Consider the following 114194-nt stretch of genomic DNA (forward strand, 5'->3'; position numbering starts at 1 on the left):
TGCAGGAGTTGTGGGCCAAAGGTGCTTTTGCCCCCTTGCAGTGTCCTGCTCCCTCTCTTTAGGAAGGAGGATGAAGCCCTGCATCCAGTCATCTCCTAGACATTTTAAGTGTATACCACACACACACACACACACAACACACACACACACACACACACTTGCATGTTCTCCACTTTCTCTGCCAGCATAACTGGAGACAGAATTACAATGACACATAATTGCAATGAAAAAGCTGGCTAGAAGTCATTCCAGTATTATAAAAGAAGTCCCATTTATTTTGTTTATTAATTAATAAATAATTACTTATTTGCAGATACAGTTGCATTGATGGAACATGTATCTTCTTGGACAGATGACTTAGGCACTGAACTCCCAAGGACGAGCTGACAAAAATCCAGGCATGTGGGCCATTTCAATTAAACTGAACTCTCTAAAACAAATCCAGCATTTTCCACGAGGAAATTCAAGCCCCTGGGACAGAGCCATGGCTGTGGGATGGCAGTCCAAGTCTGCCATGTGACAGCTGGACTGTTGGCATTGCAGTCACGCCACAAGGAGAAGGAGATTCAGAGGGAGGCAGCTCTGGCCCTAGAATGAAGGACTAGTTAAGTCAGGTTCAGCCTCAGTCACTCCTGCCAAGGAAGAATCACCACTGCAAAGGAGCCTCAGGGCACCAAGAAATGCAACATGCACAAAGGCCATGTGCAGGAGTAGGAAACAATGAAAGCAATGTTCCCGTCAGCCTGCTGTGCTTCCCTGCATACCAAGAGCCTGCTGTGTTCTTTAGTCCTAACCACAGCCTGCTGGCAAGGCAGAACTTGGCTTGCTTTGCCTCAACACCTCTTTCACCTACACCTTAATGTCACTGTCACAAAACACTGCTTTCCTACAACTGCTTTCAGGACTATTGCACGTTTCCCATAGCACCCCTCCCCCCCCAAAAAAGGGTTAATTTACAGCTCTCACTCTGCCTGGTACTGACCTCTTCAGCCCTGTCTCCCACAGCAGCAAGGGAAACATCCCCCAACAAACACAAACACGATAGGGCAAGGAACGAAAAGTACTTGTTATTTGAAAAGTGTCATTTGTCTTCCTTCAGCACACAAACATTTTGTGCTCACCATCACAGGCATTACTGCTTTCCTATACTGATATGCAAATGGCAGTTTTATAGGTATGTTACATATATATATATATAGGTATGTTACATATATATATATATATATACATATAGATGCATGGGTGTGTTTGTTCACACATACTCCCACAGCCTAGCAAGAAGTTGGCCAGCAGCATGGGCTAGGCCAGAGGCAGCTTTGCTGATGGGTTCCTACTCAATACCAGGCTGGGACCTGGAGCAATACTTTTCTAATATCATTCATGCCCTGTAGCAAAGTGCAGAAAGCTTTGGATACAAGACAAACCTCACTTTCTTATTCACTCTCAAAACTCCCCAGTTTGTTTAATTTCACAGAATCATAGAATCATTAATGTTGGAAAAGACCTCTAAAATCATTGTGAGTAACAGTTAACTTAGCACCAAGCATTCACCACATCTTTTGAACACTTCCAAGGATGGTGATTCCACTGCTTCCCTGGGCAGCTTATTCCAGTGACTGAGCCCCCTTACAGTGAAGAAATGTTTCCTAGTGTCCCATCTAAACCTCCATGGAAATTACTCCTCAGGTAATTTTCTCAGGTGCTGTCACTTGTTACTTTGGAGAAGACCCTCATCTTGCTACAACAATTTACTTACAAATTTTCCAGGTCAAAATCCCCTCTGGGAGCTGTTCAGAGACACAGTCCACTGTGAATGCAGCTCCCTGAAGGTGGCAGAAAGGGCTGATGGAAATGAAGAAGTCCTACTTGAAATGTATTTGGTATCCAAGTTGGGACTGTCTCCTCTTTAAATGCCCATGTTTCAGTTCACCTTTACAGCAGAGGGAAAAATACAGCACCCTGCTTTCCTCACATACCTGGCAGCAGTATAATGGAGCAACCCATTCTCCACAATAACAGTTTTAGGAGACCTTTGACAAAAGGGTTCAGAAGTGTGCATGTCTATGAAATAAATGACAATTAAAGAAGTAAAAGGGACCTTTTTAAGTACATATATAAATTTTTGTCATCAAATTACCATTCATTTTTTAATCTGTGCACAGATACTTCATATTCATAGTCTTCCCTTGGAAATGAAGCTTTTATCCTGTCCTCTAAGAGCCTACTTCTTGACTTGTGGCCCTTAAGGGCATTAAAATTTGTAATACCATACACACACACACACACACACACACACACACACACACAAAAGCTTGTGCACTCTGACAGGCTTTAAGATTTCATAGGTTTTGTCTAAATGCACCATGGAAAACTCTAATGGATCTATTTGTCTATATTTTAACATGTGGATGAGATGCTGCTCTATACTGGATAGACATTATGCTGTATAGAGTGACAGCAACAGAGAAGTGCAACATGAATAGCACCATCAGTTTACAAAATATTGGTGACTAAGAAAAATATTTATAGTAAGAGCCACTTCCCTCAGTTTAACAACTTGAAAATGAATTCTTCTGGAAACACTCTTGATTTTCATAGTTTTTTAAAAAAACTTTCTTTCAAAATGAGCCTTTTTTCAGGGGAGACTGCATTTGCTGAGTTCCAAGTCAAATTTAATTAAAATTTTAATGTTTTCAGAACAGGATCACAGGATAATTCAGGCTACAAATATCTCAGGAGATCTCTGTGTGAACCTCCTGGTCAAGGAAGGTCATCTCTGAAGCACACCCCAGGTTGTTCAGAGCTTTATTCACTCAGGTGTTGAAAACTTTCTGGGGTGGAAAACTGAACAATGAATGTTTATTCAAATATGGGCATTTGGCTGAATATGCTTAAAACTCAAACATACCAGTACAAGCTTCTTCATTTCCAACCCACACCTCTGCTGCAATCAAACATACCAAATCACAGAATGTGTAACAGGTGAAATCAACCACAGAAAATCATTAAAATCGTTAATCCAAACCCCACTGTAATCAGTGAAGTGATGCCCTTAGTGTTTGTCTAAGAGAAATGTCTCAGTAAGTGGCACTGAGGAAAGGAACGGTCAGGTGGGACAGGACAGGTTCCGAGCACATGGCTCTTGTCAGGGATGGAGGAAGGCTGAGAGCTGAATTCAGGTTAAGGAAGGAGACAAACCACAAAGTGGGTCTGTGTCCCAGGAGAGGCCTCTGTGCTTGGAAATTTTCTGAAGGAAAACTCTGTCATAAATATTAACACTGGGAGAGTGGAGCAGTGCCTGTGTCCTGTCTCCACACTGTATTCATTAACAAAAGGCCTCATTCATCCCTTTCTTCTCAGGAAGGCAAGAGCTGCTTCACTGAAAAAAATCCTGTAAAAATTGCCTAAGATGTGAATCAGGCTGAAAGTCACTGGCATAATTCTTCCTTAGAGCTTCTGCACTTCAGTTATAACTGGGGAAAACAGTATGAAAATGAGACAGAAAAAACTAAGCCAATACTCCAAATACAGATATTTACAAGCAGGCACAATACATTCAATTTTTCCATCTTTTCACCTAAGTTTCCTCATTAACTGTGATGATAAAAAAGAGCTTGTGCAAGGAGGAGTGATATTTTCCTACAAATTTTCAAAGAAAAATGATAATTCAAAGAAGAACTTTTCTAGAAATTAATACTTTGGACGTCCTGAATATGTTGTTTGTCTGTTTGTTTGTATTAAATCACAGAATTCACATGATCAAACTTAGGTACATTTTGCAGGTTTTAAAAGTTAGTTCCATGTTTCAGTGGGAGCCTGAAAACTAAACAAAACACATTTCAATTACAATAGCTAAGAACCTCTTGTCCTAACAAAGAGTTAAATACTGTTGTGGGATTTCATTCAACTTTGCTCCTCACCAAAATATTTCAGGCCAAGTATCAAGATAACCTGAAGTTTTAAGTTGCATTATAAAGAAATCCTGACTCTGGGGAAACCTATTTGGGCATTATCAAGAAATATAAAAAATTCAGCAGCATATTAGTGGGCACTGCAAAAGTACATGGGAAATCTAGAGCAGCTGTAACTGTATTCTGGTTGTTTAAAAGGTTTTTTTTTTTTTTTACATGGCTCTTGTCTTGTGCATCCAGTATACAATCTTCTTGTCAATGACATCAGGGCAATCAAAGTGTGCAAAAAATGGATCTTGCATATATGGCATATCTGTAGCCACAGACTTTCTACATGTCAATATAGTTCAAAGGCAGTGAGTGAGGAAAGTTCAGTAGATGCAGCGTCAGTTCCAGGCCTCATAGGATGCATAGGATGGTCTCACAGATTTTATTTAGTGTCATGTATCATGCAACACATCTGGGCAACAGGACACTTGCTTTGGCTATCCCAGCCTTCTTAATGACAAAGCAGCAGCAGCAGCAAGCAGTGGCTTTACATTGTCAAATGTATTTGTCTAGCTGGCATTGCCCCTTCATCTCACTGATAGTTTGGTGCTTACTCAATTTCTCTTTCCTTCAGAGTGGTCATTACTTTGCATCTTTCAACATGAACAGCTTCCTTTTCCTTTCCCACCCAAACCACAATGAGATTCAGACAAAGTGTTGCACAAATATCAAATCTGCATGTGCTTTTGTGTGCATGTGTCTGTCCAAACAGTTCTTAAAAACACTAGCTGGCATGTTTTGTTACTTCAGTTTTCAAGATACTCCTTCAGCAGCAAAATCATCTAAATTGGTGAGGGTGACAATGCTAGTGCTTTGGGTTGGGCTCACATCCTTGCCTAAGCGAACTTGAGTTTCTCCAGCATCTTGATGGTAGGAGTAGGAGGCTGGTTCAGTATCCACAGACTCGGAGTATCTGTAGTCCTGCAGGCCATCTTCAGGCAGTTCAGCTTGTTCTGGTGCAGCAGGCACTGACCAGGCAGGCTCAGAGAGCTGAGAAGGTGATTTCAGCACAGCTACTGATGAGGCTGGTAAAGGAAGCACTCTAGGGTAGGAGGCATAGGGAGAATTCTTCATTTCTGAAGAGGTGGACTGGTGTAAGTTCTGTTCCAAGGAAGGGACTGAGACTTGAACATATTTGCCTGTTTCTGGGTCATAAAATGTCTTTACATTCACTTCAGCTGGTAAATCAACTACATAGTATTGACCAGAGTCAGGGTCCTGGAGCAGTTTCCGCTGGGTTGAAGAGGGGGAAGAGTTTGCTGCTGGTGCAAGCCTAGATTTCCCAGGAGTGGTTTCTGTGGGAGTAAAAGTTGAGTGAAGGGGAGGATGAAGGGGAGAATATACTAAGGGTGAAGCAGATGCTGCTGTCTCTCCAGAATGAGTAGGCCTTCTCCCTACAGCATATGCATGCTCAGTCTGGTGGTTTTTCTGCTGCTCTTGCACCTTTTTCCTCTTGTTTGCCAGCTTTTTAGCCCGACGCAGAGCCTTTTCTGTTTTTGGTGGCACAGTGGGTGGCTTGCCTGCTGGTCTCCCACCAAGTCCCCTGGGCTCCAGTCTCCCATCTTCCCCTGTGACATCCAAAAGCAGATTCCTCTGTGCTGAATTGATTATCTCTTCTGCAGGCATGTAAGCTTGTCTCTCTAGTGCCATGTTCAACAAGGCAGGATTTGTAACATCCCCTGTCTCTCTAAGGCCAGAAATAGTGGGTTTATCTGACAATGAACTGGCAGCAAGAGAGTGCATTGTGTTTCCTGACCTGGGGCTTCTGACAGCAGGGCGTGAAAGATTGTCTAACAAAGGCGCATCTTCTGGATGCAGGATATCCTCTAAAGTGTCATTGGATACAGAAGAACATGTGTGGTCCTCTAACATGGAGCCAGTCACAGGGGAAATTGTCTGCCTAGTGATTATTTTTTTTGCGCAAGAGCCCCCTTTGCGGTTAGATAAATGATGATTCTTAAAATAATTTTTCTTTCTTTCTGCAGGATAGCTGTTGTTTTGAGCTTGGTCATTTTCCAGGCCTGTAATTGGCTGTTCTAAGCTGTGTCTTGCCTTTGTAGGCTTCTTTTCACTTCTACAGACACTTTCCTCATCCATTTTCCCAAATTTATTTAACAACACATAAATCTTTTCATCTTCTTCCGTCAGTTTTCCAAATGAAAAGCTCTCTGTATTTTCCAGAAGAGTGGGATCCACTGTTACTGAAGTAGATCCAGACTCACTGGCTTCTTTTTCTCTGTCAGTTGCTCCATCTGTCACGTTCTGCTGCCCTCTGTGTCTCGATGCCCACCAGCCCCCCTCCTGGGCTTGCAACATGTTTCGGTGCCACTTGCTGTACACTGCTGGGGACATAAACTTACGTTCCATTTCCCTATAGCTGCTGCTCACTGAGTCATCCAGGGAGAATGACCGGAGCAGGGGCAGCTTGACAGCCCTTATCACCTGAGGGGACCTGAATGTGTTATCTTTAATCATAAACAGACTGGGTTTGGTTGAGCTTGAAGATGATGGTGTTTGTGGTTCCTCAGACCTGGAGATGGACATGTCTCTAATACTGTCAGATGCAGAATTTGTGCTGTCAGCCTCTTCCTTTTTCTCTCTCCCTATCTTCTCTTTCATCAGGCTCCTCTGTTCATTCCCAGTAACACTTCCCTCCCTCTTCTCTGCTGCACCAGTACCAGGGCTGATACAAGCATAATATTGCAGTTCATCTTCCCCAACCTCTTTCCCTTTCTCCTTGTGTCTTTTCTTACTTCCTGAACCCGTTTCACTGTCAGTCCTCTGGCTCTCTTGGAGGCACGTCTGCTCCATTAGGGGCACTGGCAGAAATGGCTCTTCCTGAAGTGGCTGCTCCACTGTGGAGACAAAGGATTGCTCTGAGGAACTAGTGCTTCTTTTGCCTCGTGCTTCACGGCCAGGTACCACAATGGTGGTTTGGGCGCCACTGTAAGGCTCATCTTCTTCTGGTGAGAGTTGCTTTAGGAGTGTTTTGAAGGCAAAATTTTCATTCTGAATAGCATCTTGTCTTTCATTTTCCTCACCCTTCACATTGTGATTTTGCATGGGATGCCCAGCTTTTGTATCTACATTGTCTCTACTGAATGGTCTCTTTGCTGTGTACTGCTGATGTTTTCCTAAGTCAGGTTCATTTGATTCATGTCTGAACGAGAGGAAATTTTCATCATCCTCTGTGTTTTTAACCAGATCTTGGTGTTTTGGATTGTCTTGCTTTATGCTGTCTCCAGTTTGGTAAAATGGAAGGTCTTCTGTTGTCTGGGGTGATCTCAAAGTCAGATAATTGCCTCTGAAGTGTCCAGTTAAATCAGTTTTATTGTCATTTTCATGAACACTGCTAGACAATACATAAGCTATATCACTCAATTCATCTTTCTCTGTAATATTTTTCTCGCTTTTGTCATGTGAAGTTGAGAATGCGGCATCCATTTTGGTACTCTCCTGCATATTTTCCCTGGTTTTATTTTTCTCCTCCAAGGCCCTTAACAGGGGAGAAGGGGTATAAATGCTTTTAACACGTTTGCGCACATCCTTTAAGTTAAATAACAGACTCGATGCCGTCAGCCTGCAATTATCCCAGGATCTGTAATCATCCACGGTGCTCTCCTCAGGGTCTCTTGAGGCCATGCTCTCCGTGGGAGGAGGTGTCAGTGGGATCAGCTCCCTTTCAGCAGTGTCCATGTCCTGTTTTGGGGGTATGACAGGTGTTAGGAGCTCGCTGATGTTGAAAGAGGGGCTGATGGATCCAGGGGAGTTTGCCTGTTTAGCCAGAGGAGACACACGCAGACCAGGGTCAGCACCAGTCGCCTTTTCAGACAATGAGGTCCTGTGGCTGTCTGTGACCTTCTCCTTTGCAGCCTGTCTTCTCCCTGCTGCCCTTTCTGCAGCCCTGTGTCTCCTCCAGGGTGGGCAGGCACTGCCCAGCCGGGGGCTCTGGCGTTCCTCCTCAGCTGAGATGCCCTGGGGTTTCGGTGGAGGAGGACTGGGTGTCTCAAACCCGAGTGAGGGTGAAACCATGCTGTGGGACACAGACTGGGGTGACACAGAGCCTTGGGACAGGGCAGTGGGGGACAGTCGAGCTGGCACTGGGGGTGGTGGCACAGGAGGGGCTTCAGGGCTAGGGGGGGCTGGGGGATGGCACGGGGGTGGGAGAGGAGGAGCTGGTGGGGCAGGGGGTGGCCGAGGGGGACCCTGGGGTACATGGTTCCTCGGGGGAGGGGTGGGAGGGAAAACAACAGGGAATTTGGTTTCTAAAGGGTGGGGACCCTGAGGGACGACTCGGAGAGAGAAAGAAGCTTCTTGTAGAGTTGGCTTCATCTGAAAATCTTTCTCTTTCTTCTTAGCAACAGTGGTCGTGGCAGGTGACAATTTGTGTTCACCTGTGTGTGATCCTTTAACAAATGGTGATTTTTCCAGGTATGCATGACCTTCCTTTTCCATTTTTTTGTCAACAAATTCCTCTTTTTCTGTCATTTTTTTATGATGAACATTCCATGATTCAAAAGCACTATTCTCACTGTGAAGAAAACTACCTTTTTTTGCTGGCTCACTAACTTTCAAGTTTCTGTTTTTTAAAGCCTTCTTAGAAGAATGGGAAAAATTTGACTTGGCTACTTTTGACATCTCAATCAGCACAGGATAGTAACCATCAGAGTCCCCATAACTCAGGTCTATTTTATTAGGTCTTCTCTGTGGCTCATGTTTGCCACTGAGGCAGTGGCTACCTTGACTAGCCTCAGAAAATTCAGAAAGTTCCTTGTGGATGCTTAAAATGTCTGTATCATCCCAGGAGGCAGCATCATTGCCCTGATTTATTTTGTATTTTTGAAAGCTATTCTTAATGGGCTGTTTATTTGTTATCAAAGAACTTCCTGACCCTTGGTCTGCAGTCTTGTCAAACGTCTTAATCAATGAGGACACTTTTGAAACATGCTTATTGTTCCTTGAACCAGGGACTGGCAAGCTCAATTTCCTTTCCATGGCAAAGGTGTTGTTTTTAGCAATCCTCTTCTCCTCCGAAGCACACTTAGGTAACTGCTGGAATGTAGAAGCCCATATTGTATGTTCATTGTTTCTTGCTGTTAACTTGTCACAGACATTGCTTTTCTTGATGTCATGGTTTAACGTCCCTGAGTGAAATTTAGCAGACAACTGGAGGGCAAAGTCAGGTGAAATGGAAAGTTCTGGCTCATTGTAAGGGTCTTCGAGTTCTGCTACACACAAACTCTTGAAAGCCCGAGCTGTGAGGCTGCTCACTTCTCTGTCTGCGTCATCCAGGAGACTCCCAATACTTGAGGAGTCACTGTGTCCTTCTGTATGTTTCTTATTCCCCTGCATTGTTCATGAGAGTCATGGGTGTAAGTGTCCAAAGGATTAATTTCAGATGTTGAATAGGCAGGTGACTTTGTGAGGCAGATCCAGCTGTTTGCAATTCACAAGCACAAAGCCATTCTTCCAGGTGGTGCTGCTGCACATTGACTCATCTTACAGAATAGCCGAAGGAAACTTTCTTCTCTGCAAAGCCAAAAATTACAAATTACCATTTTTCTATATTAACACTATTAGACAGAGAGCATTTTCCAGATATATCAGTCACCGACTAATTTTGTGATGCTAGCAACAAAATGAACAACATTAAAAATCACTGTTATTTTGATCAATTCAAGTTGCTCATGCTAGATAGTTGAATTTCTGGAAAGAGCCATTAATAAAAGTATTTTCTTTTTTTTTTTTTCTTTTTTTTTTTTTTTTTTTAGCTCTTAAACAAGGTCATAAGAAACAAATTTCAAGTACTTCCCTTTCCATTACCAACCATAAATACTTCCAAGTGCTGTGCATCCATTTAGAAAAGAAGGTTAGCCATTTTTGGCCAGGAAGAATTAGCAACAAAAGTTGCTTAAAAAAAGTTGTCACTGAGTATATCATTGCACACAAGGTCCAAAATGGAAGTGAAGTCAATAAAACTTAATTGTCACAGCTTTGTCATTATAATTGCCATGAACACAACCCTTGTCTGAGAAAGAAGAGTGGCACTACAGGTAGAAAGGATTACTGTGCATGTTCCAGACAAAGAGTGCTGGGGCTCAATTTAGGCACCCATAGCAGGATACCGTGGGGTTGCGTTGGTTTGTTGGATTGCAGAGGCTGCTAACATCAGTTTAGCCAGCAGAAGGCAGGAGTGCCCCGGGGACTGGGGCACACCCGCTACAGTAGCACAGGGAACAATTGATTTCAGTTCCAGCACTGCTGAGAGCTAGAGGCAACCCATTCAACCACAGGCTGATTATGACACACAGTCAGGGCCCACAGTACTGAGGGTTTTGTGTATCTCCCGTCTGAACACAGGATGGGGGAATCTTTTAATTGAACAAGTAAAAACAACACAGACCCTTTTGCTGTACTTGAAATCTCTACACTAAAACTTCTCACAGTTTCTCTGTAAATTCTTTAGATGTTTATTCTCACATCCGAGGACTTGAGCAGAGTTTTGACTAACTGCAGAGAGACTCAGTTTAAAAGCATACTCCAGAACTGGCTGAAACTTTAACGAAAGTCTGGTCTGTATCTCCATTTCCTCCTTACGATGGCAGCATGAACTTGTGATGAGCTGAAACACCACAGTTCACATCTACAGTAGAAGACATCTACATCTCAAGCTTGAATCCACTGATTCAGCTTGTAGAATGGAACAATGAAATTCAGATCTAGATTCCAGCCTGTCCAGGTGTCCAAATCCCTGATTCCACCTTGGTCCATCTCAGTGATGCTCTTGGAAGGACCTGTTTTTCTCTATGGTGAACCAGTGCTGGTCAAAGTATGAAAGGTAAGAGGAACTGAGTTTAATCAGCTAAATTACTCTGGCTCAGTTGTTTCTTCAAATGAAAACACTCCTTACCTTCCTTTTCTAAATAAAAGAATCTCAGCCAACCTATTTTTAGACTCCAGGTATCATAGTGAATTTAGATCCTATCCTTCCAGCCATGCAATTCCAATGACTTATGCACAACTACAATAGATTTACACCACAAATAAAATGAGCCTAACAGAGCTTCTCTATCTTACTTTGTACAAAGATTTTTCAAACATGAGTTTCACTCCCCTCACAGACATACATCCTTCTGTATAATGCAGCAGGAAAAAAGAGAAGACAAATGAAAGGTCATTCTGCTCCTGGTTTTGATTCTTAGCTTTTATATAAATGAGAAATACAAGTACATACCTGCCTTAAAATTTTGCTTCTTGTTTTTAGAACTCACTCTCATACTTGTATTTGGCTTCTTTTCTGACCATCTTTAGTGAGGAGGTAGAAATAGTCCAGTGATGTAGATTCCACAGAAGTAGTGTCCCAGGATGTCTCCGGCCTTCAGCATTTTTTTGATCCTAAGTGAACTCTGCAATTTGAAAAAAAAGGTATTTGTTTGCATGATCTGAGGATTGTTTGTTCATTTGTTCACTCCCATTTTACAACCATTTTAGGGCTGATTTACAGGATTTCTTACAAAAAGAGACAGCTGTCCATTCCAGAGTGACAATAACAAATACCTGTTGGGTTTTGTGGAGCACAGTCAGGTTCCTAGCAAACAACTGTCACAATCTCCAGCACACTCTGGTAGCCCCAGCAGGGACAGGCAGCTGAGTGAGCAATGATTTCCTGGCATTCTGCCCTTTGCAAAGGCTGTGATGACTCCAGGCTAAAAAGAGGAATTCTTCCCTGCTGTGCCACCCTTTCAGAGGGACTGAGAGAAAAATACATGCCTCCACTCCACCTGTATATGGATTTCTACTGTCGACAAATACAGATGTCCATCTAGTCAACTTGGAACTGAAGCAGCTGAGGTTTGAAAGTCCTTGATTTTCACTGTCCCTGTGGTAAAGGAGATGAAAGCTGGACAGCTGGCATGGTAAGGAGCAGTAAACAAAATATCTTTTTGCTTCCATGCATGAACCAGAGGCTGGAGATGCTAAAGGAAAGCTCAGCCATGGTGAACATGAATTGCTGCCATTCTTCTATGGAAACCCCCAAGGTTCAGGCCAGTTTGCCTAATCTTTGCAAGAAAATATCAATTTCCTACAAGGAGAACTGTCTGGCCCTGAGGTAATGTGCTTTGAGATAGCAGAGTCTTCTCAAAGGAAACTTTTGAGTCAGCTCATGGTATTCAAAATCTATGGGTAAAAGTGGCAATCACACACTGTGATTGTGTCCTGCACCTCACCTGAGGAATGGTAGCTCTGTGTTTAGGGATAAGCCTGTACCAATCACAGCTTTTTGTTGTCTAAGATGTGTGGGTAAAAAAAGGTTAAAGTAAAGGAAAAGCAAGCAAACAACAAACAGAGCTATGTCTGGTTACAGCCAGATGTAAAAGGGTATCCTCACTCCAGACATGTACAGTGAGTCCTCTCTTTGCTCAGAGGTTAAATTACAGTTTTACTGCTTCTGTGGTACTCTTAACAGTGCAAAGCCAACACAGACATGGGAGATGGTGATAAAGTTCTGTCTCACTCATTAACGGGGCTGCTGACTACTTTCCAGTAGCACAATGTTTATCAGAGCTTAGTGGTGGTGGAGCCTGAACCAGGAGGAATCTTGGCTTTCAGATCTCATGGACGGAGGTCTGGAGAAATATATTGTCTCCTGTAAACTGAGAACTTTTGCTGAAAAGTGAGTAGAGTAACTATAAGCATGGAGATCATGATGTAATCTCAACAATTATTTTCCTAGATGGAGTCACAGTTACAAAAACAACTCGGCGCCACTGATGAAGGAAAGAATAGTGACTGCCACTGTCCCTGAAACCCTTGTGACAATCCTTGTCTTGCCTGGACATAATACAAGTGCTTGTAAAGTATAATGTTTCAAGCTGGAAAAGCTGCATCTGCACCAAGTGTTCAAGGTGCAGACCATTCCTGGGACTGGATGGAAACAGCAGCACTGTACTAATGTAGCTATTCCTCGTATAAATATGATAACAACTTCTTAGGCAAAGAAGTTGTTCCTGACTGGTTTAATAACCTGGTAAAGTCCCATTTCTTTACCCGTTGGACAAATATGGCCACTAACAACCAAGGTGCAGTATTTGAGCTTAGGTCAGGATTCAGCTGGTTCAAGCATTTAAGGATGTCTGAATTTAGTCTTTGTTAAAGAAAAAGGAAGGCAATTCTGGGCATCTGAAACCGCCTGGAAATGCTGAGAAATGTGTGAGGTGTTAGCAGCAGGCATCATCTGATACGAGCTACTGAAAAAGTTAGCACGAACATAGATTTCAAGCAGTTTAATCCAGAAACCAGCCTCCTCTCTCGTTTAAATAGGTGGCTTTTTTCAGTTTCTCTTAAGTGCCCAGCAAGTTGTGATGAGGAGGTTAAATTACAGATACTATTCCTGGCCTGGCACAGACTGAATGTCAGCCTTTTTTTTTTCACTAGACAGGAGCTGGGTAAACCAGCAAACTCGGCTGGAGCGTATGACATCACTGCTATTGCAATATATAAAGGGCCAGTTGGTTCCCCCACCCCCTTGGGCTGGTATTTGGCTGAAGGGTTATGCCATGAGGCATCACAGTGGCATTTTGGCAGCACCCTCTGGGAGTTGCATAGTGGTCTGAAGTCAGCAGCATGGCGTTACCCATGAGAACGAGAAGAGAAGGAAAGATTTTTTTTAAATCTTGGTGAGCTGGTTTCTTCAGGTGGTGGTGCTCTCTCTCTGGCATCCATGCACGGCTCCAGGTCAAAACGCAGAGCCCTGTGGTAACTGCTGGCTGATGTTTATTCAGCAGCATGCTCCACTTCCACACATGCTGCTTCTTTAAGTTTCTAGGGGCTCATAATGACAATAAATAGTTAATGCTCCTTGCCATGGGAAATAGGAGAATCCCTAATGAATTGAGGACTTTGTTGCATAGGTTTGTATTTGTTCATGGCACACACAGGAGTTCATAACCAGATGAGAGCTCTGGATGGAAAAATGTCTCCTCAGCTTTGTGTCATCAAGCTGAGGCAGCACTCCCAGCCATTGGCAGCTCCTCCCTGGCCCAAGTGGGGCTGGCCCAGTGAGGTCCCTTGGATATTGCTGGAAAATCCTGCATGGCAGCAGGGATCAGCACATGAATGAGTACCGAGCTGCTGCTGCTGCTGGTCAGTGATCACAGCACTGATGGATTCATTGCGCATTTAGGAAAACAAACAAAAAGGTGTCAGGCAGTTAACATGTGGACCCAGGGGAGGATCACAGCACCCTCAACAAGCAAGGGCGCTGCCTCCAAGAAAGGCAGCAGTCCTCAAGCCATATTTCCCTGAACTGTCAAGAAAGGCAATTTCTAAATTGAGGTGGACATAAAATTAAATCTATTAGCACAAGCCTCTGTTTCTCTCATCCAATGAGATCACTTTCACCAATTCTTTGTAGTCATAAAAGGAAACCAATGTGAATTCTCTTGCTTGGGGAAAGGGAAACCACTTTACTCAAACACAAATACCCACCCCAGCAGATGGAAGATGATCAAGTGGATCTTTCCAGCTTAGGGTGAAAATCCCAAATGCTGGCAGAAATGGCTAGCATAGAACAAGGTGACCTCAGCTATTCCAGCATCAGGTCTTTGATTATTGCACTGGAAAGCAAGGCAAAGAAACCATGTGTCTGAACCGAACCAGTGTAGGAAATGGGTCCATTCCCTTTGAGGGTTTGGCCTGGCAATTATGGCTCGAACGGCTTGTTCTGGGCCAGAGGAGAGGAGAGACTGTTCTTGACTTTGGGCCAGCTTCTGTTCTCAGTTACGCTGGTATAAATCTAGAGTCATTTTACAGACGTCAGTAGAATAACTGAGAACAGAATTGGTGACTGAATACATCAACTTCCTCAGCCAGCACTGTGCGCTATCCAGAAGCTACATCTGCAACTGTAACCACAGTAAAGTGAAATTCATCTGCGAAGAGCCAAACCTCACCCCCATGAGGTATTCAGACCAACATGCAAAGGAAAGGGGTTAGAACCAATACCACATTGTTATGCCACCAAATCATGCCCTCTGGACAATTCTGATTTTCTCACCTGTGTTGCTCATCACTGAAAACAGCAGCACATTTGGGATAAAGTAATGTTGCTCTTTTCTGCAATATTCACTAGAATACACAGATCTAAGAGTGCAGGGGTAGGCATGGTACAGTTCCAGACTGCACCAGCAGAGCTGGCTGCCAAACTGAATTGCCATCATGTGGACAATATCAACTTTTGGAAACATGCTTGTGCATGTGTTAGGGGAGGTTGTTCTCATTTAGATAGCTTTTGAAATTTCACATGGAATAAAGATTCTGAAGAGAAATTAAATTGGGAATTTAAAAATTTCATTTAGAATTAAAACCTTTGTTTTAAATTTTAGATTATTTCATCATTTTCAGTGAAAAAAGCCTGTGAGAAATAATATGTATATATACTATAATAGTTATAATAGTATGTTATTAGTGTCCTTAGATCAAAGAGGGTATATGCTATTTAACATTAACTGAAATCTTTCATTTTATCTTCTATGTCAAACAATACTCTGATGGTACTGCAACAGAGAGTGTGATCTTGTTTTCAAATTTCCCTAAGTAAATATTTCAAATTATAAAGCCCATAAATTTTGAATTATCTTTCTAGGGGAAATGTCATTAAAATGAATATGATTGTGATTTTATTTGTTTAATCAAACCTCTTCTCATTTTTTTTCTGAAAAAAAAACTGAAGTCTTTTTCTTCTTCTACTGAAGCTACTTCATTTGTTCCAATGGAAGCTGGAACCAGGGACTCATCAGTTCAAGGAAGGTCAGTGTAGGCTGGTGGAAGTATGAACACAAGGAAGACTTGTACCTAGTTAATGATTGTGTTCTGTATCCTGCTGTGTCCTTTCCTCAAAGGAGGTGAACCTCTTGCAGCCCCAGCTGAAACGCTTACCTTTCCAGCTCAGACCACAAAGCTCCAAACACTGGAAGATGAAGACCTCACATGAAGAAAAATGGGAGGAACAGAGACTGCAAGTGTCTCTACCTTTCCCTTTCTGGTTCAGTGGCAAAGACCCAGCAGTTATTTCCAGCCGGTCTCCGGGCTGCCTTTCCCAATGTCCTCCAAATGCCCCATCCTGCCAACAGGCCTGTTACGTCTGGAAGAAGGAGATGTCTCTCAGAAAGGGTTGTATCTGGACTGAGGCTTTCTTGCAACTCCTGTTCATCCTTTCCATCTCCTGGTTCACTGCCTTTGAAGAGCCGGGAGCATGCAGACGTGACAGGGGAAGTTAAAGGCACAGAGCACATGACTGACACAGGCCAAGGGCAGGTACAGCACTTGACAAACAGCACGAGTCTATGAGAAACACAGGGCACAAGGGATGGTGCTCCTCCTATGACCTGCAGCCAGCACAGACAAGTGACATTTAAGCAACCGAACCCAAACAGTGCGTTTCTTGGCATTAAATGTCTGCCTGGAAAAGGCCACTGTCTGTAACTAGGTCAGTCACTGTACACCAAGATATTTATACAGCTCCCCAGCAATATCGTATATGAACACCTCGTGGCTATTTATCTTTGCAAATTCTCCCACTGCAAGCAGGAGCTGTGTCTCATCTACAGGGCAGCAGCTAAGGATGATTTGCCTTAGACTTTGCCTTCAACTGGCTGATCTGCCCAAGATCAAAGAGGGCATTTGTGGCAGGGCAGGGAACCAAATCTGTGTTTTCTGAATTGCACAAGAAGAGCTTAACCTTTCTCAGGTAAGGCAAAAATATGCCTTCCCACTGCCTTTCATAACTCATGGTACTTTAATCTCTGGGAGCCCACCCCACCCCCCTTGCAGCTGAGTATGGTGCTGTAGGTTGGCATTATATTGTATAGTGAAATCCAACCAAGTTTGGAGGTGACTGACTGCTTCATCTCAGGTGCTTGATACCTAAATCTTGCTAAGATTGCTAAAACCCAAGCCTTCCTCACTAGCTGGTGGTGACAGCTGACATTACAATGGTACAGTGCCCTCACTGAGCACTGGAAGGATTTTGGCTGATGAGACAGGTATTCATCTCTCTCTCTCCATTCTCAAGAAAGAGTTAGATGATGAAAGCTTCTGAGTTGTCCCTTCCTGAATAAGAGAAAGGAGATTTTCCCACAGCAGAGGGAAAGCTGTGGAGTATCACAGCATTGCAATGGTTAGAGGTGGAAGATGGTAAAGGGGGAAGGGAAATAAAAAAAAAAATATAAAATATGAAAAAATATAATTTTATAATTATATATTTATAATTTTATGATATATATAAAATAAAATGTGGTCAAGAAAACAAATACAATGTTTTGGATGCCTTGTAATCAAGAGCACACCAGACAGTCCCAGTCCCTGTCATGGGAAAATTGTAACCATATCAGCAAGTATGTTAGACACAAATGGGAGACAGGTGTATTCTCCTCTGTGACCTACACGAGGAAATCTGCAGCTAGCAACAAGCCATGCCTCACTTCTCTTTCCAGGCTGGGGAACCTGAAACCATCCCCCACTTGCACTGCCCTCTGCTCATCAGCCCCAACACACTGATACCATCAGCATTGTCAAGTTTGCACTTAAACCATTTAAGCTTCTTGACAAGGAGAGTCTGACCCACACCCACCAGACAGGATACAGTCTCAGGAAATAACAGGCTTGCAGAGAAAAAGGATTATTCTTTTACTGATGGTCTTGTCTGCTCTTTTTCTTTATAACTTCTGGATATTTTCAAGACTTGGACAGAGACTGCTGAATCTGTTTTCTGTTAAGAGAATTCAAAATGCTTGTGCATGCTAGGTTCAAAATGGTTCCAACTTCTAAGCAGTTTTCTCACCCACTGAATTCCACAGGATTTACGGACAGGCAAAATACCAAAATACCATAGACAAAAAGATGTAGGTATCAGAGGTGGAGGAGAAGGTGGAGGCTTTGGTTTCTAAAATATTCTGGTTCAGGCTGCAGGAACAGAGCTATTTCTCACTTACACCTTGCTGTAGGTTTCAAATGCAGCCAGAAGAGCTCTGCTCCTGAGCACGCAGTGTGGCAGGGAGGGTGATACTCAGTGCATGCCAGAGCACATGACCCAAGCACACAGCCATCCCTTCACATAACATCTCTCCTCCAGTGACAAACTGCTCCTCAACCTTTGTGATTATGACAGAACCATTCCAGTTGAAGGACAAAAGCTGTGGCTTGGCTTCTGCCTGCTATCTGGAGCATGGCATGGGACAGCCCCACACCTATGGGAGGCCTCTGGGAGGGCAGGGCAGAGCCCCCTCTCTGTTGCCCCAGGTATCTCTAGAGGCCATACTACTTTCCTCCTTTCGAGGAGCAAAAGCCAGGAGAAAAATCCCACCCCAAACAAGATGACAGTTCCTCCCAGCTGCCTCTTTCTGCATTTTGCACAGGAGTTGCTTTGGTTTTGCCCTGCAGATTCCCTATTCAGAGACTGATTAATTGTTATGATTTAATGGTGTGTTCCCAAGCCAGTCCCTCATTCTTTCACAGTTAATGCACTTGTTATGGTGTTTCATGTGATTATTCTGTAAAGGATATATGCAAAAGACAGAAAAGGAAGCATCAAGAGATTTCAGGAGAATCCACACTCGTTCCCCAAGAGACAGACTCTGATGACCCTGGCAGAGTCAGTCCCTCAGCAGCTGCAGGGCTGCTGTCAGCATGGGGCTCCCCTAGACCCTCCGAAGAAGCCTGCAGACAAACAATAGCACCAGCCTAGCCAGCCTAGTGCTGCCACCAGCAACTCCCCCACCCCTTCTCAATTCTCCCACACACCACAGAGGTGGCAGCTATAGCCACTTGTCTGTAACTTCATTCCATTCACAAGCCTGCTCAAAGACTGATGTCTCAGTTTTGGAGAGAGAGACTAAGTCCCAGTATCACTACTTCGAAGCAGATCAGTCAAAACAAAGAGTCTCAGTGAACAATACCATGATAAGGAGCGCTGCCCAACTGCCAGCACAAACCCTGACACAGCTTGCAGGGGTCAGTACCCTCTGAGTATGATGTTATTTCTGCACCAGCATCCTGGGCAGTCCTGGGCACTTATCTCAATTTCTACACAATGAAGCCCTGTGCTTTGAAATATGCAAAGGACAGAGACTGGGACACATGAAATACACCTCGACAAAGCAAAAGCCAGCAGAAGAGTGCAAAATTGTACATGGGTCTATAACAAAGCAGACAAGCAAGCCAAGATGGCCTTGAGGTATGACACCTTATGTCTGACCCAGGTAAAGTTGATAGACAGAGGCACATCTGAGACTGCAGGAGCTGCAAATTGCCAGAGACTGCTGTTTGCTGACTTTGCTTGTTAAGGTGTAGCCAATTGTTAACCACATACATTCCGTTGAGAGACTCTTCCAAAAAAGTTGCACATGGAAAGTATGAATTGGGTGGCCTTCATGTACCTGACTGTCATACCCTTCTCACAGTCCCCAAAAAGCCTTTGACACAGTGTGTGGGTAATGGGGAAAGCATCCTTGAAACTAATGAGATGTGGCTATGTGAGAGGCTGAAAATAAAGATGCATCCCTATTTAACCTTTTTGGCTCATAAAAAGATGGGCCTGACTGTTACCAGATGATTTAGATTAATCATTGCTAGCCACTGGCTTCTTGTATATCATTATTTGCAAGCACAGGTGATGGATGTTAAAGAAACCTCAAACTATAATTAACTATCTGCTTTCTATTCCTGTCCAAAGAGGATCATTTGGCAGGGAAACCCAAGGGAAACCTTTCTTCTAGGTAAGGGTAGTCCTCTTACAGCTTCAATACTGCCTTAATTTCTCTGAGACTGCTAAAGGACAGGGGTCTTGGTGGCAGTCTCTTCCACCACACAGACTTGCAAGCCATAAAAACCTGGCAAGAAGCAAGAGAGTCATAACACACCAAGCTCAACACACACATACACACACAAATATACATATATAATATATACATACATACACATATACAACTTCAGATATAATCGCTGATCCATCCAAAAACATATGCAGGCTTGATTGAAGAGGAGCAACCTCATCTCCAAGGTAAAGTTCCCCTCTGAGTGAAGACATGCAGCTCCCACTGTGGTCCTTTCCCCACACACCTGATCACAGCTGATCACACACAGCTGATCCCAAAATGCAGCACAACCTCAGGCAATGCACAGTTACCTCTAAGAGCAATGAACTCACCCTCTGCTGGGAGCAGCCACAGCTCTGTGTGACCTGCACCCCAGCTGCAGCCAGGCCTGCAGCTAAAAACCACTTGCAGAATTTGCCTCTGCCAGCAACTTTCCCTGTGTGTAACTCAGCTGGACTAAAGAAAGACTGATACAGATGAGTGGAATTTTCTCCCAGCATGGCTCATAGGGTTAGTTGACTTTTCTTCTGGTCTTGGAGGGGTTAACAGTTTTGTGGACTTTTTTCCACAGCTCTGGTAATGCAAGTACAGGTAAGACAAGCATTTCAGAGAAGAAGCAGGTAGGAATAAGAGGCTACAGAGCAAAACTTCTGTTGGCTTGCAGAGCAGGGGCGCAACTGCACCTGCAAACCTGCATCCAGCTGTGGCCTCAAAGTTACAGCTGTTTGGGTAACTGAGCTGAGAATGCACATATAAATACCTTCCTAATGGCGAGTGTGGAAGCATGGAGAAATGGAGCTGGGGCTCCAGTGTACTGGCAATCTTTTACATCTTAGTGTTTGTCACAGACCTCATCCTTCAAGCATTTAACTGAGGACATTTGCTTTTTAAGTGGTCAGTTCCTTGAAGAAGTGAAGGAGGAGAGCCACAGACTTTGATCCTGTCCAGAAAGCTTATTTGTCCTTCTTATCCCTTCTCTCTTCTCCTCCCCTGCCTCCCTCCCAGAAATGTCAGAGGACTAGAGAGGAACCCTCTAGCTGGCACTGTACAAATCCAGTGTGAATCAGTCACTCTGGTCTGCTGCTGTAAAACTTTTCTCTATTCAGATTCAATCAAATTGCCAGTTTACAAGTCATTTAAAAAAGCATAAGCAGTTTGGCTTCTCAAGATCGATTTTAATTATTTCTGTTCTTTTTTTGCTACTGGGTTCTGCAGCTACACTAATAAAGTGCAGTTCCTTAGGACAGGAGACTAAGAAGTTCTTTAACAACTGGAGTAAGAAAAACCTATGCCATTTAAGAAATCTTCCAACAATTAAAACCGGATGCAAGTCATAGTCACAGTCATTTATTGTCGCCTCTTAGCACTGCATAGATATTTGAACTATCTTAACTTTTCAGGCTGTGTACCATGGTAATTACTTTTTATAAAATATTTAAATTATTCTATTCCTATTTGTTCCAAAAAAAGAAACATCCAACAGCCTTCCAAACCATATACAAATCACTAAAGTTTTAGAGAGTAGCTTATCTGTAGCAATAATCACCTGGAAAGTAAAACCAATACATATTTCTTTAAAGTTGTTTACAGCACAATGTACAAAAATTAAATGGAACTTCATATCAATTTAGTGCTCTTTTTAAAAGATCATGCCCCTTTGCAAAATAATTGCATGTCATAGCTACTATTCACTGCAAACAAATCTATGTGTATGTCTCTTTCTACACACAGACTTTCAGGGGCAACCCTGCATTTCTCTGAGAAAAAAAAAAAAACAAAACTGGATAAAATGAAAGGACATTCCACCTCTAATCACTGAAGAAAAGATTTCAATGATGTTTGATTTCTCCTATCTGATCAATCACATTACTGATCCTTGAGTGCACACACGTTCACAGGAACAACCATTCTCCACAATTTCCCTGTTTTAAAACCACCCAGACGCTTCCCCCTTACCTTCTGTGCTCCAGCTTCCTGACAGGGACAATGCAGGGCTGTGCTTTCTTCCCTTAAGTCAAAGCCCCAGCACATTTTAGAGCAGCCTGCTTGCTATTAGCAGTTCCCATTACTTATGTGTGTCGGACTCTTCCTCTGAACATGGTTATTTTAATAAAAACGATGACTGAAAAATAAAAAAACAATAAAAGTGGAGGATCTAAGCCTTGAATCCTCGCAGACCTGCCCAGCCAGGTGAAGTGAAATGAGCAAGGAATCCAAAGTTAGTAAAATGGATTTAAATAGTTATAAGGCAAGGGGAAACCAAGCGGAGATCATGGTGGGGAAGAGGCAAACACACGTATTGGAATAACCACGCGGTGTCGAGTAACAGACAGATGAAACAAACAGTCATCAGCTATTTTTACATCCACATTGGCCATTGGTAATTCTTCAGAGATAACTAATACAGACAGCAATGCTGGGCCATGGGCTTGCTGCTGCCAGTGACTCAAAGCTCAGAGCACTGCAGTTTTGTACCTCCAGGTGGGAGGCAAAGTGTTTATTAGGGTCACCACTAAAAGTACTGTGGACATATGCACACGAGTAACACATTGCTGTCCTGTGGGGGCTTCTGCATAAATAGCTCATTTCATCATCAAGGCTGGACACATGTAGCCAGTGTTCTTGGACTTCTTGGAGTAAGGACCTCTTCCACTGTCCCTCCAAAGCAAACAAGATGAGCACATGCCAGCATTGGGTTTCATTTGGCGCACTGCAATAGGATGTTGGATAATGGGAAAAATATGCCATGAAGTCAACAAGCTCCATTTCTGTACTGCAGATCTGAACAATGGATGGCACCCTGTGCCATGCTGAGTGCACACAGCTCCTTACTGGAGTCATGGGACTCTCCTGGGGTTTCAGCATCATGTTGGACTTGAACCACAGCCTACAGTAAAATGAAGAGCAGGATCTCCTGTCATTACAGCCCAAGTCCTGTTTCCACGGCAGAGCAGGATTCTACATGAGCTCAGTGGTCATTTACACATTAAAAAGACCTTCTAATTACATTGCTATAGCACCAGCAAGTTTCTGCAGCCTGGGAATCTCCAAGCACCAGGACACTTGTGATGAGCTAACTGTCCCTGAGATCCAAGAGCAGCCCAGGCTTACCCCTCCTTGGAGGGACAGTGACCTGCCTTCCCAAAGCAGCCTGCAGCTTTGAATTCCCAACCTGAGGAAGGCGCACCTTTCAACTTAAATTTCAGCAGGAAGATTTTGCAAAGATAGGACATTTCTGAAGTCCTGTTCAGGGCTTTTTGTGCTCAAGTATTTCTAACTCATCCCAAACTGAATGCTGGTCTTGCCAAACATCAGGGCACTTCTAAGTGCTGAGTTCTGGCCTGGAACTGCAGAGTTCCAACAGCTCCCAATGCTCTGCACCTGTAGCAGCACTTATGCACAAAGGTCTGGTATCATCAGTCATGGCACCTATAGACTGAGACATAGGAGAGAACTGGTGCACACTGAAAAACATGTTTGGGATTACAAGAGACAGTGGAAAAAGTAGTTTTCAGGCACCCACTGCCACCAAAGTAGGCAAAACTGTCTGTATGTGTGTCTGTCTCTCCCACAGATTTCTAAAGAGGGGAGGAATGTATTTCTGGAATATTTGTGCTAAAAATAAACCCATCTCTGCTGTCTATGAAGAGAGGCAGGTATAGCCCTGCTTTCTGTAAGCTCTGAACTTGTGAACTGCTGAGAGGCTGAATCACAACTAGAAAGATCCCTGTGGAAATGGTAACTGCTAATGCAGGAAGGTTGGCTGATTGCTTGGAAAATCCAAAACAGGCCTCTCACATGAAAGCAACTGGGGTTAACACTATTCACCAGGATAAATGTAGTTCACAGACTCCAGCTTTGAAAGGACTCAAATCTTGGGACAGGCATTAAGCTTATTCAAATACTGTGGTAGTAAATATTTGCTAACTCAGTGCTCAGATGAGAGTCTGGGATCAGATGGGCTGTCTTTAAAATAAAACCTCTTCTGGGGAAAATTACTGAATAACACACAGGAAACACAACCCAGTGGCACTTAGATGTTGTTATCTCACTCCCAGGAAATTTAAAAACCAGAAATTCCTGCTGCTTTCTTTCACTGAGTGTCGAGCAATAACAGATCACACTGAACTTTTTCAGACAGCAATTTGGACTGAAATTTTAAACTTGTATGAAAACAGTACGCAATTTGCACAAATATGTCAATGGAAAATGTATGTATGTATGTTTGTATGCATAATGAACTCCATCTTTCACACACACACTTGAAACTTTCTGTGCTTGGCAACGCTGAGAATTCTGACAAGAGAGCCTTATGCAAGAGCAGTAGCTTTCAGCCTTTTCTGATTTGTATCCCATCCCAACACTTTCTCTAGGGAAATAAATGGAGTTCTGCCCTGCTGATAGAGAGAGTTTTTTCCCTTTGTTACCTTAGCTGCAAATCCCAGGGAAGCAGTATGCAGACCCAAGGGGTCAATGCACCAACCACATGCAAAAAGTCCCTGGTACATGGAAACCAAGGAGTGGAACTGATTATAAACAGAAATGAAAACATCACCCTGGACTAGGAAAACTCAAGCATCAAACTGTTTTTGTTGTAGAAATTAAATGTTTTATAATTCTCAAGGCATTAACAACAAGGGGTCTGTTTAGGAACCCATGAGAGCAATAGGACTATATTGAGTTTTCAGTTGTTTGCTTACAGCACTTTTTGTCCAGCAAAGCAACACAGGTTCAGCTCTTACCTGGCAGCCAGAGATTGAATGATTTATTGACTATTATCACAGTGAGTGGAATAACTTGATGTCTGGGCACTGGACAAGGAGTGCAGGTGAGTACAGAGCATTGGCCGGACAGAGCAGCCTCTGGGTCATATCAGCTGAGCAAAAGCACTGAAGCAGTGAATTGCTGATGCAGGTATTTTCTCTTCCAAGGGGGAACAAGATCAAGGGTGCATTTTCTGCCCAGCTCCCCCTGCTAGCCAAACAGGCTGTGCTGCACGTGGCATCAGGGGAAATGACAGGCCATGTTCCTCTCCGTCTGTGCCCAGCCCCTTACACATCCTGGTCTGAACCAGACTCTGTCCTGACAAACCCAGCTGAGAAGATGTGTGTGAGGACATAAAGATCCCCAGCACCTGAGAACCATTAGCAGTCTCTTTCCCTGGGGACATTTCTCCACCTTTCTGGAAGAGCTGCCTATCCCTTCATGCAGAATCTGTGCAATGAGACAGATGCAGGACTCATCCCCAGCCTCTCCCCAGGACTACTCCCTAGGGTTCAAACCTTGCCAGAAGATAAAGATCATTGGTTCCAACTCCAGGGACTCCTAGAATTCTGACAAGGAGAGAACTTTTTAAATCCATTGCATTTTTTCCCATTTTTCCTTATCGAAGCTTTGAATGAAGCCTAGCAAAGTAAAAAGTCTCTGCAAAAGGAAGCTCTGGAAGAAATCTGAGAAGGGTTCAAGAAAAAGAAATATTTCCTTAATTTCATCTCTCATAATGTTATAATATGGTGTTTAATAAAATAAAATGTCAAAATTATTTTCATCCTCCCCTCAGAAAACAGTAAAAAATATTATTTCCTAAAAAAATCATTATGTTTGTTCTCTGAAATCAGATTTCTTATGAAACATAACAAACTCTGTTACATTTTGACTCTGACTGCATTTGCAATCACTGGCAGACATTGGTTCCAGCATCTTTTTGTCCATCTGTGAATAAGACCTTAAATGCAATTTTAAAAGAATTTCTGCTCTCCTGCTCTCCTCTCCCTGCTGCTGTGCCATCAGTAGCACCCAGACTCAGCTGACTCAGAAAGAACTTGTCTGGATTCCAGCCTGGAACACTCATCCTAAACCTCTGTGAAATGCCCGACCCTGGCACCAGCCTGGGGCTCAGCATCTCTCTCTTGGCTTTTGGGGACAGAAAGCAGACCAGAAGGACTCTAAAAACACAGCCCCAGGGACACTTTCGCAAGGATGTCAGTCACAACTTCATCCTGCACATATTTCCCCAAATCAAACTGGCATTTCAGTCAGGAGCAGTCACATTTTACCAGTGCCACCTCACTACAGTGATCACACCTGAGGAACCCCAGGAAGATGCTTTTGCAGAACTGCTTCACTATTAAACACTCTGCCAAGAGTGGAAGACAGATGTGGCAATAAAGAAATTAACTACAGAGAATGTTAAACAGCAGAATTATTCTACAAATTATTCTAAATTATTCTACAAATAAAGATTAAACCTGCAAAGCACTCTTCTACCTGAGCCCATTTTTCACCCATTTAGGTTGCACTACCTAGAATAGCCAAAATAATATGCTAAGTACCTATCTGCCTTCTGGGCATTGGTTTTTCTTGGAAACCTTTCCCTTCTCATGAGGATATGTCAGCAAACCTGACAGCACCTTGCAATTTTGAGGAGAGGTCCAGCCTGTGCCAGAACATACATACAATAAACCAGTCTTCCTGAAGATAAAGTTTAAGAAATGAGCACACTAGTGACATATCAGATGTAGGAAAAAAATACCAGTAAATACTGGGAGTGATCTAAAATTAGTTCTCATTAAAAACATTATGTAGAAGCCAGCGACATTTAAGGATGCTAAGCCAAATGCATTAGGTAATTTATAAACATAGCTACAATCCATCTAATTTAAGAAAAGGTTGGAAGAATGTGGGGTCACTGGCCTAGTGTAAATATTTCCCATTTACAAATTGCAAAGCAAAAACCAGCGACCACAGGCTAATTAAAATAGCTGGACAAACAATGATGGGAACCATGAGGGGCTATTTTTAGGGGACCGTGTGAGAGCCCAGGCAGCCAGGAGTCCAGTCAGTCCAGAGGTGTCACATGGCTGCTCTCAGTCCTTTGCACTCTCTCCCCCCACCACAGGCAAGGTGAACCAGACAGTATGATATTTGCTTCAGCCCCACACACCTCCATCCAGATTTCATGCAGTATTTTGCACTCTACACAACACATTGGATGAATTCCCATTGAAGTATCCACAGCATCACCATCCTTGTTCCGTCCCAGGTTCCTTCACAGCAGAAAAATGGGGTTTGGGCAGGGAGAGCAGGGCTGACTCTCCCCAGATGCTGGGAAATCAGAAGAGGAAATTGTGGTGTGCTGCACTACAAGAGGAAGTTCTGTTATGCTGCAGTTCAGCTGATACTGCAGAGGTGCTGTGATACAAACGTGTGTTTATCTCTGGGTGAAGAGAGGTGAAGAGAGATGAAGAGAGAAAAGATAAACATTAAAACTTGTTCTAGTCTAATGAGTTGCCTGAATTACATGGGTTTTCTTTTCCTGGTTTGTAGAATACACTTTCTGCGGGCCAAGAAAAAGAAAGAGTGAAGCACAACAGAAGAAAATAATTTTATAATACAGTTTTATTCCTCAGAAGTCAATGAAGCATCAAAACATGCCTGCATTATCTCAAAAACTCAAGAGTCCTGCAAAATGGGTTCAGAAGATATTGGGGTGCAAAATGTCTCCCTGCATGGTTTTGTACTGGAGCACCAGTGGACAGTGAAGGGGAAGCCAGCTAGTTTAGGAGAAAGGTTTCAGCCTAGATTTGAATCAGACAGGGAAGAAATTTAAATTTGCACCTCCTTCTTCTCAAACCAGCTTTCTTCCTAGTTCAGAATGCTTCTCAGGAAAGGGTTCTTGGAAACCACAAAGGTTTTGAAAAATACTCAATTTTTGCATGTCTTGGCAGAAAAACAGGTACCAGGAGTATGCATTGCACAGCAAAGACACTTAACCTGCTTCCAGCCCACCAGCAGAACAGAGCACACCCCTAAGCTGCAAGAAGCAGCACAGCTGTTTGCATTTCTCATTCCAGTAATCCGAATAATTATAACACCGTCTCTCCAAAATGATATGACTTTAAGCCACATTTAAGAAAAGTCAGCAATCTAAAATCAGCATTCAGTAAACCAGAAAGCACTAGAGAGAGAAGGAGAAGCTCATGCCCATCTTTTCAGAAAAAGGCAGTGTATAATTGTTCAAGGTTTTGCTGAATGTCGGGAATGGAAGATTAACAAGGAGTGACATTATCAGTGTTAGCAGGAGGAACTCATGCAAACACAGCAAGGCCAAGAACAGCTAAAAACCTGGCCTGAAAGATAGCAAATGCGCTTCTCTGCAGAACAGAGCTGAATAATGAGAAGAAAGGAGCCAAATGAGGAACAGAAAAGCCCCCCCTGCAAGAGCAAGGCAATGGGAGCAGGGCGCTCAGAGACAGAAGTGCCGGGCGCTGCTGCTCTGCAGGAATCAGCCCAGCTCCCCCCGTGCAGCACACCTGGGCTGGCTGGCACTGCCCTGCACCACCTGAGAGACCCATGGCAAAACCTGCCCAGGGAATTGGATGAGCCAGGATGGATTTTCATTCTTTCCCTGTAGCTGAACTTGGAGAACGGACTCCGTGATATATGTGGAGTAGATGCCATCAGAGAACACCCTAAGTATTCCCCCAGGCCTAAAAACCATGTCACAACCTGTTAATGATGAATAATTAGATGAGTCCTAGGTAATCAGAGACTATTCCTAGTAGTAAAGTGATTCCTGGGACTGAAAGTCACCATACAAAATTTACTAAAGTGGCTGGTATCAATAAACCAACAAATGGAAACAAAATAATTCTTTACTCTCATTCTGTTAAGGAAAAGGCATGTGGTTTGAATTATGATCATATAAACCACTGCCTTCAGGCATTTTTTGAATGTTTCTAGTCTGTTAAATTCATTAGAAAATTTACACTGTCAAATATTTGAATAAAAACATAATGGGGGTAAAGAGAAAAATGCTGTCTTTTCAAAAAAGTCACAACTGGTTTCCTTTAAACTTTATAAAAGTGTTTTAGATAAAATAAGATAAACATAGAACAATAATGAAATTATTACTGGCGAAAATTCTATGCGGCAAACAGGTACATGATTATCTTAATTCAGAGATTAAGGACTCTTCTCTTAGGAACAAAATTAAACACGTTCACAAAATCAAGGCTTCTAGCTGATCCATAACAACACTCATACAGATATTGTCCTTGATTTCAGAAGCGTTTACACTCAAAAGAGAGCAGACTGAAGTGTTTAAGCATTCAAGCTCAAACTGCATTTTCATTGCAGTATTTCAGTTAGAGACAGAAAATATTGCTGTTTCAAAACACTGCAGCAATTCCTACACCCAATGTTCCCAGATCCATTCAGAAAATGACTGCACATGCAGGCAGGCCTGAACAGAGGCAAGGTGTGATGTCTTCTCTGGCAACACTTTTAACAGTGCCCATGTCATTTGGGATCACAGCTCCCTCTGATTTCCACATTCCAGCCCTGTTGAAGGACAGCAGCATCTCACACATTTCAAAGTGGTGCACAAAACCTGGATATTTTGGAAATTGATGTTTACTGCAGAAGCAGCCTGGCATATGCAGCTGAGCCAGCTCTAATCGACAGAAACCATTCCACAGACATGAGTGGGAGCTGGAATATGCTCTGCTTGCTTTTGCTTCAGGGTTTGTGCTGTCCTTACAGGAGGGATGTAATGAGACCTTGGACTAGTCTTTTTCCAGCTTAGTTGAGCATGACAAGCAGAAAACATCTCCATTGAAAAAACCCCATCTCTACCCTTTCTGAAAGACTGCAGATATTTAGGAAAACAACTGAAGAAAAAAATACAAAACTTCCATGCTAGTAATGCAAGATCAGAAGAAAGCAAGGAATGGGTGTTGTGTATAAAATGTGCAAAAATGGAACACCATTTAAAAAGAATATTTTTACATAATTCAGCATTAGATAGCTTGATGAATGGTTAATTTCAGTGTGCTGATTCACATTTTCCTTCACACCTTTCACAGTTTTACCATTTATTTGGGCATCAATATAAAAAAAAAAATCTAGAAATAAAATTTTGCAGTTCCTTCAAAAATCATTTGCAGACTCACTGCTCCTACAAAACACTTCCAATATAATCACACAGTCCTTATATTTACTATTTGAGCTACATTAGTTTGTGAAGTCCAGGAGGTTTTAATAATACTCATCCAGTATATCAGTGGTTTCCACTGTGGCTGGTACCAGAGTGAGCAAACACCTCACCTTGCAATTAGAGATGATCTGTAAATCCAGGCCTATGTACACATGGTCCAGTAGCTCAAGACAAAAAATCCCTGTCAATCCCACTGTCAATTTGAACAAAATCACCCTGCAAAATACAGAGATTGATATCAAATACTTGCATTGGCATTCTTTCCACATCACCTTTTGACACCTACAACATGCTTTGTAGACATGTTAGCTTCAGAGCAACCAAACTATACACTCAAGTTTACACTGGGAACTCATGAAAAAGCCATATTTCTCCTCTTCTGGCATTATGGACTATGCAATAGCTTATGCTGAGTCCTAGATGGAAAAACCTCCAATGGAGCATTTTTCCTAGCACATTCTGCCTTCTGCAAATTACTGTGGTATGACTGCAATAGCTTTGTGCTTTTTTCTAACTGCTGGTCATATTTTAAAAGTGCCTATTGCTCTTGAGTCTAGAGCTGCATGAACAAAAACAATCATAATTAATAACTTTTGCAATTATCTTCTGCCAACAGAAATCTCAGCTTCAGCTTTGACTGGATACATTCAAATGTCTTAAGTTGTTATCTAGGGTTGCTATGCACTAACTGTTGGTATGTTCCATCCCAAAGGCAGCTCCTTGGGAAACTTTGAAGCTCTATAAATAGAAGATTTTATTTATTATTATTGTGACGGCACAGGAATGCACCAATTCACCCTCAAGGGACAGAGACACTTAAGAACCCTTGTTTCAGTGTTGGATGCAGAAATAGTTCACAATGTGAGGTAGAGAACAGCTCTAGTGCCAAATATCCTGTATGAGCAAGAAGGAGAGATCAATGGACAAAATCCATCACACCTACTGCTCACCTTTTACAAGTTTAAACTGAGCTTGGCTCCTTTCCTCATCCCTGGAGGTCAGCAGACCCTCTGGGATATCTGACATGCCCTTTTCCCTGAAAGGAAGGATCACAAGCTCAGGATGCCTGGCAGACAAGAGAGGAAGCCTTCCTGATGTCTTAGCCCAGGCACCAAGTGCTGAGACAGCTGAAGAGAGGTGGCAGGACCTTGGCCCTGGAAAGGGGACAGAAACCCAGCAATGACTGAGATCCCCTGAGCAAGGAAATACAAAGGAAATACTCAACAGAGGAGATTTAAAGGGACAGGGATAATGAGAAAATCCTAAAAATTAAAGAGAAGAATAAAGGGAAAACTAGGAGCAGCAGAACAAGCAAAGTCATTGTTTTTCCTCTAAAATTTGCAGGTTTGATCCTATATCTGTATATTCATTGTGAATGTTCCTTTCTGTTGGCTGCTGCTGGGTTTTGGGTTACCCGGCTAGGACAGATGACATACAAGCCATTAAAGGGCTGAGGTGCCTCCTTACCAAGAGGATTTTGCCGTGTGCTGTGCTGGGAGGTGATGCAGAGACTCAGCCTGGCACCAAGCACCCTCCCTGGGCACTGGAAGGTGTCCCAAGCACACCAGGGCCTGCAGTGCTGCCCAGGGGGAATGGTGCTGTGTCCCAGGGGTCACAGCAGCTCAGGTGTGGGGTACACAGGTGTCTGCTCCACAGAGACACAATCCTGACTGCTGGAATGCCACAGGCTGGCAAGACACCTGAGAAAACCTTCTGCTGTAAGTTTTGCATACCTGTCATGTAAATAATTTTATCCCAAGCATGATCTCTTTGCCTTGAACTCCTTCCATTGTGGAGTTAATTCACAATCTTAACAACACTAGAAGGCAGGTTTTTGTGGTCAAATATATTGCCACATTAATAATTTCAGAATATTACACGAGGCACGAAAAGAAAAGTAGTGAATAAATTAACAGAAGAAGCCTGCATGGCTCACTAGAGAATTAAAGTGCCATTTTATTACACACACCTCAGAGTTAAAGTTTTAATTTTCTTTTAAAAGATCTCAATATATAACTTTCATCCTCTATATTCAAAAACACTTAGAGAGGATGATTTGTTCCTTTGTTGTAATCCACAGGACAAATAAAGCTATAGTCAAGTGATGCTGACCAAATCTCTGCAATTTCCCTGTGATATTGCTCTTATTGTTCTTATTTTTTGCATTCATTATTGCTCTAATAAGAAACTTTTCTCCAAGGATCCTGATGTTCTTTAAATACAAATGAGTAAGTCTTTCCCAATCCCTTGTGCTCTGCTCTGCAGTCTTGTCTTACAAACAGATTAAAAAGGGGCACACTGAGGCAGAGAGGTGTTACTGGCCTTATTTCCACAGGAACTGACTTTGAGGCAGTTCCTAGTTAGTGATTTGGCTCGGGTCAAACCCCTAGCTCTAAGTTGGAGGCAGTTCCAAGAATTATTCCCAGTGCCCTGCTTGGGACAAGCCTCCCTGTCCAGATGCATGGCTGCACACATTCTTACAGTACAAACACAGCAAGAACTGCCCCTTGTGGGTTTCACTTGCCCTGCTGAGCCGGCACTGAGCAGCTTTTAAAAGTGGAAAGGCATTCAGAGGCATCTTTTTCTTTTACAAGCTGCAGACATTTGCCTCTTAGTGAAGAAGGTCATCAACCAGGCACAGAGATCCCTGTGAATATCACTGCAGCAGTTTCCAAATGGCTCCTGGACGCAGCAGCCCTCCTCACTGCCTTATATTGCAGACCAGCAGAGTTATATTTGGAGGCAGATATCGGGATTATGTTCCCAAGAGGCTCTGATAGAGTAAGTTCAGAGTGTGTTGTCATGATGGACATGCACACATGTGCCCTAGCAGAGTAGAGGTCAGCCATCATTCATGAATATGTGGAGACCACTTACAGTCCAGTTACAGCATATGCTAGTAACACGTGTTCCCCACACACCCTGCTTTCTCCCCAGTAAGCTGCTATATTTTTAATGTCTCCATTAGCTTTTGGAACAACTGACAGCTTTAAGCTTTTCCCTGCAAGGAGCTCCAATGTGGAAACATCATGCAGCTTTCAGTCACAAGACAAATGGCTAAAGATTTTAAGAGGAGATTCCAATTCCAGAATAGGAAGCCTACCCAGTCAACCCTACACCTTTAACATAATTATTCTTATAATTATTATAAATGCACCTGGTTCCTGCAGCACTATTTGTCTTCAGAAATGCCCTTGCTGAAATTGCAGGTGAGTGTCTGCAATTCTGTCTTTAGTGTCTGTACCTAAGGCAATGTTGCTGGCCCTCATGCTTCTATGGGGAGGCAGAAGATTCAGCATTTAATTCAGCAGCACCAACTTACACCCAAAGCATATCAATTTTTATGTTTGTTTCAGCACAAGAAATTATTCTTTCATTTAAAGGGAGAAAAGTGCCATTAAATGGTTTCTATCTAAGGCTGCCAGTCCTCAGTGCCCCTCAAAACCATGAGTTATGTTCACAGCTGCTGAAGAAAATTCCAGCTGGTGTTATAAAGATTCAAAATGGCAAGCTAATAGAAATACTATAAAGCATCTGCTGTCCTGAAGTCTTGTCTCTTCAAGAGATGCTGTCAGCTCCACCAGCAATGAAAGATGTGCTTGGGTATGAGATAAAATTATGTTTCTCTAAGGGCCATGTGATTTAGTCTGGGAGCAGTAAATTAACCAAGGCTCTTAATTTAAACATCAGTGAAAAATACATATTTTGCTATTAAAAGTTGGCTCAGTTTTAGTGGGAATGCCCAGACATGGAGAGGCACGAAGCTGTCCCCTCTCAGGTGGTTCAGGTTTGCAGAGATACAAGGAATAGAAAGAGGTAAAATCCCACTGCTGTCACTGAAGGTAGCACACTTTGAACAGCAATTTAATTCAATTTAGAAAACTATTCTGTGAAAGGACATCCATCCCTTGGTGCAATCCCTTTGATTTTAGCTTTACAGCAGTATTTTGGCTAAGGGGCCACTGGCTGAAGGAAGAGCAGAGCAGGTCACTGAAGCTGCAGTTCCACATGCTGTGCTCATTGCTGCCAAGGCAGTGGGGGTGTTGGTGCCCAGCAGTTTTCTGGCTTAACCTTAATGCCCATCTCCCCTCTCTGGATCTTGCTGGCCTCTTTGGGTGCCTCAGGTGTGGCTCTGAAGAAACAGAACAGACTGAAAGTCCTTCTGATAAGAACGTAAACTAAAGTTCATCTTTCTGGCAGAACTGAGTTAGGAAGAAACCACACATAATTATGTTGGCAGCCAAGGGAAGACAATAAGCCCCTGGAAACCAAGTAAGGGAGATATTTGTGTGATAAGCTGTGGTTAGCTGGCAGTGATAAGAGATCTTACCAATTTTAATCTTAAATAACAGTTGCATTTAGAGTAAAAAGTGCATTTAAACTGCTCATGTTCATGCTGTGGTATTGTCAATTGCAACAAAACACAAAGGTGACTCTGGTGATGTGAAACCTCAGGGAAGGTATCTCCCTGTTGCTGTTATATTCCTTTCTTGAAGGTGTCCTTCCCAACTCGGGCACAGCCCAGCCAGGAGCTGTGTTCCCATGATGCCACCCCTTCCTGTGGGTGCAGGGGTGCGGGCTGTATCGCCCTGTCACACTGTCAGGAGATGATTCTGATCAGCTTTCAGATCGCGTGAAGCTTATCTCCACTTTTTGCAGATGAGCAAGGAGATAGCATCCCTCATTTCCCTGGCTGCTCCTCTACCCCATCCACTCTCATGATTTCTGAAGGGATAACACATCCTCTTGTTTTCTTCCACATGGGAGCAAACAAGTTAGTTATTGTAAAGTTATCAACAGCTTTCCAGCAGGAGCACTTTGGACAAACACTTGCCAGCTGTTGACAATGTAGGTTAGGACAATGCTTTTGTAGGTTACCATTCACTCTTACACTCCCATCCAACAAATGAATGACAAATATGAAGTAAACCAGCACAAGAGCAACAGCAAAACCAGCTCCCTGATATGAATCTTCAAGAAACTGCTGCTGCAGAGAAATGTGCCATGAGCCACGAGTCCCATAAGTCAGAATACTCACTCACTAAAATTTGTATTCAGGCAGAAAAATAAATGGTATTTAAACACATAAGTGGAGACTTTTATTTTTACAATACTACACAGCTGGGGAAACCTTGGGACCACTGAGTGAAGTCCTGACCATCAGTATCTAACCTCTCCTGGATGATTCTCCCAACACCAGCAGCAGCCAGAGACCTTGATGACACAATTGCTTTCCTGCATTTACTGAATTGCTTTAGTTTTCAAGCAAATCTACAGAACCATAAATGCTTGACTTAAGGATAGAATTGTGAGTTTAGCTCCCATGTGGCTTGATGACGCCCTAAAGAAAAGTGGTCTGTGAGGACAGCCCTCCTGGAGAAGGGAGAAACCTGCAGGGGCTCCGGGGGAGGCACCTCCCGCTCTCCACGGCCTGGGTCACAGGGATGGGCTCTCAATCAAGTCACTTGTTCCTCTTTTGAACCCAGACCCTGCAGGCAACAACAGAGCAAGCAATCACACAGCATTTCCTTATCTTCATGGGCACACTCCAAAGTCCTATTTTCAAAAACAATGTGAGCACTTATGAGAATAAGTCCCAATGAAATTTACTTTTTGCAAGTGGAACTGAATTTTGCACTTTCACAGTTGTATCTCGACCTCTCTTGTACAGGATAGCTGGCAAATCCTTTTATCCAGCTGCTGACAGCCTCTCAGCAGAGCACAGCTCTTCAGGCTCCTAGAAAACATCCATTTCTAAACAGGAAAAAGCCAAAACTGACCAGATCTTGGGACAGCAACAGACCAGCTCTGAGGAGCAGTTTAAAAAACAAACTCTGGAGCTTTCTTGCTACCAACTTTTTCATTATTTCTAAGGCTTAGAAAGAAGAAGGTGCTGACAAGATTCCACATCAGTCCTTCAGAGAATCTAGCCTTCTCTAGCATCTTTCAACAGGAAGATACCCAGATTATCTACAATCCAATTTATTTAAGCTTTCACAAGTCTGAGTGAGTCCAGGAGGTGAAACACACCAGAGTAACAAAAGGACTGTCCTCTAAACCATCACTGTTGGGGATTTCAGAGGGCAATGTGAGATGCACCTAGTCCATTGTGACAGGAGAAGACTTTGAGGCAGGCAGTCTTCAGACCTACGCTGGGAAGGGCAGGGTGTGCCCTTCTCCTGAAGGGGAAATAAAGAGAGAAAGCATTTTTGCTGAAGATTGACAGATTAGACATTTCTTCTCCAATACTAAGGAGTTCAAGAGAGATTTTATGTATGCTCAAAGGAATGAACAGATCTTTGTAAATGTTGATACACCGTAAATAAATAAATGAAATATTTGTCATAATTTCCATCAAACTCTAGGAGAAATCTATCTTTGCATTACTTGGATAAGGCTCTGTCACTAGTTCAGCCTCACCATTTTTAGAAATTATTAGAGTTTTATAGCAGGTCTGAAATTCTATGCCAGTGAGACTGTGATTTTAATGCATATTAATGGCAGAAATGGGGGAGGGGAAAGGAAGTTGGTGTGATTCCCTTATAGAGTACAATACTAAATAAGAAGATTCCAGCTGTGCAACAGGAAAGTTAAAATGGTTTGTTTGGATCATTAATATTGCAATGAAAACTAATTAAACCTAGAGCTACAAGGAGGAGCTCATTAGAGATTTGAATAGAGGCAGCATAACACTCAGCAGCCTCCAGTTTTAGCAGCTTCTTTTATCACACCAAGTGGGATAGCAAGAGCTCACTGAAGAGACAAGGATAGTCTGAAGAGCCAAGGGGATATGGACACTCAGTCCATGGGATCAACTGCAAGGGCTTCTTTGGAAAATGCTGCATGAGCTTGGTAGCTCTGCAGAATCAGCCAAGCCCTGTCACTGGCTCCCTGCTCAGACTAACACTGCTGCTATGCTATATCTCGGTCCCCTTGTCTGACCTGACATCTGAAACTTCATCTAAAATTTCCTTAGCCTAAGAGCCCTCAAATATGCTTTACAAAATATACCTACTCATTTAGCATCAGTCCCACATGCCCACCCCAGACATGGCACTTCACAGTCTGTAGTTTAAGCCTGACCCTCAGTTTTGCAATTCCTTTCTCCTTTAACATGTCATGCCACTTTTGCTGTAGTCAAGGGTGTCCCTGCCCCTGTTCTGTGGCCATCAGCATCCTCCTACAGCTATTTAAATCTTCTCATTTCTGCTACTGTCATTCCCTCCCTCCCCCATGGCCTCCCTACATCCCTACCCCTCAAACCCTGCTCCCAGCTTCACACAGAAGCCAGGAACTATACTAACCACTTACATGGGCATTTGTCTCAGAAGTGAATACTGATCAGACTGGGTGTCCCTAAGTCTTGCATCCTTGCAACTTCAAGTAAGCACTGAAGCCCCAGCTAAGCTGTTAATTATCCATGGTAAGTGCTGGTAAAAGTGCTTGTATTTCACTCCACTAGAGGCTGCCAGGGTGAAGGAATGACCTCTTAATGCTGATCATAAAGGACTTCATGGGGGAGAGTTCTGAAAGAAAAAAGACACCTGGTAATTTTACTGATGTTGTCTAAACTTTGCTGGATTGGGGTCCTACTGGTGACTTGAGAAATTTGGAAATCCTTCAGTCACAGAGAAAACAGAGTAAGATACTAAAGCAGTGACACACTAAGCTGCACACTCGTAACTCAGACTAGAATTTTTCTTACATGATTTAGACGATTGAATGCCAAAGGAACATGATATGTGAGGCACTGGAACTGATGAGGCACTGGAACTGAGGAGGCAGTGGCAGAAGTTGCCCAGAGAAGCTGGGGGTACCCCACCCCTGCAAGTGTTCAGGGCTGGTCTGGGCTCTGAGGAACATGGTCTAGTGAAAAGTGCCCCTGCCCATGACAGAGAGGTTGAAAGTCGACGATCTCTAAGGTTCTTTTCCACCCAAACCATGCTATGAAAATAAACCCTTGTCTCCCTTAATCACAGCATCAGACCATGTGAACATGTGGACCACTGAAAAATCTTCCATTTTCAAGTCAGAAATTTCCCACCACTACAGCAGGTTCTTATTCAGGTTTTTATTAGTTTTGTCCATCTTTGGGCATCAGAGAAATAAATTTTGAACAAAACCTTCTGCTGCAGCTGCATTCACTGCTAGGTGATAGTACTGCTAGGTGATAGTAGAGCCAAAAGACTGGACTGGAAAAGGCAAAAGCTCAAAAAAGGAGAAAACAGACATTAATACTGAAGATCCCAAAAGATGAGAAAGGATCCAGCCCAGCCTGCATTTCCAGGCAGGAGTTATCAAGGCATGACTTCCTTAGATAGCCAAGGAGAAGAAAATCATGGGAAAATGCTGTAAAAGTAAAAATTTATCAGTGGAAAATGTCCAGAGGTATTGGACATGTCTTGACACTGGAAATGTCTAGGCAAACCCAGAGCTGTGAGTTATGGGTTTGAAACAGAAACAGCCCCACACACAGGCTGCAGGAGTGGCACCACTGCACAGACCACTCTCCTGGCATCCCAGTGGTGGATGGTGGCATTTAAGGACACTCATCACCAAAAGGGGATGGTTTTGATTTTCTGCAGCCAAAACAGGGACATGTAGATGTGATCTCTTCTTCACTCCTCATTCTGCAAACCCTTGCTTAGCTGAACCCACAAAGAGACTTGGGGTACATGGGCCAGGCTCAGGTGCCAGCAAGCCCACAGAGAAAGTAAGAGCTCAAGAGAAGCCAAAGTGCACTTCAGATTTCTCTGGAACACAGGAGTCCCAGCCTAAGCTGATATCCATGACACTGAACAGATTTATACAAACTCTGCAAAATTCACACCAAGAGATCAGGGATAATGTTCTGTGCCCTGTTTCCACCTCTTCCCTGGGGGAGAAATAGAGGAGTTTGTCATGATGTCACTTGTGCCTCTTTATAGCAATCCTCAGAACCTACATTCCACTTTCTATTTTACGCTCCCTGATGCTCCCCCTCAACCAAAGCCCTCAACAGCATGGTTTTGGAATGACAAATATCTTCACAGGCTTGAGTGACTGCAGTAACCTCACATTCCCTTTCCTGGTGCAGCTTGCATATCACAAATTCACATAGTTCGAAGTCAGCCCTTGAATACTTCACATGCTGGTTCTGCTGCTTCCCCCTATGGCATCAACAGCTCTAAGCAACCCCATGCTGCCCCTGACCTGGCTCATCTGATATGCTTTAGACTGATAAACAGGGCCAGTGACAAAGAAAAGGGAAGGAAATCAAGAAACATGTTCTGGCAGAGTAATGAAGACCACATTTACATAAGCTGCCATCAGTGACCACCTCACATTTGTTGTCCACCACCGAAAGCTTTTAAGGATATTTTAAATTAATCTAATTCACTCAGGGCTCTGTGTGAGGGGAACCAGAGGTGCAGGAGTCTGCAAGCTCAATAGAGATAGACAATGCAGGGGAATGGCATCCACCAGAACTTGTGGTGCTGCAAGGATCAGTGAGAAAGGCAGTCTGGTTTCAGATCCCTCCCATAAGATTAATTTGGGCTGTGATGCAGGCAGACGTTAGTGCACAGCAAAAGCTGAATGCCTTGGCTGTCACTTGATCAGGCATAGTGATGATTTTACTAGCAAAGTGCCTCTGCACTGAGATGCTGTTTCTGCTAACTGCCTATCAGTAACTCTACCTCCATAGGAAAGACTTCAGGCCTCATCCAGCAGAAAGATAACATAGGTTACATCCTATAAGATTCTATCTTAAACCATAATGTAGATACTTAAATTTCTGTTGAAGGAGTTAAAACAAGTTTTTACGTCCTTGTATCTATATATAACTTATAGGATTAAAGAAAGAAGGGAGGTAACATATTTAACTCTCTTACTTCAGCTATCTAAATTTGAATTTTACTGCCATTCTTCCTTTGTCTATAAACATCTTTCCACTCACTTTGGCAGGCACAGCCCTACCATGCACAGATGAGATTTCTGAATGCCTCTGTCAGAGGCTGAAAGCTTTCAGCTTTCCACAGAACTGTGCACATGAGCAAAAGGACTGTTTTGTTTAAAGGCAGATAATGTAATCTGTTCTGGGGAATCTGCATGGAAATGAATGCTGAATGGCTGCTTAACTGTAACCTGGTGTTTATGAAGATGTCTAATGACTTTTAGTGCTTTTAGATGTAAAAGAAGAAAAAAACATATTTCTAATCCCAAAGAAGGGATTAACTTGTTTCTGCCCCTTATATTCCATTAAAGATGCAACATTTGCTTTACGTCAAGAGAAGTCCCAGCTTCTTAAATGCCTTGTCTAAGTGCAAATATTACTTGGCACCAAAATGGGATACAGTTAGGTCTAATGTCATGTCACCAGTATTGCTCATATTATAAAGAAAATGGCAATTCCTTTGGATAGGAACTGCATGGTTTGTTCAAGTAACTCCGCTCCATGTACATTCAAAATTGGCTTCTGACAACAGGATTTCAAAAGTAAAGTGCAACATGTTTGTATATGCAAGGAACAATATGAATGACCTGTAGCAGCCCAGTTGTCCACTGCTCACTGGGCATAGCTGCCCTTGACTAGCAGTCTGACAGCAAAACTTCCAAACACAAACACACAAAACTTCCTTATCACTAAATCAAACACAAACACACAAAACTTCCTTATCACTAAAGACAAACACAAACACACCCAAAACCACAAGCTGAACATTTCTACCCAGAAACTAACCAGGTTTTCTTGTAGATGTTACATATTTCACGTTTTGTGTCCCCTCTTTTGATGGTTGAACTGACAAGCAATAGAAAAAAAAAACCCTGGGTACATCAAATTTTTGCTGCGCCAGTGCAATGGATCATTCTGTTCTCTGGTTACAGCACATCATGAAAATGCAATTCAGTGGGTGACCCAGCCAAGAGGGGATAACAGGGGCATGAACTACCTGAATTACCACTCCTAAGGAGTGCTGAATCTACATTTTCACAAAGGAACAGCTGGAGTTTTTCAGGAGTTAATTCCTCATAAAGATGCTCAACCTTTCCACTCTTACAGCATATTTTCTTTTGAAGATTTAGTCTGTTGAAAATCCCATTTTACACCTGAAATAGGAAAGACAAAAAAACTACCTTCTACTCCACCACCTATGTTCTTTAGTAGATCATTTGGAGGAAACTCACCATGGTTTCCTTTTAATAAAGTCCAACATGCTTTCACAGAATACAGATGGACAGGAGATGCAAGAATATTGGATAGAAATTGGACATACTTTACCCTTTCCTCTCGCTCTGACTGCTTTTTTCTCCTCCTCCACACACACCACCTTCAGAGAGTAAGCAACCAGCCATTTTCAGAGGTTGCTTAGGAGCTTTCCAAGTTATCATCATACACGTCAAAGGTATTTTAAGACACAGCTGAGTGTACCAGAATATGCAACAATGACAAAGCCAGGCTGCCTGGCATGTTTTGTTCATGCTATATGAATACCTACATAGGAAAAATTCCAGCAGTGCTGCCTCACTAAAGGAACTTTATCAACAAACACCCCTCCAGTGACTGAGATAACCAGAGGACCAGACAATATCATCCAGTGAATACTGGAGCCCTTCATTTAGGGTCGCTCAGTCCAAACTCACTGCTCAGAGAGCCAAACTCTCCCATAATGATGTCTTTCATGAGCTTTGTGGGATTGTTTCTTCCCTCTGTAACATCCCAGTTCCTCTGGCACTCCTACAAATACTACATTATCTCCACTGGGGCTTACAGTGCTTCAGAGAATATACAACCTATGGAAAAATCTCCTCCTCCAGTTGCTCATTCAGATTTCAGCAACGAGACAAATAATGTAGAGATTGCTCCAGCACTGTCTTTCATGATGCACACTAGAGATTTGAGTACACGCCCCAAGGCTTTTTTCTTTGCCTCCTTGCACCTCTCTGAGTTGGTAACAGGGCCAAGCTATGGTGTTCCTCAAGAAAAATCCAGAAAACACGTTTTAAAAATGTACCAGCATCTCTATAACATAACACATTGCTTTACATGGAAAAGAAAAGAGAGATGGAGGGGAATAAAAAAGGAGCAAGACTGGAATGCCGAATGGTTTCCCACAGTATTCCTTAGCACCAAGGGAGGAAAGCATTGAATAACTGGTGCAGGCGCGTTTCCCTTTGTTAGCACGCCCGACATCTGTGATTCTGCTGCTTGCTGCCCTGTGGAATCCCTTCCAGTTGTCCCAGCAGCTCAGAGTCCTGACAGAGGGGGTGATGGAGAAAATAGCAGAGGAAGAGCAGCTGTGAGTTTTCAAGCATAGTTTCCATTTGTTCTGGATGCCCACAGCAAAAGCACCTTGATTTTTTGGCAGTAGCCAGCCTGAACATGTTTTCTTCAATTTGTTCCATGATGTGACATGACACATTAATGGAAGGCAGCACACCCACACACAGCAGGCTGCCTGAGGTTGTCTAATCACCACGGTATCCATCAAGAAAAATGCACAAAGTCTTTCAATCTTTTTCAATTGGACTCAAGATTTACTTGGCCACACTCTGAAAGCATATATTTGAGCCTGAGGACTGGTTCTGTGTGATGATGAGCTTTCCTTAAGAGCTGTTAATGAAACAAAGGAAATGACCCCGTGGATCAGATCAAGGAACTGTTTCAATCCGTGTCCAGCTGAAGAGGATGCTGGAATCCTGTCAACAGAGGATGTTGACATGAGTCAGCCAGCAATGTTTGCATGGGTCAGTCTGTAACAGAATATTCTGCTTATATAGGGTGCTTCTTTGTGATGTTTCACTTTGGGACTGCATCCCATTGCACTGGACCTACTACTTTCTTTTCAAATAGGTTTACTTGCCATTATTGAGAGAGCTTTTGCATATTTGTCTGTCTGATTTTTCCTGATGAAACTCTTATTTTACAACATTTGGTTTTTTCATTTTTTAAGAGAATCTCCTTTTTGAACCCACAACTATCGTGGCACCCCATGCTATCACCCTGGTCTTTGGTTCATGCTGTTTAGTGCCATCTGAGTCCATTTTTTGCCCATAGAATGAATTCCACAGACAATCAGAGTTGGCCAGGACAGATTTCCTTTGAACCTCAGATGGAACAGGAGGAACAGCATTTTAGTGTGTCTCTAATTACAGCCACCATGACAGTTCATATGTGTAGCAATAAAAATAACCATAAACCTACCTAATCATTAAAGTAAAGCAAACAGCTCCTCTCTGTATCATCATACACAGGTACTGGAGTTGCTAATAAACCAGGAAGAGCACTGAGGCACTGGAGTAGCATCTTTCCTATCTCCACAGTTTCTTAAACAACTTTAGAGGCGTATTTTTATTAAGTATATGAAAGGCAGATGATCTTAAACCTCAAAAAGAGTCTGTATAATAATTGTGTGCTCTTCTAATGCTCTCCAAAGACCTATTCAGAGTCCGTTCTGAAAGACAATAATATATCAAGAACTTCTGCAAACTTCCTCCTAATGAACACATGCCAATTTGAGACCAAGAATTCTGGCCTCGGAGGACAAAATAACCACTGCACTTAGTCTCTGGGTGTTTTGCTACTTTATTTCAGAGTGATTCAAAATCTAATTAAATTTCTAAACTCTAATGAAATTACAGAAGAAAAATCATTTAGGATTATATTATATACAATTACTCACAGCTGAAAATTACAGTTAGCCTCTTTCACCAAGATAGGGTCTCCTGAGAAATCCTTGTTATTCATATAACGTATAAATCTGACATTACTCCCACTATTTACAGGTCGAAGGTAAAAGCAGAATTAATTAAACATATATATCCTACCCAGTGGCTGGATGGTGAAGAACGGGGGAAGGCTGATAATGATGACGGTGCTTGAAACCACATTTCCCAATTTGGTCAGGAATCAGAATAAACCTATTACAAAGCAGGATTCTATTAAGTCTGCCTTATTCTGGTCAGTGCTTTTCCTTGCTAGAGGTATGCTGTGAACAAGAACAGTGAATCTTATACAGTGTGCAGTCACCTAGCTAAGCTCTTTGAAGCAGTCATGGAAAAGCAGCAATGGAATAAAGCAAATAGCTTTAGAGATTTTATCCAAATACTCAGATGCTTAGCTCCTTCTCTGAAATACTGAAACTACTTGAGACTGCTGATTTGGGCCATCAGAAGCAACAAAAACCAACAAACAAAATAAAGCAACTCCCCCCCAAATAAAAAAAACCTCAACCACCAAAGCCCAAAACAAAACAAGCAAGCTGACATTCCTGTTATTACTTCTAGAAGAGGTTTTCGGGAACCTTGAAGCATGGGATCATTTGCAGATGAAACATGAGGTACAAAAAACACTGGAGGTTTCTCACAAGGGTCCTGATCTTTCCCATCCAGCTGGCACAGAGATTTTTGTTTGCTTGGTTCTGGTGTTTCCAGCTCTGGTCCCATAGAGAACCAGGAGCAGAGAAAGAGCAAAAATGAACTACACACACACACACACACCAACAGTGTGTGTGTGCACACCAACAGTACAGGTCAAAGCAGAAACAAATACTTTCTATGACATCTGCCACACTCAATCAGTTGTACCAATGCTTCACACAGCAAAATAGGATAGGGGCATCAAGACATTTTTCCTAGAAGTTACTGTCTGGGAACTGGCTTGCAATAGTTTAATAGTGTGCTGCTTCTCTACTCCTGAAAAAGCTGATTATGAAAGGGAAATATTCAAATGAGCGCTCTGCTGAAAACATGACAGCATTCAAGTTGAGTTCATAAGAAAGCTAGCAATACTGAAAGAGAATGCCTCAGAAAACTCTTCTTCAAAGACAGAAAATCCACTTGGTTATCCACGGATTCAGAAGATTTCAGCAGAAACAAATTCACTGTGGTAGGATGTTTTCAATATGCAAAAATAACTGCTAGTGTTTAAAGGTCCCTTAGAGAGCAAATCTCTAATCTCAGTTGAACTAGGCTGTGCTGTTGGCTGTCCACCTTCTTCACAAAACACTTTCAAGCTTGTTTATGCATTGAGCTTAAACCCAAAAAAGGGAACTTCTGTTTGCAAATTAACTACTCAGGATGTGACTGTATTTTCTCAATAGTCATGTGACCTGTTTTAGCTTTTTTTTTTCAGACACTGCAGAAGAACAAAATTCATGAAAACTTGAGTGAAACCACTCTTGTCACAAGTTCATAATGACCTTGCTAACAAGCTGGATATCAGCACCAACGGCATTTCTTCTCTTATGTAAGTGATCTAACTTATTTGTTCTCCATTATTTCTGAGAGCTTTTACTCCTGAGCTTGATGGGCTTCTTTATTCCCCAGCTTAATTGTCTATATCTTGTGTAAAACTTTGTTTCTTGGAGAAAAAACATTTGTTGAGCCAGAGGGGTACTTTGCTGAGTTTTCTAGCTCACATTTCTTATTCTGAGTGCAAAGGGCTCAGCTGTGCACAGTCCAGAAGACACAGTGAAGTCAAATGCCTGCAGCTGTGCAGATTAGATGTGCACCTGCTGAATACCCTGTGTAGCACTCTGTTTCCTTCTCCCTGTCCAGGAAACAGTACTTCAGTAGAGTTTGAGGGAAAACTGACCTGCGTGCATGCTGGCTGCAAGCTGCTTTTGGACTCTGTGCCTCTCCCCTACTGAACGGCCAGAGTCCCGACTCACGCTGCTTGTAATGCGCCCTGCTGGCCCAAGCAGGGCTTCCTCACAACCTGTTTCCTACTTCATTCTTACTCATCTCCACTTTGTGCGGGGAAGAAGCGGGCTCATGGCTAGGAAGCCTCAGCAGGGCTGAGCACTGGGACAATGTGGTATAACGGGAGCTGGCAGCAGCTCCATGGGCTGTTGCCGTCCCTGGACGCTTGGTAAGGGGACAGGCACCACCCTCTGGTGGCAAGGCTCAGCTTTTACCTAATGAGCGCCTCCCATGCTACCCAGCTTCATGCGGACAGTCACAGAAAATCACCATCTACACCTGGGGAATCCCACAGAAGCAGTTTGCCCCACCTGAGACATGCTGACCGGTTATTCCCGCTTGCACCCACTCGGTATCCATCTGCTCCTGCCTCCCCTTCTGCAAAGCTGTCCACAGATCTGCAGCACTGCTCTACCCTGTCTCTGGGGCTCCCAGATTGGCTTCCTTTCCTGTTTGCTGCCTCAATTACAAAAAACGGTGAGCTCCTGGCTGCTGCAAAGCCACAGGACCAGCCTTTATCTGTTGCAATGAGGAGAAACATGAGTTGTTGGAGGGACGGAAAAAAAGTCACATGGAAGCAGGAGGTAAACAAACAAAGGAACTAAAGGGAATTGCTGAGTACTTATGAAGACGAGGCACCCATTGCTGTCACGGCTGGAAGTGGTCTACAATAGCTAATTGGTGGGGAAATTGAGCTCTTCCTGCTCTCTGATTTTATGCCCTAATTGCATTCTGCCCCATTTTCCTGGCTGAGCTGACCTCTGGGCAAGGCACCGCTGTGTCAGGGAGCCCGGGCACAGCAGTGTGCCCCAGAGGCTGCTCTCTGCTTGGCTCGGCTCTGTGTGCAGCAGGCCTGACTCTGCCCAGAGTCACACCGACATCACAGCCTGAGGCTGCCGGCCCAGGGAGCTTATCTGCGGCTCCATCGCCTGCTCAGCAGCTCCACCTCGCAGAGGGCAACCACAGCGGCAGAGCCATGCTCTGGGTTACAGGGCCGTACTCTGCGTTACAGAGCGATGCTCTGAATTACAGGGAGATGCTCCGCGTTGCAGAGTGATGCTCTGAGTCGCGGAGTGTTTGCAGCCGGCAGGGAGAGCTTCCCCGCTGGAGCCCGGCTCCAGCCCAGCTCCCCCAGCCCAGCTCCCCCGGCACATTCTCCGTTCCTTTCTCCAGTGCCCCACCTGCGAGCAGGGCCCATGCCGCCCGGTCTGTGCCAGCAGCGCACTCACCAAGGCGTTCCCCGGTGTCTCAGCGGGCTCCTGGTGCTGCCAGAGCCGGGGGCACAGCCCCATCCTGTGCCAGCTGCGCACCGTGCCCGAGCCGCACACTGCACAGGGCACTGGCTCCGGGGCTCTTTGAAAAATGATCCACAGGTCACCCAAGCCTGGGTATCAAATTCATCTGCTAGGCTCTTCCACACACGAGCAAGCACTCTGCAAGTCCAGAGGGCTTATTTAAGACGTGAGAGTTAGTCTAAACTCTCTATAGAGTCAGAAATCCAGCACTGCAGAGTTTAAACCATCATTTCTAACCTCCCCAAGTGGGAGATTTTTGTACCTCCCCAAAAGATCTAAATTGCAGATAAGATCAAGATAAAACAGAAAAACGTGTATTTGAATTAGTCAATCCACCTATTTCCACCCAAGAAAAAACTGAAACAAATAGAATCCACCTAACACTGCCTTTGAAAGCAAATGGTATTTAAACAGCATCCAGTAAATGATATTAAACCTTAATTAAAAGCATCTTGCAAGAATGAATTGAAAATATTCTCTTTAGTCTTGTGGGTTTTCAGGAATTTCCCTCCCTTTTTAAAAAGAAACGAATAATTTAATCTCAATATATTAAACTGACCTACATAAAATATTCCATGTAAAATATTATTTCTGCCATAAAACACATAATCTGTCACTGGTTTAATTCCATTAGAAAGCATACATTAAGGTCTATGTATTATGATCATTAGGATAATAAAAGTAATACAATATCACTTTTATTATGCTTGAATTTAAAACATTTTTCATATGAGTACAAAGAATAATTAAGGGGATGGAAGAAAGGTGTTTTTTTTTAAATTTATAATGAAATAAAATCACAGGCGAGAGCAAAGAGACCAGCTTTTAATATGGAAAAAACAGAAGCTATGCTTTTTGTGCCCACTGTGTAGCCTTAGAGCTTTTTGCTGTCTTTAAATTTCCTTATCTTAATATCTTTATAACTTTGATACTGGTCATTTAGTATAGCCAGTGTAAGCATAGATTCTCTACCCCTCACAACTCCTCCTCTGAATGTCATGTACATTTTGGAGAGTAAACATTTCTGCTTGTACAAAATAAGTTTCCAGACATTTTCACTGTATAGAAAAATTTGCCAAAAAAAAAAAAAAAAAAAAAAAGATTCAGCTCTGAATTATAGTTCCCAAAATGTATTTGCTTTAAAACTCAAGATTTTTTTAAACTCTTCTCCAGATTTTTGAAGTTGATTTGTAATTTATTAAATTTTGAGAATAGAAATGTGATTAAGACCAGGAAATAAAAATAAATCTGTTGTAAGCCACCCAATATATCAGAGATTTTTGGCATAACCCTGGAAGCCCCAGGGCCCACACTCAGCTCAAGAGTTTTAGCAGTCTGAAAAGCAGACACAAGATTATTTCTTTGGTAAAGATACCAAAATGCCTTGTTTTGTAATGTAAGGACTATGCTTCAAGCTTAAAAGTAGTCATGTTCCTAGCATTCATATTGCGGGACAACAAATGAAAGTGCAGACCCAAAACCTCAAGAAAATAAAATTCTTTCTCCATTAAACGTGAAGGAGAGGAGCTGGGACTTACAATGTTGGACACCTGAGTAGTAGGAAAACTGAGTGCATTTAAGACACTGAAATTCTACTTCAGCCAGACAATACTCCCTCCCAGTTCCTGCTGTGGTGGGGAATGGCAATGAGAAGATGCTGCTGTGCAAAGCAGGTGTGTCCCCAGCAGTGCCCCTTGTACTGTCACCCTGGCAAGGAGCCGTCCCTCGTGCTGTGCCTGCAGCAGGAGCAGGAGGCCGGGGTGGAGCAGCACACGGGTGTGGAATGCAGGGGCCATATCTGCCTTTGAAGCCTTCCAATGGCCCAGCACCCCATGCAGCTGCACACCAGTTACATCTCCTGGAGCTACTTGAAAAGCCCCTGGTGGCAATATCCTTGCACTGAAAAGACATTCACATGTACGTTTTTAACAGTTTCCTATAATAACCAAGCAACCTTAAAACTGAACACTACCTCTCCGTTTTCTCATTTTTTAAAAAATGTTGATTCTGTTTTCTTGCTGAAGTATATGGGAATGAATTGTTTTCTTCAAAGCCGCTCCATTCTGAGGGCCTGCACACTCTGAGCATCAGAGTGGCTTAGTGGCTTTGTGAAGTAGGAAAGAACCAGGAGATGTCCTTTTCATTAACAGGGAACTTGGTGTAGAACTCTCTGGACAGGTTTCCAGACCACAAAACTTCCTTGCAAGAGGAAAAGACTCTTCTCTGCCAGCAATAAATCACATTCTGAAGACTGGAAGGATTGGGATTCATGGGAAAATAGGTGTTGGGCTATGCCATATCCTCACTTATTAGCATGCTTTATTAGCTTTAGTGCATCTGTAATCTTTTCCTTGATTTATAGCAGCTTCTCTTGTGTAGAGCTCTCTGGCTTGTAGTGACAAAATCATGGAATGGAAAAAGTCCTAAGGCAACATAAAATTTAGGAATTGTATTTTCTCTTCTGGTCAAAAACTGGCACATTTCTATGTGTGTGGCCACATTTCTAGGATGCCTTCATTAACTTGACTGATAATATTTCACTACTGCAGGAAGGCTCAGATTCTACCCTAGGATTTATTAGAATCAACTAATCCCTTGGAAAAAGCCAGAAATGGAATTCTGCTCAATGTCCTTACAGGTTAAAATATTTCCATTCCAGATTTTTGGAGAGCAAAGGTACATGCTTCTGGAAACCCATGGGAGGAAGAAATAGGTGAGTTCATGGTGGGATTTTCACTTCCAGACAGGAAGCTAGAGGCAAACTAACAAAGTAGAATGTTCTTAGAAGATTTCATATACTTTTTAGGTGTAGAAGATAAACATTGTGAGTTTGTAGTTGCCTGTGCTGCAGAGTCCTGCCATGTGACTGACTCTTTAAATTACATGTATGAGGACCGAGTGTGGGACCCAGATCCTGAACACAGGCACCCCCTGCCTGAGGTACAACCCTTGTGTACATACAGTGATGCCAAATCACAACACAGAGTTTGCACTTTCAAATTCTCCTTCCTCCCAGCAAAGGCGTACAGAGGCAGAGCAGCTGGGCAAGGCGGGAGGCTCAGGACTGGGGGATGGATATGTGCATGGGCATATCTGGAAGCAGCAATGACAGTTTGGAAGGATGCAGTTTGGCAAAGGAGTGTGGATGGGGGATTTTGCTTTTGGGATAAAAGTAAAGCCCTGGCTCTAAAACTCAGCTGAGAGGTCCATACACCAAAAGCTGAAGTTGTTCATTATCATAAAACACCCTCGAGCCCCGTAGCCACAAGTTCACATGGCTTCATTGTACACAGGGATTTTAAAGAACAGACTCAGACCCTCCTACTCTGGCTCAGCATTTTTTTTTAGGGATGTGTTACATCTGAAACTCAATGTATTTATTATTTCAAGGTGTATACTCACTGAGCTGTTTTCACTATTTGCAGATTACACATATGTTATTATAGGAGTTACTCTGGGAGCAGTTCTAGCAATCGGTTTTCTGGCAGTAATAATTTGCATGATCAAAGCCAAAATGATTGACAGTGGCTTTGGAGGTAAGAAAAAAAATACTCCTTATCCCTTTTCCATAGATCTTGCTCTCCTCATCTTCTGATACAGCAGATCTGAGCTTCAGTGTTAGCAATTGTGTATTTACAACAGCTCTGGTGTTCCTGTGAAGAACTATTTAAAATGTGTCTGAATTGCTGGACTGCCTAGAAGTGCAGACTTACATTTCACTATAACCAAGTCTATTCTTTAGTCTCAAAGTTGTTTCTCATGGTACCCTGGGGATATGCTACAACCTAACTCAAACCAGACAAAGTATTAGCTAAGACACAGGTCTGAGAAAACTGTCATGAGATATTCCAGCTGGAAGAATCAAGAAGAGCTTTAGGAAAGTTGCATGACACAACTAATATGAAAGAGTTTTGCCTCAGAAAGGATGGCTGGATCTTTACTAGCTGTAACTATGTACTCCTGGTTGCCTCCTCACAAATTCTGTGGAGGCCTATCACCAGTCTGTTGCTTGTTTCTCAACTAACCACATTTTCCTCTTCTCACTTTAGAGTCAGATGGCAAAATGGATAGAAGGTAAGAGTCACTGTGTTTTCTGTTATGCACAACTTCTAATTTCTCTCTCTCATTATGCATGGTGCTTCCCCACATTGGAATGACTGCACATAACACACATGATAAGCCTCTAGAGGGCTAGGATATCTAGTGAGTCTGCATGGAAAAAGGAATTGTCTTCTAACAGCTTCTCAACATTTCAGAAATACACAAGAAAACCCAGTAGACATTCTTTTAAAAATGAAATCCTTCAAACGCTTGTGATGAAACTTCTTTTTTTTCGTTTGTTTGTACCATGAGTAATAACAGCAAACTCTGGGTAAATGGCTTCTTCTAAGGTTACTCTGTCTGCACCTCAGTTCTGGAAACTCCCCCACACTTACAAGTCAGGGTCATGCAGTGATCATTCCTGCTGGGAGAGATGCCTCTTTGCCCTTCACCTTCGTCCCCCTTACCCAGGGACAGTGGGGCCATTTTAGGGTTTGAGCACCTGACCAGCTCCCCAGCAGCAGAGCAGTGCCAGCCTTCTCAGGCAATGGCCACTCTGCATCTCCCCCAAGGACAGGCAGTGGGGAAGGGGTGTACAGGAGCAGAGGCTCTGGACTGCCATCTCTGGTGGCTCATGGTAACCTACAGATGTGGACACTTTTTTGTGTCCCTCTGAGACATTTTATAAGTGACTAAAACCCCCCAAACATCAATTAACAAGCATTCTCATCAAGAGAAGACAACAGCTGCACTCTATGATTTCAGAAATGGCTTTTGGCATCTCTCAGAGAGCTGGATAGAAGAATGTGCCCACCACAGCCATTCCTCATAAAGAGAGCACAGCATATGTGAATACTGAATTAAACACCAAAGCAAGGACACCCTTTGCAGCAGCAGCTTCAATGTTTTGAGTGCCTGACAGAGAAGGGCCCAGTCCAGCAGAACGTGTTATTTTCCCAGGGAGACACTCCTTCAGTGTAACTGGCACAAAATGTCTCCTTTTCTAGTAACATACCATTCTCTGGCAAGACTCTGGCAATTTCTGTGCATTAACCTGAAAGAGATTAGGGCTATGATAAGGTCAGATTAACAAACATAGAATACCTGGTAAACTTTATGTTGCTTTCAGGACTGTGTAGACAGAGCAGTGAATGGGAAAGTCATGAGGAAGAGCTAAGCCAGAACAGAGAAGCCAGAGACCAGAGTCAAGAGAAAAGAGAATAAAGGGATGAGAGGGACAAAGACAAGAAACACAGAAGGCAGTGGTAGATTTATTGCCTGGGTGAAATGCAGACAGGATGATCTATGAACTGTTCCACACTGGACTTCTCTAGCTCTCTTTGCTGTTTATTATGTGCCATATTTTCCTTCAGAGACAGTCTGAACATTTATTACATCATCCTCTGATCTTTCTAGGGGAAGTGGCTGACTTTGTGGTGGCAGCAAAATTTAACATCTTTAATGGTGACCTTACACTGACCTCTTTGATGTTTCCTTATCCCAGTCTACAGGCATTTGCTAAAAGGTAGAGTGAAATTTCCAGTTTCATGACAAAATTCTGGTCTTAAGGCTGGAAGTGTGACACAATACAAAAACATTTTGCCTTAGAGCCACTGAACTGACCAGTGACAGAAAGTAATTCCACAATATTTTGGGGCAAAACTATTTATGTTAAAGATGACACTTTTATGGCTATGTAGAAAAAAACTTAGATATCCACTGGCACTACTTAATCAGTGCACTTCTCAATTCTGCTGTGCTAATCAGTAATTTACTAACAAATCTTTGTTCTCATTCACTTCAGGGCATCTATATATTACTCTCTGGTAGGTCACTAAGAGATTCTGTGATGTTGGTAATAATCTGTGGAAACAGAATAGCCTTCTACTGGTTTTGAGGAAACCTCTGGCAGTAAAAACACTACAGAGCTATATAAACATTTAAAAATGCCCCTAATAAACTAATACTTAGTAGTATTTATTTAGGTCACCAGAGACACATATGATAATTAGGTCTAAGTTGGTTTTACTTACTTGCTTCAGTTCCCTAGGGAATTCTAATTAATGGAATTTTTAGACCAGTGGCTAGTCCTAGAAAATGCTCTGATAAAGTGAAGTCTATTATCTGAAATCACCTGATTTATTCCAACCAACCACATAGCCATCCTGAATCCCTCAGGGAAAGGCAGCCTGGAACCTGCTCAGTGCTAAGAGACACCATCTCTTTAGGCCTGGAGAGCAGAACTGGCAAATCTGCAAACAGCTTCATTTTCTGCTAGACCAGGGATGATTATTAATGCTTGTTCAGGAAAAAAAAAATACTTAATCCAACTGATAGAACACTCAACCAAGTTCACCTTCAGCCAAATTTTGTTTTAAATTTTACATCATTATTCCTACAAATGCCACCAGCCACTCAGTATTTCCCTAGCTGGGGAATTCTCTGAGTGGGCATCACCCAGCCCTGCACTGGAGTCGCTCAGCCTCACACCAGCTGAAGGTCTTGATGCAGATAATCATCGCCCATGTCAGAACCCCAATTAGCTGGTACTGAACCCAACTGACCCCTTCCAAGGACAGATTTTCACTAAAATCAGGAAGTATTCGAATGCATCCCCCTTGATAATTTCCAAAATACTTAAAACACAAGTGTTTCGATCCCCACATGCCACTGACAGCTCACTGTGAAATAATTAACAGAATTTACCACTTTATTTCGTCAGGTACATAGCATTAAGATTTAAACAATCAATTCACAATGGGTTGCCCTTAAACTCAATGGGATATTTACTAACACTTGAGAAGAAAAAGGCTTGAGGCAAGATTCTGTCAGCAAACAAAACAGCAATTTATATGTCAACTGACAATTATTTAACATCCTCTTTTTTAATTAATAGCTCATGTCAGTATCAAATGCCATCTTGGTGTAAGCTTGGTAAATTATAATGCCTAAAAATTTCATGCAAGTTTAATGTATTCATAAAAATGTCTGGGCACATTTAATGCTGGCAATATTTTGAGTTAACTACAGTGCATGTCAGCCAGATTTATTTTGACAGGAGACAAAGAGACATACAGAGACAAGGAGAAGGGTGGAGAGACAGAGAATGTTTACTAAAAAGGAAAAGGTACATATTTTAAACCTGCCACAAATGAATCTGTTGTCAACACATCTTGGCAACAGCACACACAAAATTCCCCATGCCATTCACTGGGTTTTACCGGACTCCATGTAATCATTCAGTAGAAAATCAGGTTCTAAATGCAGTACACAAGTTCTTCTGATGTTTTATGGAAGAGGAGGAGTTTGCCAAGCGCATTGGTGATTTTCTTTTCCTATCCAAAGCCTCATCTAAATATTGTCTTATATTTTCCCTCCTGACTGCTAAAGGACCAACTTCTCTCTCCTTTGCTAGACTGTGCTTGAGAAACACAGGATACTTTTGAGAACTGTAGTATTCTTTAGGTGAATGGAGCAGGCCTTGGAACGTAATTCTACTTTGAAAGCCTCTAATATGTTCTAAAATTCACTAAAAACAGTGCCAGACATTGCATAGGAGGTGACATCGCCCACTTTGCAAATATAAACATCACAGGTGGATGGCATGGAAAAGACAAGGTTTGGGAAATCGTGTGAAGGTTTCAATGTTGAGAGACTTTGGCCTTGTCTGAGAGTGTCACTGGAAGGGTGGTGCACAAGGGAGAAGGGTCAATATGGGAGCACAGGTTTCCCAGGATGCTGGGCACTGAAATGCATTGCAGCCCTCAGATACTGTGCCAGCTATTCACAGGTAACACTAAGTTCAGCCCACAGCCTGGCAGCAAGTTCCCTGCATCTATCCTTACTCTCCTAAAACAAGCCCAGAATATTTTAAACTATGCAATCAGTTTGACCTTCTTGGATCTGCAGCAGACTAATCATAGATTCAGTCCGTAGATTCAGCAGAATCCTTGACACCTCAGTGTGAATGGATTATCTTAACATCCCTCAGTGATGCCCTAAGCTGTTCTTGCACTTGCCACTCTCAGTTTTCCCAAGCAGACCTTCACAAGGTCTTTCATTCTGACAAGGAGGATACTCTATGTACAATTCAATCATCCCATCAACAAAGTTTTCAAAAGTTGTCACTGGTTTACATTGAAGGAAAAACAGAGTGAGCAACAACATTTAACTTCTTCAATGATCCAAATAAGCCTTGCAAAATCAGCCACAAATTATTCCTGTGAGGTCTGTTTTGACTACAGAGCCTCTCTTCACATTGACACTGTGGCCTAAAACCAGCAGTGAAGGTCAGGAGAATGGGAGTGGAAGGCAGCTTGGAGAGCTCCAGTCCTCTCAGGCAGGAGAGCATTTGCACTTCCCTGAGTGGATATCACCTGCGCAAGGCGAGTGCGGCCCTGTTGATGTATCGAAACAGGCTCAATTCCTTGCCCAGCACTGCAAGGATTAGTGGGTGTTGACAGGCTGAAGGCTGTATTCACTGCTTTAGGCTTCCTAGCATGCATCCTGGGATGGAATTGAGTTTAATGGAAAATATTTAAAGCGTCACAGATGCCAGAATGATGCATGCTATAGCAAATAAATTTAAGGACAAGTAGAGATGATCTAAACAACTCCATGTGTTTGCAAATGTCTAAAAATGGGCAAATAATCGCAGCAGGAATGGCTGTCTCAACTCCTTGTACATAAACAAAATGCCAATACCCATTCTGTGTTGAGGCAATAATCACCAGTGACTAGAGTAATAAACTGTTTTTTCTTCCTACTCCTGTCCCTGCCCTGTCTAACTGAACTTGCTCTTCTGAACAACCTTGGACAAGTCCCTGGCTCAGGTTACCCTTTCCATAAAATGAAATTAATCTTTTTATCACACACTTCAAAATCAAGGACATTAAGCTTTGTACTATGCTGGGGACAGCAGGCTTTAAAAAGCAGCAGTAAGACACTCTGTAGGCTCTCAGCTCCCTTAGCACGATTGCTGAATTGAGGGAATACAAACACAAACAGCCCCTGAAAGACAATATATATATATATATATATACACACTACACATATATGTATGGCAGAAACTTCTGGGGTGAGATTAATTCATTAAACCCATTTCAATGATACAGCATACCTCACTGATGCCAGCTATGAGCCTGATGGGCAGAACCACACTTCTGGCTATTTTTTGCTCCTCTGGCCACCCTCCACATTCCCTGGGAGGGCACCTGGCCCAGCGTGTCTGTTCTCCTCTTGGATCCGGGGACTGCCTTTGTGGTTGACCTTTCCACAGCTGCCTAACAGGGAAGAATCCTTACTCCTTCCTACCCCTCTGCACAACTGTTTGAGGCTGGTCTTGAACAGCTCTAAATAATTTGATTGTGGGAGTTGGTGCCAAAACTGTTCAGTCAGGAGAATGCTTTCCTGGTAATATTCAGACACCTGTCAGAGGCAATTCCTTCCACAGCCATCGTGGTTGCTGCTGGCAAACTTGCTGGTGCAAATGATTCCAGCACTGAACGAGTAATTCTACCCTTCCCTAGAGCTGCTGCAAGTCTGGATACAAAAAAAAAAAAAAAAAAAAAGGTGAAATGTTTCTGGAAGAGCACCCTCTTCACCCCTGTCAGCAGGCACCTAGGGTAACTCAAATATTGGATGCCACTGACCAAAGAGCCTTCTGCTCCCTGGCAGCACCAGTCTGCCAAACAAACTGAGCAGCTTTGTGTTGCCTAGGGCTTGTCAGAGAAGTGACAACATGGGATTAGCTGGGAATGAAAGCTGCTATGATAGCCAAAGGACAGCTTAAAACCAACACAAACCAAGGCCTCTTGACGCAAGAGACAAGAGTGCCAGGTGTTAGTCAGACAGGAGCAGCATCGAATTAGAGCTCCTGCATATTCCAGCTCACAGCTTTTTGTGTATCACATTTAACTTCTGCACACAAGTTCACACTAGACTTATGAAAAAAGAATCACCGATTTCAGATCCTTGTGGCGTCGTGAGATTTAGTATAATCAAGTCGAGGGCTGCAAGACAAGATCGTGTTCCCAAGCACTGACACTAGATGGAGCAAAACTGAATAAAAGATTTAGAGCAGTGAGGGAAAAAAATAAAAAAGTTCCCGCATTTCTGCAACCCTAATGTGCTACTCATTTGAATTCTCACCTTTGATTATGGCTCTGAAAGTCACAATTAATAGCTCACTCTTTACACTTTGCAGGTCAAACACGGGATCAAGCCAAAACAGGTATGTGCTGGGGAAGGGGGCGGCACGGGGAGGTGGAGAGGCAGTACTGGGCAGACCCAAACCAGCAGAGGCACATCCACCTAGAAAAAGGTGCACAGCAATAAAGGCTGTGGGGTTACCCTGGGTTACTGACAGCCCAGATGTGCTGGGCCCTCTGCATGGGCTAAGGCAGAAAATTGAGCTGTGCTGTGCCACAGCTCCCCAGTGCTCACCTGGAGCTCCCTGGCACAGGCACACTGCAAGGCTGGCTGCCCTGTGCAGCTGCCCCACAGCAGCAGGCACTCCAGGTAATAAACTCCTGGGAAAATGCAGCAGGAGTTTATTTATGCAGCAGGAAAATGCAAAAGGACCCAGGAGCTGTTGCTCAGCCTCTCCCCACCCTGTGAAAAGGCAATAGTGGGAAGCACTCCAAGTGACAATAGTCCAGTGCCTGCAATGCAGGGAGCCCTGTGATGCTACCCAAAAGTGCATGGCTTGCTGATAGTGGATTCCTGCTTGGCAGTGACAAGGGCACCTGGAAGTCACCACAACAGCCACAAGCATGAATTTGTTCTGTTAATTCACTTAGGAAAAACAGATGCCTCTAAAGGTACAAAGGAACATCTACCAAAAGAAAAGTTAAGTGAAAGGAACTTCATGAATGTAACTCCAGCATCTCCATTAATAATTTTCTAGAATTCCTGTGGTTTTTATCTGAGTATCTCCCAGCTCAGCTTTTACAATGATGTTTTACCTAGCATAATCCAGGTAAAACCAAAGCCAGAGAGTTATTGTTAACCTGCAATTTTTCTTTCTTTTCAGAGATGACAGCAATACAATAAGAAACCAAAGTACAAGAGATCAATAACCCTTTTGCAATCAACAGTTACCTGGTCTGAGGATCAATAGGAGTCTCTTGTGCACAGGCAGGAATCCCACCAATACCAATCCTTTTCTTTGTTCTTTAGTTGAAAGGCTGATTGATTGTTTACAGGAAGAGCTTATAGTGCAGCTAACTTCAATCACCTGCACCCAAAAGGCCTGCAATCCCCCTCAGCATGTCTATGCAGGAGATGTGTGAGGAAAATAAAATACATGACCTCTGTTCACTAATAGATCCTCTCTATTCTGTGATAAGTACATGATTGATTTATAAAGTCAGTGAAATACCAGATAATCAGAAAAGTGGCAATATAATTCAGCAGCAGAATTCATGGTCACACCCATATTTCAAGATAAGTAACTTGATAACTTGCAAAATCATTCATTTGAGGTTAGAACAAAATAAGGCTTCTCATTTATTTCAGGAAATACATTTTTTATGTTAGTAAGAAAACATTTCAATCGTTTAAAGTTTTAATTTTTTAAATCTAGAACTGAGGTCTTTTGTAGGTGTTAGTGATGATTTCAACCATTTAAAATTAATTATGACAATTTAAAATTAAAAATTCCTTTTTGAAATAATGTTTTTCATGTTTTGTTGACACTTCATGTCAACACTGTACAAACAAGCTAATCTGTTATTTCCATAATTTCCCTATCCCTATTTTTTTAGCATAAACCAATGCACTAAGTTCAATCAGAATTTGTGAATAATTTCAGTTTCCCAGCACCTTCTTTCTTGTTCTAGCCTTATATGTTCTGGTGGGCTTGATTACATCAAAATTTCTTTGCCTGGCTCCAATTTCAAGCTTCTTACAGTGGGAGTGATAAGAAGAAAAATTAGAGCTTTGTTTCAGAACAACGAGAGTAGTTTAAATAATTTACAATAATTTAAAATCATTTAAGCTCAAGTTATTCTGTAAACACTTCCCAACTTTTAACAATGCTTTGAGTCAGTGGCTCTGGTCTCAGTTCAGAAAATAATGCTCTAGATTCTATTCTGTTTAATCCTCTTCTTTCAAGAATCCTGTATATAACATATTGTCATCACAAGGTGCAAGAAAACAGGGAGATTTTTGTATTTGTCAGCTGTGGGAGCTTTGGGAACTCTTGGCCAGCATCCCCTGCTATTCCTACCGCTTCTCTCAGGAAACCCAGCAGAATTTCAAGGCTTGGGGGCCTCAGGTACATGGCATGCCCAACTTAATTAAGTAATATCCCAATATTTCACAGGCAGAGCTTTATGTTGTAGCATTACAGGATGACTCCAAACAGGATGTTACATTATTTTATTGCAATTTATCATTATCCAGAACCAAAGACCACAACCTGTAAAGTTTTAACCTTTTAGCTCAAGCCAATGTCTATAGACATATGGGTTTTTAAAATCTCTCACCTTACATACATTCTTAAGGTTCACTTTTGTACCTGTTTCTGCTCTCCGTGTGGCAGATCATAATAAAAATAATAAATAAATTCTTTCCAGCTCTCCACTAATATAAGAGATTTAATCCAACTTAAAAAACCAACCAACCAAAAAAAAAGCAATTGTAGAACTGAAGTCCAGCCGAGAAATTCTGTGTGTTATTAAGAAACATCCGTCAGAAAAATCATGGAGACCAGGGCCTCCTATCCAGTAACCAAATTTCAGATCAGGCAGAGCTGATGTGCTGGGTCAGGGATGTAGAGGAAACATGCTGTTAGAGCATAAGGGCAGCTATAACAGAATTTTGTTTTTATAAAGAATAAGTTACTGTACTACTTGTAACCAACTGAAGGGATTTCAGTATGGGCACTTTTTGGCTTTCACAAAGCAGGTGATTTGTTAAATGTACAAAGAAAACTGGGTAGTAATTTTTCCACGCATTTTGAACAATAAAATGTAAAATTTAGTTTGAGAGAAGAATGATATATTGGAATACTTTCCCTGGTTTCCTAGGTGTCTGTCACCCATTTCAGTAACACTGCAGTTCATTAGCAGCATTTGCTAACAGATAAACTAAAGCAGTAATGTGATACTTGTAAGTAATTTTGTGTACATGTGTAAGTGAATAAAGCATCTTGTAAGGTATCTGTTAATTGATTTGCTTCCTGTAGTATCATTTTAATTAAGACTTGGAACAGAAGAGAGAGCATGTGGTCAGGGAGGAAAGCTATCACCTTCCCTTATTTGTGTGAACAAATGTTTCAGTACTCATGATTTCAGTACACTATGGGAAATAAAGATGAAAATAAAAAAGAAATGCTAAGTTACAAGCAGTAGAGTTGTGAAAGGCCTCCAGAAAGGCCTGGAGAATTAAGGTCGGTAATCTTGATCAGGCAAATGTGCTGGGGTGGTAAATAGATAATGATTTCTCTAAACCTTTTGGTGTGTTCCTTGGCTCCCTAGGAATGGGAGAAGGATGAGCAGTACTGAGACAAGCCAGCTGGGCACAAGGGACCCTCAGAGCTGCTGCTTCTGCTGTCACTGAGAGCTTTGGGCACGCTTACATGGTGCTGCAGTCTTCTGCCACCCCAGGGAGTTGCTGTTTTGGCCATTCCTACAAGCAGCTTTACCAGCACCACTTGGAGCATCAGCAGCTCCTAAATTCAGGCCAAACTGCACAGCAGTGCTTGGAAATAATCACTGAAGGAAAACTAAATGAAAGAGGAACATCTGGGAGGCATTCAGTCACAAGACTGAACAAACTACACTGTGAGCCCCACGAATTCTTGGTCAAGGATTGATCCCTGGCAGTCAACATCCAGCACCCATCTGCACTCACCAGTTTGCCTGTCCAGCACAGGTTGTGCCTGTCCATGCTCAGCACCCCTGCTCTCCCTGAGCTCATGGGCATTCCCTGAATGGTAACAGTGGGAAGCTCTTTGCAGCCAGGGCTTGGACACACGCCCCAGCATGCCATGCTGGACCTCAGCCCCTTCTCAGCAGATGCCCAGCAACAAAATGATGCTGGTGAATGGAGTTATTCAGAGGAGCAGACAGTTGTAGGCACAAGAAGTGAGCTAAGAGGTGCAGGCACAGCATGCATTTCTAAAGAGATAACGACACAGCTTTAGCTTTAATTACAATGCAAGAGCACAGCAACAGTGAGATCATTCAAGTCAATTCCTTCTGTCAGCTGCATCAGTGCAAATCAAAACTAACTGCAGGAGTCACACAGCTTGGTGCAGCCCTTATTCACATGATAATAAATCAGGCAAAAATCCACTGGACTCAGTACAGCTGCATGGGTAATAAAAAGGTGCTTGTGGGTGGAGTCCTGGAAATCAGGCCCCAGTGATATAAATCCACTCTAAAAAGTATGAGGAAGAGGAGAGTCTGATTCAGCTCCTCCCAAAGAAGAAGGATGACAAATATCAATGGTCAAAACATTTGCAATATGAATTTTTTTTGGCTTCTCTCATGCCTATAAATGAAAACTCAGATAATTTTAGTCAGGAACATTTTTTCTATTTCTCACAACTGCACTTAATCAAATAAAAAAGATTATTAAAATTCTTTGACTCACCAAGAAAATATGAGAAAACACAAGCAAAGAAAGTACCTAACTAGCAGACCTGATAAAGAAAGGATGTTTATACTATACAAATAGGACCTATAGAGGCTTCAAACTTCTGAAAATTGCTCTCATTACACACATGGAATATTACAATAGTCAGCCTAGGTCTGACAGAGGTCCATCTTCTCTGATAGCCTCTTTGCCCCAGCAAACATCTAGATGAAGCCTAAGAGCATTGCAAGCATGTGCCAATGATCTCCTAAAAGACCCTAATATCCTACAGCAGACTTCTGCTCAGTGTCACTGATCCACAAGTGTTGAATTTATTGTTTTCTGGTGTATTTTTCTTCCATTGTCAGAAGTGGTTAATTCCATAGACACTATATAGTTACACATAAAAAAAATCACAAAGGTCTTTGTCCTCCCTATCAGTACCTCAGTGATTTTGTGCAAATTTTCATGCTAACACATCATGAAAGCAATTCACATAGTCCTAAGAAGGCATGTTGACTCTTAACCAAGAGGAGAAATGAGATATGGAGCAGCCCAAGTGCTGCAGCAAAGGCCAGTGCAGGATCAGCAGAGCAAAGAACACAGAAAAAGTTTTCCAAGTTCAACATGGTGAGCCACCTAGTATACCATCATTCTTCTCTACTACTGCCTCCAACAAAAATGCTGCTTTTGGAATGGTTAGGTGTTAAGTATTTCACCCTATTGAATATATATGGTTTCAATTATCATATTTCTGGCTTTAATTCCTAGACAAACCTTGTGCTTTCACTGACAACTGCAGCAAAGGGAGCCTCAGCAAAGTCAGTGACATTACACTGGGCTTGAACACTATGTGAGCTAATAACAAGCCCAAATGCATTGTAAGCAAAGTGGCACACTGCCCACATTCTGTCTTCTGCATTCAGACAAAGTATGTCCCATGTTTCCTGCCCCATGCCCCCTCTCTCCATGCCATGATCCACAGGCTGCTTGCAGGATGCAAGGGGGATCATTTGCACCCCTCACACCACTGCTGGTGGGGATCTGTCCTGATGCAGACAACCCACAAGCCTTTCCTTTACAGATCAGATCCCATCCAGCACTATCAGAAATCTTCCTCAGCCAATGGGCAATTAAAATAATTACCTTTAATCCTATTCTTCAATTACTCCACAGTACTGAGGGAGGACTTGGAGGGCTGGGACTAGATGCAAGCATATTCTGTTGTGATTAAAACTGACTGAAATGCTCCAATGAATATAAACCACTGACTATTCACCTGTTTTGGGAACCACCCCTGTATGTTATAAGCTGCTTCATGTTTAAACTCATTCGAGTGACACCAGGGAAGCAAGAGAGCTGTGCTGAGTGCCCAGGGGCTCCCGAAGGGATGCCTGCAAAGGAGCTGCTACCTTGAAATGCAGGCAAAACACAAAGTGGCTACTCAGAAGAAAAGGCCACTGTGTGCTCCTGCCTGCCAAAGGGATGCAGTGCCCAAAGTAGAGCTGGAATGGCTCTCAGGGGGTCCTGGTGTGAGGAGATGACTGGATGTGTGTGGTATGGGACTGGGGACAGTGGTAGGTTCACAGGGACTTGGCTGGGGATGCCTGGGAAATTGTTTTTTCTTATAAGCAAACTGATGATATAAAGGACAACTAAATATGAGAGAGAACCAACTGATGTTGGGAAGGGGTAAAAAAGTGATTGCAGAGGAAAAGGCAGAATATGTGAACTTATACTTGCATCAAATCACTGTTTTAGCAGTCAGAACAACGGGAAAAGCAGAGTGGTGCCAACAGTCATTTAATTTGGGAATTTTGCACTATCTGATACTCTGCTTGAGACACTAAGCCTTCAAGCCATGTGGCTGTGGTAACACCCACTATAATTTTAAATATACCTTACTTTTGAGCACATTAATAGATATTGCAGATCTAATTCATAACATTTTCCAAATAATGTTAATGAGACAATAACTCAAATCTAGTTCCTATTACAGCATGATCTACATGTACAAGATAGTGCAAATGGAAGATTATTCTAAAACCCATGTGATGTAATATTAACATAACCAATAAACTTTTGATTCCGATCCAACACCTGCCAGGCTTTTCAAACAGGATGACAAAGCTGTGACAGGAACTTCTGTGTGAGTCATAAATGCCCTCCTACCATGACTAAAGGAAAATTAAAAATACATCTCATGTTGTTGATTATTCAGTAGAAACCATTCATTGACCCCTAAAAGCAGGTAGTTTTTCAGGTGTCCTTCTTGGGGAGGTGATGTTATTGATCAGAATTGGGCTGAGGGCTTGAGCATGACAGGGAAAGGAGCAAAGGGTGGCAGTGAGAGCAGCAAGGCTCATCTCCAGCAGCGGCAGCAGCAAAGAGACCATACAAGGGTCAGTGTGAATCCAGAGGTGGCACCTAGACCCAAACCAAATAACAGCTGCTAGTTCTCTGCTCCCAAGCCTTCCTACTATTATCTATTATCTTCTCCTGCATAATTTGTCATAATCTCTGACTGGTAAGGCCAATTAATCATGCTTCAGAAAAAATGAGATTTCTCACAAGGAGAGTATCTGTCTCTGACAAACAAGAGATAATTGAATTAGCTTCCTTTTCTAAACATTTAGTAACTGGTTTTGGTAAATTAGTCCTTTTCGTAATTTAGCTATAATTTAGGAAGATTTAATATGTCATTAGGCACACCAAATTCTGTGTAAATATAACATTATGGCTGAGATTTTAATTGCCCCAGAGTCAGGAACTGTATACATAAATGGCTTGATTCCCACATGGAAGCAGCTGATAGGAAATACATAGAGCTCTGCAGAAATTCTCCTTAAAATCCCTTCTTTTAGTTAAACACATGCTTAAGAACTCTGGAGAATAAAAGGCTTTCTCTGACTTGGGTAAGAACTCCAAGAATTCAGTGTAAAAGACAAACATTCACATATTTATTTGCAGAATTTCTACACACTACAGAAATTTATGGATTAAACTTGGATTTAACCCTCTTCACAGTTCTCGAAGTTCTTGTTTCCCATCCTGCAATTTCCTGGGAAAATCCCAGTATCTAACAGTAGTACCTGAATGTGGCCTGTTTGGTGAGAATTTCCTCTGTTTCATTCTGGAAACAGGCCTTTTAGTCCTTTTGGACATTGCCAATTGATACTAATGTAATGGCATTAAAGAAGTCGATGCAGCTACACACTGAGAGTAAAAATCAGCATCTTTTGTGCTGGGGGAAAATCAAGAGAAAATCAAAGCAATTGAGTTGTATGGATGTTAAAAGGCCTAAGTGGAGAAGCAGATTTCAAAGCAGTGTTAATTGCTCTGCCCCAGCAGGGTCAGCCAGACTTTGCCTGGGCTGAAAGTGAAGAGTCAGGTAAAGCAGACGGATCCCCACGCACTGCTGGCTGCAGCCCGGCCATGCTCGGATCCAGAGCTTCCTGACTGGTCCCTGGAACAGCTGAACTCAGGGTATTTCCCAGCATACTGAGTAGTAACCTGCCCATGGCAGACCCTTTCAGAGCTTGTGTTTGACTGTATGGATCGACCAAAAAGTGCTATGATTTGGAGAATCTCTTCTTTCAGAGAATTTTGGAGCTCAGGCCAAGGCAGCCTCCTGCCACCATTTGAACAGATTTGCCAATTTCTCTCAGAACTTGATAAAAGAGCAGAAGCCTTTCAGACTTTTACATTCCAGCATTCTTCACGAAGGCAAGCAGCTGAAAAAGAGGACTCAAAATGCTGTTTTCAAGCTTTTTCCCAGACTGGGGCCTTCTCTAGATCTCTCCTTGCAGGTTACCTGATGCCTACTAAGATCCATGGCCTTACTTAACAAACATCAACCAAGCACATAACCAAAAGTGTTGGGAAGCTGACTTCATCAGTTCTTTCTTTCTCTCCCAAGACAAATCTGCTTACACTGGAAACACACATCTCTCAGCAGAAGAAGTAGGAAAATGGCCACAACTTACACCAAGGCACTTCAGCCCATCAGACTGGCACATGCCATTTCTGTGGTAAACCATTGATGAAAACACTAAGGTGGTTATCACAGACCTTTTCCTCACAGCCTTTCTGATTCTCAGCTGGAATGATTGGTACCCATTTAGAGCCAAGTTGACCAAAAAAAGCCTCAAAGCAGCACAATCTGATTCTCTACCTGCCTTGAAAACACTCATCACTGTCATGACAAGGCAGTTTATACCTCTGTCAAAATGCCATATGTTGTAACCACTCTGTCATCACACTTTCATTTAGAGAAAATAAGAATTTTCCTCAATTTTATTTTAGGGTTAAGACACTGCATGACTCATTAGAAGTCATGCTGTTCTCTAGTTTAAAGCCCTAAATTAATATTTGAATATTAAATTGTGTAAAACTGATTATTTCATGTGGTAATAGGAGGCATGATTCTGCCCTCAGCTGTACACCAGCAAGGACTGGAGTAACTTGATGGAATTTCTGCAGGAAATAGCAGTACAGACAGAAGGAGACTTCAGCCCATGCATTTTTTAATTTAAAATATTCCTATATTTAACTACAGTTCCAAACTCAATGCTTATTACTATTAAGGGATTTATTAGGCAAGGATTGCTCTGGACAAAGCCCAGCTGACCTAAGTGGGAATTTTGCCCAAGTAAACTTCCCATTGGAGTGTGCAACACTATTTGTATGCTCACAATCATAAGCATTAGCAGAGACCAGACCCACATCTGAAAAGTGTTTCATTAGCTCTCAAAGGTGACATTACCAACAGAGGGGAAGCTTTAAAAACTATTGGGACAGATTCCCTCTGTGCCTTTTTGGCCTGCATGGTGTCCATTAACACTCTGCAAGCAGCTGACATGAATTCACAGCCCTGGGCTGCAGGCTGCATTAAGCTCTTTTAATTTTCCTCCTCTACAATGCCATTGTGGGGCATAAAAGGGAGGGGTGGAAAGGTAAATGTCCTGGGGAAAATGTGCTCACAGCATGTGTGCAGCTGTGCCTTTAAAACTGCTGTATGGGACGTGTAGAAGGAAATGCTCAGTTCGATGGTGCTCCATGCAGAACAATGCTGACACATTCAGATATCACATTTACAGGCTGTCAGGCTCTCAGACTTGGCCTTAGCTCAGGACAAAGTACAGGATCAGGGAGAATCAAACTGTTCTGCAGCAATGAATAGTGGAGAGGGTAAACTCCCTACTAGTGAAAAAAAACCCTCAGAGAAGACATGAACAGTTTCTGCAGCTACAATGAATGCTATCAGAAGGATACTGGGCAGAAAGTCAATTTATTTCTGATAAAAGTTGGTTCTCAGTTGCTTGAAGTTTTATTAGTTTTCAATTAAGACAGCCAAGAGTCTCACAATGAAAATGGATTGCAGAACCTTAAGGAGGACTGCATTCTGTGCAAAAATGGAGCACGACTGTTTTAATGCAGGGGGAATGGAAAGTATTAGAGGAGTCTGTAACAGATCTAAGCCTTGAAAGATTAACTTTTTTTTTTTTTTCTGGAGTGGGGAGGAAGGGGGTTGGCGGAGCATGGTAGTTGGCTAGCCCTGATAAGAGCAGAGTTCATCACAGGCGTGAAGACACCCATGCACAGAGAAGCCAAAGAGAGGATCATGAAAGACCCAGAAATAAATTCTGGCAAAACATCTGGAATCTGACAAGCAAGGAAGTCACCCAGACTTAATTGAAGCTTACAGAGAGCAGGCTGCTCTGATACTGTGGATAACATGAAAATACATTATAAGTAAAGAAATAAAGACAGGACCTGCTCATGGCATTCAGAGTACAAAACAGTACGTGACTCGGCACACAAGCCAAAACCATGCCCAGAGCTTAAAACTATTTTAGAGCTGTAATTCATGATGAGATGGCAAGGGAGGCCTGGCAAGTTCAACGATGACAACACCAACACTGCTGCTTCTGGAGATGTCTGGAGACCATGGCTACAAAACATGATTTGGCTGCAGCTGTGGGCTGCTCAATAATATTGTGTCCTCCAAGATTTAGTGAAGAAGGAAAATCTTATAGCTGATCTAAACATTCTGAGTCTGGTGAAGACAATGCACTCATTAGAGAAGGAGTGACCAAAACAACTGAAAAAGGCTTTTCACTTTTGGGAAATTGGGATGCTCTCAAAGAGGGCTGAGCAGTGCTGAAAGGACACAATTGCTCCAACTCACAGGCTCCCAAGAAAGCTACTCTGGCAAAGAGAGGGCAAGCTTAGACACACATGTCTGGGAAGGCAGGGAAGAAATATCTGTCCAGTTGTTGAACATTTGTTCTGGTTGCTGAAAGGGGCAAAACAGACAGTTCATGGAAAGCCAGGATGTCCCTGATGACAAATACTGATTGAGCAAAATCAAAGTACAACTCAGGGTACTATAATTTTTAAATTTAAACTTCAAAACTGCTTCTATACATTTTATTAATCTAGAGATTGTGCAGCCTTTAAAAATGGCAATATCATTGCTAGAAAGAACTACAGATGCTAATAATCAGTGACACATTACCCACATTTCATTGTAAAACAGATGTGTGTATTGATCTAATTGTAATGACTAATATAACATAGGCCTTTGACATACATATGTGAGCATAATGTTTTCTGTGAATCAGTGCTTTAAATATGGTTTTGATTTTGTTTACTTTCCTAAGTTCAGTGTCAGAGAAGGAAAGTATATTTGTTACAGCCCAATAGATCAAAAGAAGCAGAGAAATTCTCTGGGTATTATCGGAAACCCGTGTTTTGACAGTAGGCATTTTCAACGGGTGAGTGGAATGTTATGATCTCCAGCTTTACTCAAATTACTTCTTTTTAATGATAATACTTCCTTACTCTGAGGCTGTACCACAAACAATTATGGAACATTTTGGAGCCTGTATTGTGTACTATTATTTTTAAAAGATAGTATCCTGCTTCCTTTTTTTCCCTATAATCTTTGTTTTCTTCAGAGCAATGTTCAAATACATGCCTTTTTGGAAAGTGACTTGGCTATGCCATGGCTCAGATTATGGCCATTTAGCACTGTGGTCATTCACTGTCTGGCTAGCCTTACTTTTCAGTCAGAGTGTTGACTGCCTGTCGACTGAGGCATCTGAATAACAAAAATAAATAAATCAGAATTCAAGAGAAGAATCAGCAGCAGACTTTTAACAAGACACTACAAGGTACAACATACCTTATTTGCCAGTCAAGCAGAATTTAGATGCTCCCACTCACACATCTGATTTAACTTTAGAGGTTTCCTAGATTCAAATACAAACTTCCCTTAAAGATCAGCATGATGTCTGCTGTGAGTGCCAGAAAAGGAGGTGAGTTCTCCTCCTTCCCATTTGTGCCTCTCCACAGCCACTCAGGCACACACAAACCTTGTAGCCAGGTGAAATCAGCCTCAGGTGTGGGACACCCTTCAGCAGTCACTCCCCAGCTGGAAGCCTTTGCTCAATGTCTGCTGTGGATAACATACATTTTGACAGAATTGCAGCTCCAAGAAACTGCATTGTTTTTCTAGATATAATCCCACAAACATGAAAAGCAACTCAGCCACTGCCTACTGGCACTCCTCATCAACAATCCCCATCAGAAACTTCCACTGCAATTATTAACTTTTGACTGACTTTAACCATCAGAATAGAAATAGTCTACGCATAGGCTCTCCACAAAGAGAAGTTTGTTTTTTCAAACTGTGCAAATATTAGCATTCTCTTTAAAACAAACAATCCAACCAACCCACCACCAGAGCTTTGCCAATATCTGACTTAACATCAACACAATACACTTTAATACCTTCATGGGTGGCAAAAATAATTTTTCGTTTTTCCAGGGTACAATCCCGAGTTCAAAGCTGCCTATCCCAAGCCATAGAGAATAATTCACACAGGTTTTCTGTAATTTAGAAAATGCAGAGGAAAAGCCCTCTGTGCTGTGCAGAGGAATTTGACGGATGCTCACTTGTAATTCTGCCCACGTCCCAGCTGCCCTGCACAGACTATTGTTCCATGTAGCCATGGAGCCAGCAAATCAGACCAGACACAGTCAAAACGGATCTGGCTGCTACTTCACCACATCAAAATCACTAGTTTTTCATGGGTCAGGACCTCTCCTCTTCCATCAAACAATACAAATAATTTGGTGCCTTTCAAAGGCCTGCTGTTGAAGCAGTTATCTTCTTCCTGCTTTAGGAGACAAACTTTGTCTATTGCCTTCTCATGTAAGGAGAGGAATGCTGGAAGAAAAATCAGATTCTTTTCTAATAGGTAGTGCATATTTGAGAGCTTATTCGAAGCAACTTCTCAGACAGAAAAAATACAAACTGGTTTGGTGATATGGCATCTCTACATCTTTTCCACGTGGCCACAACAATGATAAGAAAAATATCTATTTTTGGTTAAGGGATGCATCCAAGCTTATGGTATGTGCAGCATGTGCGATTGGCTTCTTTCTCTGCAAAGAATCTTTTAACAAGTGGCACCTGAACTTCTGTACTTTGATAAAGACCAGACATATTTCTGTTGCTCCTTATTTTTACCTTTAAAGGAAAGAAGATGAAGAAGACAATATTCAGTACCTGGCAGCTACATGAAAGAGATACCTTTAATGTGCTACTGCATCTGCCTGTTTTTCACTTAGATGCAGTATTGAGGAACATATGTCCTCATCTACGACATGAAAGACATTCTATTCTAAAACACCCAGTATTTGAAGGACATGAAACAAATATTTTGTTTATTCAAAGCTGGGTCAAAAATTCTTCAGAGAGATCATCTTAGAAACACAAGTGAGGTAACTTTTTAAGAAGTTCACAGACCTACTGGATATTTGGATAAATACTTTTCCATTATTTCACTGCTCAGCAGGAAACACAACCACTTGTCTCATCCATAAATCCTCCTGAAGCTTAGAAATCAAAGTTCAACCACTACTCAAACCTGTATAGCACACAAAATTTGACTGAAGTTCCCTGATTAAAATGTCTCTGATAAAGATTTTTACTGGAAGAATTTCTAAAGAAACAGTAGGCCTTTGCTTCTGTTTTTAAGTTTAAAGAATCTGTTTTAAAATTAGCAGCTGCCGAAGTGCAGCAACACCATTCCTGACAACAGAGCAAAAGTGCAGCACATCTTCCAGGGACATTCCTGAGGTTAGGGAAGGATTCCCTGCTTTTCTGACAACAAACTGTGCTGTGAGTATGTGCGTGGGTATTTTGTTTTCAGCTTGGAATGTTTTAAAAAACTCAAAACTCAGAGTCACAGAGTCACAATTTATTATCCAAATAAGAAATTTGGTCAAGGATTTATATTCCTTAAGAAAAGCAGAAACAGAAGAAAATCTTGGTGGGCATGGTAGAAAATGGAGATCAGAGGGCAAGATTCTATCTATGTCCAAGAAGGACGAGGTAGGTCAAATACAAAATGTTCTTATTCCTTGGGATATGAAGACCTTAAATGTTTTTTTCTGCAGTATTTTCAAGGATTTAGTACTTCTACTAAAAGAGACAACATACAGAAAGCGTAAAGCAGTCTCAAAAAAAAACCCCAAGGCTAGAAGAGCTCTTTAGATCTCATTTAGTCCAACACTCTTCCCTTTAATTCACCTTCACCCAAACCTTGCATTCCACAACCATTCAATTCTCTGCTTGGACACTTCAATTTTTCTCAATCCAGGTCGCTGGGTAAGGGCAGATCAGAAATACCAGGAAAGGAGAAGGGGTACATTTCTTGTAGTATTTCTGGTTTCTGAAAAGAAGCAGGTAGGTCAAAAGAATTCATGTAGCAGCATTTATTCTTAAGATACATCAAGACTAAATGTGCTTCTTTGTAAAATTTGTTGAAGAGATGTTTGTAAACTTAGTAAATCCAAGCATAAGCCAACAAATCTCAGACAAGTACACTACACCTTCTGACTTTAGTTCACTGCTTTTGTAGTGTGACTTGCTAAGAGCCAAGTAGCAGCTCTTTGACCATGCCTATGTGGGTACAGTGATTGTTTCAGGATCATCTTCACCTTAAAATTTTTTTCCCTCCCATCAAGTTTTATTCTATTAGAAACCACATCTGGCACCATGGGAGCCACACCTCCACCCTGTCCACAGAGGAGGGATGCACTGGAAAACTTCTGTCTCCTCAGCCCAGAGCTAAGTGACAAAAGAGCACATTGAGTGGTTGGATCAGGAGGCTCCGAGACACATCTTGCTGAGACAGCACATGCTGCAAACCAGATGAAGCTGGAAAAGTCTCCTGCGAACACAATACTGTGTATTTGCCCTGCCCTTAAGTGTTTGTTTATTCCAGCCACAGTCAGAAAAAGGGCACTGAACCAGCAGGATAATTTCTTTGTCTCAGTGGAGTCATCCTTACATCAGTCAGTCCCTTAGAAAATGGCAAGAGAGAGAGAAATTGTGGACATGAAGTCCATATAAAATATGGTGCCAACACAGAATGTGTGGAAAGCACAGACTGAATTCCATGAAGCATGAGACTTCACAAAAAACCCATATCTTGTGGTCTTTCAGAGAGACTTGTCCTTCCCCAAACCTGCCTGCAATACTTGTTTGGGGAGAAAAGCAAGGTAGAACAGGTGATAGCACAGTGCATTGTCAGGACAACTCTCACTGACTGGGTGGTTCTCGAGTCTGTGTCCTCTCTGGGCTGAGCAGAGGGGGATCAGCAGGCTCACAGGGGCTAGCGTGAAGTCCTGTCAGTAATGTTTAACTGGGATAGATGTCTAAGGAGAATGCATGGCCAGAACATACCAATGCACTGAAAAGCCTTTGAAATCCATCTTAACATGATATTTGCTCTCCAACTGCCAGAAATAAGGCCACCAAAAATTGACATTTTAATATTTTTGGAGAATAGAACTGGAGCAGCAATGGACTTTTTAATGGCTCCCAAATGACACTGCCACCTACCACTCTATGCAGGTGACCCTTCTGTATTCAACTGTATGAAGCTGGAAGTGTGCCTTTGTGCACAACAATCCCAGTAAGACTCTTCAACTCTTGCATACACCTAACTATGCAGGAAGTACACATGACAGAGTCTCTAAACACTCTTGCAAAATACTCACAGGTCTCATTTTTTCTCAGGATTAGCAGTGCCCTGAAAATTGGAATGATCAAACTTGAAACAAAAGCTAAGAAAAATATACTAAATCCCCTGTGCTTTTGTGCAGTCCTGAACGGAATCATAAAAATAATAACCAAAGCAAGTTTCCTGTACCAAAACAAAATGTGCTCTTATGTGAAGAAAGAGGAAATGAAAACTACATTACAGCATCAATAGTTAGGATTTCACTTCTCCATGAAAGTGGCTGCACAACAGCTATAAAACCTCAGACCCTACCCAGATACATCAGTATCATTCATTCATAACCCTGAAAGAAAAAAAGAAAAAGGAATGGAAGAAGGACACTTTACACAGGGGGAAAGGAAATTTGCAGTTAACATCATCACCCTATCTATTTAGACATTTTCCAATCAGTCAGAAATAAATGGCCACAAGAAAAATATCATCAAAGCCCCAAACACTGTGTAAATATTGCATGATGTTCAGAGACATAAAAGGCATGATGCTTACAATTTGGAAGTTCTTACATAGTGTTTTTTCTGTTGACAAGGAGCTGGGTTCACAAAACTGTATTTTCCACATGCAGGTCCACCAAAAAGCCATAGAAAAATACCATGGGCAGAACCACATTGTTCAGAAGTTCTGGATTGCTACAGTTCAAAGGTAACTTGGCCCAATAAAGGAATAGGAAAATTTGGATACAGATCCAAACACCCTCCATGCTCGGCAACATTGGATCAGTTTGGATTTTATCCATCTTTAATCACTGAACATTCATTTTTAATTAAGATTCCTTGGGCCATGGGAGCTACCAGCTGCTGGACTCAGAAAAAGACCTGGCCATAACTCATGTCTCTGAAGGGAGGTTCTAGGCAGGCAGAGAGAATCTTTGCATGCTGCCTGCATGAGGTGTGGAAGGGTGATAAGCTGTAGTTTCCCTGAAAAGCAATGGGCAGGTGAAAGATTAAAAGTTCAGAGAGAGAGTTTATTGCTGCAGGAGGGGAGCAAACTCCCATACATCACTCAGAACAAGCATAGCTCTCCTTAACAGCATATCAGGTGTGAAAGCAGGCAGCCCACCCCAGCCCAACAAGAGAGAGCTGCAGCCCTGAGAAAACCTTTTTACCATGCTAGAGCCCAGCCAAAGCAGCCCAGTGTGAGTTGCAGAGGGTACCACTGTGTCCCTCTGCCACACTACTGTAAGGGAAAGCCACAATCCTGCTCACAGGAATCCTGCAGCAGGTTCTGGAGACAGATTTGGGAATGCAAGTAAGACCTTTCAAAGAAAGAAGGCAGGTTAAGAACAGCCAGAGAGGGAGGACAGGACAGCAAAAGGCAAGAGGCTGTGGTTACCTCTCCTGACAGATGTGACTTTGCAGAGAGGCAAAGGGGATTTGCACAGCAGGTCTCACCCCGAGCGAGTGACTAAAGCTGGTATTTCAATAACACTGCCCCAGGGAAAGAGGGGCTCCAGGCTCTGCAAACAGCCAGGCTGCGCTGTGTCAGCTGCACTGGAGTGCTGATTAGGCAATTTTCTCCTCAGAGCAGACCCATTCAGCAGGAAACCAGGCCACATGCGTGCTGCCAGAGCTGAGAAAGCCATATCCTGCGGGTCAGAGGCTCCACTGGCGTGCGTCAGCACACTTCCAGAGCAGCAAAGGGAGCTGCACTGTCGTACAGAGAGAGCCGTGCACCCAGCCTGGGAGAAAAAGGGAATTGTACTGCATGTTCATTTGGCCTTTGGGATTTTTGGTGTATGGGTAAACTGTGATGGCATCGGATAAGAGACAAAAAAATCTTGAAAAAACTTTTTACAAAAGCAGAAACATCTCAGCAGCAACAAATGGGTGGAAGGGATGTAAGATTTTAACAGCAAAGAAAGTCAAATCATACAACTGCCACCTTTCCTGATTGCCTCATTTCCAATAGCAAACCCTTCCAACAGAGGGACAAAGGAAGGTTGCATTTCACCCACCTGCAGGCCAAAAGTGAGAATTGATTTGTAAAAAGTCATCCAACAAATCAGCATCAAACCTGGGAAAACGGGAGGTCAGAAGTTTATGTTTGCCCACAGCTCACTAGCCTGACTTGTGCTGTCTGGCCCATGAGTATATCCTAAGGGATTGGCACAATGCAGATTTCCTCAGGTGTGTTAGGTGCTGGGTTACCTGCTGAGTGCTACTGGCAGTACAATTTAGAGAGAGCAAGAGAGACATATATATATATAGATCTAGAGGTCCTGCTCTAGCTGTGCAAAGAAAAGCTCTCCCTTAGCAAAAAACCTAAAAGGGCAGCATCACCTGAGCTCATTTATGCTATGACAAGCGAAAACGACTTTCAGCCTAGACCACTTTTAAAAGTACCTTTGGAACTTTAGAATAAATATTGCTTTAAGAGTAAGAATCACTTTATATGTTTTTATGTTGTTGAAGAAGTTTCAAGCCGGAGCATTAAAACTGATTCTACACAAAAGACAGAATCCACAACACAGAGGGAACTGTCAAAAGTACAGAGATCACATGCTCAAAACAGAGAGAGTATGTTTTCAGCAAACTGTCAGACACAAGAGACTTCATAAACTGTCAGACATGAGAGATTTCATAAACTGTCAGACACAAGAGATTTCATAAACTGTCAGACATGAGAGATTTCAGAAGTCCAGATGTGCCTTTGACTCCTCTTCAGTCTTCTATCATAGGCAAATACATTATATAAAGCCTTCTCCCCAGTTAAATGATCTAGCTCTGTCCCAAAGCTTGTTAGGGCTCTTGATGCAATTAAAGGAACTGTTGGTGCCAACAGGAATGGGGATTATTGACAAACAACAAAAATTGAAACTGACTCTTGCAGTGCATCTTTCAGCTCTGCAGGGCCCAAGAACTCACATGAGACCTTAGGCAGACCTTAGTGATGTCTTTACACCAGTATTTTGTACACACCATTAAAAGATTAGCAGGGTGAAGTAATTTATGAGAGACATGAAGTGAGGCATGAACAAGCCTAGCAGAACTATATGAGAAGATTTAAGATGTCCATCCAGACTAATATCTTCTCTCAAGCAACAGCAAGGAGTAGACGCATTGGAAGGGTACGCAAAATCAGTCATCCCTGGCTTCCTCTCTATTAACAGACCAAGGACGTCCTGAAATGGAGTTTCCATCAGGACCATCAAACTACATAATTGCTGGTAGAATGTTTCTGGTGAATTTGTCTGTTTGTTTTTGAATTAGCTATCTCTTTGACAGGATTTCCCTTTGCTGTGTTAAAAGAGTAGATTTGAATCTACAAATTTTAATTACCTCCCCAGGCAGCATAAATTTTAAAAACTGCTTCTGCTTCCTCAAGTCTGATGATTGCTCTGTGCATAATCCAGACCTGTCCCTTCCTTGTGTGAAGTTTGCTGTATGGACACCAAGGTCTCCTCCTGGAGGAAACAAATTACAAGATTTTAAAGGCAGTTTTCAGTCTCATAAGGATCAAATTTAGCACACACTAAATTATCTGTGATACTTAAAAGCAGACATGTATGATCCTGTCTAAGCGATTACTAGGAGAGGGGTGGAGTAGCTAAATCTGTACTAATTGCCCTATCCAGGGAAGCAGAAATGCCAATGTGTTTGTATCATCCATACTTCATGCAAGCTGAATATATAACCCATCATACCTGCTGGCAGAAGTATTAAATCCATATCTGGGGAGATTTGTAGGCTTTCAAGTGACAATCACTTCAAAAGGAGCGCAGGGGAGAGGCAGGAACAGACTGCAAGGTGCCAACTTCCCTTGTCTGTTCTGGCCTAGCACTGTAGTACCATTTGTGAAAACAAGGACATTAATCTTAGGGTGATGCACCTGAAGCTACTATATCAATTAATTCAGGATGGTCTTAGAGAGGTTGATTGTTAGTGGTCAGTGGGTGCTGTCACAGCAGAGGGTATACATGAAAGCACATAATGGAAGGGCAATGATTATAGTGGCGGATGTGAAGTATGCTCGGGTATCAACGTCTATTCCTACTGTGAATATATGGTGGGCTCAGACAATAAAGCCTAGGAATCCTATACATAGTATAGCTCATACTATTCCCATGTAGCCAAATGGTTCTTTTTTATCTGCATAGTAAGTCACAATGTGGGAGATGATTCTGAATCCTGGGAGAATTAAGATGAAGTGTATGCAATGTCCTGGCACAAGTGTCCTAAATGCCTACAGTGCTCATCCCCATGCCTGCTGATGGGCCCCTCCTGCCTGCCAGACCCCCTTGTCCCCAGGCTGCCACCACCTGAACCCACGGAATGGGAGATAATGTTAGCTAGAACTGCTAGGGAGTGGTGGTCCTGTTCCAGCTATGGGATGGGATAAGTGAAATGGGCATGAGGGCCTGCAAAATTGCCAACACATCCAGGAAACCTGAGAGGATGCCTAATACTGCCTTCCCCATCCCAGCTGTCTACCCCGCAGCCTCCAGCTGTTTATGCCTCACCTGCTCGTACAGAGGTTTTCTGTACTGAGGGAGGGAGTTTCTCATTTCCCCTCGACACAGACCCGTGTCCTTTGGGCAAGGGGTGTGTGTGTGCAGAGAGGATGCTGAGGATAGAGATGGAGCATCCCTGTCTAGCCCTGATGCCACCCTACAGGCACGGCGTGGACAGAAACGACAGGGAAAGGGGCGAGAAAAAGCGGAGAGCTGAAGGGGGCAGGACTCTGGGAAGCGCAAAGGAGTCGGGAGGGAAGGAAGAAAGCGCGAAAAAAAAAAAAGAAAAAAAAGGAGGAGAAAGGGGAGGAGATGAAAAGCAAAGGGAGAAGGGAGGACCGCGCGGGGAGGAGGCGAGAGGCCGGGGAGGAGAGGAGGGAGGCAGCTCGGCAGAGGGGACGGGACGGGACCCGGCGCCCCGCGGGCCATGCGCCTCCTGGCTACGGCGCTGGCCGCACTGCTGGCCACGGCCCCGGCCCCAGGTAAGCGCCAGCGGGACCCGATCCTCCCTCGGCCCCGGCGGGACCCGAGCCCTCCCCCGGCCCCCCGGGACCCCGGCCCGCCTCGGGCAGCCCCCGGCCAGCGCGGAGCGGGCCGGGTCCCGCAGCAGCGGGCGGCTCGGGCGGCGGACAGGCCGCGGGCCAGAGCTGAGGGTCCGGGCCCCGGGGCCCCTCCGCCCGCCCGGCCGCTCCCTGCCCCGCTCCGCTGCCGCTCCCCCGGCTCCCGGCAGCAGCGCTTCTTCGCAGCGATCCCATCCTGTTTAGAAAAGAAAGCCAGACTTCCATGCAAGTTCATGGAAATGGGTCCTCGGCTGTCTTCTCCGCCAGGCAAAGCCGAAGGAAAGGGAGATTCGGCGTTGTTTTTTCCACAGGTGCCCTGATCCTGTTGGCATCAGGTGGAAATGGAACCTGTAGGTCACTTGTAAAAAGCGTCCTCCCTTTAAGACCCTGTATTCCTCTAAAAACAAAGGTATATTGGACAACGTTGTGTGTCCTGAAGCTGCAGAACAGACACAGAGTCTGGATCTGAACTTCCAGGTGCAGTGAGCTTAGAGGGGTGGGGAAACCTTGCTTATTTATGGCTAATTAAAGACTTGCATTCGAACTCCACTGCAGAAGGGCAGGAGGTGGTGGAGGCAGAGGTTTGGTTCAAGTCCGTCTTTAGTCAATGCAGAAGCTTTCTCTGAGGGGGAGCTTCTGACTTGTGAAACTTGCTGACAGATCTGTTCAACTGAAAACAACTGGTTGTTTTTGGTGGTGTTGCTAATCAGCTCCTAATTATTTTCATTTAAACAAAGAGCTGTGCTGCTTCTTGGCTCATCTGCTCTTTTTAATTGTAAGGAAATCAAACGAAAGCAGGCTTTGACAGTAGCATAGCTTCACTGAACAAAATACAACACAGATAAAAGCCATCCCATATGCTTCTGGTCATGCAAAGCTGAGATCAGAAGGTAACCCCCTCCAGTCCCCAGCTATCAGTCCTTGCAGTGCTGGAGGCTGGGTTGCAGATTCTGCCCATGGTCTCCGTGGAGGAAGAGAGAGAGGCCTGTATACAGCACTAAACCTGGGCTGTGAGCAGCTGAGCACAGGAACAGCCCCACTCTTATCTCAACTGGAGTAAACTGGGGTTCTCCCACAAAACCACAGCCATGCTGAAGCTGCTCACCACGTGTAAGGACCCAGTGACCACTGTAAGTCCTCTGGCACTGTTCCAGCGCAGACAGGGGAGAGGCCCTGGCATAACAAAGTTTCTGGGTGCTAGAAGTATAGTTTTTTATAGTTTTATATTTGGTACTCCTGACAGTGCTCTTAAAGTGTTTTGCTGTGTAATATGGCAGACAGCAGTCCAAATCTAGGTAATTCTTGGACTTGAACTAGTGCAAGCAGAAGTGGACTATTTTCAAACTGCAATTTTTTGAAACAGAGTTTAGGCAACAGTCACCTTTCCTGAGTCCCCACTGGCTACTGAGCAATGCTGGTGGAACATACCAGAGAAGCAAACGGGTAAAATGTTGGGATGGGAGCAACTAAGCAAGCTCATTGCAAAAAGGAGAGAAGTTTGATGGTTAAGCACACTGCAAAGAAATCACCAAGTCTCTGACTCTCTCCTCCCATTCTATAAATAATTTCCCTTTTCAAGCAGAAACGAGACAAACTCTTGTGGTGAGCTCCACCTGAACGGTTACATCGTATTATACTGGGAAGGCAGAAGAAGATAAACAGTGATTCCTCACTTGAAACAGCAATCTCAAGTCTAGAAATTCAATGCTACGTTGGCACACAAGCCTGCTCTTAAGTTGTGAGGTCTCCTGCTCTTGGCGAGGAGCCCGTTACAAGGGTAAACCTCATGTTGGGGCTGACCAGTGCCTGCTAAAGACAGGAGGAACATGTCCACTAGTGTCTGAGAGCCTTGAATGAGGGTTTTGCTTTCCACATAGGAGGGAAATGAACTCTTTCCTTAAAAATCCACTGTTCCTCCTCCAATAAAGCCACATGGATACTGTTTTTCTGCTTTATATAAAGCATTACCTGACCCTGTTCAACATGAACTGATACCATGATAACAGCAGCATGAGATTTCCAAAACTCTTCCCATTGCTGTACTTGTGCAGCTGCACCAATGGGAGCCACAGAAGGAAGATAAGGAGATAGGTTCCCACTGATCAGAAACGTGAAGGATGCAAAATTTGGTATGTCCCTATAAAAAGGCATGTCCCCAGAGGAAAAGTAGAAGCATTAGGTATAAAATACCAATGTTTGTAAGAGTGTAAACAGCTAGAAAGGGAACAGAATCTGTCCATCATCACCATATCTGACTTCCTCTGCATTTTCTCTTGGGTACTTCTTGGCACTATGTTCTGCCTAGTTTGGAATTAAGCAATGATTTCTTTTTATTTTTGCTTTTTATTTTGGGATTCTGTTTCACAATTACTCCTAGCCAGCTTTTTCAAAAAAGAAATTCACATGTCAGGAAAATGACATAATTGTTTTTCTTTAGAGTTTTCATGACATGTTCATAATTTCAGTAGAAATAATGTCTGCGTTTTTCATTTACCGAAACCATAATTTTATAAATGATTTATTAAACATTCATTGTTGAAATACATGTGAGGACACCAAAAAGTGTTGAAAATCTCAAAGTTATTCCTTGTTTACTAAGCAGCAGAACCTTCAAATTTAATCTTATTTTGATAGCAGAGACAGCCATTTACTGGCTTCCCTTCTGCTGGTAAAGCACCAAGGTTGGTAAGTCCAGAGAATCATAACTGAAGTTTCATGCCTGGAAAGCTTTTAGTGGGATTCAGCCTTAATATTAAATTTCAACATCCTGTTATACTTTTATGCTTTCTACAATCCAAAATAACCTCTTGCTTTGGCATTTACGTGAATTGCAGACAAATGCATTTACGTGAAATGCAGACAAACATAATGCACGAATAATTTTATCAATAACCTCATCCATGCTTGGCTGCAGTTTCTTCAATAGTTTTGTTTTAAAACCCAAACAGTTCTTTATACAAAATATTTTCTCCTTCATAACAAAAGAGTAATGTCTACTTGGAATAGACGTGCCATTCAGTAGAGCTTTGGACAGAAGTGGCACAAAATAATTATCATACTATTAATTTTCAGAATTCTTCTCAAACAGTTGCAATGCAACTTCTTTTAATTTAGTGGATTTACTGTATGTAAGGTGATATAATTCACCACTTCATTTCACTGCTTCACTGGGACTATAAAACCAGTGTCTCTGTCTCCAAAACTCCTTCAGAAATAGAATGGAAATACTTTACTTGCTTATTTTGAAGATAAATATATGTTTGTGTTTCAGGAGCTGATGTCAGACAATAGTCTCTGCCAAAACACTCATCCCCTTTGTTAAAATGTTCCTTGCTGATGTGTTAGAAAAGTGTCCAGAAATGAAGAAAATCATTTTCCCAGAGTTGCAATTCTCATTAGAATTTGAGTACAGTGCAGTATTCACATAACAGGAAGTTCACAGTTTAGAGGACATTTCATGCTTTGCAGAGTGCATTGCAGGGAGTGCTTGCTCACTGCTGGAATATGGTTCTCTCTCTACTGGATGCCCTCAGACCAGTAGATGACACATCACAAGTCATTTAGGGAGCACGTTCCCACAATACAGCACTGGTCAGAGATAGATCACTCTCTGATATGACTAAGCAGGACTTTCTTAACGTGCATTAGGAAGGAAATAAAATGAGCGTTAATTCCCATGCCTCAGAAAATCAGTCCAGTATAAATCAGTTATGTCAGGAAAGGGAAAACTTCCTCTATTTAACTATGGACACTTTTTTCAGCCTTCACCTATACTGGCTATTACTAGTGAGACAAAGAACTGGTCTAAGTGATGGTTTAGGATGAAAAACATTGAAGACAAGAATCAGAAATTAATGGAACAATGGAATAATCACTTGTCCCCATATGATCTCTTGTCATATTTTGTCATGCAAATACTGTCAGACTAACTTAAATTTGTAGTTAGAAAATCTAGTCTGATGAATTTAACCCAAGTTTGAGATGACCATTTGATTATGACAAGAAGAACATTACTTAAAACAGAGGACATGGGGAATGGTAGGATATACAGAATCCAGTGGTCTTCCAGTGATGATGTAAGGAACAGTATGATGTAAGATCTGCACAAATGATGTCTAAAAGAAGTAGACAGAAGCATGCACGTTGAAGTGCTAACCTTATTAAATCAGCATAAGAAGAGGACAGCACATGGGAAAAACTGAGCATGGGGTAAGAGAAGTTGAGCAGAAATTAGTACAGCTAAGTCACATACTTGAGGATTAGTAAGAATTTCTTTGATATGCTGGTGACTGAACTGCAAATGACAATGAAGGGAAAACACCCAAGTGTGCTATTTATTTGTCACCTGACATAAGTCACATATGAAAGTATCATGAGAAAGGACAAGATAATTCTGGGATGTACCAGGTAACGTATATCCTAGTCAAATCTGAGAAGTACTGTGAGTATTCCACAGGACGTTGGAGAACTCCAGACACTGCCTGTAACTGCAGTCAATTACAGTAAAAAAAATACAATCAAACCCAAAATTGAAACTGTAACCAATGCAGAGAAGGGCTGTAAGGGTGAACAGGGAAGACACTACTTTACTAGAGGAGACTAACAGAGCTTGTCTTCTTTAGCTCAACAAAGCAAAGGCTGAGGCCAGATAATTGCTTTGTATATGGAATCACGAAGTAAGCTCTAGAGAAGAAAATGCTATTTTAAGCTTAAAACTGGCACAGGAACAAATGAGCATAAACTGGGTATTGAAAGCATTTAGCCTGGAAGTCCTAAGAAAGATGCAAGCTGTCAGAAGAGCTGGTCACAGAGCAGTTTCCAGAGTTGTTAAAAGACCAATAAAAGATTATGTGAAGTTGGTCCTGTGACAGTAGCAAGGTGTCCATGTCAGCTCTAGGTTATTGATTGTGACAGAAAAAATGCTGGGGCAGACTCACTGAAGGAGGGCCTCATGCCATCCTTAACATTCAGAGAGAGGCAGACAGTGTCAGGTTCTACATTAAATTATTGCGTTAAATTACTGCCCACTAAACAGATGCCATCATCAGAGTTTTCCTGCTGTGGGCTTGCATGCTGGGACAGATTATGGTGCTGTTGTGCCAGTATGGAGGATTCTCACCATCTTTTCTTTCCTTATAGATGTTTGTGAGGCTTTAAATGTGACAGTCTCTCCTGGACCAATGGTGCAATACTCTGAGGGGGATAATGCTACCCTTTACTGCCACATTTCTGAAAAGAGGAAGACAGACAATTTGCTGGCTGTGCGGTGGGTCTTTGCTGCATCACCTGCCCACGAGCACCTGATGATCAAAATGACAAAGTTTGGTTCTGTCCAGTACTATGGAAATTATACTCATCATTTTCACAAGCAAAGACTTCATCTTCTTAAAGAGAAACATGGAACTATGTACAAATTTCTTATTTTAAGCCTCCAGCAAACAGATCAAGGACATTATATATGCAAAGTACAGGAAATTGGCAAACACAGAAATAAGTGGACAGCATGGTCAAATGGTACAGCAGCTACTGAAATAAGAGGTGAGAGATTACTGATTTCAAGTCTTTAATTTCTTCTTGTCCTGTGATCCCTTTTTTTCCCCTTGTAAATTCACTTATAAGACATTTGAATTTAGATTATATTTGAGTGTAATCTGTGGATAGGAGAAGAAAACCTAATATTCACCTTTTGCCTCTCTCTTAGTGTTTCCCTTGGTCTTAGTTCTAGCCTAGCAGAAGTTGGTAAGTAGCACTTTTACTATCACTTCAGTACTATTGTTTATATCACTTGCAGCCAGAAAGCAGAGCTAGAGAACCAGTGGCCAGCCTGCTGGTGTTGAACTTGGGATAAAATGACCAGCAACAAGTGGCAGATGTGAACCAAGTTGAAAACAAGCCATCCCTTTGGGATGGAATAGCTCAAATCTTAAATCACCACACCCACCCTTTCAGAGATGGGTGAAGTTGGATTTTGAGAACAGACTCCTTTGCAGAGGTGGTTTTGTTTAGCAGCTGTGCCATCAGTGCAAGCTGGCAAACCACCCCCCTGCTTGTACCTCTTTAAACAGACAAATTGGTATCTCACAGGGACAACTTTAAAGATAATGCCACAAAGCAGTGTTGAGTGTTTTCTCATTCACTGAATGATGTAAGTTCCTAAATGCCTGTAGTAGAAACATATGGATTTTTCAGTAGTCCTTGGAGATGGAATGGCATGTTCCAAGTAAGTGGCAGCAGAAGAAAAAGCAATATAAAATATTGTCACCCCACCTGTCATACTCTTCCTCACAAAGAGACACTCCACATCTTTCATAGCTTCTCAGGCTATTGCTAATTATAACACTGAAACCTTTCATTACTTTTCATAGCTAAACTATGGAGTTCAGATCAATGGAATTATTGAAAAGAAGGAAATCCATAATTTTTCAGTCCAGTCCTTAAATAATATTTCTACCCAGATTTCTAGTATGAGTCCATATGAATATATAATCTGAATAGGGATTTGAGGCCTCATGACTTCATCATTTTCACACTGTCTGCTCAGCTGTATTGCTGCTCTCCACTTTAAATGGCCCAAAGCAAAGCAGGAAACCTGAGACCAGAGAGGAAGGCTGGCCAGCCTATAGAGAGTTTTTGACACCCTGTGGGTCTCTGAGGCAAACACCACAACCACCCTGGCCCATTAAAAGCATATTTATTCTAACTGTAAATCTAGATTAAAGATACCAAAAGATATCTGAAATATTGTGTGTCTTTAAATGTCATAGCAAATTTTCTTCCACTCAAAGCCTCTTGACTGGAAACAAAGGACCACCTTTGCTAGCATTTGCCTAATGCACCCTGAGTGCACAGTACCTGCTGTGCTTGAGAGGGAAAGCAGCTCTTTTCCAAGTACTGATAAAGTTTCCAGTTTTCCCAAAAGTAACACTTGGGCTTTTCAAGGAAATTTTATTCCAAACGCATTTGGTATTTTGTATTATGATCAGTTACACTTTTTATTGCAAAGGGATTTACTTATATTACAGTTAGACCCAGGATACAACAAAAGGAGCAATACAAATTGCCTGAAGCATTTGGATACTTAAGTTGTACTGCTTGTGCTTTGTCAAATAAGGTAGCAGTGTTCCACCACATCACAGTTGCTGTGTTGCCTAACGTTTTGTTCCAGTAATGTCTGCAGTTATGCCCAAATTCAAAATAGTATCTTTATGCTAAAACACCAGACAAATTTCTTAAAACTTTGCACATCAAGTAGAGGCAGAAATAGAAGAGTCCCTTTAAAAAAAAAAAATGTTTACACAGAAAGAGGAGATTACTGTGCAAGATGCATATTTCCAGGGGGAAAAGAAAAGGATAATTCTGCTTCTTCAAAACATGTCTTGCCCTTGAAGCAAGTTGACAACTGGATCTGTAGTATCTACTGCTATTAATTTATATTCAGATTTTGTTATTTGCTAGCAAGTTTGCTTGTGCAAATTTGCATAGGCCATTAATAAGCTGCAAATGCATTTTGTCACAACACATAAATTTGTAAAAATACACATATTGGACTTACAGAAAAGCAATTGAGTTACAGGCTACAATTCCTTACCGTGTAATGATATCATTTAAATTTTACTTACATATCTGGCTTGTACTTTAGTGGCAAAATACATTTCTTTGCAAAAGAAGCCTTTTTGTGGAGATTGAATCCTTGCAGTTTTCCGTTCCTGCACTTGTGTCAACTACAGCAACTCTGTGGTGTTTTCAGAAGGTCCACCTGAAATTTGAAATTTGTTGCAGTTTGCCCATTTCAATGTTGTGAATACAAGACATCAGATAGCATTTATAAAAAGGCTATTGTTAAATCTTGTTAATAAAACCAAGAGAAATCCACATGCCAGTGTTTTCCAAGGAGTGCCTCCTAATCCAGCCACACAATGGCAGATAGTCTTCTGTCTAATATAAGGTCAACCTTTTCTCCTTCCACCTATTCTCATTAAAGGCATCTCTTCCTGGACTTGTGTCATCAGTGTCAGACTAAAACCAAGTCAATTATAGCAGAGAATACATAAAAAGCCAAATTTATCAGAGACAAAAAAAAAAAAATCAGAAAAATGGTTCTTCTACTCCCTTCCTGTCAGAAAAATCAAAATAATCAGTATGCCTCTCGGAACAGTATTCAGCACCTCAAAAACATAATTTACAATTCGGCAATCCCTCACAATATGCACATCTCTTAGGAAGCTGTTCCAAATGGTTTACAATCAAGACAAGAGACTACTTATAGGAGGACAAACATAGAAAATTAGGCAGTCCAACTATAATCCTGCTGACATGGACAACAAAAACAAGGAGATGATCACAACAATCTGTCTTGTTGGGAAGCTTATTTATCAGAATTTCCCACAGAAGAAAGTCTGACTTCTTAAATATTAGTTACATGTGGCAATTTCTAACAGTAAAAATTTTGCAAGATACACGAATGCAAGATTTTTTTTATTTCCCAAAATGAACAAAAGCCCTTTTCTCAGAGACGTTATCCTGAAATACTTGCCAAAAATTTACACATGTGATGCTTTCATGTAACAAATGAGTAATTTGTTAAAATATTCAGGATGAGCTTCCCATCCCAACTGAAGAGAAGATTTCATTAGTCCTGAAACTTGTATATCCACTGATCTAGCCTCACCCTTCACATGCCTGCAGGTCACTCCTTAGTGAATTCCCTTGCCAGTAAGATGCTTGTTCTCTAATGATTTACCACATGAAGCTCTCTTGGAGGTTCAGACCTCACTGGCAATCTGGAGGACATTGCCAGATTCCCATTTCATTGCAGTGATTGCTAGAGAAAGAAAAATCATGGAATTGGCGTAATCATCTAATCTGATATCATAAAAAATAGCAGCATGCATAAACAATCTGGCTGAGGAGAGCAGAGGGGGTTTTGAACAACATTTCAGCAGTCAGAGCATTTGGATTCTGGTTCTAGGCTGTACAGCTGTTATGATATTGACGGTCACCCATCCTCCTGAAACAGAGAGGACAAGTCTGTGACAATTCTGAACTGTTTCATCAAAATGCAGTTAGACAAAGCAAGATCTTGGGGCACTGAAGTCTAAGGGAAAATACATTTACTTCCAGAGGTTTAAACTTTTTATGCCGCACATTTTTCAATTTTTGTCATATCTTGTTTTGTTTCTTTCAGTGATTTCATCAAAATCTTCTGATCATCCCACTTTCAAGAAAAATCATGAAGCTTGGAAGTTTTTTGAAGGTAAAGATACATCTAACTGCTACTTTGTTTATACATTATGTTAGTTTAGTCCAATGGACAGGACTAAACTAAAGTGCCCCAGATCAGGGCCAACTTTGCTAGTTCCTGTGCAAACCCAGCCTTGCCTGAGAAATCATCCCACAAAGTACAAGAGGTTCTGGAAAAAAGAGAGTGGAAGAGGCCAGCTTCAGTTTCTCATATATCTGTTATTGCCAATGGGAAATAACCACTGGAAATATGTTACACACCTGAATAAAAGCCATGAGGGCAGACTAAGGCTGCAGTTTGAAAAAGAAAAAAAAAATCATACAAAAATTTCAAGCCAATGCTGCCAGCAGAAGAAGCAATTGCAGACTTCCTTCTTCCCCAGCCACTCAGCACTCTCCCTACTGCCACTTTTCTTGTTTTATTGTGTGTTTGCTTTTTTTCTTTGTTACCAAAACAAAACAAAACAAAACAAAACAAAACAGCTGTTTGAGCTGGGAAATAACCCAAATGAAGTCCTTTTGGATTTTGAGTTGTTGCTCAAAAAATCTCCAAACCAGTTCTTTGTTTGCTCCTGAAAGTCACAACTCATAAGCGCAGTTATGCCTATTTGCTTTTATGCAGACTTCAACTGAATTTCAAACTGAGCAGGATACTACAGGAAAGTTTCAAGAGGGCTAAACTACTTCTGAACTGTTACCCTAAATCTATTGGAGCAGATTCTATTTAGATCTTGTAGCTTTTTTCTTGTCCCATTGTCATGAATCATGAGCTGCAGCAGTGACCATCATCTGTGCTTGGTTTCAGATCTGTATGTGTACGCAGTGTTTGTGTGCTCCATAGGAATCATGAGTGTCCTCCTGTTCACCCTTGTCATTCTCTGCCAGTCCCTTCTCAACAAGAGGAGATCCACAGGTGAGTGAAATGCCATTCTTGATGACTGCAAAGCCCTTGCCAAAAAGGGGGGGCAGGGAGAGAGGAGAAGAGAATGCAGAGAAAGCAGGAAAAATAAATATTTCCTTACCTTGATTGTAATTTTAATTAAAATTAGTGGGAAGAGAAAAATTCTACTGGCCAAATTAGATTACAGGCATTTTCTTCCCTTTAAATAGAGAAGAAATTAAACTAAATTTGTTTGGACTTTTCAAAAATCTTCTATCTTTGCACCAGCATAAGTTGAAAGTAGTTGGAACTTCCTTCAGAGAAGACCAAGTGCTGAATCATTAAGTTGCATTCTGACCAGAAGCTAAATTTTTGCATGAGTCACGTTTCTCCAAACATGTAGAGGGGTTTCAAGGCAATCTTAACTCTGTTCTATTTTATTCTCCTTTCTTGAGTAGCTGTCAATATTCTTGGGAATTTGAGGGGTTTTATCAGCACTATCTCACTTGCAGTATTTTCTGAAACTAAGCATCATTTCAACATTCAAATCTGTCTTTTCATAATGATATTTCAAGATCAAGGGTTACTGTGTCAATCTTGGCCTCAGAGAGGGTTTCTCAAAGAGGCTGCATCAAAGCAGCGTTGTTGTAAACAGAAGTGCTATTTCAGATCTGTGGAGTAACCAGTGCAGGCTGTACTTTGATTTCAGTTTGAAAGTGGTTTATTTGGAGACCTCACACAAGCTGCAGGGATGAGATACCAGCACACTTAGCAGCCACCATGTCAGAGGAGAGTGTAAGGACCACCTCTGAACAGAAGCTTTCAGGAGGAGCCTGGTTAGTGAGTTGCTCTGTTAATGACAGGAGAGAATGATGACTTTGCTGCCTACACAGGTCCCATGAAGGAAAGAGTGACTCAGATACACAAGTGAGAAGACATATAAGCCAGAAATAGATGTATAGAGAGAAACCCTTGCCTGACCACAAACACATTTCAGACTGTGGTTCCATCTTCCTGGTAGTGTACTTAGCAGAGTAACTCTGATTCTAACTGAACCCAACAACTCTGCCAAGAGGAATGAGCAAGATAGATGTTATTCTTCTTACTCTGTTAAGTGATGACAAAGGTTTTGTGCCAAGAGAGTACCCACACTTAAGTATGTTGGTCATGGTGAGTCACCCTGAAGCCACAAGCACTAGACTGATGTATCCCAGTTTTTCTTGAGCAGACATTGGGTTAGAATTTGCTTGGTTTTGTCAATTTACTGCTGTGAGCACACAAGCAGCTTGAAGGAATGATCTAATTACATTGAACCAACACCAGCTAAATATTGAAATAATATACAGTATAGAATAAGGATTTACAAAAGAGAAAAAGTAGATGCTTCTGAGCTGCTAAAACCTTTCTTTGCTACCCAAATATCTGAATATTTACATGCTCAAAAACGTGTCAGCACTGTAATGAGCATTCCTTTGCTCCTGAAGGATTGGGCCTACTATTCTCCTGTAGATTTAAAAAAGGCCTGACAGGTAGATGGAAGCACTGCCTTGACTGGCTTAAACATTGTCTCTGCATTAGTCCAGCTCCTGGTGCCCTCAGTACCTATTTCCTTAGGACCAAAATGCACCTCCCTGGAGCTATATAGCTCCCTTAGAATGGGAAAGTTTAGCAAAGTCCAGATATGAAAACTTTACCGTAGAGAGGGGCAGGGTCATGTTAGTGTCTGCTTTTAATGTCCCCCTTTAAAGAACAGAGAATGAGAAGGTAGGGGCACATCTGTGTTGCATTCAACTTCACATCATGACCCAGGGATGCACTCTCTCATCCTTTTGAGATACAAATTGGCAGTAGGTTGACCAGAAGAGCCAGAGTCTGTCCTTTAAGAGAGGCATAGAAGCCACAAAGCCACAAAAGAGCATCTTAATAACCCTGGCTCCTAAAAGGCTGCAGTGGGGGCAGCTGCCCTTGCTCAGGACTACTGACTCAAAGGAGTATGAAGAAGGATTTACACAGCTCACACACACAGCTGTCAGAGACAGGATGATGGCTGGACTGGACCTCTGATCTGATCCCAGAAGGGATCCCTTTATGCCTGTGGCCACAATCTGACTTACAGTAGCAACAGCCGTGGCTCTTGTGGGTGAATGGTTTATTTCAGGCTTCTGGAAACAAATACAGGCACCACAAGGGAAATACAAGTCTTCAAAGTAAAATTACTGGCCTGCTGTGCTTTTCCTTAGCAAGCTGTCTTTTTACTGGGCTGACCACTGGAATGTGTGTTGCCCAGCATTTCCACAGCAGATTTTTTGTTGTTTTTCAATACATTCCCCTCTCCCAAGACTACCTATGTCTCCTTCAGTCAGACTGCATTGTAAAGCACAATACAATGTATGGTGACTATCATTAGCTCTCCCAGTGTAACAGCCTGGCAACTCCACCATCTCAGCAACACAGGTCTGTCTGCAGTGCTCATTTGAAACTCATAAACTATGTTGGTGTGAAGCCGCATTTTCTTTTTTTTTTTCTTTTCTTTAACAGTGAAGCATTACCTGGTGAAATGCCCCCAGAACAGGTAGGAGATTACACATCTCTTTGCTCTAAACCAAGGTACCAGTTCTGGATTTGTTTTGCTATGTGTACTGAAGAATAGGAGTAATGTTTTCAAAATGCTTATGGGAACATAAAGATTCACAGGTCTCTGACTCCTGAACATGCCTGGTGTGCATGAAAAGGGAGAATCTGCCAGGGCCAGCTGTGGGTCCTGCAGGTGTTCCAGTGACAAGCCTCTCCTCGATGCTCTGAATTGCTTTCTGAAGAAGCCTACTTTCATTCTGTGCTGGTTTCTAGGGTTCCCCAACACCTCAGGGGATGGTAATGACTTAAACTCTCCATGCACACAGACCCAATCACAATGTTACCCAGGGAGTCCCACACCCAGGGAGGGAGTGGGGTTCAAAAGCAGATTATCACGGTCTGTTCCCAGCTGAAGACTCAAAGGGATGGGAAGAATTCTTCTGCTGCAGTGTTAATCACTGTCCCTTTAAATACCATCAGCTGCCAAAAGTTTTTTATGGTGTGGCTATAAAGCTATAATGATTTCCATTTTATGATTTTCCTGATATGTGTATTGGACTGGAGCTGCAGTAACAATATATGACAAATATTTTACAAACAAAAAAGATGAAAGAGGGCTGCCTCATAACAACACAGAAACACAGCTGTTTCCCAGTTTTCAGTGACAGAAACCATGTGTTTCTAGCCTTGCAGTTTAAATCCAGTACCTCTTGGTATCACATACTGTTTCTCATAGTCTCTTTGGACACTGTGAGATTCAATGCCAAGTACAGCACACCCTAGATCCTCCAACAGTGTGATTTTACTGCATTCTCATGGGATTATCATGGTATTCAATCTGCCACTCAGATGGAAGTGAAATCAAAACAAAGCAGCACAGGGTTCAGGAGAGGCCAGTACAAACCAAAACTTCCACGTTATTTATGGACAGATCTTTGTTCTGTGACCTTGAGCAGCCATTGCACCACCCAAAAATTTAGAGACAGCTCAGCAGTTTTCATTTCTTCCTGCATGTTTTTGCTTTCCCCCTTCTTTATTAACCACTGGGACAAAGTTGGAATTACAAAAAAGCAAACAAACAGAAAAGAATGGGCAGGGGGAGGAAACCAAAGTATATTGGTAGGGAACATAAAAAGAGGAGAAAAATGAGACCCAACTGAAAAAATGGAGCATGGCAGTCAGAAAAAAATGCACACTTGCCAACTCTGGGTCTATGGGAATAGATGATGTAGAAGTGATACTGCTGCAAACACTGAACTTAGGAAGAAAACAAGCCAATGTGATTTCTTCACCATTAAACAGATTCTCTAGAACTGAAAGAAATACATGACTCTATATGGATAAAAACATGGTTTCATGTATTTCAGTGTGACAAGTTATGCTAATGAAATCCTAAATCACACGAATGCATGCCTAAAGTGCATTGACTTTGGAGATTTAAAATTAAATACCTATGAAAGTGTTACCAGCATCATAATTATGTTTCACACTTGGCACCATTTATTTTCCATCATCTGCTCAAAACACAAACCATCACTTCCTTCAAACTCATTGCTGTTCACCTGCAAATTCCTTGTCTTGGAACTTAATTCAACACATTTAGACCCAAAACCTACTGTCTAAATATCCATTAGGCCAAACTGATTAACTAATTTGCATGAGATTCTTGTCATTTAAAATTACTACAGTGCAAAATTCAGCCTTGATTAGAGAAGCTCAACTTCAACTCCCTTAGTGATATTTCAAACACAGGGTAGAGTCCACTTTCAAAATTACATTAATAGTCTGGTGTCTAAGAAATGTCTGTATTCCCACTGCAGTAATACCTAAGCATCTTAAAATATTTTATGTCCTGACATCAGAATGATATTTTTGCATTTGATTGGAATCTAAAGCACAGCGGGCTAAATTATTTGCCCCAGGTCTCACAAAATGGCTGTGGTAGAAAAGAAAATTAAATCCAGATTTCCTGAGTATAACAAAGCAAATGTTTAGGTTTTGGGTTGTTACTTGACCAACAACAAATTAAAGAAAAAAAATGAGTTGACCAAAACCCATTTCTTTACCACATTTTAAAAATAACTACCTAAATAAAATAGTACAGTTATTTTTAGTTTTCCAAACCACCTAATTCAGTTTTCTGGTATTTTCTTTAAATATCCTTCTTCATATTATTTTCCTTGTTATTGGATCATTTTGCCAGTTTTTAGATCCAGAAACCCTCAGGAGGTGAAGCTTTGAAAGCAGGGACATTTTTTTCTGTCTTTCATATTTGTGTTGGCCTGAACTCTCTAGTCCTTCAGTTACTGTTCTTCTGGAGATAAGTAATTGGGGGTAAATAAAGAGTTTTCCACAGAAGGCTGTCCTTCTCAACACCTTGGTTCCACAGTGCCAATCTCACATTACAGGAGCACATTCTGCCACACAGAACCAGAAACAAGAATCCAGAAATCCCTGGCACCTTTTCACACAGCTCTCCTATCTGGAAAATATCCAAGTAACTTGAGTTCACTCAAGTGAATTTTTTGTCACCCCCCTGCAGACCTTTGACAAGAGAAAATAGCTGACTTAGATGACAACAGGAAGAGTTCCACGTCCTAGACTCTAATAAAGATAACAAAGCCAAAATTCAGTAGTTTTCCAGGTCTGGCAACAGGTTGGGGCAACTGCTGCCCCGTTCCATGATCATTACACATCTTCCACAGAATACTTCCCCAAGCACCTATATTATTCTTGCTCTCTATAAACTCATTAGATCCTTCAAGAAATGCACCACATGACACCGTTGAAATAGAAGCCCAGGGGCTGAAGAAGGAGCTGGAGATAAAATACTAACTTTCCTTTTAGGCATAGAACAAGACAAGCTCACAAAGAGGCAGTGTTTCAGGGCCAAGGAGTCTTTTCTGAGCCTCCTTGTTTGGTTTGAGGAGCTCAGTTCTGAGACAGCAAGTATAGTTATTGTATCTCCCAGAATTAGTTAACCCTGTGTGGCCCTGGCATTTAAAAGAAATCTGCAAGTCTCAAATACATTTCTTTGTAGCTTCACTTTTCCAGCAAAGCAGGAATAATAACTAATGCAACGAATTGACTCAAAGCTTTTTCATATATTGTGCCTAAATTTGTGTCATAACAACAGCATCTTTAGGCTACACATCTGCCTTAACAACCTTGGATTATTAAAACTAAAAATATTTTTAAAAAAGCATTCTCATCTCCTTTTTGGTAGTCTTTCTTAGTAGTTTGCTGTTTGTACAAAGAAGCCAGGCAGAACAATTTCATTTTCTGCTGGTTTTAAACCATTTCATCTTGATTTTAGTATAGAAACAGGTTGTTGTGGAATAGGTTCATAGTTGAGCAGGAAGACTTAGAAAGAAATTGTTTCAGTCCAGCCCTCAGTTTACATAAAATATGATTTGTTTGTAAATTGTGAATATATTTTATTTTTTAAGCACTTTTTAGAAAGTTTGGCAGCCAAACTATGTTTTTGACTGAGTGCATGAAGTAGAACTCAGGAATACCAGCAAACCAGAGTCTTTTTGCAATCCACATAAGTGTAAATCCAGAGTGATTTTACCAGTGGTAGTGACATTCATTTGAATTTACAACTGTGTAAAATGTGTCTGTAATTTTGTTGTTCTTGTGTGGGCAATAGCTGAGACATCTTAACTTTCATTAAGCCTTTTGCCCTGAATATTTTATTCTATTAATATAAAGAATATTTTATTCTATTAATATAAAGAGATTATGCAAAAGAATCTGGAGAGGAACAGGAGCTTGGGACAAATGATTTAAAATTCAGTGAAATAAGTGTTATCAGTGTTACGACCATGGAGACCCTGGTTGTGTTCCATGGCACGGTGGAACTCACAGCACAGAAGAGAAATGTCCCTGTTGAAGCCCAACCAAGCTGCCCTAACCCTCCCCAGGGTGAGCCCAGGGGCAGATGCAGCTGAGCAGCCACTGTTTGCCAAGTCACCTCCATCACTGTAGTCCTCATAAGTGAATGGTTTACACTCTCCCCACACCCCAGCTGTAAGTTAAGATTCCTTTCAGTGCCACTTCAGCCAGGACAATTTATTCCCCCTTTATCTGCAAGCAGGGAGCACCTACAGAGTCAGTTCCCACAGCTCAGTGACCCACAGTGACGGGACTGCAACCTGACTGCAGCTCCAAGCCTGAATATCCAAAGCAGGGTTTTTGATCTCAGCCTTTGGGAGGTGATAAGGGTAAAAAATCCAGCAGATAGGAGTCTGTTTGCAGTATAACTTGTATTCTTCCCTCATAGCTAAGAGCACCTTTTCAGCACAGATGTACTGGGGAATGCCTGATTAGAGAGTGGAGCAGAGCTTCTTGTTTTATATTCCCTGGGCACACTGCCCCCCTTGAAGAAGCCAGATTTTGCAGATGTGGGTTTTTGAGCTGCCTGAAGAGATGCTGCATGCTCTCCTAGTCCCTCAGTCAGTCTTATCCCAGAATCTGCATCAGATTTTGCTTTTCCATACACTTCCCATGGGAGCTTATGCAACTATTGCAATCTGCCTGAGCCTCTGAGCCTCGAGGGCAGCTGGGCAGAAGTTCACTCTGGGTGCAGCAGTGGGACCATACATGCTTTTAAGGAATAGGTGCTGTGAAATTAATCTTCTTTAAACCTGACAGTCTGCATTTTCTATGCCGAGTGAGATTCTTTGAGTTTCTCAGCCATACTATATGGCTGAAAAAATGCAAAACCCAGAGCATTTCCAACCCCCATAAGAGGTTTTTCATTTTATGCCCAGATCACATTCCAGGTTGTTGAGCATGGACTCCCACAAGGGGAAGGTGATGTGTTTGCATGAACTCACAGGGACAAATTTCATTCCCTCCATTGCCTTCATTTCCCCCTCACTTTTGGGCCTGTGCTTTGCAGCTCTGGTGAGACAGTTACCAGTGTGACGAGCATGTCCCCTCTACAGCCTAAGAAGATAAAGAAGAAGAAGGAGAAAGAAAAACTGGAGCAGCCACCAGCCATCCCAGCAAAAGGTATGAAAATAGAGGCACAGAGGTATTTCAAATCCTGAGCACAGCCATGGAGGGAGAGCAGAGTGTGAGATGTCAGGAATCCTGCACTTTGCCACAATCTCTGCCTGTTCTTGCTCCCATCTGGGGGGGAGGAAATGCCCTGTACCTGCCGTGGCACAGGCTGGCTCCCTGTTGCTTTAGCCATCCTGAGATGCTACTCAGTGAGTCCAAGCAGGAGATCTCAAATCCCACTAACTAGAGGAGAGAGAGGAACCTCTGCAGCAATATTCACCCTCCTCAAAGAGAAGATTAACATTAGGCAAGTTGAAATTACTTGTTGGGGGTATTCTGAGGGAAGCCAGCAAACTGCACTCTTTAAAACTGCCCATGCACTTGGGAAGTCAAGCAAACTGAGCAGCTAAAGATCAGCCTCTTGGGGACTTCATTTTCCAAGAGGATTTGCAATTCTGGGGTCTGTTTCACAAACTCTTGGGTGTACGTTCTAAGCAACACTGCCAGTGCTAAGCCAGTGGGAGAAAAGAGGGAAATGAAGATTTGCTGTGGCTTAGGTCACAAATTATCAGTTCCCAGGGAGTAAATTGCTCTAATGTTTGCATGCAAACAGCATGTCTTGCATATCAGATTCTTTAATTTTATGAATTTTTCTAATCCAAAACATTCATTATGTTTCCTTGTAAGATACCTGAAATATGGTTAAACTCATATATAAGTACATGCATTTCCTTCTAATTTGCTATTAATATGTGATTTATAGATTGCTAATACATATACTAAAAATGGCAATGAATTATAATTATGTGAAATGATGCTTTAATATTTATTTTTGTAGCTCCAATTGTCAGTAATTTCCCAAAGCCCAAGCTCTTGAAACCTCAAAGAAAATTGATCCTGGTGAGTAACTTTCTATGACATAATTTTCTGTATATTCTTCTCTCTCAATACAAATGCTGTAATGTTGCCAGAACTCTAGGCTCGGACATTATAAATTGCCTTAAAAAATCATACAGGTAGTTTTTTTAAAAAATAATAATTTTTCAAATGATGAATCATCTTGGTTCTTTTCATTTTGAGCATTATGTTACACTGGATTATGTTTTCCAGCTTTCTAACAGTTGTCATGTCTACAGACTTGGCCTGTCCTTAAATGAAACCTGCTATTCATTCTCACGTGCTTCTAGCAGCTGGTGTTTTGGAAAAAAATACCAGTTACTGACAGAATCATAACTGTACTATTTACACTTCTTTTGAGACTTTTCAAGTGAGAAATGAGGAGCCATATTCTGCACTTCATTGGTGTAAGTCAGAAGTGCCTTGAATTGCAGGAATAAGATGAATATATATAGCTCATACTAAGGAAAACACCTTCATATGACAGTTTCTCTTGGGTTTCTCAAACAAGTTTCTGTTTGAAAAATACCCTTGCAGATATGTGCCAGACAAATCAGAGGGTTGGTGAGATGTTTCTCTGCTTTCATATCAAAGTAGTGCCTGGACAAGACATCCAGTGGTAATAGAGTGACAGTTTTATACCAACTCACTTCAGATGCCTACAGCTGCTGTGGCCTGCTTTGTTCTCTGTGTAGGCAATAAAAAGAGAGATGAGTTAGAGTTGGAGCCTGATGCTCCTGGTAATTCAGACTACTGCTCTGAGTTGCCATTTGGGAATCCTTTCTTCCTTCTCTGGCAATAAAGATCCCAGAGAGATCAACTTTCTATATTAGGTGAAGGTGGGTGCCTAAAACTATGCCACTGGAATAACTCAAATGCCATGTGATGGTTTCACTTTCAGGTGAGGCTTTGAATTGGGAGCCTTCCCATCAATTGTCAGTAAATAATTTCTACTTTTTACAGCCCTGGATACCTGGTCATAATGCCAGGTGACTTGAGAACAGCTCAGCTAATACCTGAGGCAATTTTATTGCTTGGGTATGGAGCTCATGGTCCTGCTGGGATTGCCCCTCAGCCAGGCTCTGCTTTTACGGATCAGGCTGTGGTAGAGGAAGAGGCAGAGTTTTAAAACTCCATGAAAAAGGCCTTATGCTGACATGTGGCAGGCCAAAGCTATTAAGAGGACAAAGACACAGATGAGAGCACTTGGCCCCATGGGTGAGAGCCACCCTTTGCTGTGCATCCAGAGTAAATCCCAACACCTGGGCATATCAGTAATCAGGCAGCCTTCAGCCCTCTCAGGAAAAGCTCTCACCAGTTAAAGCACTCAGATCCTTCCTGCAGGTGAATAAAGCACATCAACACACTCTGAACTTGAAGGAAATCTGCTTCCAGATACTTTCTCTTTCTGGAATAATTCCAAGGATAGCCCTCAAATAGCCATTGCTCTTCCTTTCCTGCTACGCAACACCTGTGAAGGTCCAAACACTTCGGAGGTGAGCAGGAGCAAAGCCTTTTCAGACAATGAAATCAGCTTTGTCTCCCATAGCACGACTGAAGGTCCCCACACTGCAGGCAGACAGCACACTGTCCTAATGCCTTGCTGTTGGACTGCAGTCAGGCAGCTGCTCCCATGTGTTGCTCTCCTCCCTTTCCTATTTCACCTCAGAGTCCCCCTGGAGAGATGCAGCAGCCCCCAGACAGTTCACAATTTATGGACTTGAGTTAGTTTTAAATTAAAAAGTGATGCAACGAATACAGACTCACCTAGCTATAAAGTGCATTAAGGGACAAAGTAAATAAAGCCAAAGTCAGTCTGTAAGGCACATTCAGAAGCTGAGCAGGGCACTTCACAGAGCAGTTTCCCAAGTCTGTTCCTCTTACCTCCTTTTACAACACAGTTGTCTATGTTTTTGTATTCTCAGGAAAAAAATGATCCATACTTTCTGCTTTTAAACTACTTTTTTTTTTCTCAGTGAGGAAAATGAAACTAATTGAACTTAAGTTTAAAGAAAGATAAAAATACAGAAAATACAGAGAAAAAGACATAAAATACATCTAAATGAGACTATTTTTAATTTTAGTAAACTTGTCTATTCTAATTCTCAAAATATTCTCAGATTTTAAATTTTCCATCTGCTTTGGGGCAAAAAAATTATCATCATCCTGCCAAATCTCTGCAGGATAAAATAACCTTTTCTTTCCAACTGTAATGATTGCACAGCTGGTGTCTACACTAGGTCTTTTTTCACTGATGGCACACTTACCATGTAATCACTACTCCAAAGACAGACACAAATTGCTGAGTTTCTGGGCTACTTCTGCATCTTTCCTGTGCAACCCAAGGAAGAGACTATATTGGGGCACCAGGAGAATATTCTAGAAAACTTAAGCTAACAAGCTAGAGTATAAAGGAACATTACAAAATAATTCCAGTGTTTTGGGAAATTTTTTGTAATAGCCTAAATACCAGCAAAATTATTTCCAGAGGACATATGCTTTTGGTTTCTTGAAAGATGTTTATAATAAGCTAGAGAATTTCTTTTGTTGTTAACGTGCTAGAGTGGGTTGCAGTATAATTTTACAAGAACACAATAACCTGGATAAAATATGGACATAATCTCAATGAAAATTAAAAAAAAAGAGAGAGAAAGCCTAATACCAAGTTCAATTGCACAGCTTTGAGCAAAGCCTTTTAAATACTCTGCTTAAGTCATATTGCTTTTGCTTTAGCCAGAATAACAATTCTATGCTCCCCCTGTTGCAAAAATATTCCCCATCAGTGTCATTCTCTATTAGCATCAATGAGAAATGTGTACAGATCAAAGGAAATAGAGATGCTGAAATGCAAAAAGGGATGTTTTTTATAGCATGCAAAAAGCACAGAGAGTCATTACGAAAAAGAAAATTCTGGGGGCCCACAAACTCTTCTCTCTAAGGGCTGTTCTGCTGTAGCTTTAAGTACTTAGCCCTTTGAGTTGGTAGAGATAAATCTTCTACTTCCTCAACCAAATTTTCTGGTAAGGCTTTCATTGCCTCATAGAGATTAGCTGTCATAGCCCAAGGGTGTCAGTTGCAGAACATCATCTAAATGAAAAGGCTTTAGTGTCTTCATGAAGGTTTAAACCATCAATCTGAGGAGCTCCTGTGTGATTCACTACAACCAATGGAAAGGATGCAACTTCAGGTTGGATCAAACCTTCAAATCTTCACTTATGCAAAATTTTTCTTAACTTCATCATTTTCACACTAAATTTTAAAGGCAAGAGTATCTGCTCAGATAAGACAGGATGTAGGGAATCTTCTGATTCTGCCACTGACATGTGCACTCTGCTATATCATATAAATATCACACTTTGAAATCAGGTATAAATTTCCTCTATTACAAATTATCCCTTGGGCTTTGTTCTTCAGACACATCCATGTAAGTGTCACAGTCCACAAGAGTTGGCTTCTGCTTCTTGAATATGAATCTTGAATACCCTCTTGAGTACCCTCTCTGTTGAATAGAGTATATCTGGTTGTTCCCCAGCACAGAGTACATGTTGTTCCTGTGTGACTTGTGGAGCAGAGTCCTCCCAGTGACCATGGTGCTGAGCTGTTTAACAGAAGCACACTTCAGCTCAGACAGCATGGACAGCACTGGTTATTTCAGTATGGACTGGATCACCTGTGGCTCAGGGCTATGTGGTTACTGAGATCTGCTTCTGATGATGATCTAAAAACTACTTGAGAAACAGGACGGGAAGGGATTATGGTTATCTAAGGCAGAGGGAAATTTCTAGCAGTCAGTATTTTGCACAACTAGTAGGATTCCTCAGTACTCTTAACTGTAGGTACCATTGGCCCTTCCCTTGAGAAAGAAAAGGGAAGTCAAACATATCTGCTCAGTCATTTGTGAATTCTGAAGCTGGGAGCAGTCAGGTCTTCGCTTCTACTGGATGACTTTAAATTAAAAGCTGTGCCACCCTCTAGTAGAAGAGTTTCTTCCTCCACATGTAACAATGAGTGATGATTTAAGCTCCCAATTTCTTAAGGCAATATTGATGTCCACAGACTTCCAGTAAGAACATACATATGATATACAAAGGGGTGGTGAACAGTTCTTCCCTTGACTCCTGTTATTCTTTAATAATTCCATTCAGTCTTCATAATTCCTCTCTCTGTAAGATGAATAATCTTTTTTTTTTTCAGTTTTTCCATAGATTCTGAGATGTCCATAGGACATGAATATCATTTGCACATTCAGGTTGGCACTTGGAACTCAACATACTCAAAGCTTCTGAGTTATTCTTGCTTCCCCATTCAGATTGAAGTTGCTATCTTTACTGCCAAGAAGGAATAATTTGTATAAATATGTAAAATTACTTGTTGGATCAGTGTTGAGGCTTGTGTATTTACAAAATGCCACAGTAGATGATTTTTGTGTTACTCCAAACATTTGGAGTAACAAAAGTGTCACCAGTGAAGTGAAAACTTTTAATTACTTTGTTGGCTTTTTTTTAATAATAAGAAGGAATCAGCCTGATTTCCAGCAATGCTGGTTTAGAATCTAGGAATAACTATATATGCAACTATGAAAGCCATGGAGCATTAGCAAAGGTGAGGATGCTCTTCCCCCAAAACCCATTCAGTGGGACTTATCAAATCATCTTCGTCCCTGACTCTGTAATCATAACTTCTGTGAGATTCAATAACAAAATTTAGATGCAATGGTGAATGAGTCTTCACAAACTGTTGTAGATATTGTTCTCAGGGAGGGTAGGAAACGTTTCATGCTATAGGGAGTAAAACCCAGGCGTCTTAATGGGAAAAACCTTTTTAACTGATAACGCCACTAAAAGACATAATTATTACTCTCCATATTTTCCAATGTCATATTTCTTAGCTTTAGCACTGAATGTCTTTCTTGATATTTCAACACTCTTACTGGCCAGTAGATGGATTTTTAGAGGATAAGTCGTTTTGCAGATCTAGCTTCAGAACTTCTGCAGAAGTAATTTCTGAAGCTCCTCTGTTACAGGGGAATCTCTGGCTTTCTGCTAGCAATCAAGTCACTGGCATTGGTAAACACTTGAAGCTCTTAAAAAAAGGAATCTTTTCCTGACTTCTGAGTTATGATACAATCTTAATGAGGAAGTCATTCCACTGAAGTTCACAGGATCTGAGCATTCACTGTATCTGTGGCCCTCAGGAGCACTACTGATTTTAGCAGAAGAAAGGCCACATATTTTAAAGGGAGAGATTTTCCAATGTAGATTTAAAAACAGGACTGTCAGATCCTTTTCTCTCTGAAGCTACAGTCAGTTTTCTCCTGCCTGACCCCACTGCCAGCATGTGCTTTCCCCAGTCTCTGGTGGCCCAGGCAAGGGAGTTGCAGCCCATCCAGCAAACATGCTGGATCTTTGCTTCAGCACATCCTCACTTTCACCCCCATCACTGACCCTTCAGTGACGGCCAGGCTGGCAGCCATATCCCGCCCTCCACAGCTGTAAAAACCAGATGCTTTGAAAAGGAGATATGCAGAGGAGATGACGGGCTACCCCCTTTCCCTCAGGCTGCACTCGGCATGCAGTTTCCACCCTTCTGGGCATGCATACAGAGACAGCCAGCAATCTCTTCCTGTGGAAACAAGCCAAATCAGTTGGCCTAGGGGGTCCTGTCTCAACACTTTCTGATGGAGTGTGCTCAGCAGTGACACTGGGTGCTCCTGAGCTGTGCCATCTGGACAGTATCTGCATTTTTTCTGTGGAGCTTCTTACCGACTGTGACTACAAAACAGGATGTTTCTCAAACATTAAAGGACAAAGGCCAAAGAGTCAAGTTTGGCTTTTGTAAGAGAAAGGAAGAGAAAAATAATGGTAGTTCCAGAGTGTGCTGGCTGAGAAGAGCTCTTTCATGGCAGTGGGGCAAGGCTGCTTGCTTGATGCTGTGGAATAACCTGGCAAGAAGTGCAGTTCCTAGGGACTGGATCAAACAGGCAGCAGCGCCTCTTGACTCTGTGCCTTTCCCATTTGCACTTCCTGCAGCATCCCTGGGCGCCACATGGCCACCCAACAGCTGGCATGGCTGGGCCACACGTGGCAGTTTGCCATGGACTGGCAATCACACAGCAAACATCTGCAGAATTGGCAGGGTTTTGTCCTTGCTGACCAAGCCATTCACTCATGAGTGCAGGACATGCCAGTGAGGGTGGAGTTTCGTTTTCAAGTGTTACTGCAGGAAACCAGAGTGACTAAAAATACTGTGAAGCTCTGACTAGAATTTCATAGAATGGCTTTAGAAGACCTTAAAGATCATCTAGTTCCAAGCCCCCTGCCATGTGCGCAGTTTGGACATATTCTTGTTAAATCCAGAAAACTGAGAACCAAAATTCAATTTCATCTATAGTTTTTTTTTTTTTTCCAGTGTAGAAGTCTTTCTGTATCTTATCTCAAACAAAAACTACATTACATGTGGATTATATAGACACTGAATTCAAAGGGGAATGTTTGCAGCAATAGTCTCTAAAATATTTAAGACTGAAATGAACTGGGAAATCAGGCCTTTTCTGCTTATTTTTGATAGTAAACTAAAAATTCATATTGGGTTTGTCATCTCCATGATAACATGTGTGGTCATGGAACTGATATTGCAGCAGTCTCTAAGTGCAAGTTGGCAGCAGTTGTTTTTCCAGAGAAGTTAAATTTAAGGGGTTATTATTTGCTTGTTTTCTTCATAAGTAATCACAAATTTAGATGACAATAGTCTTAGTTAAAACTTCAAGAACTTTCAAGTCTGACATTGCTCACAGTAAACATCCTTGAGGCTGCAAAGAAACAAACTAGCTAAGCCTGGTAGGTGCAAAATTGACATTCCTGGTAATTATGAAATAAAATTCAGAATAATTTTGATTAAAACCCCAAACTTTCTATTTAATTTCTAATACATTCATATACTAGACAAACCCAATAAAAACAAAACTATATGTACACATACTTTAGTGTCTTTTACATATTCACATGATAGACCTTGTAGATTGCTTAATAAGAAAAATGTTCCTATAAGTGAACTCTTTTGAATAGTTGCCAGTGGGAAGCCTTGTGACTGGAATAAACTAAAATTAAACTGGAAGAAGCCTGGAAGAGGAATCATTTCACATTTGCCAGAAGATACACTGGAAAATCATAACTCTTCCTAATTTATATTTTGGCAAAGTGTATGATCCCAAGATGAGAAAACAGACATACAAGATAAATACTGTATCTAGGAATGCCACACTGGAATAGAATCCTACTTGAAAATATAATTTCAATATTATTTTAGAGCAATGATGCAATTTTTTATAAAAGGATGTTGTAGCCCTAGAAATCCCAGTGAACTCCTAGAGGAAGATCCAGGACAGAAAGAGAGGGGTGGATAGCCAGCCATTCATTGTCTCTTCCTCTCCTGCCCTACCCTCCCTCCCACCTATACCACCAGTTACTGAAGTCACACAATTGTTCCAGAAACAAGGTGGTGGCCCAGTTCCAGGTTAACACTGCCAAGACAATATCCAATCCTAATGAGAGATGAAATTGTAGAATTAGGGTTTTTTTTTCCCCTGTCTGCTAAAAAAAGTTGGTTTTGGACAAACAAACCAGCAAAATTGAATTAAACATGTGGTTGATAAATGAAGTGCAGAGGAGTGTATGGAATAAAAACCTGGCTACCACAGGTACTTAAAGTGCTGTTGGCTCCCATGCACTGTTATTACACATCTTTTGCTGAAAACTGTATACCTTTCACAATTTTGAACCTCCTGTGTGTTTCCTCATATTTTCAATCAAATTATTACATACTAGAAATATGCATAAGGGAAATTATTCTACACATTTTATGGTGTGCTGTTGCTTGTAGCAGTAATTGAAGTACCTTTTCCACTTATGAAAGTACTAATTTTATTTGGTTTTATTGCTTTTCTAGATGCAATTATTTATTTAGTGTGTTTTGGCTTTATTAAATTATGTTTACTATAGGAACATCATAAAAATGTATGAAAGCAACACATCAGCCACTACTGCCCAATGACTTATTTTGGGGAATCTAGTGTTATTTTTCATATCCAAACATAATAGAATAAGGTAAGAATAAAGAGATAATCTACACTGGAAAACAATGCAATTTTGAGATAATATAATAGAACACCTGGACAATATGATTTCATAAATCTTACTTCTAAAATTTACATGAGCTGGGCGTTAGGGTGGCTGTTTTAGGACATGCAGCATTTTCTAAATGGAAACATAACAAGAAATATGATTAAACAAAGGGGAAAGCATATACAGATTTAGCTTGTCCTGAACAACTGGTTCCTGCAGAACAATGAAAATATTTCTACCTCAACAGATGTCTGCATCAGACTTAGGAAATGTAGAGTTTTACTCTGGCAGTGACCAACAGCTTCGTTTCAAAAGTTTTTTCAGATTCATTTGTAGGAGGCTTTCCACATGCAGTGTATTATTATGCATTGAAGTGACATTAAAGCTGGCAGCAAAATTCTCAATACCTTCAAACCAAAATTCAATATATTGTCATAGACTGAAAATAAAATCTTTAGCATCTGTTGGGGTTATTGTGGTGTCCACCCTCAATGTAACTCCTGCATTTAGCTTCTGTTATTAGCATGACTGAATAGATAGGCACTTATCATTTGAAATCTCAAAAGGAATCTCTGACTTAACATAAAAGTAAAAAAAAAAAAAACAAACATTAAATGCCTATAAAATGAGGCTAATACTTTCAGGATAGAAAGAAGAGGGTAATATAAAATTTTTTCAGGCATCACATCAGTTGACCAAGATTTTTTTTCAAGTCTTTAAGCCAAGGCCAGGATAGGAGAGATGTCCTTCTATACATTGTGGTTCAGTTCAGTCCTAATATATAAACAAAGAAAATGTATGTTTGATTTCTCTTACAGTCAAGACCTGTCTGGATCCACAGGAATTCCTTTTGTCATTAACCAGAGAATTCAGTGAATGCAGGAAATGTTCTGTGTTGTCAACAGCAGAGCATTTTAGAGCGAATGAGGACCAGAAGTTGAGATGAAATAGAGTAACACGTGGAAGGGAGGGAAGACAGAGTGACCAGTGAAATGCAAAGTGCCAGCCCTGCAGGCAGTGCCCTGCAAAGGGCTTGTACTCACATGGCACAGATGGGCTGACTTCAGCAGCACCACCTGCAGCAGCAGCTGCACAAATTCTTGAGGATTTGATCTGCAGGGAAGAAATAAGATCAAATGAATGCTGGAAAAGTGTAAACTTTTTCACCCTGATGTAAAGAACTTGAAATGCTGAGTGTGAGCAACTGTCAAAGCAACAGGAGAGGATTCCAGAGCAGTGCAAAGGACAGGAAGCAGGGGAGCACAGGGGCTGATTTCAGGGGGTATTAGATGTTTATCTTTTTAGGCAGAAGACAATACAATACTTATTCAAACACATTTCAAGGAAACAGAAATTTTTTGTATTAAATCAGAAATAAATAAGCAATAAATAAAATGTGAAACTTTTAGCCTTGGCAAATATTTACAATTTCTTCCTAACATTTAAGTACTGTGTGGAAAACCTTGGGTTATGAACTTTGAAACTTTAAAAGTTTCAAACTTGAACTTTAAAAGTTCAGTTTTAAGTTTACAATTGCCATTTCTTAGTCTGAGAAATGCAGCCTTTTCATGGTTACTTCTTGTGACTGCAAAAATTTGTATGGCTGAAATGTTTTGGTTTTTAAATTGTCTTCTGCACTTCAACTTGAGGACACCAGTTATTTGGGTAGAACACAGTACTCAAGAAAATAAAGAACAAATTCTCCACTTGTTCTTCACTTGCATAGGGCTGTAGAACTTCGCCCTTTTTCAGAGAGCATAAACTTCAATATTCTACAGATAAAATGAAATCCATTTCAAATACTGAAGGTCTCATACAATTCCACAGCAACTCTTTTATTCGTTGCTACATTTTCTGAGGTGAATTAGACATGAACAACACACTCCCAACTATGAGCAAAACACATACAGGAGCACAATACAAGATTTTCCTCCTCTAAACCACCTGAGTCTGGATGAAGCTGCCAATAGCAGTAGGCAGCTTCTGCCACACATGATAAATTTGTTCAGTAAATTTTATTGACTGTCTCCCTTAGCTAAATTTTATAGTTTTAAGTCAAATTCAATCATGGTAATACAGCAAACAGTTTTGGTGGAATGGCCTTTGTTCTAAACTCTGAACTCATCTACAGCTTGGCAAAAGTGGTGAAATTCCACTGGAATGGCAGTAATTCTATCCAGTTCTTTCTGCCTTCTGTGTATTTTTAACATTTTTTGGTTCTGTTAGTAAATATACTGAGAGGCTCTGTGAGTGGCTATGATTAGAGATGTAACTGATCCAAGGTTTACAGCTGGAAAGCACATCTGGCATATATCTTTAAAATTGTGAAGTCTGCAATAAATAAAATTGGGAAATTTAGTGTTAAGGAGGCTGAACATTTTGCTAAAATACATCTTCCAAATCTTTAATATTTGAATTGTCAAAATACTCTGTAAAATCAGAAGCAAATCTGAAAATCCTTCTTAGCCCTGTTTCCTATTTTTAATATTATTTTTATTTCATCTTCTATGAATTAGCTCTAATGCAGAGTAAATTGCTTAACAACGTAGTAGAATTGGAATGGGTGAGAGAAGAACTATACCCAATATTATAAAATATGTGCATTCAATGGCAACGGCATTATAACGAATTTGTTGGTTCTGTTTTGCAGCCAAAAATCGCAGAAGAGAATTTAACATATGCTGAACTTGAACTGATGAAGCCAATTCAGGAAGCCAAAGGCATTTCCAGTATGACAGTCTACGCACAGATACTCTTTGAGGAGAACAAGCTGTAATAGTCCATGCCTGTATAAATGTCCTTTGTCTGTGTTCTATTTAATTCTTACTGTGCTGTTTATTTATAAAAATCATACAAATGTCCTTATTTTTTTATTTCCATTCATGCCCTTCTGTTTTTCTGTGAGACGTCTAAACATGATGTAGTTGAAGGTAATCATAGAAAAAGCAGCTGGCCAACAAGTGACATTCCAGAGATACCTTTGTGGTGTTCCATGCCTCTGTTGGAAATGGACTAAAGGTCCACCTGGGGCATTTTTAACACTAAACATTATTCCTTCTTTAATGCTGATGTGATGGGTCCAGCTGCCAACATCAGTATCTCAGGAGGACAAACAGCAGGATCCACACCCATCAATCTGCTACTGAAGGGAAAGACCACTGACCAGGAAAATGGCCACTTTAATGCATTTCACCCCATCAGAAAAATAATAACCCAGTAAAGCTGGGACTTTTTGCTACAGCCAAGGAAAAGCTAAAATTACTTTTTCTACTTCTTTTCCCCTTCTCCAGAAATAGTTGAAAAGGTTTGTGCTGTGTATTTTAAAATTCCCTTCCTAAATGACATTGTCTTTAAAACTTACGTTACTTTTAGTATAGCTTGAAATAAAATATTTCAAAATAATCTGAAGGGAACATTTATAGTTAAACCCCCATGATTTAAGGAAGAATATTCATAGCTTGAGAACATCTCCCATGATTTGATTTTTTAGAATTCTGATTGGGAGTAGGAAAAACTTGATAGTGAGTAAAAAACTGAGAGAACCAGGACACTGCTTTTGGTCTTAATTTAGTGTGGTATTTCCAAACCAAAGTTCCCTCCTGTAGCCTGCACTAATGAGATGCTGATCTAGAGGAAAAAATTACACAGCTTCTCCTTCAGTATGGAACAGATTCTGTAAAGCCCTGCTGACTTAGGAGTTATTTCTTTGGAAAGACCAGGGCTCAGGAGATAGGGAAATGAGCCTAATGTCAGGAGACAAAATAAAATTCCTCTTTCCTTACCTCTTGATAACTGAGAAGGCCTTCTTCCTTTTCCTTGATACACATTCATGGAAAATGAACCATTCTGTGCCATCCTGGGCATTTCAGTCATGAAGAGTAGCTGGACTGTGTTTTCAAGCTTGTGTATCTTCAATGTCTAAATGTCCCCAAAGCTCAGTGATAATTCAAATACCTAACATCTTTCAGCTCTTGGGAGGCTTTAACCCTTGAGTAACTGTGCAGTTCATGGAGATGTAGAAGCTTGGGCTCTTTAGGTCACCATCAGATGATGGAGAGCGGATACTTGGCCCGTGCCAGGTCTTCTCCAGGTCTGTGAGGGAGCCCCATGACAGGCACTCATTCAGCAGTATCTAGTGTGGATTTTGGAGTAACACTCCTTGGGTTCTGGAGTCATAACTAAGATGGCCCAAGCTGCTTCTTCCTTCACAGGTCACAGCCCTTCAGTGATAGAGCAGCTTCTCACCCGGGCTCAGAGCACAGCTGGGAATCACCACAGGAACACTTGTGCCCTTGTTCCTGCTACTGCGTGGGAGTGCAGGAGAGGTGGCAGGACAATCAGGGATGGGGACAGGCATCCAAGGGCACCCATGTGACAGAGCACATCACTGCCTTTTGGAGGGGTTCACCAGAATAAGCAAGTCTGTGTAAACTGCTTTTTAACTTTTTTGAATAGTGGTAGAGATTAGGCAGCACACATAATTTGCTATTGTCTAGCCAGGATCTGTAAATATAAAATGCAGTCATCTTTTCTCCACACTGGATAAAAATCTCTTCTATAAAAAGGGATTTAAGAAAAGCTTATCAGGCTGACCATTATGTACAGTACTAATTCCAATTCTATTCCTTCATCAAAACAGTTCTTTCCAAACTAAGGCCAGCTTTCATCAATAGATTTGTTAGTAATTATTTGCATTTTTAAGCTATCAAAAATGATGTTTGTTTCACCTTTGCATTATCCCAGCATTTAATCACCCACCAAAGGGCATTGTTCTCTGATCAGGTGTTGGACTTCCAGTTAACACAGCAATCAACTCATTGACCAAAACCAAACTGGTGCTAATGAGTGATTCAACATTCAGGGATCCATTTTGGAACATCCTGACTGACTATTCAGTGAGGACATCTGTAATGCAGACAGCTGTTCCAAAGGCCTTAGACAAATACAGAATTTACTAGTTGCTACTTTGGAATTTAAAATACTAACACATTAATGATTTGACCACTTAGCTGTGAAAACTTTCAGGTTTGGTTAGAAACATTTCTTTTGCATAGAGCTGACCATTGTGCCCATTGTTCAGAAAAATCTTCTACTGCATATTTATGCCCAGCATGTTAATGAATACCATTCTTTATGTATTAATATCCTATGTATTCTTGTTTGTGTTTGATATCTAATTCCCCAAAATAATAGTTAATTGAACTGAATAAATTACCTTTTTTGTAAGATTTGTTGTCTTAGTCTCTCTGTAGGATTTATTGCTTCCTAGAGAGGGATATTGCACCCTAGGTTGAAGGACATACGTTTATATCTTACACTGCACTTAGAAAGTCACAGTATTTGGAATTTAATTCTTCATTCTACAGAAAATTCCAACTTTTTAAAATGTTTTCTATTTGGAACTGACTTCAGGAGGCAGCAGTGTCCTGAAAGGCAACAGACCAGCTGAGTGAAACAAGGCCAGAAATATTACTCAGGAGAACACCCCTCTTCCCAAGAAGACATTTCCTATATCTTTTCTTGAGGAATGTCCACCTAGATTTAATAATGTCAGATCTTATCACAAAGGAAAAATACCATCTTGCAATGAATTGCATATCTGTAAGTGTAAAAGCAGCCCACTGAAAGACTACAGAGAAGAAAATTTCATTGAGTGTGATATGCTTTAGTGTGAGAAATGCAGAATAAATGGATTTATTCCTCCTTTTAAGAGGAATTGCAAGGCCAAATTAATCCCTGGCCTAACTCTCTCTGGCTTTAGCAGAACAGCAGAGCTGAAGGTGGCCCACAGTTCTTTTATGACAGGAGTTCCCATGAAGACTCTTAGTACCTTATTAAGCAGCAGTTGGAGTCTGTTGAGTCACACTATATTGGTTACTCCTTCTGTTTTCATTGATAAAAGATGGCTTTGTGCTGAAATCTTAACAAATTCAGCTCTATTAGCTTCACACCAATTTAATATCAGATTGTTAAACGTTAATGTACTGCACCCTATAGCTTTAAATAGAATTAGATATGTTTACAGCTTTGGTTAAATGCACCTTGTTCCTCCACATTAAATTTTATTACTAGAATCCTCCATCAGCAAATAGGAGTAAATCATATTAGTGTCGCAGGCTGTGTGGGGGTTGAATCTGCAGCCCAAGGAAAAGGTATTTTATTACTCTTTATTACAATTTTCTAATTGGTAGGTGTGGTCATTATCTCTGCAATTGCAAGCAAATAATTTGTTTTAGTATACTGCAACGTAATTGTGGGGTTCTCTTCGTTAAAAAGTTCAATAAACTCGTGTCCTTAGCCAAGGTTTGGCCAGGTGCTGCTGGCAAAGAGGGACTCAGACCAGAAAAGATTGCATTTACTGTTTAATTTGTAGGTTAAATTCTGCTTTTAGAGGGCTTCTCCAACACACCTCGGGTGAGTGGCATCCAGTTTCCAAGATTCTTTTTGGCTTCAGTCTAACCTGCCAGGATAATAGTTAAAATTCCTAAATTTTAGTGCATAATAAGTGGTCATCTGAGTTTTCTGCACTGATGCGAAATGTACTCATTCCACGTGCTTTGTTTTACCAGCAGGTTCCATTCCATCTTGCGGCATTGGTTGGGTTGATCAAAAGACTCCATGTCAGTGGAGGGCTCTTGCCTAGCAATGGGCATTTCAGGAATCCTCCTGTCTTGGCACCTTGTTGTGTCTATCTTGTTCCCTACCAGCATTGCTGGGCTGTTTCCAATCATTGAGCAGCTTTACACATCTCTTTTCCCTGAACTAGTCCTGTGGGGCTGAAGCTGGAGAGTTAGACCAGGGATTGATTTGGCCTTGCAGTTCTTCTTAAAAAGAGCTAAATCCATTTATTCTGCACTTCTCACACTAAAGCATATTATACTTGGTGAAATTTTCTTCTCTGTAATCTTGCAGTGGGTTGCTTTGATACTTACAGATGTGTAATTAATTGCAAGATGATGATGTTCTTTCTCCGGTGATGTGACCTGACCTTATTATATCAAGGTGCACATTGCGTAAGAAAAGTCAAGAATCATGGGCTAAGTGCTCAGGTCAGAGGAAGGTCAACAATTTTGCTATTCAGCTGTTATTTTCTACATGACACCTCTTTATCTTAAAGGGTTCTGCTTTGCAAATATACTCTGCTCTCAGAGGAAAATATGCCCTTCGAATCCCTCAGACAAACATAGCTATGCTCACTTCTACTTCCTCCTTGCTTGCTCTCAAAGAACAACCAGAGGATAGAAGAATTAACACAGAAGCCAAAATTAGTAAATCACCATGCACATGATTACAGCAAATGGCAAAGGCCGCTCCTATGCATCACTATAAAAAATAACACTAATTGGGATGCTTTGCAATTTCCTGTACAACCCATAATTAGGTTAGATAAGAAACTAGCGGTGTCTTAAGTGCTATAAATGTCTAAATTAAGTTATTTTGAAAGTGCTTGGCACTTTGACATTTGAGGGTTCAGAGTAATTGGGGTATTGAAATAAAATTGCTTCTGTTATTTAAAGGGTCATTATCTTCTTCGAGTAGATATATAAGGACTATTTTCTACTCTACTGAGCTGGTCTATTTGGTTCAATTAGACCTGCTTCAGTAGATTTCTAGTGGGCTTCCTCCCACTTATCAGAGCCCCAGCACTGGCACAGAGAAGGGCCTGTAAATATACAGCCCAGATATGGAGTATATATTCAGCACATAATCAGGCTCTGAAGAGCCCCCATGAACACCATAGGCTGCTACACAACAAGGTGGCAAATGAGTCCTGACACAACAAAAGCCAACAAATGCTGGCTGAAGCCAGCCTGCCAGGCAGACAAAGGCTTTAGAACAAATCAGGATTTCACCTTCCCAACCAAATAATCTCACAGTCTGGCAGCAGCTCTGGTTATTTCCATAACTACTGGAATTCCTGGTTTACAGCATCCACGGCCCCACTGTCACACAAAGCCTTTTCCTTGCTTACTAGATCTTGTCCTCTGCAACTGTGTCAGTCAAAGGTGGGAATTTAGATGGCTGCACCTTGACTGCATTTGATTTTGGTCAGTCCAGCAGTGTCAGTAAATTAAAAAGTAAAAGACATGGACATTGGCTGAAGAGACTTAACTTACCACCCCTTCTCCACTGGAGATGCCACAGCCAGGAGATGGCAGGGAATGGACTGAGCACTGGAGGGGCCAAAGAGCACTCTCATCCCTGTGGCTCACCTCATGTTCTCCCCTCAGGGAAGCAGAGAATCCCATCAAAACTGGAGTAGATATGGGAACAGGAGAATTGGTTGTCTCTCTTGGCCAGAGAACATATGTGCAAGGGAGAAACAAAGTCCTGAGAGCCTCATGTCCAAACTGAGCAAGGAGACAATTCCTGACCTGAAAAAAGGAAAGTTCCCATGCTGCTGCTATTCCCATGACTGCTCTACACCAGAGTCTCCTCATGCATAGAATTGCAACACCTGAATATGAAATACATCAAGTGATTGCTGGACAGACGCACCACTGTCCCCATCAGAAGGGTACATTTGCTCAGTACTCATTACAGCAAATCTTATGGTCACTAATATTCCAGGGTGCTGCTGAAGGCTGCCTGGTTCTGGGTACCACATTTCCACAGGACACTTAAACCTATTGAAGGGAATAAGGGTGAACCCTTTCAGATGAGCCCTTTAAAAATTTAATGTGGCAAATTTTCATGAGCCTCATGATGCTTGGGAAGAGCTCTGATGGCAAACTGTCAGTCAGAAAAAAGGTATATGAGAGAGTTGACAATCCTCCACAGGAATTACACCAGCCTGTACCCTCTCACACCTCCCCATCAGCCTGGGTGACTTCAGTGACAATAATTGGCATGCACACATCTGAACAGTGACACCAATAATGCAACAACTGATCCCTGAGTTGGGAAGACTAGCACATAGTGACAACTACAGGGAAAAGTTCCCTGTGGGAATTACAGATTTCCTTGCATAGTTTTATCAAAAAAGATTCAGGCAAATTCTTTTTTTTGAGGATGGAAAGGCCTTGCAGCATAAGGCAAATATTGCCTCACGAGTGTTAACTAGCCTGGAGGATGCTAGAGATCAGACTCTACTTAATGCTCAGTGTAACACTTACAAGAGTTCTGTTGCTGAAAAAGGAAGCAAGATAGCCTGTGTAATAACCAAATGAGTGTAATTAAGGTATTGTAGGGTTTATGGTACTCAATTAGATTAAACTAGTTTTTAAAGTCACAAATGTTCGGTTGTTCCACATTTCTCTCATTTCTCTTCTTCATTTCCCTATAGGGCAGAGTTAAAACTTATTTCTGCATTTCTTATCCTAATGGCATTGGATTTATTCTAAGGATAATTCTCACCCTGAGCTACTTTTGCCCATGCAAAAGTAGATTCTGAGATAATTATAACAGTCTGTTGATGTTCACACTGTTCCATTTACAGTAACAACAGAGTTGTGCTAAAAGTATTTGCTGTGGAGTTGCTAGACTTCATTTTTCAAGCATATTCTCGATCTGCTGCCCCTATATCCCAAGCACATGTCACATCAGGATATTCACAGTTCACAGCACTACTGCCCCTGACCTAGCACCAAGTCTTTTCTATGTACCAGTCAAAGCCACCTCCACATCCAGAGCTGATGGAATGTCCTGGACATTTTCATGGACATTCACAATTTACCAAATACACAGGAGACCAAAACAAATATTAAAACGGGTGATTGCAAGAGGGTTGGTTAGAGCTGATTCTTCAACCACTTATTACAAATTTTGAGCAAAAACTTCCTGTCCCAGAGACTTACCTGTAGAAAAATTACCTGGTAGCACTCTACCCCTGTCACACACACAGGCTGTATCAGGCCTAGAAAACTTGATGACTGCAGCATGCTGACATTTGTGCCTTAACTCTGCACTCTGAGTCATGCTTTTGGTACTGACAG

The 114194-nt window shown here is 41.8% G+C and overlaps 3 protein-coding genes across 11 annotated transcripts; 2 read left to right on the forward strand and 1 right to left on the reverse strand.

The window, feature by feature from the left end:
• Positions 1-246: 246 nt before the first annotated feature.
• On the reverse strand, positions 247-46861 carry C9H10orf71 (chromosome 9 C10orf71 homolog). 8 transcript variants are annotated; one of them, XM_063163583.1, is made up of 4 exons: positions 46739-46830; positions 15897-16101; positions 11194-11365; positions 247-9488 (listed from the first exon to the last, which is right to left on the reverse strand). In XM_063163583.1, the coding sequence occupies exon 4, from the start codon at positions 9309-9311 to the stop codon at positions 4713-4715; it is 4599 nt and encodes a 1532-aa protein (XP_063019653.1). In that variant the 5' UTR covers positions 9312-9488; positions 11194-11365; positions 15897-16101; positions 46739-46830; the 3' UTR covers positions 247-4712. The 8 variants fall into 8 exon arrangements, with proteins under 8 accessions (XP_063019653.1, XP_063019658.1, XP_063019651.1 ...); XM_063163588.1 differs by lacking the exons at positions 15897-16101; positions 46739-46830 and adding exons at positions 29939-30044; positions 40760-40906; XM_063163581.1 differs by lacking the exon at positions 46739-46830 and adding an exon at positions 21788-22250.
• Positions 44928-60017, forward strand: TMEM273 (transmembrane protein 273). 2 transcript variants are annotated; one of them, XM_063163590.1, is made up of 6 exons: positions 44928-45054; positions 49464-49517; positions 50230-50340; positions 50854-50878; positions 57051-57077; positions 57879-60017. In XM_063163590.1, the coding sequence occupies exons 1-6, from the start codon at positions 45003-45005 to the stop codon at positions 57922-57924; spliced, it is 315 nt and encodes a 104-aa protein (XP_063019660.1). In that variant the 5' UTR covers positions 44928-45002; the 3' UTR covers positions 57925-60017. The 2 variants fall into 2 exon arrangements, with proteins under 2 accessions (XP_063019660.1, XP_063019661.1); XM_063163591.1 differs by lacking the exon at positions 50854-50878.
• A 17342-nt stretch (positions 60018-77359) lies between these two features.
• On the forward strand, positions 77360-108058 carry VSTM4 (V-set and transmembrane domain containing 4). The gene is made up of 8 exons (XM_063163592.1): positions 77360-77460; positions 82678-83076; positions 86723-86791; positions 87584-87691; positions 90197-90230; positions 95139-95251; positions 96081-96142; positions 106910-108058. The coding sequence occupies exons 1-8, from the start codon at positions 77406-77408 to the stop codon at positions 107033-107035; spliced, it is 966 nt and encodes a 321-aa protein (XP_063019662.1). The 5' UTR covers positions 77360-77405; the 3' UTR covers positions 107036-108058.
• Positions 108059-114194: the final 6136 nt, after the last annotated feature.

The sequence above is a fragment of the Melospiza melodia genome, chromosome 9 (assembly GCF_035770615.1).
Source record: "Melospiza melodia melodia isolate bMelMel2 chromosome 9, bMelMel2.pri, whole genome shotgun sequence".
NCBI lineage: Eukaryota > Metazoa > Chordata > Aves > Passeriformes > Passerellidae > Melospiza > Melospiza melodia.

Coding starts and splice junctions, on each gene's coding strand:
- C9H10orf71 (XM_063163585.1), bottom strand. CDS start 9,311: ATGCAGGGGAATAAGAAACATACAGAAGGACACAGTGACTCCTCAAGT.
- VSTM4 (XM_063163592.1), top strand. CDS start 77,406: ATGCGCCTCCTGGCTACGGCGCTGGCCGCACTGCTGGCCACGGCCCCG. Junction 90,231..95,138: donor GTGAAATGCCCCCAGAACAG/GTAGGAGATTAC, acceptor TGTGCTTTGCAG/CTCTGGTGAGACAGTTACCA. Junction 95,252..96,080: donor ACCAGCCATCCCAGCAAAAG/GTATGAAAATAG, acceptor TTATTTTTGTAG/CTCCAATTGTCAGTAATTTC.
- TMEM273 (XM_063163590.1), top strand. CDS start 45,003: ATGACCTTGCTAACAAGCTGGATATCAGCACCAACGGCATTTCTTCTC. Junction 49,518..50,229: donor CCCATGGGAGGAAGAAATAG/GTGAGTTCATGG, acceptor CACTATTTGCAG/ATTACACATATGTTATTATA. Junction 50,341..50,853: donor GATTGACAGTGGCTTTGGAG/GTAAGAAAAAAA, acceptor TTCTCACTTTAG/AGTCAGATGGCAAAATGGAT.